At 46.7% G+C, this 124,539-nt stretch overlaps 1 protein-coding gene across 7 annotated transcripts; it reads right to left on the bottom strand.

Moving 5' to 3' along the window:
* Positions 1–3,252: 3,252 nt before the first annotated feature.
* ABI1 (abl interactor 1) lies at positions 3,253–83,035 on the bottom strand. 7 transcript variants are annotated; one of them, XM_040434378.1, is made up of 12 exons: positions 82,815–83,035; positions 59,269–59,436; positions 42,321–42,497; positions 32,428–32,442; positions 29,854–29,954; positions 26,759–26,899; positions 25,427–25,527; positions 22,670–22,738; positions 18,124–18,300; positions 12,649–12,735; positions 6,008–6,193; positions 3,253–4,043 (listed from the first exon to the last, which is right to left on the bottom strand). In XM_040434378.1, exons 1-12 carry the CDS (start codon positions 82,929–82,931, stop codon positions 3,868–3,870), a joined length of 1,515 nt encoding a protein of 504 aa, XP_040290312.1. In that variant the 5' UTR covers positions 82,932–83,035; the 3' UTR covers positions 3,253–3,867. The 7 variants fall into 7 exon arrangements, with proteins under 7 accessions (XP_040290312.1, XP_040290316.1, XP_040290314.1 ...); XM_040434382.1 differs by lacking the exon at positions 12,649–12,735; XM_040434380.1 differs by lacking the exon at positions 22,670–22,738 and having other exon boundaries at positions 82,815–83,034.
* Positions 83,036–124,539: the final 41,504 nt, after the last annotated feature.

The following is a 124,539-nucleotide window of genomic DNA, read 5'->3' as shown; positions in this document are numbered from 1 at the left end:
ACTCAGGTTTCTTACCTATTATAGCCACATTAAACCTCTGGGCCCCAGTTGTTGTAGGTTCAGATGCACCCACTATCTTAAATTTAAGGTATCTGATAGGGCCATCTCTCAATGAGCACCTTTCATAGGGACGGACGAGCAAAAAAAAAAAAAAAAAGTACTGCAGGTAAGGGTTACAAAATGCCTTACAACCACTGCATTTTCTGTAGTGGCATTTTAATACAGTCTTCTGGTGTGTGTTTTTTTTTTTTTATTCCTTCAGACAATTTCCCATAGACTTCTATATAGGAAAGTAAAACCCCAATAAACGCTAGTAAAATAGGCCTGGAATTTCATGGCATTTAAGGCTAGGTTCACATGTGACTGAATAGCTGCTGATTTTTGGGCGGCAAATCCGTAGCGTTGTACAGTACCAGGAAAGTGGATGAGAATTTCAGAATTCTTATCCTCACCCTGCACATATTAAAAAAAAAAAAAAAAAAAGGTGAAGCATTGCAAACTTGAAATCCATAGCGTGCCAATCTATACAGCAGAATTCTGCCTTTGCAATGGAAAGGGTGAAACCTGATCGCTTTTCCACAGCAAAAAAATTTTTTTTTTTTCATGCTGGATTTTGAGTCACTTGTGAACCCAACCTAAAAAGTAAAAAAAAAAAAATTTAATCTTGAGAGGTGACTATGACTAGTATTGGAGAAATTTTGAGGGTGTATTTTTTCCCCCCCCCCCAATCACTTTAATTGCTCCTTAAAATAAAACATAAATCAATGGAAAAAAACCTGCAGTTCTGTTAACCACGATTCTGCAATTATACAAAAAGCGCTTCCCAAAGCCCTAAGTAGAATCATGTAATACTTTAGTAGGGGGGTAAAGAGGGTAGTAGATATTATTACAGTGTAACACTTCAGTGCGGTCCCACCACGGAGCAGGTGCAGAAAGGGAGATAGACTAGGGATGAGACGTCCAGAGTCGATTTGCATAAAACTTAGTTCTAATACTGTACGGAGCAGGAGCTTAGAATGTATTGGCTCCTATGAGCCGACATTATTACTTCACGAAGTCTCGTGAGACTTTGCATAATTTCATAAATCAATTTCTACCGTAAAAACCCATTTGACGATCTCTGGTTAGGTTCCAAGGTACCGCTCGCGAGACTTTGCAAAGTAATACCTTCAGCTCATAGGAGCCAATACATTCTAATACTGTACGGAGCTCCTGCGTATTAGAACGAAGTTTTACACGAGTCGACTTCGGGTGTTTCGTCCCTAGTTATAGACTGCTGCTGTGTGCAGGGCACTCATCTAGAAACAAACAGGCATTACCACATCTAGGAAGCCGGCCATGTGTAATTCTTCCCCCCCATCAGCTCTGGTCACTACAGGACAAAACGGACCACCCGAGGAGGAGGTGGACTGGGCAGCATCAATAATATTAACCCGTACACCCACACAATGTATGGGGTTTTATCATTCGGGCGATGTGCCTTTTGCGTTTGGTCTATTTTTCTGCAGATCGGAGACAGAAAACTACGGAAGCCCTACATAGTGAATGGGCCACCATCCGCGATGAGGTGCACAGACGGCCAGAGCCCAAATATTGCAGGGCCGCAAGAGCCCTAATTCAGTAGACGCAAGGTCAGGCAGATGCACACAGCATTATAAATCACTATAATGCTGTGCAGTGTTGTGAAAGGGGCAATGTCTATAATGGGAAAATCACACCCCCACACTGGGCACGCTACTCCGAAATTAGCTTAATGCTACCGTCACACGTTGTGATTACATGCGGTTATTTTGTGCGTAATACAGTACCTGCAAAGAGTGCGAGATTTGATGCAGACATTGAAATCTGCAGCATGTCAATTGCTAATGTGATTGTGTTTTCGGTGCAGATTTCACCCTTTGCAATGCAAAACCGCAACAGAAACCACAAGTAACACGTGCGGTTTTTGGAGCGGAAACGCACAGAACTCTAGTTTTGAGATCTGCAGGTGACACGGCCATCACTGATGGAACGCGGACACACCACCAACTGTAGTAACACCCAGTTGTCAATTTAGTTATTGCCGGAGGAATAATAGAGGTACTGCAGGAAACAAAGTTTCAAAAGAAAAGCTGTATTCTTTTACAAAATAATTCTGAGGCAAGTATTTACTAAGAGGAGGAGCGACTGGTCCTCTTTTCTATGCAGCCTAAAGGCGTCTCCAGTAAATCTGCACACGTCATACAAAAATGTAACAGAATTTCCCTTTGTCTTCATCCCCTTCACCTGATTCATAAGGACAGGATGCAAGGCGTGGGCACCGTGTCGGTGCAGGGAGAGGAATTTCAGGTTGGGCCAGCTGAGCCGGATCGGGGGCCCTTACACTATATAATTAATAGGATGCCAGAGGCACGGGACGCTCCCTGCTCATACAGAACTGCATATAGGGGGGGGGGGGGGTTAGAGAATAGAAAATAAAAATGTCTAAATGCAGATATATGTACATTTTATAACATTGCATTGAACATCACATAGTCTCATACATGCTGCACATTTACAATCCACCCACATGAAAACTGCAGAAATGGACTTTTCTTACCCGACCTGTGTGACGGGTAGTGCTGCGCCCACAGGTAAAGCATTAAGTCAGTAACATCAATGACCACAGTGCAGAGCGAATCAGATTAAAAAATTAAAAAAAATTTGATTAAAGATTATACATTTGTAGGCCTGGCTGCAGAGGCTGGAATCATTAGGACATAGGTTGTGCTGACGTCAGTGGTCTCATAGGCACATAGGACACCCGATCCCATGAGCGCAATCAATTCCAACCACGAAATACAAAATGAGCTCATAGTAAAAAGGTCCGAACGCTCGCACAATGGTGTTTAAGACATGCTGTGATGGCAGCTGCACCGCTGAGCTGTAGACATACAGTTTATTAAGAGACAGGATAAAATCAGGTATCATTTCCAATAAAAAAAAATAATAATAATCCAGAAGCATACAGGATTTTCCTGTGCTACCATCCGGAGGAGTTGTGCCTTTAGGTTAACCCTTCATTGTCCATGATGCGGCTCCGTCTTATAGAAAATATATCAATAAATCAATCATGGCTGCAAGCATTTAAAAAAAACGGGGAAATACGACTCTGTGAAGGGTGGCGTCTTCGAAACAGCCGGCGCGTGGTTGAAGCAGTACAACAGACGAAATACAGATTACAACCAGCATCGTTACACAGACAGACAATTATTATTAGATTTTTTTTTTTTCAAACTGGTGAGTATTTAAAAGAAGTATTTTGGAAGCATTGCGGATTTTTTAAAAAATATTTCAGTACATAAAGGATTTTTTATCTTTTTTTTTGTACGCATGCGGTAAAAACAAATTTTTGTTTCATACTAAAAGAATGAGCAGTTATTAAGAAAGGAAATACAACCAGCAGTAGCATCGATTCGGAAGTCCAAATGGTAGCCTAACGTAGTGTTAGATTTCATGCTGCATGAAAAACATATGTAAGGAGGAAAACACATGTCAGTGGCACAAGATGACTGATCGAGTTATTACACGTGAAACCCTACTTCCCAATGAAGTACTGAGCCGAAAAAAATAGGAATAAAGAGGCTTAAACTGGGGCCGGGTCTGTTAGGTCCATCAACCAATTGGTCTTGAGGCATTTGGGTAATTTATTCTCTAGATGAATTTAGTCTAGACCCTTTTGGTGCAGGAGCAGGTCTCCGACACTAAAGGGGTTAAAAATAGGTTTATTTGTACAGAGACATTATTTCTTAAATTGAACTTTAAAATCTGATTACACGTAGTACTGAATTTAGAGGGGGAGACAAAAAAAATAAAAAAATTAAAGTTATATGAAAAAAGGCAAAAACATTAATCCGCATAGTGCATGATTGATTCAACATAATTTCCGGGGAAGAGGCCCGTGACTCCATTGGAGACCCCTTCATACCAGCCGTCGTCGTTCTTCTTGATGACGTAGATTATCGATCCCTCCATAAAGGACAGCTCGTCCTCTTTGTCTTTTGAGTAGTCGTAAATGGCAACAACTAGAGAAAAGGCACAGCAGGGTGAGGAGGATACAAGGGGTTATTCGTCAGTGAGATGGGTGGGGATGCTGCCGGGGGCATTCGATTTTGGCCGGCAAATCCAATCAAAAAGGTGGCGGATTACACAGACCAAAATGTAACAGCAAATGGGGGGCGCCCAATAGGTTTAAATTAACTAGTAAAAACAAGACCGTACTAAAGATAAGCGGTGCCAAAGGCGCCTGGCAGCAACTTATCCCCCATCTCAAGTCACATCACATGACGCATGTTACATTGAAATAAGGTACATTTTATTGTATACAGACTGTTCAGATTGTTTTGTAATGACCCCTGACAAAATTTCAAAGGAAAATCCAAGTTATATGCTTGGCCTAAAGGGGAAATCGGACACTCACGGCACAAGGGTGCTCCCATCTGGACACTCACGGCACAAGGGTGCTCCCATCTGGACACTCACGGCACAAGGGTGCTCCCATCTGGACACTCACGGCATGTCCATAGGATATTTCATAAATGTTCCATAGGTAACAGAGAACCCAAAAGGTATGCCCCACACCTATCTCAAGAACGGGACTCTCTCTCACACTGCTGTGAGGGGAGAGGTGGCAGAGCATGCATGGCCCTCTCCATTAACTTCTATGGGATGTCTGGACACAGCCAAATGTACTTACTCAGCTATTTTTGGAAGTCCCGTAGAAGTGAATGGACAGAGCCATGCATGCTCGGCCACCTCTACCTTTACAGCAGATTTGGCCAACATTAATCTTTATGGAGGGCCTTTACACTCTAGACTGTAGACCAGTCACAAGCTCGGGTAGAACCAAGTGCATTTTCCATATCAACTATGAAGCTAAGGCTGCAGTCCAAAGGAACTGTACTCAATCTTGTGGAGCAGCTGTCACTAAAGAGTTAAAAATCAGCGGTGCAAAAAAAAGTCTCAGTATAGTCCAAACTTAACTACTGATTGAAGATACTTTAGGCCAGGGACCAGCAACCTCCAGCACTCCAGCTGTTCTGAAACTACAGCTCCTAGAATCGTCCTTTCACTTCTAAGGCAGTTACAAGAACTGCTGAGTAAGTGTGCATGCTGGGAGTTGTAGTTTCACAGCAGCTGGAGTGCCGAAGGTTGCCGATCCCTGCTTTAGGCTATGGCTTACACTGGTTGCGGCCAGGATCGCAGGGGCATCGCGACCAGTCTCGTCATGCAGCCCTACCCTTAAAGGGAGTCCATCGCCTCCAAAATCAGTTTCTAAGTAAGCATACCACCATGTACGGCATGTGCCCCAAAACACAACCCTGCTATTCTTTTGAAACTCTGCTCCTCTAATCCTGAAAAATGCTTCTTTTTATTTTTATGCAAATAAGGTTTTCATACACTTTGGGCAGGGATGCACCACCACCCCACCAGAAACGCTACCCAGCAACTCCTGCTCTTGTATGATTGACAGCTGCTGAGATTTCAGCACTGATGTGGGTAAGCCAGGTGCACCAAAAAGTGTGGCCCTGTCCACGGAGCACCAAAAACCTAGTTTCCATAAAAATAAAAAGAAGCTTTTCCCAGGACTAGAGGACAGATTTCCTTATAATAGGTATGGCCATGATTGGGGGAAACCTACCATACATGGCAGAATGCTTACTTTGAAAGTGACAGACTCCCTTTAAATCTAATGTCCAGGAGGCTAAGGCTTGACATATACATTGGTAGGAACAGCCATCTCTCGTGACTAGTACATACAACATGTATGCTCTGCTGAGCGTGCATGTGTACTGAAGAGGCGGAAGTTAAAAAGACGCTTTATTTCCCCCAAAAACAAAAAGATCAGGCAGCTAAGATCTAATGTCTCCGATCCTAGTCTCCCCAGACATTTATCTAATGTGTAAGACCTGCTTTACTCTACCACTGATTGTGGTACTTGGACACCAAAAAGATCAACCGTATGGTGGACAACCACAGGACCACTCACCTTTCTCAACATACGTCTTAGGAGCCCATATCGGATCTCCATCTGCATACGGGTCATTGTATTGGACCACAGCAGCTTCTTCTTCCTCGTAGTCTACAGGGGGTGGTGGTGGTGGCGGGGGAGAGTCATCGAACATTGGTATCTCATCAGGTGGGGGCGGAGGTGGTGGTGTAGGACTATCGGCAACTTGAGAAATGAGATATAAGAGTACATTAAATGTGTGCAAACTAGGATTTAACCCTTTTACTTTGATTTTTTGGGAGATAACCCTCAAAAGTGAAAGGCCTAAAATACTTCACTGTAGAACGGTATTACTGTATATAGGCGGGCAAGCGTTAGATCATGCATCAGCCGCAGCGAATAAACATCTCTAATTCTCATTGAAGCACCTTGGAGGGGACATGGACCATGTGGAGGACCTTCAACACGATTCTCAGGATGTCAAAATTGTAGGTGTCTCACAGATCGATAAGTTTAGACTTCCACTGTAATGCCACCCAAAGATATAATATCATACACAAAAACACCAAGACGCCACAGTAAACGTTAGCACTGAGCAGTTTAGCAGTATAAGTGTGTGGGCGTTTGGATTTTTATTAGAGTGCGATGTACAGTTGAAACCAGAAGTTTACATACACTATATAAAAAGACACATAAGCATGTTTTTCTCAATATCTGACATGAAATCAGAATAAACCTTTCCTGTTTTTGGTCAATTAGGATTACCATAATTATTATTTGCGAGAGAGAATGTTTTAAGGCATTTTCATTACTTTCTGCAAAGTCAAAAGGTTACATACATTTCATTAATATTTGGTACCATTCCCTTTAGGCCTCATGCACATGGCCGTTGTTTTGGTCCGCATCCGAGCCGCAGTTTTGGCGGCTCGGATGCGGACCCATTCACTTTAATGGGGCCGCAAAAGATGCGGACAAAAATAGACAGTTATATTAAAGGCTGTCCGTGGCGTACCGCAAAAAAACGGAACGGTCATGTGCATTAGGCTTTAAACCATGGGTGTCAAACATGCGGCCCGCGGGCCGCATGCGGCCCGCAATGAATATCTTTGCGGCCCGGCAGTCTAGTATCTCTGAACATGAGCGCTGCTATCGGCGCGCTCATGTTCTCTCAGCAGCACGGGGAGAAGGAAGCTGTCCTCCCTCCCCCCTGTGCTGCTGCCGCTGCCACCAATGAGAAGAGAGGGGGGGGGGGGAGGGGCGGGCGCACTGCGCCACCAATGAGGAGAGAGGGGCGGAGGAGGGGCGGGCGCACTGAGCCACCAATGATAGGACGGACTATTCCCATTTCCCACACAGAGCAGCGCCCAGCGATGTCTCAGCACTCAACATTAGTCCTGGGCGCCGCTCCGTTCGCCCGCAGTGCCCCATTACTGTCTCCTCTCCTGCTCCACATGATGCTGATTACTATCGGAGCGATGGGAGGAGACATTAGCTTCACTAGTGGGCGTTCCTTCTCCCTGCGCTGCGATTGGACAGCGCTACAGCCAGGAAGAAGGAACGCCCACTAGTGAAGCTGATGTCTCCTCCCATCGCTCCGATAGTAATCAGCAGCATGTGGAGCAGGAGAGGAGACAGTAATGGAGCACTGCGGGCGAACGGAGCAGCGCCCAGGACTAATGGTGAGTGCTGAGACATCGCTGGGCGCCGCTCTGTGTGGCCTGATAGTGAAAGTCAGTCTTTAACACAATACAGGAGGCGGGTGCCGGCAGCAGAATCGCATTGCCGGCACCCTGCCGCTGACAGGGAGCTGCGATCAGAGGCAGTTAACCCCTTAGGTGCCGCACCTGAGGGGTTAACTGCTGATCTGCCAGTACCAGCCTCCTGTATAAAGGGGAAATTTATCATTGGTGGTGCAGTGTGCCCCCCTCAACCCCCCCATCCCATTAAAATCATTGGTGGCACAGTGCGCCAGCCCCTCTCAACCCCCCCAGTATTAAAATCATTGGTGGCAGTGGCCACAGGGACCTCTCCCCTCCCCCTCATTGGTGGTGCAGTGGCAGCTTCTGATCGGAGCCCCAGCTGTGTAAGCCTGGGGCTCCGATCAGTTACCATGGCAGCCAGGACGCTACAGAAGCCCTGGTTGCCATGGTAACATCCCTGAAGTCCTATTCACCCTAATAGAGCTGAATAGGACAAGGGATGAAAGATCCCAGGTTCTCGCCCCTAAGGCTACTTTCACACTTGCGTTCAGAGCAGATCCGTCCGAGACGGATCCGCTCATATAATGCAGACGGTGGATCCGTTCAGAACGGATCCGTCTGCATTATATTGTAAAAAAATTTTTTTTTTTTGATGCGGCCCACATAAACTTAAATTTTTTTTTTTTTGGCCCATGTTAGCCTTTGAGTTTGACATGCTTGCTTTAAACTGTATGACTTGGGTCAAACGTTTTGGATATCCTTCCACAAGCACAATAGTTGGTCGGAATTTGGACCCATTCCTGACAAAACTGGTGTTACTGAGCCATGTTTGTCGGTCTCCTTGCTCGCATCTGCCTTTTCAGCTTTGCCTATAAATTTGCAATAGGGTTGAGATCAGGGCTTTGTGATGGCCACTCCACAACATTGACTTTGTTATCCTTAAGCCACTTCGTTACCAGTTTGGCAGTATGCTTCGGGTCACTGTCCATTTGGAAGACCCATTTCCGCCCAAGCTTTAACTTCCTGGCTGATGTCTTGAGATGTTGCTTCAGTATTTCCACATAATCTTCTTTCCTCATGATAACATCTATTTTGTGACGTGCACCAGTCCCAACCCCACAACATGATGCTGCCACCCCCATGTTTTACAGTTGGGATGGTGTTCTTAGGCTTCCAAGCTTCTCCCTTTTTCCTCTAAACGTAACGATGGTCATTATGGCCAAAAAATTCGATTTTAATTTTGTCAGACCACAGGACCGGTCTCCAAAAATGTAGGTCTTTGTTCCTGTAAACATTAATCTGTCTTTTTTATGTTTCTTTTGGAGTAATGGCTTCTTCCTGGCAGAGTGGCCTTTCAGCCTATGTTGATACAGTACTGTGGATATGGACACAATCTTACCAGCTTCCGCCATCATCTTCACAAGGTCTGTCGCTTTTGTTCTTGTCGGACCAAAGCACGTTCATCTCTGGGACACAGAACCCGTCTCCTTCCTGAGCGGTATGATGGCTGGACTAGATGGGCCAAATGGTTCTTATCTGACGACACATTCTATGTTTCTATTCCCATCTTGTTTGTACTTGCGTATAATTGTTTGTACAGATGAACGAGGCACCTTCAGGTATCTTGAAATTGCACCCGAGGTTGAGGCAGACTTGTGCAAGTCCACAATTCTCTTCCTGATATCTTGGCTGATTTCTTTAGACTTTCCCATGATGCTACACAATGTGTGTTTCAGGTGTGCATTTAAATACATCCGCAGGTGTGTCTCTAATCACCAACCGAACAGAAGCTTCCAAACACATGACATCACCACATGGGCCGTCCAGAATTGTGTAAAGGCATAGTAATCTTAGTGTATGTAAACTTTTGACATTGCAGAAAGTCATAAAAATACATTAAAAAACATTCTCTCTCTCATTATACTGGCATTTAGCAAATAATAATAATAATTATCCTAATTGACCAAAAACAGGAAAGGTTTATTCTGATTTCATGTCAGAAATTGAGAAAAACATGCATGTGTGTCTTTTAATATTGTGTATGTAAACTTCTGGTTTCAACTGTAATTGGCCAATTTCCAAATAAAATCTGATAACCTTTCTATTTTATCAGATGTTTCCTGCTGGGTTCTGTGCCCAGATAAGTGAAGCAGCTCTCCCTTCCTACCTCGGAGCAGGAAATCCCAGAAAGGTCTGAAGCACCAAATAACATGGTCTTTATAAGGCTTCATTCACATCTCCATTTGGTAACACCGGTAGTCCGTTCTGGCAGAGGAACATACTACCCGAGATACCCTGCCTATGAGGATTGGACGTTTTACCGCTAAATAAAGTGTCTCCTGTTGTTCAAGAGCCGGATTTTCTCTTTTTGTTGATTTGCTGTCACGGCCGTGTCCAGGCCGGTACCGTGCTCACTACAGGTGCAGCAGGCGAGAGCTGCTCAATCTTCTCATTTACTCCTACCCGAGATACCGCATCTAACAAAACCTGGACCCAGTCAGATTCCCATTCACTATAAATACCTGCATGCTGCAGTAGCTCTCCAACAGAAAGCCGGCATTTATGCCAGAAACCCGGCAAATCCCATTATAGTGAAAGGGGATCCGTCAGTACCCGGCGATGCTGGATACAGTAACTCCAGTAGGTTGCTCCTCAGCCGGGACGAACCATCCGTTTTACCAAACGGAAATGTCAACGAAGCCTTAGAAGATGATTAAATTTCTTGCTGTAGTTAGTTTGGGGGATTTTAACTTTCCACACCCCTTTTAAATATCATATGAGTGCGGAGATATGGGTAAACTAAATGCAGGTTTGTAATAATGAAACTCTTAAAAGGGGTTATCCAGAAAATTATATTGATGACCTATCCTCAGGATATGTCATCAATATCAGACCAGTGGGGGTCTGATACCTGGGACCCCCGCCAATCAGCTGTTAGAACAGGTCGGGCGCATCGCGGCCTCTTCCCAGGCCATGTGACGTCACATGGCCTAGTTGCCATACGAAGCACAGTGCTGTACTATGTACTATGTACAGCACTGTGCTTCGAAAACTGTGGGAGTCTGCAGCACTCACCAGAGCGCTGGTGAGCGTGACGGCTCCCTTGAACAGATGATTGTCAGGGGTGCCAGGTTATTTCCAGAATAACCCCTTTAAGGTGGCATTTGTTTTAACATTGGGGGTTAGTAAAGAATGATAATGGCACTAGTTTACATATAACAACGCCATCTTATTAAAGGCAACTATATAAAAGGCCCATTGGTGCTACTATAGCGTGCGGTCTACTACCAGGACAATAAACCTACAGCGTGCGGTCTACTACCAGGACAATAAACCTACAGCGTGCGGTCTACCACCAGGACAATAAACCTACAGCGTGCGGTCTACCACCAGGACAATAAACCTACAGCGTGCGGTCTACTACCAGGACAATAAACCTACAGCGTGCGGTCTACTACCAGGACAATAAACCTACAGCGTGCGGTCTACTACCAGGACAATAAACTTACAGCGTGCGGTCTACTACCAGGACAATAAACCTACAGCGTGCGGTCTACTACCAGGACAATAAACCTACAGCGTGCGGTCTACTACCAGGACAATAAACCTACAGCGTGCGGTCTACTACCAGGACAATAAACCTACAGCGTGCGGTCTACTACCAGGACAATAAACCTACAGCGTGCGGTCTACCACCAGGACAATAAACCTACAGCGTGCGGTCTACCACCAGGACAATAAACCTACAGCGTGCGGTCTACCACCAGGACAATAAACCTACAGCGTGCGGTCTACTACCAGGACAATAAACCTACAGCGTGCGGTCTACTACCAGGACAATAAACCTACAGCGTGCGGTCTACTACCAGGACAATAAACCTACAGCGTGCGGTCTACTACCAGGACAATAAACCTACAGCGTGCGGTCTACTACCAGGACAATAAACCTACAGCGTGCGGTCTACTACCAGGACAATAAACCTACAGCGTGTGGTCTACTACCAGGACAATAAACCTACAGAGAGTGTGGTCAACATTGCCCTCAGTCAACATGGAGTAGTCTACACTGCTACTAATTGAAGCCAGCCACACTTCTTTAAACAGCAACAGGACCCCTCCAACAGAAACCCTTATTTGCAATACTCCATCTTGACTACAGCGTGGCATCATCGTATAGATCAGAGTGCACCAATGGTACTGCTGACCTTGACCATTCCCATTACCTATCTAAGTTGTCTTTTTTTTAATCTTCAGGCCAACCTTTACTTGCCTAGCCAACCTAGAATATGGGGTGTTTCGGGAGGTATATAATGACAAGGCCAGTGAAAGAGTGAGGAGGAATGCAAGCCACATGAAGCGCAGAACCAAGAGCATCAACAACGACTTTGCAGAGCTGCAGGAGAATCCCCAAATTCCTCATCAATCTGTAGGGACATTTGATTTCAGTTGTCACCTAGATACTGGGAGAGCTACGCAGAGAAGTAACTACTTGCATTCCCCATGTGATCACAATTCTGGAGCATCTATTCTATGTTGCGCCATTCCTTTATTCTTCCTGCTAGAAGTTATGAACGAATTACTAGCAGTCTGCAGTGAAGGTCCAGATGGGTTTTACCAGTTGGGGGGTGTGCCCCTGACATCACTGATTGGATAGTGTCAGACTGTTCAGGGACACACCCACAACTGGTAACCCCCGCTGGACCTTAACTGCAATGGAATGGCACAACACAGAGTGATGAGAGCAGATGCTCCAGAATTATCATCACATGGGGATGTAAGTAGTTGCTAAATCAGACATGTCAGCAGAGGGGACAGGTCTTATATACGATCGCTTACGCAGGGCCAGATTCCATGCAGATTTATGGCCCTTGTAGGATGAAAGCGCCCAGCAGACCTCTAACCAGCGCTACCGGCAGCCATGTTGCTAGCCATGCAGAGAGTGAGGCTCGGTGCTCCTTAGCAGGGAGTGGAAAGACTTACTGTTTTCTTGCACCCTGGCCACGAAGCCTGTGAGAGGTATCTGTGGAGTCAATTGAGGCATTGGGGGAGGGGGAGAAGCGATAGAAACTGGAAGCAGCGACATCACAGTGGAGGAGACGGAAAACAGGTGAGGAAAGAAAAGACAAACGTGGCAGTCAGTAACAAGGACCAAAGGCAGCAACAAATCTACTAATTACAAAAAAAAAAGGAACACAAAACAATGGTGCACATTGTAAGGAAGCGCCGAAACGTAGGTGCCGGTCGTGAAGATTATGACAGAGTGAATTAGGTGAACATTTCAATAAAAACTGAAGTACGAAGAGTTCATGATTGATGGAGAAGGAGGTCTTCTCCCCCCCGGCCACGTTCCACTATGGTCAAGAAAAGATGACTTGACAGTCTTAAGACAACTGAAAGAACAGGGCTCTGCTTCCTTGTAAAATCCGACTTCAGTCTTTATTGAAACAGAGTGCTGCACTTCCGTTACTGGATGTAATATCGCTGTAAATATTCCAAGAAAACAGCTTTGTGCGCAGTACCTCCTTATGACCAGCAGATGTCACCGTTAACGCCGTCTATAAGAAGGCACAGCACAAGACATCATTCTGGAAGATCTCGCAGCAATGGAAGCTGCACAAGGATTAGCAGCAAAAGAAGCCGATTAAATAGAACTGTAAAATACATATTATTTCTTGTTACACAATTGTGAAGGGGAACACTCAGCCCAGAGAGGGTTAAATTCACAAACCTGATAGGATTGATTAGTAAACCCAACATGGCTCCTTGGTACAATGAGGCTTCATTACTGATGGTCGGTCACTTAAAGTGGACCTGTCGCCTCTCCGCCTGTGTCTGTTTTAGGCCTCATGCACACGACCGTATTAGTTTGCAAATCCGCAGAATTCAGACGCGGCCCGTGTGCTGTCCAAACTTTTTTTTTTTTTTTTTTTTTGCAGACCCATTGACTTCAATGGGTTTGTGACCTGCATTTTGCAGAATGGACATACGGATGGAGAAAGAACACTGATGATCCGTGCAATTTCCGCATCCATATGTCTGTTCCACAAAAAAAAAAAAAGACAGAACGTCTTCTATACTTGGCTGCAGAATGGAGACCAAGGGCCCATTGATGTCAATGGGTCCGCAAACAATGTGGATGTAACGAGGACGGTATCGTATTTTTGCGGACCGCAAAATACAATAGTGTGCACGAGGCCTTCGTAAACGTGTATTCTTCGTGAACTCATTCTGGAACATGTTAAAAAATATACTGGGCACACTCACTTATGTAGAATCATATATTTTATTCAAGGACATGTAAGGTAAAGTAAAATCAATTATTTTAAAAAACACATATAAAATACAGTCAAGCAATATAAGAACACATGGATACAATAAAATATATAGATATAGAATAAATACTAGGACCAGTGGTGGATAGGCTAGGGATGGTAAAAAATCAGTCCATACGAAAATCAGAACAAATAGAAGTATAGCCCAGCTGGTGGCTTAAGCTAATATAGTGGCTAGCTTCACAAAGTACTATAAGGTTCACAGTCCTGATTCACTGCAAGAGGATAATGTAACTGTGGTACAACAGAATTCACTTAAGTGAGTATACTTGCGGCGTCCCGCTAATACTCACTGTTCCTTATGCGGTTCCTTATGCAGGTAAACTTGGGGGAAAAAAAATTGTCGTTATCAGCTGCTGCTGTAGCAACTGAAGGATACTGTGTCTTTTCTCTGTGGCCTTGCGATCCTCTGGCTGCCGCTCCGTAGTAACAGGAAGCCGGTCAGCGCTGGGACTCAAGATGCTTTGCCCCTCGTCGGTATGTTATGCGACACACTCCTCGTGTGTTTGCGCTTGTAGGTCCCGGCGTATCAGGGGTTTAGTCAGGCACGGAGTTCTCAAAGACTTTGAATTGCCGCACGGCTCTGGATAGTTCAAGCACGTACTCCTTGGGGTTGTTCCGGGGGGCTCCTCACCAAACGCGTTTCGGGGTACTTGCCCCTCCTTCAGTTGCTACAGCAGCAGCTGATAACGACAATTTTTTTTTTTCCAAGTTTACCTGCATAAGGAACCGCATAAGGAACAGTGAGTATTAGCGGGACGCCGCAAGTATACTCACTTAAGTGAATTCTGTTGTACCACAGTTACATTATCCTCTTGCAGTGAATCAGGACTGTGAACCTTATAGTACTTTGTGAAGCTAGCCACTATATTAGCTTAAGCCACCAGCTGGGCTATACTTCTATTTGTTCTGATTTTCGTATGGACTGATTTTTTACCATCCCTAGCCTATCCACCACTGGTCCTAGTATTTATTCTATATCTATATATTTTATTGTATCCATGTGTTCTTATATTGCTTGACTGCATTTTATATGTGTTTTTTAAAATAATTGATTTTACTTTACCTTACATGTCCTTGAATAAAATATGATTCTACATAAGTGAGTGTGCCCAGTATATTTTTTAACATTATTTATTCACTTTAGAGGAAGGGCGGATCCTCTTTTACTGGCAGCACCTCGTCCTAATTTTTCCTCAGTCCTGTGCGTCTCATTAAACCTGTGTCATTCTGGAACATCTTTTATTATAACCCTTGCTATGCAATTCCTCTGTTAATCCTCCTAGAAGTTTAAGAGGAAAAAAATGGCATCAGGGTGGGCCTCCAATTGGGGGGTGGGGGGTGTTACCATGCAATCGGACGTTGTTCAAATGGCTGCCGACAGTAGTAGACTGTGCAGGGATTAACCCTTTACAGAGGGGAATGCTGCGGCAGAGTTGTCAATTTATTGAAAGATAGGAGGAATAGCAGAGGAATGGCACAATGCTGCAGAATTGTTTCATGAAGAATTTACAGTGTTTACTTAGACACGTCAGGAGAGGTGACGAGTCCTCTAATTTATATTACGAAAAAATGTGGTCACCAAAGAGGTTCACTGACCAATCAGAAGGACCCACAATCTACAACCAACGCAGGAAGTATAATAAGGGAAACCATTTACTCCGCCAGACTACTCAGTGTATGATTAGCTCTGCAGGCCAACGCAGGTGTGAACAGAGCCTTTTGACCAGTTACGATGGGCACCTCAGCGCCAACAGTCTGAAAACGGAAGCAGCAATGCAAAAAGACATGCCAATAAAGTAGTTTTTGGGAATATATATTAGATGATAGATATCTATATTCACTCACACGTACTTCGGATAGGTCATCAATGCCAAATCGGTGGAGGTCAGAGACCTGGCACAGTGTTCGCAGCGGGCGCCAGAACTGGAAGCACAGACCCCGGTGTAGTGGCCGTGCCGGGACACTGCAACCCAGACCTAGGCATGAGCGAACTTCTGTTTTAGAAGTTTGGGTTGGCGTTACTACAGACTTGCGTTATGGATCCATAACACAATTCTGCAGTAACCAGAACGCGAACTTCTAAAAACACAAGTTCGCTCATCCCTATCCAGAACCCATTAAAGTCACAATGAACAGGAGCGGAGCTGCAGCACGGCCACTACACGGGGGTCAGGGCCATGCTTCCCGCTTTGCTCTTTGTGTTAGTTTCAGGTCCTGCTGCAAACAGGTCACTGGTGGACAAGCCGGGTGCCCGACCTCCGCCAATCTGATATTGATTAGCTATCCTAAGTATAGGTAACCAATATCTATAACCCAGTAAATCACTTTAAAGAGGTATTCTCATCTCAGACATCGATGACGTATCACTAGGATATGTCATCAATGTCAGACAGGCAAGGACCTCAGGGGTGGGACCTGTTCCCATCTCCAGAACAGCCCCCTCAAAGAAAAGGAGAACACACCATGCAAATGAAGCAGCCCGCTTTCCACCGCTACGGTTATATACTGAATTCCATTGCCTATTTTCAGGTTCATCTGGGAAGGGTGAGTGGGCAGGTGGACATTTGACCACCAGGCAGTATTTCTTACATTACACCTCTAATCGCTTGAGGTGGAGATGTTTTTGGTTGGATGATGAACAGACACAGCCCCTCTCCTCGCAGATGACGGCGCACATAACACACGTACACTGACATACACTGCACACAGCATTTACTACAAGAGAACATAGCAAGAGTAGCATCCGACCAAAGTTACTGGTGAGGGTCCATGAGCTCAGACCACTGCTATTTTCTAACCATAAAGGATGATTAACACTGTACAAGAAAATCACTATCCCCAAAGGATTTCCCTAGAGAAGTTGAGCTTTGGAGGACATCTACCCTCTTCAACTCCGACCGAAAACCACCTCTGATATGCGGCCACTAACCATCCAAAGTATAGAAGGCAGGTGGAAAGTCTATAGCCTACATCAGGAATCAGCAACCTTCCGCACTCCAGCTGCTGGGAGTTGTAGTTTCAAAACAGCCAAGGTTGCTGATCTCTGGCCTATAAAGTTATTTCAAGGAACTCCCGAGGCACATTAGCAGTTCCTTGCTTCTTTATTTATACATATAGCAAGTACCGCAGGACGCGTTTTGGCCTGTCTAAAGCCTGATTTCAACTGCAAAGAGCTACAAATATGAGAAGGCTGGGAATGCTTTAAAGAGGTTTTCCAGGAGTGTTATCCTAAGGCTCCATTCACACATCCGCAATTTCGTTCTGCATTTGCGGACCCATTCATTCCTATGGGGCAGTACAATGTGCTGCCCGGACACGGAATTGCGGACCCGCACTTCTGGGTCCGCAATTCCGTTCCCGAAAAAAAATAGAACATGTCCTATTCTTGTCCGCAATTGCGGACAAGAATAGGCATATTCTATAGTGCCCGCAAAATGCGGAACGCACATTGCCGCTGTCCGTGTTTTGCGGATCCGCAAAACACGTTGCGGACGTGTGAATGGACCCTAAGGATAAGTCATCAATGAGATTGGCTATTGCTAAACTCTCAGAACCCCCATCGATCAGCTGTCCGAAGAGGCCAATGGCGCTCTACGAGTGGTCACATGGCCTACGTATAGGTCAGTCCCCGCTCAAGGGAACGGGACTGAGCTGCAATACCTAGCACAGCCACTATCCAATGGACAGCACTGTGCTTGGTGAGCTTTGAAGAGGCCGCGCATCGGAGCTCTGGTGAACGCCGCGGCTTCCTCAAACAGCTGAGTGGCAGGAGTGCCTCCCGCCGATCTAATATTGACGACCTATCCTGAAGATAGGCCATCAATATAAAGATCCCAGAAAACCCCTTTAATACTCTGGTCCACAGGCTGTGTAAGGTATCGCAGTCATCACCATTTCACCGAGAGCTGCAAACCCAAAAACATCCCATGGCGGGGGAGTACAAAAAATTATGGTAAATCTCATTCAAAGTATTACAAATTACAATACACACTAAACAATTCTGAAGAACATAAATCTAATAGAAAATAATTCCCTGACTGCAGCCGATAAGAATAAAATCGCCAAACGGATAAATAACCAATAAAACTATTAATCATACACAGGGGGAGCGCAGGCTTACTTGAGTTTTGAGAGTACAGAGGCCCACCATTGATATGAGGTTGACCTGAGAACTGGGAGGTCACAGAAGGCGTCCGCCTGTATCCCCCAGAAGAAGCAGTAGACGTGGTCGAGTTGTGCCGAGAGATCTGTCTTGCCATAGAGCCAAACTGGGAGCTGGGAGCCGGGCCACCGCCAACTGCAAAGAAATCAGCCGAGAAGAAACCCGCAGAGAGCAGAGTTATTATCCACTGTACAGAGCAGAAGAACCCCGCCGAGCCTCAGAACAGCGGCACAGATATTGGTGGAGAGGTAGGCAGAGGTTATATTGCCCGGCAGGTCTGCTCAGTATGATGCCATCTTCCCGACATCATAAGTAAGCGACCTGCTGTCCTGCACGGATGGTCACAGACAGTCAGAGCAATGTCGTCACAACGGTCACAGGGCACCGACTTTGTAGCATGCACCACCATGTACTACAACAGAAAGTTGGACTTTGCATTTGGGCGCCATGTTTTGAGGATGTTTAGGCATGCAGCGGTTCATATTAAAAGTATGTGAACATTACTACTCATTGAGAATGATCACCAACGGTGGAACCAGAGTCTAAAGGGGTGAGGATTTATCAAAAAAGTTTTAGGCCACAAGTTATATTTGCACCATAAATCTAGAGGTTCTCCCCACTTTTCAAAAAAGTGACAAGAAAAGGGGTGAAATTTAGAGGAAAGCCGTCGTTCCTGCTGGACAGAAGATCAAAGATGCACCTAATCATCTCACTCCAGCACAGGGAGATCAAGACTAGCACATGGGAACGCCAGTCTTGATAAATCTCCCCCTTAGGGATATTAGAAAAAATATATATATTTTTTTTTAAAAAGATTAATTTTATAACCTTTTGCTATAATGTCGATCTAGTGATCAGCTGAGTTCTTCAGGTTTGGCACAGTGCCGTCAGTCATACCTTGTAAGACTACATGGCGGGTCATTTAAATGAATTGAATTACCAGGTCTGAAACCAAGAGGCTCGTCGCTCTAGCTCATACAGGGGAGGTTTTGTACTAATAGAAGGGTTACTTTAATGAGACAGGTCCTTCATGCTGCTACCCTGCATAGCAAAGAAGGGTCAAGCAACAGGACAAGTGCCTAAAGTCCTAAAACCCAAGGCTACGTCCATACTGCACTGGCGGGGTAAGTTTGCAGTACATGTCAGGAAAGCTCCCGCCACATACTTTCGTGTATGCATGGAACCATTTTGGACAATGGGAGCCTGTGGGAGATGGATGCCACCATATGGCCAAACAGAGACATCCCTAGGAGGTATACATTGGGACAGCCTCCCAACGTACACCTCTGGGAGGGAGGGGGTGCTCCCTTATTCCAGTCCCCTGACCAGCAATTTGGAGGTCATTTAGAGGATGCAATCATATAAAGAGACAAAAGATTCCAGAGATACGTTAAAGGGGTGCTCCAATACAAGGGGAAAAAATAATAAAAGCTGTCCCGGGGCTGCACATACTGTGAAAAAAATAAAAAATAAAAATAAAAAAATAGCATAACATACTTAATGAATCGCTCCTCCACCACCGTAACGGTACCAGGGTCCTCGCTGTGATCCACTTCCTGTTTTGACAGGAAGTGGCAGTGAATGTCGCTCAGCCAATCACTGGCTACAGTGATGACCCGCCTCAACCAGAGATTGGCTGAAGGACATTCACAGACATTTCCTGTCGTGTCGAGACAGAAGCAGGAGCGGGGACCCCCGCCAACATCAGAATGGCAGTGGCGGGAGATCAGTGAGGTGAATATCAGTTCAGTTACATTGTGCAGCTTTTTTTGCGCTGGGGAAAAAAAAAAAAAAAAAAAAAAACACCACCACAAATAGCTTCTGGTTCGCACTCTTCGGTAATCATTCTCATCACAGAGCATTTTATAATCGCAGCTAAATATACAAATGGATCACGGCATCTAATCCATCACCAGGAAATTAAAGACATCTGGAATTAGCAGTTTTAGAATCATGCAGAATAAATTATTTCTCCGCTGGATGAATGAAAACATCTTGAACGCTTTCCTCCTCGCCAGTTATTTCATGGACTATCACCGCAAGATAAGAGTCTCGCCCCGACCGTAATGGTGGACGTCGGGTCAGATGAGCTGACTTAATGGAAGAACGGGATTTCTCAGAGATAACACAGTGATGTACTGCGCTTGTACTGCAGGGTTATTAACAGCTGGCGGCAAGGAAAGTCCTCAAGATGTTTTACAAAGCCTCTAAAGTGAAATGCGACTTAAGGGAGCCCCTGTAGGAGAACCTCGGGGGCGATAAAGCAAGGCAACACCGAAGATGTGAAAAGCTATATATCCTATCCCTGGAGACACACAGCAGAAATTAATACCTATACATGGATCATCCCGGATATGCGCTGCATTTTATGCAGGAGGTTGTCATCCAATACAGATAGTATTAGGGTACTTTCACACTAGCGTTTTCCGGTATGGAGTTCCGTCACAGGAGATCAATACCGGAAAAAAACAGATCAGCTTTATCCTAATGCATTCTTAGTGGAGAGCGATCCGTTTAGGATGTATCAGTTCAGTCCCTCTTACGTTTTTTTGGACGGAGAAGATACCGCAGCATGCTACAGTTTTCTCTCCGGCCAAAAATACTGATCACTTACCGGATCTGGCATTCATTTACATTGAAGTGTATTAGTGCCGGATCCAGCATCAAGTGTTCTGGCAAAACGGAACCGGCTTTCCAGTCTGCGCATGCGCAGACCTTTAAAAATACAAAAAAAATGAATACCGGATCCGTTTTTTTCCGGATGACACCAGAGAGACGGATCCGGTATTGCAATGCATTTGTCAGACTGATCCGCATCGGGATCCATCTCACAAATGCATCCGCTTGAGTCCAGATTGCCGGATCTTCACAACGCAAGTGTGAAAGTACCCTTAAAGGGGTTGGCAGCAAACGGCATTTGTCATGCAGACCAAGCGAATACAAGGCACATACTAATGTGTTGTGACTGTACATATTACCTCCTTTACTGGCTTGATTCATTTTTTTCAACGCATTATACGCTGCTCATATCTAGGGGGTTACGACCACCCTGCAGTCCAGGAACCATGGACGTGCTTGTACACTATAGGAAAAAAGTGCCGGCCAGGACCGTGGGAGTCCGCTTAGGCACGCACGCACAGCAGCCCCCGGTATCTGATATCTTGCACTGCAGCAGTGTATGATGTGAAGGAAAAAGGAGGCAATATGGACAAAAATCACAAAACAATAGTAAGCAATCACTTTGTCTACATGGTAAATGCCATTTGCTGAAGTGAGACGACCCCTTGGACTCCAGTTTCAAAAAGTAAAGCTTCTTCACCATACAATGAAAAGTTCTTAGACGTTTCCATATACTTTGTGCATCAACTGCTCATAGTCTTCAAGAACTCTGCTGGCAGTCACTGAAAGAGGAGGACGGAAATCTGTCCAGGTCATGTGACAATGGGACAGAACTCTGGTGACTGTACTGTAACAAGTCGAGCATCACCACATGACCAGGACAGATCGTCAGAAATGAGCCGCCATTCAACTACTACAAGCAGAGATCTTGAAAATCTTGAGGTCTTCGTAAAAACCTACTGTGCTCCTACTGTAAAACGCTACCGATTTTCCAACCGCAAAATCCATTTGGAAAACCCCCAGCCTACCCATCCCAGGTGAACACACACTTAAAGGGGTTTTCCGAGACCTCACTACTGATTACCCATCCTCTGGATAGGTCATCAGTATCTGATTGGTGGGAGTCCGACACCCGGGACCCCCCCGCCGATCAGCTGTTTTAAGAAGGCGCCTGCGCTGGAAGTTGCGCCGCGGCTTTCCCTAGGCCGGTGACATAACGTTCACATGACCTAGGCGCAGCTCAGCCCCACAGAAGTGAATGGGGATGAGCTCGATACCAAGCACAGCCGCTATACAATGTACGGCGCTGTGCTTGGTGAGCTGGGAGAGGATTGAGGTGCTCACAGGAAGCGCCAGTGTCTTCTCAGACAGCTGATCGGCGGAGGTCCCCGGGTGGCGGATCCCCACCGATCAGTAGTAAAGTCTTGGATTCGGACATTATTGAACATCTCTGACTTGCTCTGCAGAGTAATAACATATGTAGCTCTATTTCTCCCCCACCTTCAGCGGATATAACCCTCTTGTATTCCTATATACTCTGTAGATAAAAGGTAGCATGAAAAAACGAAAACACGAGGCAGCCCTTATACAGAGACATGCAATATAACGCATCCTCAGAACGAATGATGTCACAAGTAGGAGGCGCCTGTTTTACGCACATAGACGGGAACACGGATGGTTGCGCTATTCAGCCAAACACTAAGTTTACTTCACTTCAGAGGCTTTTACACCAAACGACATAACATGGATTAGAGACGTGATAAGTCGTGTGAGTCACCTATGGATCATTAACACCAGGAAATGAATCTACAATCATTGGTGCACCTGGAAACCACCATGGATTCATGTAGAGAGGCACCCATACTCCATGTTGTAGAAGTCTCACCTGGTGGAGGGGGTGGAGGTGGTGGCGGTGGAGGAGGTGGTGGTGAAGGTGTGGGACCACCAGAGACACCTGGGGGAGTGTGGGTAGTGAAATAACGTGCATTGTCAGAACAGACAAAGGTTGTACAGTTGACGCTTTGTAGTCTCAACACATGATATGCAGTTAATCTGATCAATGCGACAATACATAGCACTTCGTGAACACCTTCAGAACGCTGTAAGGTCGGACATGGACCATACAATCTCAAGCAACACTAGAGGAGGATAAGCGCCGTTTCAACGGTCACTATAATCTGAAGAATTTACATTAAAGGCTTGAGGGAGGCATGGATCATAAAGAGAATGTATGGAGATTATTTCAATCAGGTGTTATATTGGTCTTTGTGTTGTGGTTTCAATAGGCTGACCTGCCCTTTTTTTTGTAACTCACTTATCAGCTTTGCTGTGTAGACTGGGGCACAGTCAGCAGAGTCATCTCATCATTACGGGGTGGGAAATGTAATAACGCCTCTATTTAAGGCCTAGAGAGGGCAGAATACACCAGGCTTTGCGTACATCTCCCCTGCCACTCAGAGAGGGACTGTACTTATCACTTTCTGAAGATTGTAACAGTCTAAAGTGCGAGTCTATCAAAATCCCCTTCTAAACTCATAAAAAATATGCAAAGTCTACGGTCAAATTGAAAGAAGCATCTTCTATTTCTGGGCATTGCGAAATGTACAAATCAGATGCAAGATATTACATGGACCTTTTTGGGGGAATTACAATCGGAGATGACGACTATTTTGCGAATGAGGGTTCATTTGTCTTACAAAAGCTGCAGGAGCAGTAGACCACATCCTCTGCATTTCTAGGACGACCCTTTGTGGCCATTGCAAGTTTTGCATTAAGTCATGGCATCAAATTTTCAGAATCCCTTGTAGTCTCCTTCTACACAGGACAACGGTAGCCCGATCAGTAGACTGGACCACGAGTGGTCTCTCTTATAAAATGATTCCACCTTCGTTATGTTAGCAGTCATTGATCTGTAAACCAACAGTGCCCACATCCTAGTGGCAAAAAGGCTTCTACAAGATTCCCATATGACCATGTAACTAGTGCTATGTAAGCAACTTGTATTACAACCCATGAATACCGTACACACGTCTCTAGCATGTTAAAGGGTACCTAGCATTTTAACAAACTTCTAACATGCCATAGGTTTGGATACAGGTTAGTCTGGGTAATGAGGCTCTCACCAATCACTAAAACGAAGGGGTAGAAGCATTTAGCCGAGTGCTGTGCCCCTTAGACCAGATTCAGAGTAGTGTCCATTGCGGGAAGCACACTCCGTGAGTCAGAGGTAATTCCCGTGGTGAACCATGCTACTGTAACATGACCTCATGTCATTATAATGACGAGTGTCTCTGCCTGAACTCCGCTGTAATGAACTGTACTGACGACACTGTCAGTACAATTCATTACAGCCGATCTCGAGCAGGTACGCACAGAATTATAAATTATTAAAGGGTTTCTGTCACCCCACAAAACTCATTTTTTTTGGATAGTTATATTCCTTATAGCGCGATATAGGAGAATATAATAGTCTTACTTACTTTCATGCGGCCGATTCTTTAGAAAACGAAGTTTTATAATATGTAAATCAGGGCTCTACCAGCAAGTAGGGCGTCTACTTGCTGGTAGCCGCAGCAGAAATCCGCCCCCTCGCCGTGTTGATTGACAGGGCCAGCCGTAATCTCCTCCTCCGGCCGGCCCTGTCAGTATTTCAAAAATCGCACGCCTCTGGTCATTCAGCGCAGGCGCTCTGAGATGAGGAGGCTCGTCTCCTCAGCACTCCCTCAGTGTGCCTGCGCCGATGACGTCTTCTCTTTCGGTGATGTCATCGGCGCAGGCGCACTGAGGGAGTGCTGAGGAGACAAGCCTCCTCATCTCAGAGCGCCTGCGCCGAATGACCAGAGGCGCGCGATTTTTGAAATACTGACAGGGCCGGCCGGAGGAGGAGATCACGGCTGGCCCTGTCAATCAACACGGCGAGGGGGCGGTTTTCTGCTGCGGCTACCAGCAAGTAGACGCCCTACTTGCTGGTAGAGCCCTGATTTACATATTATAAAACTTCGTTTTCTAAAGAATCGGCCGCATGAAAGTAAGTAAGACTATTATATTCTCCTATATCGCGCTATAAGGAATATAACTATCCAAAAAAAAAGAGTTTTGTGGGGTGACAGAAACCCTTTAAGAGCATCGTTCACTCCAGAGGAAATACCTCCGATTCATGGAGCGCGTCTCCCGCAGTGAGCATCCTCGTCCGAGACTGACCTTAGTTTCATCTGTCCTCGGAGAATGGAGCAAGTGGTGTACGGGCTTACAGAAAATCTATGGACTAACTCCGTACACTGCTCACGGTCATATACGAAGGGGAGCACTGCCTAACTAAGCAGTTCTGCACCCTCAATTTAGTCATCTGTGGGAGGTCTCAGGAACCAAATCCAAACTTTTGAAAAGTTCACACATGTCAGAAGACTGTTAAAATGATAGGTACCCTCTAAGTCTAGTAGGTGCGCAATCACAAAGCGTTGGATCACAGATCTAAGACAGTTCATTTGTGAGCTGCTGATTAAGATCTATCTGCTGATGTGTGGAAGATGGGAAGATTTTCCTTGAAGCCTCCACAGTAACAATTCTAACTTCTGAACATCATAGAGATGAAGCAATGTGAATATTCCGATAAGGTCAACAGAGGTAGAAAAACAAGTCTTACCTTGCCCGATAGTTGGAGGTGAAGGTGTTGGCACAGCTATAGGAATGCCAATGCTGCTGCTGCCGCTGTTTTCTCGACTACCGCTTCCTCCACTGCTTCCACTGTTGAGGAGAGATAGATATAGGGGTATTCACTAATGTCTCTCCATTTACAAGAACAGACCTTGGAGCCAGGGGAAGGGCAGCTCATAAGTAAGGTGACCCAGCATACCAAACCTCCCATGTACATTCATACCCTTAGGCCTTCAACTCAGAAGTCCAGACACAGTGGACAAAACTACAGCAAAATCTGCACGTCGGAGATTTTCCACAGATTTTGCCCTATGTATTGCAGAGGGTGAAATCCACAGTGAAAGTCCGCTACTTTTTCTCTGCATAAGAATGAGTGTAAGCCCCCTTGAACACGACCAAATAGTCGGTCCGCATCCTATCTGCATTTTTTGCGGATCAGTTGCAGACCCATTCTTCATTTTAATGGGGCCGCAAAAGATGTGGGCAGGACGCATCCACGAGTCCATTCCGCGCCCCCGCAAAAAAAAAAAAAAAAAATATAGAACCTGTCCTATTCTTGTCCATTTGCAGACAAGGAAAGGCCTTCAGCCTCATTCACATGTCCGTGCTCCAATCCGTGAGAAGGTTGTCAGTGATGCATCCGTGAGGCTGTCCATGAAGGATCCGTGTGTCCGTTTTTTGCTGTCCGTGTTTCACCGACACTGAACAGCTGATTTATTTTTATTTTTTTTCAAAGAATCTCTTCACAATGATCCGTAAAACACGGATGCAACACGGATAGCATCTGTGGTTTTCACAGACGCATAAACTATAAATGGGCATGATGGAACCGTGAACACAGACAAAATAGACCATGGATCCGTGCGGAAAACACGAATCCACGGACTGTGGACACATTAAAATGAATGGGGACGTGTGCTGTCCGTGGAGAACACACTGACGTGTGAATGAGGCTTTATGCGGATTAGAAACTCTAAAGTACGATCCGATTTTCATACCGATGATTTCCACACTAAAAATGCACCAAACTGGACAACGCAACGTTAAAGGGGTTGTCCAGCCTAATTAAGAAACTTATTTCCGGGCAGCAGTGTGTTCCCAAAAAATAAAATAAAAACACTCAACTTTCCAAATGCACTCTGTTCCAGTGACGTGGCTCCTGGTGGTTCCCGCCAAACCAGAAGTAATGGAAGCCCATTCTTGGTCATGAGACCGTTGCTGCCGAATAATGGCCTCGGTGGTGACATGTGCAAGCACGGGACGTCACAGCTCAGCTCACAAACCACTCCTGAAAGTGCCCATAGCCGACTTCTACACGTACCTATGTGTTCTTGGTCTCTGATTCAGAGATGCGGTCCTGCCTGGACTGTGCTGACTTCCGAGCCGAGCCGGACTGGTCATGTAATCATTAGGAACCGTAGGAGGTTTGACGGGTTCCAGGGTTTTGTATGGGGTATTCCGCCTGCATAAAGAAAATAAATGTAAAGATACCTCCATAATCTGTGGCGGTCAACAGCCATTGCAACGTATAGGCCAGAAATAAGAATATAAGAAGTACATTGCGGTAGACCACGGTGGCCTATAACAGAAGAGGAAATTTGCAGCAAAGGCTCATATTACCTCCTTTGCTGGCTTGGTTCATTGTTCCATCACAATTCACTGCTTATTTCCAGGGGTTGCAATCCAGCAGCGGTGGTCGTGCTTGCACACTCACCGTGGGAGTGAACATAGGTCGGAGCTTTTTCCGATGGTGTGCAAGCGCAACCCAGTTTACGGTAAAAATAATTTTTTCAATTGTTTTTTATTAAAAATTTGGAACCAATTTCTCTGTACAGCCTTGGGATTCTCTAGTAGCTGATCTGTGTTTTCGCAGTTTCCTGTCAGGCAGCTCAGCAGACGGCTCCTCATCTCTGACATTATAAACACTCATTATAGCTCAATTCTTACCTTACCGATAAGAATGTGGCTTAAATAAGTGTTTAGGACCTTGTAGTAATTTAGAGATGAGGGTTATTAGAAGGTGGCTTAGGGTCCCTTCACGTGGGACGATGTACCAGTAGATTGTCGGAAAGGAACGCTTCCCTCCTGACAATGTTCTGCTCACTGGTGGAGGAGAACAGCTATTACATGCATCGATCTTCTCCAGAGTATGGGGGAGGGGGGGGGGGGGGGGGGGGGGAGCGATCTCCAATGCCATCGCTCTTGCCATAAAAACTCGTTGTTTGCTGGCAGGAGATTGTGTTTACACAGCAAGATCGGCTGCCAATAAACTATCGTTTGTGCGCGCAAACGATCGGATTACCCAAAGAATTAGCGTTTCGCTCGTTCATCGGGTAATCGGCGGTACTTTTACACCGCCCGATCATCGCTAACGAGCGCTACTATGAATGTTTGTTAGCCATAATCTGTGCGATTCTCAGCCCGTGTAAAAGGCCCTTTAAAATCAGTGTTCACAACCTTTTAGTTATTTAGTTTAGTTATTAGATGACCAGCACAAACTGAAAGTACAATTTACACAGCTAGACAGTTAACCCTTTGTGATAGAACGGCTGAATATTTTGAATAAAGACCAAAATAAAAAAAATTTAGCCCAAAATGAGTAAAATACGTGATACAAATCGAGCCATAGAAAACCCATTTTCAAATACCCCATTAGGCAATTCTGTGAAAGAGTGGACATAAAAAGCATCTCTCTGGAGCACGCAACACATCCAGGCATTAAACTGACGGCCTATTATTTTCAATTACAAGCAAGTAACACTTTATTTTCCCTCTGGGTGGTGCTGATGGTAATTAAAAAGTTGCTACCAGGTTCCCTCACGTCTGATCGCTGGGGACGGCCAAAGCAGGACACCCTGTGATGAGCTGATCACTGGGGACGGCCGATGCAAGACACCCTGTGATGAGCTGATCGCTGGGGACGGCCAAAGCAGGACACCCTGTGATGAGCTGATCGCTGGGGACGGCCAAAGCAGGACACCCTGTGATGAGCTGATCGCTGGGGACGGCCAAAGCAGGACACCCTGTGATGCGCTGATCGCTAGGGACGGCCAAAGTAGGACACCCTGTGATGAGCTGATCACTGGGGACGGCCGATGCAAGACACCCTGTGATGAGCTGATCGCTGGGGACGGCCAAAGCAGGACACCCTGTGATGAGCTGATCGCTGGGGAACGGCCGATGCAGGACACCCTGTGATGAGCTGATCGCTGGGGACGGCCAAAAGCAGGACACCCTGTGATGAGCTGATCGCTGGGGACGGCCGATGCAAGACACCCTGTGATGAGCTGATCGCTGGGGACGGCCGATGCAAGACACCCTGTGATGAGCTGATCGCTGGGGACGGCCAAAGCAGGACACCCTGTGATGAGCTGATCGCTGGGGAACGGCCGATGCAGGACACCCTGTGATGAGCTGATCGCTGGGGACGGCCAAAAGCAGGACACCCTGTGATGAGCTGATCGCTGGGGACGGCCAAAAGCAGGACACCCTGTGATGAGCTGATCGCTGGGGACGGCCAAAAGCAGGACACCCTGTGATGAGCTGATCACTGGGGACGGCCAAAGCAGGACACCCTGTGATGAGCTGATCGCTGGAGACGGCCGATGCAAGACACCCTGTGATGAGCTGATCGCTGGGGAACGGCCGATGCAGGACACCCTGTGATGAGCTGATCGCTGGGGACGGCCAAAAGCAGGACACCCTGTGATGAGCTGATCGCTGGGGGCGGCCAAAGCAGGACACCCTGTGATGAGCTGATCGCTGGAGACGGCCGAGGCAGGACACCCTGTGATGAGCTGATCGCTGGAGACGGCCAAAGCAGGACACCCTGTGATGAGCTGATCCCTGGGGACGGCCAAAGCAGGACACCCTGTGATGAGCTGATCGCTAGGGACGGCCAAAGCAGGACACCCTGTGATGAGCTGATCGCTGGGGACGGCCAAAGCAGGACACCCTGTGATGAGCTGATCGCTGGGGACGGCCAAAGCAGGACACCCTGTGATGAGCTGATCGCTGGGGACGGCCAAAGCAGGACACCCTGTGATGAGCTGATCCCTGGGGACGGCCAAAGCAGGACACCCTGTGATGCGCTGATCGCTAGGGACGGCCAAAGTAGGACACCCTGTGATGAGCTGATCGCTGGGGACGGCCGATGCAGGACACCCTGTGATGAGCTGATCGCTGGGGACGGCCGATGCAGGACACCCTGTGATGAGCTGATCGCTGGGGAACGGCCGATGCAGGACACCCTGTAATGAGCTGATCGCTGGGGACGGCCAAAGCAGGACACCCTGTGATGAGCTGATCGCTGGGAACGGCCAAAGCAGGACACCCTGTAATCAGCTGATGGATGCTTCAAACAAAAATCATCCAAAGTGTACAACCCACTGAGCAAGTTTTATTATGCACTCTTACCCCAAGGTACCCCGGCCCTGCATGGGTGGACTGGGTGGCTTCTGTGTAGGAGGATTTGTCCGGGTCAGGGTTCCAGTTCTTGCTGCCTGGTTACTTCCATGCTGGTTAAAAAAAAAAACAATGGTAAATATCAGAAACATGATTCTAGCAGATTCATTAGAAGGGTTATTTTTATAGATATTATATTAGGAGGTCAGGGTTCCCAGACATAGGTTAAGGACAACCTAGACAGGTAATTAAATGATACGCTAATATTTTGGCATTCATTCTCCACCAGCCCAACACCATACTGTATTAACAGAATTGTAGACGAATATATACATTTTAGGATGTTTTATGTTGGCCAAGAGGGATATATTCATCAAAATGCCTGTTTGATCAAAATTGCAGGTCACTGGAAATCACACACCAAAAAGCAGCGATTGCTTTACTGTGACCCCTTTGGTTTTTGGGAACTGGCGGAGATGTCAATCCTGGGACCCCAACAAAAGTTTTCAGCCCATTTCATTTCTGAATTCATTTATAGGTAGAATCACCGTGCAATTTTATTTTTTGGATTATGAGAGAACATCTGAAACTGGTTTGTACTAAAGACTTTTCTCCATTTGTCTTCTGCAGTCTCCATGTATTCTCCTACATTGCAGGCTGCTCAGTCTCATTCAGTGTGAAATCAATGAGCTCCTCTGACGGCTCAGTCTGGATAGGTCATCAATATCTGACCGGTGGGGGTCCGACACCCGGCACTCCCACCAATCAGCTGTTTGAAGAGGAGGCAGAGCTCCTTCCTCTTCACTACACTATGCATCGTCTCATGTGTGGCGGCAGAGTAGAGTAATTACAAGTACCGGTACTCAGATGGAGCGAGTACTCATCATTACACTGCACTTCTGAGACAACATGCAGTGTAATTAACAGGACACTGCGCTCACATGGAACGCCGCCGCCTCCTCTTCAAACAGCTGATCGTGGGGGTGCTGGGTGTCATATCCCCACCGATCTGATATTGATGACCTATCCTGAGGACAGGTCATCAATATATGCTGCCTGCACAACCCCTTTAAGTTTTTTCGGTTGTAAAGAGTTTAGCTTAGATTTCGGAGCAGCATGCAATGTACGAGAATACATACAGGCCGCAATAGTTAAACGGAGGAAGATTTATAATTAAAATCCACTGTAAAAATTGTTATTATCCCATAATACAGCCAATGATTTTTTTTTTTAAAAAGTCCCAAACCTGTCCACGGTCTTTAAAGGGAATCTGCCACCAGAAAATTCACTATTAAACCAGATACGAATTTGATCTGTTTGCTTTATTCTGGAAAAAAAAAGTACCGGCACATTTAATCCAAATTAGCAATTAAGTGCACAGATGGTGGGCCCAAGACACTCCATGCACCCTTGCTCCTCCAGATTCCTCTATCAGCAACTCCCTCTCCATCTTCATGTCAGGTCAGGCGTGAAGACTATGCAAGAACCTGGCCCTATCAATCAAGGCGGCGAGGGAGGGACTGGCAGAGGAAGCAGGAGTAGGCAAGGGTGCACAGAGTCTCTTGGGCCCGCACTCTGTGCACTTAATTGCTCATTTGCATTTAAATGTACCGGTACTTTTTTCCAGAATGAAGCAACGGATCAGATTGTATCTGGGCCTGCACTTAATTGCTCATTTCCCCAGAATTAAGCAATGGATTGGTAAGTGAAAGGTATCACTGCATTCAGGTGACAAACTCCCGTCAAAGGCCATGTACAGCTTTGGGGGCAATTGTTTTTAATTATTGCATTGTATTCATTTTGAGCTAAAAAAAATCATTGTTTTCAATTGGTCTTTATTAAAAATATGGAGCCTTTTTTTCTGTACATAGCTGAGATGCTCTAGCAGCAGCCTTTGGTTTCCAGTCTTTTCCATCATTTGGGGAGCTGAGGGGCTCCTTATCTCTGCTCTCTGACATTATAAACACTCACTATAGCTCAGTTCTTATCTTACTGATCAGAATGTGGCTGAAATAAGTGTTTATGACCTCTGTAGTTTAGAGACAAGGTTTATTAGATGACCAAAGTGAAAGTACCAGTCACAAAGCTGGAAAAACTGTTAACTCTTTGTGACAGTATGGCTCAAAATTTTTAATAAAGACCAGTTTAAAAAAATATATATATATTTTTGCCAAAAATGAGTAAAATGCCATCAAACAAAAATTGCCTCCGAAGGTTTACATAGCCTTTAAATACAGCTGTCATGCCTTTATAGATTTTCAGAACCTAGAGAAGAACCACCATCAGTATGGAAAACCATTCATATAAATACATTAGAACCAAATTGATTTGTCTGGGAAGCCTTACATAAATTGCAAGTGAGAAAGCAAAGGATCTACAAAATGAGGAAGCACTACGATAAGGTTAGACTAATGAATGGGTAGACTACAAGGTCAATGCACTCAATGTCAGATCAAGCAGCACTGAATGTCCAAAGAAATGGGGATGAGAAGAAAGATGGAAGCTGTAATGGACGGATAGCTCGGCAGCCACGGTTACTGGCACTATTGGATCAGATTGGATGAAATGACGAAGAGCATTGCTTACCTTGGCTTTTAGCCACTTAATGATGGCAAAAGGGAGAAACAGAAAGGTAAAGATTAATGAATGGTCACAATGAGAGGTCATATATTAGACAAACATGGAAAGAATTCCAAAAAGGGGCTTCAGCCTTCAATACAGTATCACAGCCAGTCTTGAGACCCAACATTGATGCCCATCCTTAGTATAATCCTACAATCAATATTTAACCTGTGGGGGTCTGGGAGAGATTAGCATTAAGGCCCCGTCAATTTGTGGATGGGCAGAAGTTCCGGAAGGCAGTCTTCAACATTTAAAAAAGGTAGAGAAATCCATAAGATCCACCATAAATATCTGAAAATTGCTTGTTTGCACCTATGTTGAGAATGGAGATCCCAGCCCCCCAACTTGTCTATAAATTTCTAGGTTCCTGGCTCCTTGGATCTGTTCTTCCCCGACCTACACACAGTGGAGTTCATTTCATGTACTAGACCAATATTTGAGGGACGTATCAAATGCCTCCGTATTTCTTCTGGAGCAAGTCTACTGAGGAAGCACATCATGATCCGCCAGGGGCTCGGTCATCATGACCAACATGGACACAAAAATCCATATTACCATTTATGCGTGTCTCTAGGTATCTCCTCTTGCAGATGACCATGCATGACCCTAACCTTCTGGACGGATTCAGCAATAGTTGGCCCAGATACATTAAATGATTATACTGGATTTTATTTTACAAATCCACAAGATAGAAGAACATCTATATGCACGTCCGGCCTAGTTAACATGCACAGAGCTGGCTGCAGCCTCATGAAGCCATCTACGTACCATGCACAGCTGTGGAAGTGAACACAAAGCCTGCTATCTACCCTTCCAGCTGCACCCTCTGGCGTGTTACACACCACAACTTCCTCAAAGAGAAGAGATGTCAGCACATGCACAGCCAAGAGGAAGAGCAAGGGAGGATCAGCCAAGGTACAGCGGGTAAGACAACGCAGCATGTCTACTAAAACCTCCCCATATTAGTGGCTGGTGGCAAACGGCACTCATACTAGGGCAAAAGCTATGGATCCATATTGATATCGGGTTACCTGATCCTTACTAAACATCAAAAAATCCTCCCCACCCCACGACTTGAGCTGGGGGGGGGGGGGGGGGGGGAGAGAGGACCAGCAGGAAAACCAAAATCCTTCCCACAAGATGATTTCTAGAAATGCTTTTCTCTGAAACCTGTTACGGACCACACATATAATAAATGTGCACAGGCGAGGGTTTTAAACCGGCAGTGTAAATGTATGGCGTGGGTTTAAAGCCATCAGTCTAGCACGAGTAGGTCTGGTGCCCGTCGAGCACAGAAAGCTGGGAGTTTTGGGGAGAAGACCGATTTGTTTTCCACTCCTGTCTTCACTATAGCAATAAATTAGAATTGTGCGGTGATGGAGCCCCCAGCAGGTTAGAGCTGCTAGGCCCTAGCAGACCCAGAAAAGCTCCTCCAGTGACTGATGTCACAGAGGATCCCATTAGCTATAGTGAATATATGCATGAGAGAGAAAAAAAAAAAACCAGTATGACAGTACACAAGAGAATACAAATAAAAAAAATTGTAGAAAATAAAAAAAACCAAGTGACCTAAACAAAATAGAGAACTCATTCTAATAATTTTAGTTTGAATTTACAAAATGTAAAGAAAAACTAATTTACAAATACTTGTACTTTTTGTACAATCCACCCCTTATAAAAAGATAAAAGTAGTACTAGAAAGAGGATGAAACATTCCCAAGTCACACAACAAAAAAAACGTCAGGGCCATTACACCGAGCGTAAAACCGCTAAAATGTGTCTGGCCATTTAGGATCAAAACTGCTCATTAAGGGCCTAATTTTAGAGGCCATCACCAAGTGTCATCAGCCATGGCCTGAAGCAGACAACACATCTTGTAAATGTGGAACAAGTTGGGTCGGAGTCACAAGTCTTATTATACGACCATAAAACTCGGACGGGTCACGGCCTGACTGTGCATTTAACGGACCTGAGCTCTCCGTATGATCGGGATCTAGGCATAGAGATGACGCTGCGAGTTTGGGGGGGGACTTAAAAAGGTTGCGCAGTGGCTTGATCCGATCCCGAGGACAGGTCATCAATATCAGATTGGTGAGGGTGTCGGGAGTTGAACCCTGGCTGATCTTATATTGCCAAGTATACGTCACCAAGACCGGGCCACTGCAAAAACTCTTTAGACTCGTGGTCGGGCCATGGCACAACCAAGAAATATAGACATAATACACCTGGACATGTGAATCTGGCCAAAGGCTGGCTTTACATGTTCAAGGCTTTTGATGTCATTTCTGAAGCCCAAGCCAGGCATTGATTCAATAACCAGAAGACGGCTCAGTCTCTCCTTTACATATGGCCTCCTTTTCACATTCATCCCTGTCTTTGTCTTTAAAAACTGCATAAAAAAAACTTGAACATGTAAACCCAGGCTTAAAGGGGTATTTTGGTTTTCGTGATAATGATGACACACGCTCCGGCTAGGTCACCATTCAGATTGGCGGAGGTCCAATTGTCGGCACACCTGTTGATTAGCTGTATAAAAGGGGCTGAGGCGCTAGTGCGAGGGCCGTGTTCTCTTCGGTGTTTACCTGCACGCCCTCCACATTGTAGCGGTAATTACACCTTCCTCTCATATTCACTTACACCTCATTCACACATCAGTGTTTGGTCAGTGATTTTGAGCCATAAACAGGTGCGGCTCTAAAACACAGAACAGGAGCAGAGTTTTCCCTTAAGACGAATGCACACGGCCGTGAGCGATCCGTGGTAACCCGGCCTGGATTCCTGCTGAGAGCAGGAGCGCACGGCGTCATTGGTTGCTATGACACAGTGCGCTTCATGCCGCCGCTGCACTACAGTAATACATTCGTATGATCTATATGAGTGCACTACTGTAGTGCAGCGGCGGCATGAAGCGCATGGCGTCATAGCAGCAACCAATGACACCGTGCGCTCCTGCTCTCAGCAGGAATCCAGGCCGGGTTACCACGGACCTCTCACGGCCGTGTGCATTCGGCTTTATACCTTATGTCTATGTAGGCTCCAGTTCTGTTTTTGGCTCAGAAAAAGAGAGAAACAGTTGCAATTACCCCGCGCCGTCAACACAACGTGCAGGTAAACACTGAAGAGGACGCAGTTCTCACATTGGCACCGCAGTCCCTTCAAACTGCAGATCGACGACAATGCCAAGAGTCGGACCTCCACCAATCTGAAATTGCTGACCTAACCGGAGTATGGGTCATCAATTTCATGGCACTGGAATACCCCTTTAAGCAGAACCCCGAGTGCCAGGACATTGTGCCAGACCTACGGTGGTACTGTATTCTGCCCGGGCTAGGTCATCATGATCTCCTCTGTTTGCAGTCAGGCTCCAGGGGATTCCAGGGGAAATTTAGCTTCCTCGTTACTGCATTGCCCTGTTAGGGGATTTCTCCGACCTAAGAAGGACGCAATCACAATGATGTAGATGCAAATCCAAAGGTTAAGCAACTTCTTGATAACAGCGATGTGCGGCATGAATCTGAAGGAGGTTCCTCAAATCCAGACACAGAGGATCCGGTAGGGTTCCAGCTGGGAGTTCACACCCTTTAGGTCATCCATATATCACATAAGACAAAAAGCAAACATAAATCTGCCCAATGTCTGACAAGGAGACCCTCCCGGAGGCGTTTTAGGAGAAGGGATGGAAATTACTACATGGACTGGCAGAAGAGGCTAATTGTGCTGCTGCTCGCCCTTGGAGGAGACTATCTGCCTGGTGAGACAACGGCCGGTTCTCAGACGCTTCCAGACACCAGGATCGCCTTCCTTTTACAGCAGATGACATAAGAAAACTGAGACCCTAGTAATAAAACCCCATACAAGAGGTGACTCTGCTCTAGCATGCACATTATTACTAATGCATCACCGTGGTGGGGGTTCACTGTCAATCCCCCTCTTAGGAATACAGTACGTACAGCAACGGCAGAGAATATCCATCTATGACGGTCGACGCGGTTTGTGGCCGCGTGAGAACAAGTAATCAGGAATGATTGCTATGGGGTATTCCTTTTTCCGTCCCAGCAGCTGTATGGAGTAGGAAACGTGGTAAGAACGCGTCCGTGTCATCATGTCTAGCGCGTCAATGGCCTCTTTCACACAAACTAATACGGATTGGCTACAGATGCGTTCAGTGAAACTCGCACCATTTTGCAAGCAAGTTCAGTCAGTTTTGTCTGCGCGGTTGCAATGCGTTTTGATGCGTTTTTCCACACGTAAAAAAAAAAAAAAAAAAAACTGAAGGTTTACAAACAGCATCTCTTAGGGCTCTTTCACACTTGCGTTCTTTTCTTCCGGCATAGAGTTCCGTCGTCGGGGCTCTATGCCGGAAGAATCCTGATCAGTTTTATCCTAATGCATTCTGAATGGAGAGTAATCCGTTCAGGATGCATCAGGATGTCTTCAGTTCTGGAACGGAACGTTTTTTTGGCCGGAGAAAATACCGCAGCATGCTGCGCTTTTTGTTCCGGCCAAAAATCCTGAAGACTTGCCGCAAGGCCGGATCCGGGATTAATGCCCATTGAAAGGCATTAATCCCGGATCCGGCCTTAAGCTAAACGTCGTTTCGGCGCATTGCCGGATCCGACGTTTAGCTTTTTCAGAGTGGTTACCATGGCTGCAAGGACGCTAAAGTCCTGGCAGCCATGGTAAAGTGTAGCGGGGAGCGGGGGAGCAGTATACTTGCCGTCCGTGCGGCTCCCCGGGCGCTCCAGAGTGACGTCAGGGCGCCCCATGCGCATGGATGACGTGATCACATGGACACGTCATCCATGCGCATGGGGCGCTCTGACGTCATTCTGGAGCGCCCCGGGAGCCGCACGGACTGTAAGTATACCGCTCCCCCGCTCCCCACTACTACTATGGCAACCAGGACTTTAACAGCGTCCTGGGTGCCATAGTAACACTGAACGCATTTAGAAGACGGATCCGTCTTCAAATGCTTTCAGTTCACTTGCGTTTTTCCGGATCCGGCGTGTAATTCCAGCAAATGGAGTACACGCCGGATCCGGACAACGCAAGTGTGAAAGAGCCCTTAGCAACCATCAGTTAAAAACATACTGTATCCGCACTTGCTTCCGGATGCGATGCGTTTTTCACTGAAGCCCCATTCACTTCTATGGGGCCAGGGCTGCGTGAAAAAACGCAGAATATAGAACAGGATGGGATTCTCACGCAACGCAGAACTGATGCGTGAAAAAAAAAAAAAAAACATTGAAATGAATGGGTCAGGATTCAGTGCGAGTGCTACGAGTTCACGTCACGCATTGCACCCGCGCGGGAAAACTCGCTCGCGTGAAAGGGGCCTTACAAGGAGTAATTTACTAAAACGCATTCAAGTCATCATCCCACAATCCAGTATTAAACTTCTGTTAGATCGGGCCAAAAAAATAACATCTATAAGAATTTAAAAAAATAAAAATAAAAAAATCTCTCCCTAAAGACTACTGTAACATACTTGCTGCAGCGCCCCCTGCTGTTATCTTCATTCCCTCTAATATGTCCATTACTGGTGAGAAGACGCCATTACTTGTACTGTGCTAATCATTATTGTCTGGCCGCAGGAATCACTGCGCCATCCGTGTAAAAGAGGATCCGAGGGATAGGACCGAATCATATATAGCTTTTCTAGCTATTATGTCACAGACTTTATGCAAGCGTGCGACGGAAATGTAGCTCCTTGTGCCAGAACAGAATTTCTAGCATGGCCCTGGAACGGTCATCCTGTACGAGATCTTAGGCTACTTTCACTGGATCCGGCAGGGTTCAACAAAAACGCTTCCGCGACTGATAATAAAACTGTCTGCATCCGTTATGAACGGATCCGGTTGTATTATCTTTACCATTGCCAAGACGGATCCGTCATGAACAGTCAATGGGGGACGGATCAGTTTTCTATTGTGGCAGAGAAAACTGATCCGTCCCCATTGTTTGCATTGGGGGTCATGCCGGTTCAGTCTTGCTCCGCATCCCAGGAAGGAAAGCAAACTACAACATGTTGCGGTTTTTCTCTCCGGTATGGGAACGCAACTAAACGGAACGCATTGTTCTGTTCAGTTCAGTTTTGTCCCCATTGACAATGAATAGGGACAAACCCCCATGACGGATCTCGATACCGGAAAACGAAAACGAAAACGCTAGTGAGAAAGTAGCCTAATGCAGAAAGGTAGCAGGATGATCGGGGACAGAGGCCTCGCTTTAGACAAAACAATGATGCATTTTAGCTCCTGATGCGATTGAGGTCACAATATTGTAAGGTAACGCCCATGGGGCAAGTGGCCAGGAAAATGGCCTAAAGCCCCTCGGCTTGGAGACAAGTCGGAGCTCCTCTCTCCACCTCCGAGTGGCCACCCTCAACGCACATAACCTTATTCCTGTTTATAATCTCTTATACTCAAACTCTCCACTTAAAGGGGTAGTCTCACTTCGACAAATGGCATTTTTTATGTAGAGAAAGTTAATACAAGGCACTTACTAATGTATTGTGATGGTCCATATTGCCTCCATTGCTGGCTGGATTCATTTTTTCATCATATTATACCCTGCTCGTTTCCATGGTTACAACCACCCTGCAATCCATCAGCAGTGGTCGTGCTTGCACACTATAGGAAAAAGCACCGGTCTGTGTGCACGTCCACAACCCCGACCACCAGAGAGGCTGATGCCCTTTACTATAGTGTGCAACCACGACCACCACTGCTGGATTACAGGGTGGTCGTAGCCCCTGGATACGAGCAGTGTATGATGTGATGGAAAAATGAATCCAGCCAGCAAAGGAGGCAATATGGATAATCACAATACATTAGTAAGTGCCTTGTAGTAACTTTCTCTAAATGATAAATGCTACTTAACTCCCTTCTGCCTGTGAGATGAGAGACTTGAGCTACTGAGCATGTGCAACCACCAGCACTTCCCACACAAGGTGGCGGTTCTGAGAAGGGATGCAGTCCAATATGTAGGCAGCATGTTCTAGAGCAGGAGGAGCAGAGCAGATTCATACATAGTCTTGGGGAAGAGAATCATTATAACTTGTAATATAATCATTTAAATCCCAGCTCTTTCCGAGCTTAGGAGTCCAGTGGGCGGTCCTGTAGCTGCCCACACTAATTCTACCCGCCCACTGGACTCTAAGCCCAGAACGAGCAGGGATTTTAGTGAATATATTACAAACTTATACTGTATCTTTACCACCAAATGATATATCAATCTGCTCAGCATCTCCAGCTTTACCATTCAGCCTCCATGTTCAACTGCCTATAACTTTCTACCAATCCTGAACGGCACACACGGCTGTATAGATACACAGACTTACAGTACGTTCCAGAACCATCTATATTAAAAATACAATTCAGGTTCTATGGAAAGCTGAGTGACTGCTCTAAGGGGTTGTCACCCAGCACCTAACAGAAGAAAAGAGTAGGCGGATTAAAATAGTAAGAGCTCTGAAATCCTCATAATATCCCATTAATCACCTCAAAAAGAAGAAATCCCGTGTGCGCTGCGTACAATGAGAGTCAAGTCCCAGCTGTCACCTTGGTGCCATTCAATAAGAGGTCGCCAGAGTGTGGGAGAGGAGGAAGACGTCAATCTCCCCCCCCCCCCTTCTTGTTCTCTCCATACAATCTATTCGCGGTGCTACCACTCCGCAAACAGAGACAACGCTGAGCCTTGACACCGAGGAAATTGCGGGGCGCTCCGTGTTGCTAGGAGATACAGCCGCGGTTAATGGCTTTACATTTAGTGTAGGCGGATCTCAACAGCAAAGCCTGAAAAGCCGCTAGCGTTATTAAAACCAGCGCGTAGATTCTAGCCGCATGGGAAGCACAAAGCTCGGTGCTAGCTGGTACGCTGTGCCCGAGTAGGCATGCCATGCTCAGCAGTAAAGCTTGCTTTTTTTTTATTTTAATTTATTTTTTATGTACATGCTCAGCCATTTCCTTCTATTACAGCGACGCAGCCGTTTAGGGAATTAATAGAGGGACGCTTTTATCTCCCCCCAGGGGTAAGGAGTGCATGGGAACAAATCTCGCCTTGTGCTTTGGATGAAAAAAACAAAACAAAAAAATGTTCTATTGGAACGACACAGAATTCACATCACTTTTCACAGAAAACGCACAAAACGTAAAGGCTTGGAAGACACAAAGCAGCGTAAAGCGCAGTAACCATGTGCACAATACAGTAACGGATAGAGTCAAAAGAGAGATTAAGGAAAGTCTGGGAAAGATTAGCGGCCAATGGCCTAATTAAAGATGGCAAATCTCATTAGATGGAGAGGCGCCTGCACCGTGTCTGGCACAACCCAGCTTCTGTCAGCCTCTGCGTTAGGGCTCAGACGGCCGTAGTGTTTTGCGGACCGCGCATGGCCGGCACTATAATAGAAATGCCATACAACAGCTATGGGTCAGTGTGAAGGCTCTATATCCGATGCCGACTGACTTGTTAGATGGTCAATCAGTAGCCGCTATGGCCCCGCATTGGGCCGTCTTAAAGGGCCCTTAGAAACACTAGACCTTATAGTACCCAGTTTCAAACTTTAATTTTATGATAACAATGAGCTGTAAGAGTAGGGGGTGCAGGAAGTGTTGTCATGTGGACCCTGGCAGAGAAGCTCTCCATGTGAGGTCTGAAGCATCCACCACTGATTAAAGGGCATCTGTCAGTAGATTTGTCCCTATGACACTGGCTGACCTGTTACATGTGCGCTTGGCAGCTGAAGACATCAGTGTTGGTCCCATGTTCATATGTGTCCGCATTGCTGAGAAAAATGAAGTTTTATTATATGCAAATGAGCCTCTAGGAGCAACGGGGGCGTTACCATTACACCTAGAGGCTCTGCTCTCTCTGCAACTGCCGTGACCTCTGCACTTTGATTGACAGGACTAGGCAGTGTAAATATCACCACATCTGCCTGGTCCTGTCAAAGTGCAGAGGTTGCAGCAGTTGCAGAGAGAGCAGAGCCTCTAGGTGTAATGACAACACCCCTGTTGCTCCTAGAGCAGAGATGGCCAACCCATGGCTCTCCAGCTGTTGTAAAACTACAACTCCCACCATGCCCTGCTGTAGGCAGTCTGGGCATGCTGGGAGTTGTAGTTTTGCAACAGCTGGAGAGCCGCAGGTTGGCCATCCCTGTCCTAGAGGCTCATTTGCAAATAATAAAACATTTTCTCAGCAATGCGGACACATATGAAGATGGGACCATCACAGATGTCTTCAGCTGCCAAGCGCACATGTAACAGGTCAGCTAGTGTCATAGGTACAAAACTGCTGACAGCTGCCCTTTAGGCAATCGTATCTACATCCAGGATGTCAAACTGAATCGTATTTGCTACCACAGGAGGTAACGTCACTATGGACATGTCACCGCGGCCATTACAGTAGCCGTTATAATAACATGACATGAATCCACTATGGTGGAATTTCAATGGCAACGTACCTTAGAAAGTTCTCCAATATGATGGGGGGGTGTAATAAAGTAGATAACCCTGTCTATACATGTATTTCACGGGGAAACCCCTTTAAAGGCAAAACCCAGAATTGCACCGATTTTCACGTATAAAGCTGAAAATAGAGGGTGGAGGCCCACTTTAGGAATGGTGTTGAGAGGGATCGCCCCCACACAGATCAATGATTGGCCTATCTGTAAATGTGAACGGAAGATAAATTGGGGAAACCATTAGCATGTTCAGAGCAGCTCGCCCTCCTCTCAGATCACAGGAAATAAAAGGCAATTCCTGACTAACTCATCCTATGAGAAAGAGAGGAAACAGAAGGAAAGAACAAGTGAACGTTTTCCGTGCATAGGACGATCGTAAAGACTGGTCTCTTACCTTCACTCCGTGGCCTACATCGTCAAGCACCGTGTAGTCTATGGGCTTTCGAATGTACCTGACGGGACGCTCGATGTTGGTCGGAGCTATGATCTTATGGCTCCTGGCAGTGTTCTTGTTGGTGGTTAAGATGCCAATCTCTCTGCGGGCCACCTTCTCCTTGTGGATGTCCACAGTCTGCACGAAGAACAAGAGGAGAATCTATGTTATATATACTATTGGGGGAGATATAGCAAGGAAAAATCCCAAAATCCTGCAGTGTTGGCAGTGGCCTCTAAGGCCTCTTTCACACTTGCGTTGTTGGGATCCGGCATGCACTTCCGTTGCCGGAGGTGCCTGCCGGATCCGGAAAAACGCAAGTGTACTGAAAGCATTTGAAGACTGAACCGTCTTCCAAATGCTTTCAGTGTTACTATGGCACCCAGGACGCTACTGCCATAGTAGGAGCGGGGGAGCGGTATACTTACAGTCCGTGCGGCTCCCGGGGCGCTCCAGAATGACGTCAGAGCGCCCCATGCGCATGGATGACGTGATCCATGCGATCACGTGATCCATGCGCTTGGGGCACCCTGACGTCACTCTGGAGCGCCCGGGGAGCCGCACGGACGGTAAGTACACTGCTCCCCCGCTCCCCGCTACACTTACCATGGCTGTCAGGACTTTAGCGTCCCGGCAGCCATGGTAACCACTCTGAAAAAGCTAAATGTCGGCTCCGGCAATGCGCCGAAACGACGTTTAGCTTAAGGCCGGATCCGGATCAATGCCTTCCAATGGGCATTAATTCCGGATCCGGCCTTGCGGCAAGTTTTCCGGATTTTTGGCCGGAGCAAAAAGCGCAGCATGCTGCGGTATTTTCTCCGGCCAACAAACGTTCCGTACCAGAACTGAAGACATCCTGATGCATCCTGAACGGATTTCTCTCCATTCAGAATGCATTAGGATAATCCTGATCAGGATTCTTCCGGCATAGAGCCCCGACGACGGAACTCTATGCCGGAAGACAAGAACGCAAGTGTGAAAGAGCCCTAAGCCTAATAGTAGGCGCCACTTTGTACAGTTCAGTTTTCAGCAGTCATCTTATCACTACAGACAGGATCACATTGACAGATACCACCATTCACAATAGGTGATATCACAGCTTAGCTACTCCCTCCTGACCTCTGCAGTGGTAACACCGCATGCCTAGAAAACTCTGCCATAGAAGTCAATGAGGATCCCCCTGTCCTTTTCTACAGCCCATGGTGGCAGCTGTAACCCTGGGTTCACACCTGAGCGTTCTGAAAGGAGCGCTCTGTATGCGCGATTGTACGGGCGTTTACAATCGCGCATACAGAGACAAGCGAACGCCCATTGTCGCGCGTTCCCGAAAGTCTATGTACGGGAACGCGCGACAAAACGCCCCAAAGAAGCTCAAGAACTTGTTTGTTTGAGCGTCGGGCGTTTTACAGCGCGATCGTACGCGCTGTAAAACGCCCAGGTGAGAACCATTCCCATAGGGAAGCATTGGTTTCTCCTTGTTGAGCGTTTTACAGCCCGTAGGAACGCGCTGTAAAACGCTCAGGTGTGAACTTAGGGTAAAGCATCTCTCTAAATCAAGCATGTCAAACTGAAAGGCTAACATGGGCCAAACAAAATTTAAGTTTATGTGGGCCGCATCAAAAAAAAATTTTTTTTTAAAAATCGTACATTTTCATAGAACAACATTGTTGTTTCATGACTGCTGACCCCCAACATCCCGTTGCCCAATAACACAAGTGAGACCTATATTATAATATATATATATATATATATATATATATATATATATATATATATATATATATATATATACACACACACACACACAAATATTAAACTTCACTATAAGACGCACCTAGGTTTTTGAGGAGGAAAATAAGAAAAAAATATTTTTAACCAAAAGTTGTGCTTTTGGTGGGCTTTGAATTAATGGTGGTCTGTGCATGACACTATTATGGGGGATCTGTGGATGACGCACTGTCATGTGGGGGATCTGTGGATGACGCACTGTCATGTGGGGGATCTGTGGATGACGCACTGTCATGTGGGGGATCTGTGGATGACGCACTGTCATGTGGGGGATCTGTGGATGACGCACTGTCATGTGGGGGATCTGTGGATGACGCACTGTCATGTGGGGGATCTGTGGATGACGCACTGTCATGTGGGGGATCTGTGGATGGCACTGTTATGTGGGGGATCTGTGGATGGCACTGTTATGTGGGGGATCTGTGGATGGCACTGTTATGGGGGATCTGTGGATGGCACTGTTATGGGGGATCTGTGGATGGCACTGTTATGGGGGATCTGTGGATGGCACTGTTATGGGGGATCTGTGGATGGCACTGTTATGGGGGATCTGTGGATGGCACTGTTATGGGGGATCTGTGGATGGCACTGTTATGGGGGATCTGTGGATGGCACTGTTATGGGGGATCTGTGGATGGCACTGTTATGGGGGGATCTGTGGATGGTACTGCTATGGGGTGGGATATCTGTGGATGGCATTGTTAAGGGGTGGGGGGGGGGATCTGTGAATGGCATTGTTATGAGGTGGGGGATCTGTGGATGGAACCGTTATGGGGTGGGATATCTGTGGATGGCATTGTTATGAGGTGGGGGGGGATCTGTGGATGGAACTGTTATGGGGGGGATCTGTGGATGACACTGCTATATGTCATCCACAGATCCCCCTCATAACAGTGTCCCCCAATACACCGGCCCTCTGCTCACCGAAGTATTTATAAACGTGAATCCTTATCCTGTTATTAAGTTGAACTAATGCTGCGCTCTCCCATGTTCCCCTGTATCCCCATAGCACTTACGAACACGCTTCCATAGCAGGCAGAGCGGACGGCACCAGTAACGTCACTCACTGACGTCGCGCGTCTGCTCCGCCTGCTTCATTCATAAAGTGGGCGGAGCAGGCGCTCGACGTCAGTGAGTGACGTTACTGCTGCCGTCCGCTCTGCCTGCTATTGAAGTGCTATGGGGATACAGGGGAACATGGGAACATGGGAGAGGGCAGCGTTAGTTCAACTTAATAACAGAATAAGGATTCACGTTTATAAATACTTTGGTGAGCGGCGGGGCCCGGTGTAAGAGTACAGTGACTGCACCGGGCCCCGCCCCTAGTTACGGACTCCAGCCCCTCCTCTCTCCCGGCTCATACATAGCAGTCTGCGATGCTGCATCTTTGCCGGGCCGCAAAGATATTCATTGCGGGCCGCATGTTTGACACCCATGCTCTAAATGCTGTTAACAGCTCGGGTAAGATGGCCGCCCCTATAATCACAAATGTGTTACGATCTGGTTTTAACCGGAACAAACAAAAGTGACACATTGCCTTTAAAGAGGAGCCATCATCACCCCTGACAAGTCTGTTATAGTACATGAAGAAACCGTTCAGGGACATCTTTTCTTTGATCTCTGAATAGTGCCATTCCTCCATTATCCCTCTGTGGGGATTCGCTCTGGTAGTTAGGACTAGCGGATGCAGTATAGCGGCAACGTACACAGTTCTTAAAGCAAACAGCGGTGTTTATTCACACATTGGGGTATCACAAAACGCAGGTGGCTTGGTGTTTGTTCACACACAAGAAAAGTCCATAAAACAATAAAAGTCACCTTTTCTCCTGGGTGTTTATTCACACCCCGTTAGCAGTTCAGCCTCATCGAATCCATATGTGACCTGTTCGCCTTTAGAGGGGCCCCGAGTCCTCCAGCCCGGCTCAAACCTCAAATCCCAGCACCCAGACTCCTGAGCTCCACTGTCGGAGGGAGGTAAATCCACCACACATGGCAGTGCTGGCTGGTTATTATGCCTGGCAAAACCCGGCCTGGAACATGGGGAGTAGTCACCCACCCAGCACTTCGACTACTCCCAGAAAGAGCCGCCCCGGATCAGCTATGACAGCCATGCTAAATCTCACGGTGTCAATTAGCAATAGCTGCTGCTGACACATAAAATACTGGCTCTCACTTCATTGAGGCCAGGAATCTCAGTGACACATACCTTCCATCCACGATGATTCCAGGTACCTTCTTACACCTCCTAGAAATTCATCAAGAAATTTGACAACTGGGTGCTACCAGGTGACACTATCCAATCAGTGCTGAGACAGTCAGACTTCGCTATTTTAAATTGTAGGAACACAAAGGAAATGGTAACATCCACCAGTCAATTTATTCTGACATTTATAGGAGGAATAACAGGGGAACTGCATAAATCAGAGTTATAATAAAAGACGCTCCAAAATTTTTAATTTTGTGGACAATACCAGCATTTACCAAATCAGACCTGATAGAGGTGACCGAATATCTTTGGTGAAGCACACAAGGTGCAAATTATCAAATGTCCTGGGCTATTAGGCAGTGAACGTGTATAAAGCTAGACTGTAACGTCAGAGATCCTCCATAATAAGGTTGGCGGTATACATAGTCAGGGCTCCAGATGGCGACCAAAATGGTCGCCAATGCGACTTAGAATTTACAAATGGCGACAAGACTTTTTAGTCTTGTTGCCATTTGCGACTAGACCCGCCGCCGCAGCTCTGCTCAATACAGCGGCGGGCACAGGAGATGATGTTCTCAGCAGCGCAGGAGGAGTCTCTCCCTCCCCCCTGTGCTGCTGCTGCCGCCGCCTCTGCCAATAAGAAGAGGCAGGAGGAGGAGGGGAGGGGCTGTGGCCACTGCGCCACCAATGAAGAAAACTGACCTGTTAATACAAATACAGGAGGCGGGTGCTGGAATCAAATAGCCGGCACCCGACCTCTGTGACAGGGAGCTGCGATCCGCTGCAGTTGAGTTAACCCTTCAGGTGCGGTAACTGAGGGGTTAATTGTAGCTGATCGCAGCCCCCTGTCACAAAGGTCGGGTGCCGGCTATTTGATTCCGGCACCCGCCTCCTGTATTTGTATAAGAAACGTTGGTGGCACAGTGCGCCCCCCCCCCCCAAACACCCCAGTATAAGAAACATTGGTGGCTCAGTGGGAGGTGCCAATGAGGGTTAAAAATAATAAAAGAAAATTAACTCACCTCCTCCAGTTGATCGCATAGCTGCCGGTCTCCTGTACTTACTTCTTTCTTCAGGACCTGTGGTGACGTCACTGAGCTCATCACCATGGTAATGGATCATGTGATGAGCACAGTGACGTCACCACAGGTCCTGAAGAAAGAAGTAAGTACAGGAGACCGGCAGCTATGCGATCAACTGGAGGAGGTGAGTTAATTTTCTTTTATTATTTTTAACCCTCATTGGCACTGCCCACTGAGCCACCAATGTTTATTATATTGACCTTCTACTACGCATTCTGTATTCAGAGTGCTATTATTTTCCCTTATAACCATGTTTTAAAGGGAAAATAATACAGTGAATAGACTTTCATCCTAGGAACCATGCGTGAAAATCGCGCCGCATCCGCACTTGCTTGCGATTTTCACACAGCCCCATTAACTTCTATGGGGCCTGCGTTGCGTGAAAAACGCACAACAGAGCATGCTGCAATTTTCACGCAACGCACAAGTGATGTGTGAAAATCACCGCTCATGTGCACAGCCCCATAGAAGTGAATGGGTCCGGATTTAGTGCGGGTGCATTCCGGTATTTTGAATGCCGGATCTGGCGCTAATACATTCCTATGGGGAAAAATGCTGGATCCGGCATTCAGGCAAATCTTCATATTTTTTTTTCGCCGGAGATAAAACCGTAGCATGCTGCGGTTTTATCTTTTGCCTGATCAGTCAAAATGACTGAACTGAAGACATCCTGATGCATCCTGAACGGATTACTCTCTATTCAGAATGCATGGGGATAACACTGATCAGTTCTTTTCCGGTATAGAGCCCCTGTGACGGAACTCTATGCCGGAAAAGAATAACGCTAGTGTGAAAGTACCCTAAAATATTAAGTTTAAATCCCCCCTTTCCCAATTTTACATATAAAATATATAAACAATAAATAAATAAACATATTACATAGCGCTGTCCAAACTATTAAATTATTCAAAAATATCTCCTATGCGGTGAGCATTCGCCATTTTTTAGTCAACTTGTCACCCCAAAAAATAGGATAGGACTGTTCTATTATGGGCCGAATGTTTCATAAAATGCGAAATGCACGCGGCTTTTTTTTTTGTTTGTTTTTTTTGCGCGGTATTGAGTATCGCAATACTTTTTTATGGTGACGAAAGCGAATCAAAATTTTGGTTTCAAAACAACCCTACGCCGATCTGATCGGCATAGCGTTGTCACGATACCAAAATTTTGATTCAGTTTCGATTTGGCGACTAAAAATTTGATTTGGCTCCTAAATTTTTCAGTTCAGGAGCCAATGGCTACTAGGTATTTTTTTTAGGCTGGAGCACTGATAGTACAGCTACCATCCTCTTATATATAATGTCCTATGTCTACCTCTGGTAGAAACATCTCCCCAAGAACAGAAAGATTAGGCAACTGAAGTTCAAACTGCCCGATCCTTATCCCCTCCCGACATCAGGGGAGAATTGGACGCCCCATACACATTAGATGGCCGGTTGGCCCTGCAGAAACCCTTGGGTTCGGCCACCATACATCTACGGCCATCTTAATACACTACACTATTGTTACTCTGCTTTTTGAACACAGGAGTCTCTCACATTTGGCTTCTGATTTAGGTCTTGTAAGATTTGACATAGTCTTGCAGATCAGTACCAGAGAGTGTGAGGAAGTTAGGAAACATATTGCTTGGTCATTAGTTAAAGGGAAACTCCGGTGACATTTTACATGATGTAGAAAGCCAATGCAGCTTCTTCTGGATTCCTGCATAGGAAGACCATGCATGCTCCAACCACAAACCTCCCTCACGTCTGATCAGCCCTCGTCATGAAGAGCTCCTCTAGGCCATTTCTGTAGAGAACATACGGATATTGCAGGACAGTCACCTAAGTCCCTGAAGCACCAACATCTGTCCCAGGCTTCCTGCTGCCAGAGAACACTAGCTTCAGCCACACATACAAGATGGCGGTCAGCCAAAAGCCATCACTCCCGATCCCATTGTACACCGGTATGCTCAGCCAAGCAACCAGGTGTTCCCAGTAGGAAGAGGAGGGCATGCTTGCATCCATGAGAACAAAAGAATTGGGCAGCTGAAATTCAACTTTCCTGATCTCTATCTCCCACAACTTCGGGGGGAGAGTTAGGAGGCCTCCCATACACTACAGTTGGTCGTCCAGGCCTGCCGACATATATCAGTGTGAATGGGCATCTTAAAAGGGGTTCTCCGGGAATTAAGAAAATGAAAATACTTGAATATTACTTTATGATAAATATATTCCCAAATACCTTTCATTAGTTATAATGGCTCATTTTGTCTAGGGACTTTATTTACAGATGCTTAAACAGGCGTTAAACCTATCTTGCCCCAGGAATAAAATGAATACTTCACTTTTATTAGTGTTTGAATTAAAAACTGTATGTGAACATGATACACTTATTTAATTGTGATTACCAAACCAAAATAACAAAAATGGTTAAAAATCCAGTCGTAACCACTCCACTGATAGACAAGTGATGTTCAGTGATTTTAGAGGGGGGAGCATGTGCACTTGCTCTCACCCATCTCACTAAATAGGCAGTTTACTGCCCTCACTATGTCTGCAGTACTGCTACCAGCTAGGCAGGGTTGTGAACCAACCATGTGGACGCCGTGATATAGGAGCCCACTATGCAGTCACCTCTGACTCATCCAGTGTGTCTAAAAAGTGCAGCCATTACACCTATTTGCTGTACTAATAGTGGTTAGATAAAATTGTGGATCCAACCATTTACTGTGGGAGCCGTGGTGCATGAACCCACTTATAAGAGCCACATTTAGAGTCAAGAGATAGGCTCAGGAGCTTTGCAAAAGTTCTAGTGGCAGCAGTTACTGCAAACTAGTGTGCAGCATGGTTTTGATGCCGTGCCTATAAGCTAGATGAAACTAACAATGAAAAGTAGGCCAGCCGGACTACCAAGGACTATTTGCAGTGGAATGACATACGGAGTTTAAAAACTAAAACTGTCCCCCGACATGTTTCGCCAGATCACTGGCTTCTTCAGGGGTCAATGGACAGCATTGAGTGACCCTATGCAGTACGTGGACTCAATACGTGATGTTTGGATTGACCGGCTCTACGACCTGTCAGAAGTTAAAACAGCAAACAACCGACCAATTACGTCTAAAGACACTTCCCCCCCCAAGAAAGTATGATACGCAAATCAGAGTCTTCTACTAGGCTGGTTGGATCCACAATTTTATCTAACCACTATTAGTACAGCAAATAGGTGTAATGGCTGCACTTTAGACACACTGGATGAGTCAGAGGTGACTGCATAGTGGGCTCCTATATCACGGCGTCCACATGGTTGGTTCACAACCCTGCCTAGCTGGTAGCAGTACTGCAGACATAGTGAGGGCAGTAAACTGCCTATTTAGTGAGATGGGTGAGAGCAAGTGCACATACTCCCCCCCCCCTCTAAAATCACTGAACATCACTTGTCTATCAGTGGAGTGGTGACTGGATTTTTAACCATTTTTGTTATTTTGGTTTGGTAATCACAATTAAATAAGTGTATCATGTTCACATACAGTTTTTTTTAATTCAAACACTAATAAAAGTGAAGTATTCATTTTATTCCTGGGGCAAGATAGGTTTAACGCCTGTTTAGGCATCTGTAAATAAAGCATTTAATTAACCTTACCCAGGATCTGTCCCAAATATACTTTTGTCTAGGGAGCAATGTAGGAGAAACAAAATGGCCGCTGTCCTATTAGTACACACAAAACCTGTCCTAATCACACAGCAGGACAAGTTACTTCACAACACTGGGCTAAAGAGCCGCCTCATCCTCCTCTCTGCTCAGCTCGTCAGGGATTATGATCCTGAATACAGATAAAATCTTCAGCTGAATCTCTGTAGGAATGAAGCTCATGAGGAGACATGAACAGGACAGACTGTGGTCATGTGGGGCTCTGGTAATGGAGACTGCTGCTCATCAGCCACATCCCCACCTCCTCTCTGTCTTCACCTGTCCATGGGTTGCAGCTCCACTGTATTGAAGTGAATGAGCCTAAGCTGCAATACCACAACACAACCTGTGGACAGGTGTGGCGCTGTTTTTGGAAAAAATTTGCCATATTTTTCTAATTCTAGATAGGGCTTTGTTCCCATAACAGTTTTGTTTTCCGTTCTTCTGATCCGTCGGAGGAGGAGGAGGAGGGGGATCATTTACTTGGAGCATTTGTTGCGCTCACTTGGCATCAGTTTGTGTCAGCTCTGTCAGAGATCACTAGTGAGTAAATTTCCAAGGCTTGAAAAACCTCACGCTGTCCCTTTTCACAAGAGAAAAGAACTGTAACGAACTGTATGTTACCGGCTGGTCATACAGACGTGGGCATTTCCCCAGATAAATCTATCTACTCTGCCCGCTGGACTTCCTCTGTAAACAGAGAATTTGATATCTGGCGCTCCCACGCCTCTGTTAGTTCTGCCTCGCCGGCCTCTGACATTGTAATCACATTTGAAGGCATGTAATGGATCTCATCCATGGCCAGCCACCAGCCAGGGTTCCCCGCTCAAGTCATATTTTTAGGACTTCTTACGGTTAGGTCAGGGCTGATTATTTTAGTCAATTTAAGGTTACCTTAACACTCGCGTTTTGGGCGGGTCCGTCATGGATCTGCACAAACGCATCCATTCAGATAATACAACCGTCTGCATCCGTTCAGCATGTATACGTTTGTATTATCTTTAACATAGCCAGAGGGATCCGTCTTGAACACCATTGAAAGTAAACGGGGGACTGATCCGTTTTCTATTGTGCCAGATTGTGTCAGAGAAAACGGATCCGTCCCCATTGACTTACATTCGTCAGACGGACACCAAAACTCCGCTTCCAGAGCGGAATGGAGGTGGAACGGAGCCAAACTGATGCATTCCGAACAGATCCTTATCCATTCAGAATGCATTGGGGCAAAACTGATCCGTTCTGGACCGCTTGTGAGAGCCCTGAAATGTATCTCGCAAGCGGACACCAAAACGGATCCGTTTGGCTCAGTTTCGTCAGACGGACAACAAAACGCTGCGAGCAGCTTTTGGTGTCCGACTCCAAAGCGGAATGGAGACTGAACTGATGCATTCTGAGCGGATCCTTCTCCATTCAGAATGCATTAAGGGCAAAACGGATCTGTTTAGGACCGCTTCTGAGAGCCCTGAACGGATCTCACAAACTGAAAACAAAACGCCAGTGTGAAAGTAGCCTTATTTGTAACATAGGCTAGACGGATCTGTCTTGAACACCATTGAAAGTCAATGGAGGACGGATCCGTTTTCTATTGTGCCAGATTGTCAGTGAAAACAGATCCGTTCCCATTGACTTGCATTGTGTGCCGGGACGGATCCGTTTGGCTCAGTTTCATTAAGCGGACAGCAAAACGCTGCAGGCAGCGCTTTGGTGTCCGCCTCCAGAGCGGAATGGAGGCTGAACGGAGGCAAACTGATGCATTCTGAACGGATCCTTATCCATTCAGAATACATTAGGGCAAAACTGATCCGTTTAGAACAGTTTGTGAGAGCCCACGACGGAGGGCAGAAATTGAAAGCCAAAAACGCGAGTGTGAAAGTAGCCCAACACAAAATAAACGGGACTCATAAGATCTCAGACTTTAAGAGTCAAGCGTTGAGGATCCAACAAAGAGAAACACCAATGCAACTTCAGACCTTTGATGGACCTGAAAGACCAGGCTCTGTCCCATCTCACTCTAAATCAGCAAAGTCCAGCTAAACATAACAGGGGGTGCAGAGCTAGATGTCCAAAATGCTCCAATACCTGAGCTCAGCTTCAACCGCCAAAAAAGGTTTTCCTTGTCAATGATATTGGCCTAAACCGGTTCACCATATTACTGGGTACACTGGGTCACCAGGAGTGAATAAAGCTTACCATATCATTTAATATCAGATCAGTGGGGGGGCCAACTCCAGGCCCCCTCTAAAATCAGCTGATTGAGAAGACTGTGGCCCTCCAGCGAGAGATTCCTTCCCTTCACTGTGAACCAGGCCTGAAGTTCACTGCTTCTCAGTCCAAGTACCATCATTCGGATGATTCTTGGTAGTGCCAGGAGTAAGGGCTCTTTCACACCTGCGTTGTTCTGTTCCGGCATAGAGTTCTGTCGTCGGGGCTCTATGCCGGAAGAATCCTGATCAGGATTATCCTAATGCATTCTGAATGGAGAGAAATCCGTTCAGGATGCATCAGGATGTCTTCAGTTCCGGAACGGAACGTTTTTTGGCCGGAGAAAATACCGCAGCATGCTGCGCTTTTTGCTCCGGCCAAAAATCCGGAACACTTGCCGCAAGGCCGGATCCGGAATTAATGCCCATTGAAAGGCATTGATCCGGATCCGGCCTTAAGCTAAACGTCGTTTCGGCGCATTGCCGGACCCGACATTTAGCTTTTTCTGAATGGTTACCATGGCTGCCGGGACGCTAAAGTCCTGGCAGCCATGGTAAAGTGTAGCGGGGAGCGGGGGAGCAGCATACTTACCGTCCGTGCGGCTCCCCGGGCGCTCCAGAGTGACGTCAGGGCGCCCCAAGCGCATGGATCATGTGATCGCATGGATCACGTCATCCATGCGCATGGGGCGCCCTGACGTCATTCTGGAGCGCCCGGGGAGCCGCACGGACTGTAAGTATACCGCTCCCCCGCTCCTACTATGGCAACCAGGACTTTAATAGCGTCCTGGGTGCCATAGTAACACTGAACGCATTTGGAAGACGGTTCCGTCTTCAAATGCTTTCAGTACACTTGCGTTTTTCCGGATCCGGCGTGTAATTCCGGCAAGTGGAGTACACGCCGGATCCGGACAACGCAAGTGTGAAAGAGGCCTTAGAGCATCACCAACCCCTAAGGGCTCTTTCAGACGAGCGGATCCCATACGGGTAATCCGCTGCGTGAAAGAGCCAAGCCCCGTTCCGGACAGCAGAGACACGGAGCAGCAACATGATTGATAACGCTCCGTCCCTCTCTGTGATCTTTTTACTACAAAATCACAGTGACAACTTTATCTCTCTGTGATTTTGTAGTAAAAAGATTACAGAGAGGCAAAGAGCGTCATCAGTCATGTTAATGCTCCGTGTCTCTGCTGTCCGGAACGTGACACTGTATGGGGGCGGCGGCCACACGGAGACGTGACACTGTATGGGGGCGGCGGCCACACGGAGACGTGACACTGTATGGGGGCGGCGGCCACACGGAGACGTGACACTGTATGGGGGCGGCGGCCACACGGAGACGTGACACTGTATGGGGGCGGCGGCCACACGGAGACGTGACACTGTATGGGGGCGGCGGCCACACGGAGACGTGACACTGTATGGGGGCGGCGGCCACACGGAGACGTGACACTGTATGGGGGCGGCGGCCACACGGAGACGTGACACTGTATGGGGGGGGGGGGCCACACGGAGACGTGACACTGTATGGGGGGGGCCACACGGAGACGTGACACTGTATGGGGGCAGCCACACGGAGACGTGACACTGTATGGGGGCAGCCAAGATTACAGAGAGGCAAAGAGCGTCATCAGTCATGTTAATGCTCCGTGTCTCTGCTGTCCGGAACGGGGCTTGGCTCTCTTTCACGCAGCAGATTACCCGCACAGCAGCCGCTCATGCGAAAGAGCCCTAAGGGTGGGCAATTAATATGAAAGCTCCCAAAAACTCCTCTAAATGTGTAGTCTCATTAAGTCAACCCTGCCTATAAGCCCTAGGGTTGGACGATATCAAAAATATTGCCACGATAACGATATAAAGAAACTTACAGCGATAGTGATAAATGCCCATTTAGAAGAAAAAAAAACACTTGGGGCCACACGGGGACGTGACACTGTATGGGGGGGGGGGCGGCCACACGGAGACGTGACACTGTATGGGGGCGGGCGGCCACACGGAGACGTGACACTGTATGGGGGCGGGCGGCCACACGGAGACGTGACACTGTATGGGGGCGGGCGGCCACACGGGGACGTGACACTGTATGGGGGCGGGCGGCCACACGGGGACGTGACACTGTATGGGGGCGGGCGGCCACACGGGGACGTGACACTGTATGGGGGCGGGCGGCCACACGGGGACGTGACACTGTATGGGGGCGGGCGGCCACGCGGGGACGTGACACTGTATGGGGGCGGGCGGCCACGCGGGGACGTGACACTGTATGGGGGGGCGGCCACACGGAGACGTGACACTGTATGGGGGGGCGGCCACACGGAGACGTGACACTGTATGGGGGGGCGGCCACAAGGAGACGTGACACTCTATGGGGGGCAGCCACGCGGAGACGTGACACTGTATGGGGGCAGCCACACGGAGACGTGACACTGTATGGGGGCAGCCACACGGAGACGTGACACTGTATGGGGGCAGCCACACGGAGACGTGACACTGTATGGGGGCAGCCACACGGAGACGTGACACTGTATGGGGGCAGCCACACGGAGACGTGACACTGTATAGGGGCAGCCACACGGAGAAGTTAATTGTTATACTTTTATATGTCACTTTTCACCATTTCGGGTATCTGTAACTAGTCGATTGACTTCTAGTAACAAAAACATTACAGGGTTAATTCTGTCCCAGAACGAGTGGTTTATAGTAATCTTGTGTATCATCATCTCCTACTAGAAGGTGTATTGTAGGCTGTAAGCAGAAGTGTTGGTGGCGCTCCTGTCCTGTGCTGCGCAGCCTCGCCTGTCATCTGATTCCGACGTCAGACGTCAGTGGGCGGAGACTACATTATGGGAGCCTGCATGGAGGAGCCGGGGTAGCCGCTGCGGGCAGCAATTGGTACGGAATCATGCTGGGGCGGGCGGCCGTGGATTTTGAAGCGGTCAGCGCACATGACCGCTTCTATGACTTCACAAAATACTGCGGTAATTAGGAAACAGCAATATCGCCATATCGCTGTTTCCTAACACCGGTATATCGCCCAACCCTAGCCGCATTTAGCAATTATGGCAAGTGAGGGGTTCCCCTACTCGGACTCGCGCTCTAGCGCACTCAAGTTATCCAAGTACGGCTGTCCGTCGCTTCCTCAGACAAACCAGCCATTCCTCTATGAAAGAAGTTGAGTCTGACAAAAGAACCTCTTACATGTTTACCTGAAGGGAGGCATTTGGTTGTTTATCGTAGGCCGCCCATCAATGGGAGGGGTTCTTGTACAATTAAAGGGGTTCTGCAGTTTGTTTTACCTGATTATCTATCCTCTGGATAGATAAATCAGCATCTGATTGGCGGGGGTCCGACACCCAGGACCCCTGCCGATCAGCTGTTTGAGAAGGCAGTGGCGTCCTTCTCACTGTTTACCTCAGGCCCGGTGACGTCACGACTAGTTTCAATGGCCTGGGCGGGGCTAAGCCCCATTCACGTGAACCGAGCTTAGCCGCGCCCAAGCCAGTGATACTAGTCATGACATCACTGGGCCTGCAGTAAACAGTGAGAAGGCTGCGGCACTGCTGGAACGCCGCTGCCTTCTCAAACAGCTGATTGGCGGGGGTCCCGGGTGTCGGACCCCCGCCGATCTATCCAGAGGATAGATCAGTTAAAACAAACTGTAGAACCCCGTTAATGTACACCTTTTAAAATGCCTTGTGTACTAGGAGTGTTGTACAAGATTTATTGTTTTTTTATTTGTTTAGTAAAAATCCTGATAAGAAAGGGGGTTGATTGCCTAGAAGGGAATATACAGGAAATGCAGGGAGGGTCATGGATGGATCGGATTCCCAGAAGCCGGTCATTTCACCTACTGGAGTGGTAAGTTCTGCAGAAGTGGAGCTTCTGACCCGAGGATGTGGCGGGACCCAGATATTTGCTATTATCGCTCCAAAATCTGTAAAACCTCTTTGTAGAGAAGATGCAATCAGAAGCAGAATTTGAAACTCATTTTATGACAAAATCCATCCATGAACCATTGTCTGCAGGACGATCCACTTTGATTGACAGGAACAGGCAGTGAAGACAGCCTTACACCGAGCTCTGTTAAAGTGCAGAGAGCCGACGCCCCCGTTGCTCCTAGAGGCTCATTTGCATATATTCAAACTTTCTCGGCAATGTGGGCACATATGGGCATGAGGCCAACACAGATGCCTTCAGCTGCCAAATGCACATGCAACAGGTGAGCCGGTGTCATAGGGACAAATCTGCTGACAGAGGTCCATCAGTCGTCTTACTTTCTGACAGAAGGGCCACTTACACAGGCCGATGATTGGGTGAACAATCACACCTTTGAACGCTTGATCCCAATCACGGCCCTGCGTAACCACGTTTGCCAATGAACCCAATTGACAGAGGAGCATCCTCCCAACAGAAGTGGGAGCCCAGAAGCAGAGACCCTCACTGATACCCCTCTACAAAGCGCTCCCAGTCACAGTGGGCTTCTTGCGGTCACATTTCTGTAGCTTGGAACAGCTGTGGAGGGGGTCATTCAGATTTTTACATGACTGCTCTAGTACCAGGTCCGTGAAACAACAGTTATGCAGCCCAAGAAACTTCACAGGGGTTGTTCTACTGAGGGAGTGCAGCTCCTTCATGTTAGCGATCGGCAATTGATTGCCCACCGATCGATGTCATATCCAAGCAATAGGTCAGAACTTGTAGTATGAATATCACTTTAAGAAACGTAAAATTGTTTAAAATGTTGATCTAGGACCCCCCACACACATCAAGATGTCTAATGTGTATGTGGAGCTCCCAACATCATCTGTCGGGGGAACAGAAGGATCAGGTGAAAGTAATTTTTGCCCGGTCCTTTTGTTCTGCTGTGACATAAGCTTTTGCTTAGAGGTTTGGCCGAGCTGAACGTGTATATGTATGGGGGAGCCGAGAGAAATGGGTGACGGGGCTCTGATTGTGTATGGGGCCTATACTCAATGATAATCATCAAGGGCAGGGATAGGCAATGTCTTCTACACTTTGTAGCCTTTTACTGGTTCCTAATTATTTAGTACCTGGACAATTAAAAAAAATAAGAAAATTAAATAAAAAAACTCTAATATTTAGTTGCCATGGGCATCAGCTTTCTAGGAGTTGCATTGCTCCAGCTCTCTATAAAAATTAAAAGCTGAAATATTTCAGGGGGAATAAAAGCTTTAGTGTAAATGTCACTGCAGCTGCAGACAACAAAGAAAATGGAAAAATGTTAGATTGCAGCTGAAGATTATGCAAATTCTGCTCACGTTCCAAAAGTGAAGTTATGCAAAATGTCAGCAGGTGCGGCGAGCTCTAGCTATTCCCATAACCTGTGGGAGGACGGTCCTTCCACCGGCTGCGGGGTAACAGGCCAGTCTACGGCGCTGAAGTCAGTGTGAGCTGTGCCCGCTTCATTACACCCCGGCCGTACCGCACAACCTGCGGAGCAGAAGGACTGATCCTACAGAGGCATCACGGGGGCTGGTGCAGGGATGGACGCTTTCGTCTAAGGCCTCATACACACCACATGTTTTCCATGCTGGGAAAGGCAATAGATACTTAAAACCACTATATTGTAGGAGCTCGAGTCAGTAGAAGTGTGTCTGACGACAAGCTTGTTGACGGTTTCCAGCGACAGCCAGCAGATTTGGGAATGAAGCTCTGGACTACCATACAACCATACAAAACCCAGTTACACATTAAAGGGGTTTCCTAGAAAGAAATGGCGGCACTCCAGTCCAATGTACTTTCCTGCACAGCCAATGGATGGGGGCGCAATCGTACTGTCACCAAACACGACGCCTCCTGTATTCTCAAGATAGATGGTGGCCCATAGCTCGGACTACTACCACCAATCACAAACTGATGGCATCTCCTAAAGACATGCCGTGACTTTAAATGGTCAGGTACGGTATTATAGGTAGTGTATGGCGGTAGGATTGTGACCTTACCTGGGAGATATGATTGATGGAGGACTCCATCCTCCGCAGCTGGGAAGCCTGGATGTCCAGCAACTGCAGAACATTGTTGGCCAATGCATTGATCTGATAGGCAACACTTGCCAAGGACTGGGTGGTGTAGGCCTTGGTCTCTTCTAAGGCTTTCCTCTTGTCTGGTGCCTGAAAAAAAAAATAAATAAATAAATAAATAAATAAATACATTTTTTTTCCAGGAGACACTTTATAGCCCACAACTTAACACGCCCTCCATATGATGATATCAGCGCAAAGCAGAGTTCTGCAACTGAAAATTAAAATTAATGGGACTGTCACTAAAAATCTGCATCAAACCTGTCCTGTGTGAATAAACCCCAACACTGATTAGTAATCCCTAGCCAGATCTAGCCCCAAAACTAAGAAATACTGTGTATGAAGCCAGGATTACATAAGAGAAAGAAGGGGTACAGGATCATTTCCGGGGGTGTCCACAGAAACAAAAGATGATCGCGTCAATACACTTTAGACAGTTGGAGTCAAATGAACTACTCCTCTTGACCCCCGACACCCATACACATGCACTCTAGGGGGGACGGGGGGAGGTCTCAAAAAGTTAAATATTGAGGACCTATCCTCAGGATAGGCCATCTTCATCAGATCTGTGGGGGTCCGACTCCTTGCAGCCGATCAGCTGTTTGAAGGGGCCACAGCGCTCAGATGAGCGATCGCTCGTCTTCATACTGCGAATGGTGCGGTCTCCTTCACTGGAGGAGCATTCGACTGTCAGGAGAGAACGCTTCCTTCCCGACAATCGGCTGTAACATCGTGCTGTGTAAACCCGCTAAAGTCCCAGAAAAGCCCTTTAAAGGGCATCCGTCAGCAGTTTTGTCCCTATGACACTGGCGGACCTGTTACATGTGCGCTTTGCAGCTGAAGACATCCGTGTTGGTCCCATGTTGCATATAATAAAGTTTTAATATATATGCAAATGAGCCTCTAGGAGCAACGGGGGTGTTGCTGTTACACTTAGAGGCTCTGCTCTCTCTGCAACTACCACGCCGAATGTATTTTGATTGACAGACCAGGCGTGATCACATTTACACTGCCTGGCCCTGTCAAAGTGCAGAGGGCGCAGCAATTGCAGAGAGAGCAGGGCCTCTAGGTGTAACGGTAACGCCCCCGTTGCTCCTAGAGGCTCATTTGCATATAATAAAACATCACTTTTCTCAGCAATGTGAACACATATGAACATGGGACCAACACGGATGTCTTCAGCCGCCAAGTGCACATGTAACAGGTCAGCCAGTGTCATAGGGACAAATCTGCTGACAGATGGACTTTAACCCCTTAGTGACCACCAATACACTTTTTTACTGACGTAAACAAAGGGGGGTTTAAGCTGGATAGCTGGTGTTAATCAAGGGCTATATGTACCTAAAATGGTGCATTAAAAACTACAACTTGTCCTGGAAAAAAAAATAATAATCCCTCATTACAGGTACGTTGATGAAAAAATAAAACAAACAAAAAAAAAAAAGTTAGCTTCTGTAATGCGATTGTGAAAAAAAAATGTGCCTGGTCATTGTGGGATTGAACAGGTCTTAAAACTTTTAGATCTTCACAGGATAAGTTTTTCGTTACCCGGTATCTCCCGCGGCGTTTCAGCCCAATCTCTCCCGCCCCCATGTGCAGACATGTCCACAGTCTCTCAATGTAGGAATGTACAAGTAAATAATGTCATAACCTTGGAGGACGTGCATGCTTCACATAGTTGTGACATCCAACTTCACAGCGCCAGGGGAACATTCCCTGTTAACCCTTCACCTCCTGAGAATGGAAGTCTGAAGACCTACAAGTGTCCTAAATCTCACCGGCCAAGTACTCAACATGCAAGGGGAGCGAAACGAGTACCTGAGCCGCCTCCATCTCCTAGGCCTAGGGGCTTGTATAGGAAATGGTTGAGCGTTCTCGCTCTCCATAGACTTCAACTGAGAATTGCCCCCTTCTCCCCCCCCCATTTAACCCAGTTGTAGGGGCTGGAACAGCTGGGAATCCACCAAATTGGACACTTATGATATATCCAACTTGAAAAACTCGAATGAACCGATTCCTAGCTAACAGATAACCAACATGGCCGACGTTACCCAGCTTTCCTGGAGAGTACAGCAGCAGGACACCCGGTGGCAGACATGTTCAGGAGGCTTGCAACCCAAGAGAGGAATAACTCAAGCCGTTTCTCAGAAGGTTGGGTCAAAACCAATATGGCACCCTCAAAATGTCCAGAGGTCTGGTCATTCCTGATGAGGAGCCTGACAGCCATTCCTGTAGCGCTAGCTTCAAAGGAGAGGACTCCCTCCACACCAAGGAAGATGAGCCGTTCAGGAGTCTAGGAAAGCGATGCCACCCAGTTTTCCTAGTAACAGATCTAGTGAAGAAATTAATTCAGTGACTCGAACCTCATTCAAAGACACTGCCTTAGGCTACTTTCACACTGGCGTTTTGGCTTTCCGTTTGTGAGATCCGTTCAGGGCTCTCACAAGTGGTCAAAAACGGATCAGTTTTGCCCTAATGCATTCTGAATGGATCCGCTCAGAATGCATCAGTTTGCCTCCGTTCCGCTCTGGAGGCGGACACCAAAAACGCTGCTTGCAGCTTTTTGGTGTCCGTCTGATGAAACTGAGCCAAACGGATCAGTCCTGACACACAATGTAAGACAATGAGGACGGATCCGTTTTCACTGACACAATCTGGCACAATTGAAAACGGATCCGTCCTCCATTGACTTTCAATGGTGTTCAAGACGGATCAATTTTGGCTATGTTACAGATAATACAAACGGATCCGTTCTGAACAGATGCAGACGGTTGTATTATCTGAACGGATGCGTTTGTGCAGGATTATGACGGATCCGCACCAAACGCGAGTGTGAAAGTAGCCCAAGTACATAAAGAAAACAAACCCAATATCCTTAAGATATGTACAGGGCACATGATGAATTTCAAGAACGGCCCTTCATTAATTTGCAAGATTTGACAGAAGTGCCCCATTTCTTCCCCTCCAGAGCTGCACTCTGCCTACTGTCTCATTATGTAACTGTGCCTTTCAGGCTCATAGAAGTGAGTGGGGGCTGTGTACAATGTTCTGCTCCTACACAACTCACAAGATGCTGAAAGGTTTATAAAGGAAAAGTCTTCAGTACACAATGTGACGGCAGACGTGGGCGTCCAGCTCCTTACACAGGTGAAATCCCAGGAACCCACTCAGTAGATTCATCTATTGTATGAAGGAGCTCCTGCGCTCAGCCGGCGTTCTATTACCGAGGTGCGGATTTGTTCCACCGAGCAGAAGGAATTACACAGACCATCTCAGATAAAAAAAAATAAAGATTTAAATATAAATAAAATTTATATAATATATTAATACACACACACATATATATATTAAGACTCACGCCCACAGTGGGTTTTTTTACGAGCAGAAATGGACTTTGGGCGTGGAATTTGAAACATGCAGCGCGTCAACTGTTTGTGCGGATTTTCATCCGTTGCAATGCACGTGGCGAGACGTGGGGCAAATCTGCACGGGACATGTGGATTTTGGTGCGGAAATGCCTAAACTCCCCTGAAGTGTGCATGCAGCCTTACAGCCGTCCTTCAGGCAGTCACGAGCGCCCACCGTATGACAGTGCCCCTTCCTGCCATATCCAGTCTCCTGGCGGTGCGGTATAATACGTCGGTTAATGCTTGACGTGCGCCCTGGCTGATGGTTGGGGAGCCCGGTGGGCACGGCTTCATTTACAGTGCACTGAAAAGAAGGATTACCCGACCCATTCAAGACAAGGGGATAGATAGCCAGTGGACGCGGCTGGTGAGGAGAGGGTTAAGGTTTCATCATCCGGCCGTCTCTTTACAAGAGGGGCATTTGTATGCAGCCTGCGAAATATGTCACTTGCTGTTCTATTCAGGAAGCGCGGCGTACAATGGCGGCCAGACTATAGCTTATTTATCACGGCGAGAAAAATCTGCAGCAATACGGCAACACCGGGGCAGCCCTGCACCCCCCGGAATTAAAGGGGTACTCCAGTGTCAGCAAATAACAGTTATTTTTCCTGTAATTAAATGTAATAGAGTCTTACTACCGCGCCATTCACTGCCGAGCGCCGTACTCAGCAGCCCCAACGGAAGGGAAGTGAATGGAGCCGTGGACACATGTGTGCTCTGTGTCTCTATTCACACACGTCCTCATGATTTGGGGAGGGAGGGAGGGGGGGGGGGGGGGGTCACAGCTATAAGACTCCCACAATCATATTCATAACATCCCCCCCCCCCCCCCCCCCCAAACCACCAATAAAAGATTATCAGGTCCCGGCCCCTCCAGGTAGAAGTAGTCGGACCTCTACAGATCGGAGGTGGGTGCTGTATACACAATGCAAGATACATGATCACTAGGTGACGTGGCCAACCTGGTCTAAGGTCCCATGCACAATACCGTTTTCATTTAGCAGTTTGCGGCTCCGGAAAAAACGCGATACCGGCAGTGTGCATTCTGCATTTTCTCTTCCGCATGTCCCGCCCCATGTTAAAAATGACTTGCAAAACGGACGAGAGTAGGACACACTTTATATTTTTTGTGGGATGGCAGAACGGAAATGCGGACCGCACACAGCATGATGTCCGCCTTTTTTGTGGCCCCCACTGAAATGAATAGGTCCTCATCTAATCCACAAAAACATGCGGACCAAAAATACGGTTGTGTGCATGAGGCCTGAGGTTTCACGTACACGGCCGTTGATCAGCCGTGCCAGCGTGCACAACGTACCAATATCAGCACGGTGGGGGTCCGACTCCTGGCACCTCCAGCGATAGGCTTTTTGAAGGGGTTGTGGTGCTCACAGGAGTGCTGCGCCCACTTCAGCGTATACCTGCATGTCGTCCCCCCCTTGTAGCAGCGGTGCGGGGTAATTACACCTTCTGCTCCCATTTACTTAAATAGGACAGAACTGTTGTAATTACCACTAGTACAAACCCCTTCAATCAGCGGGGGTACCGGGGGGGCGACTACTCCGATCCGATATTGATGCCCTGTCCTGAAGATATGTCATCAACATTAAGCCACTACACAATCCCTATAATAAAAAAAATAAATCCCAATAGCTACCCCATAGATACTTGTGTTTTATTGCACATTATTGTTAAAATAATTTTTTATTTCTTTTTTTTTCATGTCAAGAGCGAAAAATGATGCTGCCAATGCCGTATCTTCAGCTAAATAGAAGCAATGTTCTAGTTCCCTAAATAAACTATAATAAGAAAGATAATGAAATGAAAACTAGAAAAATAATGAAAAAAAAACTGGGGGCGAGCTTCGGGAACTTCCCGGGATGTTATGCAATGGCGGTAGTTACCCTTAAAGGGGTTGCGTCACAAAGCATATTCTATATTTTTCAAACCAGCACCTGGATGTGAATACTTTTGTAACTGCATGTAATGAAAAAATCTAGTATAGCTACTGAGTTATTCAATAGAATGTATCCGTCTAGCGCCACCTGCTGTTTCTTCTTTTCCTGATATTTTGTCCGTCTCAATGAACTGGGTCGAGCGTGCTCAGTTTAAATCTTCAACTGCCACCAGCCCTATGTCCTGTTAGAAGCTGTGGAAGTTACAGGGAAAGAGCTGCAGCAGAAAGGACACGTCCCAGAGCTGCCAGACTGAAGATAAAGCAGAGCAACTGGGGCAATGAATGGGCAGATCTCTGGATCCATGTGAGGTACAGGGCTGGTTCTAGCTTTGTTAGAAAGAGATTGTCTTGTATTATACGGTGTCCAGTGTATACGGGACCAGTAAGAAAGGCAGATACAGAAATTGTCTAAAAATGGTGCCTGCGATCCTCTCCGATCAATCCATCGACCTTCACACAGTGAACCTCGAGCCAGGAAACACAAGACCCGCTCGTGGATCCGAACTGCCCGAGAGAAAGAGGTCCTTATGGCCCATACTGCTCAGTTATTGAGCCAGGAGTGGATTCATAAGAAACAGGGAATGTAGAGGAAGGACCTCACTACATGCCGGAGATCCGCTTCCAGGGAAAATGGCTCCAAGTAGATAGTTAAAGGGGTTCTCTGGGTTCAGACGCAAGAGAAACCATCTACGATAAGAAAGTGATCATCAGCCTTCGTTCACATCTCCATTAAGGAGATCCGGCACAAATGCCAGCTGTTGGCTGGATGAAAAACTGTTGCATGCAGCAGTTTGGTCCGGCTAAAACCCAGCATTTATGCCGGAAAGCTGACAGATCACCGCCGGACTTCATTACAGTTAATGGGGATCCAGGGATGCGAGATCCTGTGACAGAACAGCCTGCCGGATCTTCTTGATGGAGATGTACACTCAGCCTTACTTTACCAGTAGATCCTATGCTGCGGCTACAGTTATCCCCGCTAGGATGTGTTTACCCGGCTGCATCGGTAACAACCCGTGACTACTTCAGCCAATCGCTGTCCTCCTGGGTGCACCGCAGAGGCCAGGCGTTGGCTGCAGTGCTCACACGTTGCCGATGTGACGCCAGTCAGTTAAGCAGACCCTGGCTGGGAGAACCAGGGCAGCAGCACAGGAGCTGTCGGGTAAGTAATGATCACTACTTTATTGTTAGGCGGATCCTCCTGTAACTAGACAATCCCTTTAAAAAGGGAAAATGCTTGGGAAGGCCTTCTAAGCATATGTTCACACTGGCGTGGCAGGGCGTCAGGACGTGCAGGAGGATGGTGAAGCACTTAGGACCTTTTTTGTCTTCTACACCGCTCTTTCACTCTCTTCAGGTTTAGTTTAGTAGCTTGTGGGCTACGTACACAGAATAAAAAATTTTCAGGCCAAAAAATGGATATAAATAAAAACTATAATTCTGCCCGTGGTCCATCATTACTCCTATAGCTACAGTGTTCGACTTGCGTAGCATCCTTCACACAAGTAAAACTCTGGGCAGGAAGGAAGTCCCGACCTTCCACGACCAGCGAGAGTCAATGTAAACTCATAGAGGGTACGCCCTTCCTCCGCCGGCATGTACTCTCACTGACTCTGCTGGGAGCCACTGATAAAGTGCTGAACTCCACCACTATAAATAGGCTCCGGCCATGGTATATACACAGTGAGGACAATGACGGCGTTTCGTCCTTCCGCCAGACATTATGCCTCCTGTTCAGGTGACGTCAACAGCACGTTCTGGAGACTTTCCCAATTCCTCCGCATCAACAAACCTGTTCTGCTTGTTTGGAGTGAAACAAACATCTACTACGGGGAGGACGGTGCGAAAACCCGATTGGTGGTAGGAAGACTGTAAATGACTTGTGCGATCTAACATATACTGCAACGGAAAGCTGAAACTTAATGCGGGGGCCCCGTTCACAGTTGCATTCGGAATCCTGTAGCCTGATCCGGCCGAGGATAGCCCATTGATAGGACTGTGTGCCGCCGCATCCCCACCCACTATAATGGAATCCAGCAGAGATTTATACTGAATGAAAAATTTGTCTAATTGCATTCACTTTGCTGCTATGTATACAATTCTGCAGAACGGGTGCGGACCCATTCATTTCAATGTGGCTGCAAAAGATGCGGACAGCGCAACGTGTTCTGTCCGCGTCCACACTTCCGTTTCATGGCCCCACAAAAAAGATAGAACAGGTCATATTCTTACCCATAATTGTGGACAAGAATAGGCATTTCTATCAAGACAAGGACGTTGCGATCCGCAAAATGCAGAACGCACATAGTCGGAGAGTCGTGTGAATAAGCCCTTACCGTTAGTAGGTGTACACCACACTGACAGGAAGACTGGCAACAACCAGCTGTCAATTTATTCCAACATTTTGAAGAGGTAGAACAGAGGAATTACACCGTACAAAAGACAATATGCCCTATACTTATTAGTTAATGAAAAAAGGGACTATTAAGGACTTGAAAACTGACGGCCTATCCCAGTGATTTGCAACAGCTGGAGAGCCGCAGTTTGCCTAACTACAACTCCCACCATGCCCTGCTGTAGGCAGTCTTTGCATGCTGGGAGTTGTAGTTCTGCAACAGCCGGAGAGCCGCAGTTTGCCTATCACGGGTATCCTTAGGATTCTCCATCAACATCAGATCAGTAGATGTCCGATTCTGATATTGATGGCCTATCCTACCTACAGACTATCAATATCAAAGTGCTGGAAGAGTCAGTTAAATCTTAGACTAGGAAACGGCATGTGTGGCCAGGTTTATTTTAGTGGCACTTTCCCTTTAATTCCTTGTAATGTAGTTGGTGAGTGGTACCAGGTACCACGCCGTGTTTCTAAGGTCTAAAGCAACTGTGCATGCCTTCTACACACTGAAGACCTTTAGGACGGGATAGGAAGCCAGAAAAAACATCTAGGCCGAGATCAGAAGCCTTCGGCACTCCAGCTGCTGTGAAACTACAACTCCCAGCATGCAAACATGCCCGGCTGTTCTTCTAACTCCCACAGAAGTGAATGGGGCATTCTGGGAGTTGTAGTTTCAGCAGACATTGAGTGCCGGAGGTTAGCCTCGCTGATGACATCGATTGGGTAAGATGGCTTGTGGCTACCACTTCTCTTTGTATCATAAGGGTGTCCGCCGGATGCCATGTTGGGAACTGGTCGATGGGGAGCTTGCTCAATTGCTCACGGCATAGGTGACCATTTCTTACTTTACTCTGTAAGTTATCTTTTCTATATACTGTATCATAGTTTAGTAAACTTTTTACACACCTAAGCCTAGTCAAGCCTATTTTATTCCCGGTTCTCAGAATTCATGGTAAAAACAATGGATGACAGGCAATTCCCAGTATATTGCCATTAGGCTACATTCACACGTCAGTAAAATGTTTCCGTATGTCATCCGTTTTTTGCGGATCCATTGACTTTGTATTGTACCAGGATCCGATTTTTGAGGAAAAGAATAGGACAAGTTTTATATTTTTTTCGGACAGGCGGAACGGAACAACGGAAACGGACAGCACACATTGTGCTGTCCGATTTTTTCCAGGACCCATTGAAAATGAATGGGTACAGAACTGGTCCAGATCTGTTCCGCATAAAACGGAACAGATCAGGAAAGAAAAAACGGACGTGTGAATGGACCCTTATGGCATTACGCCATTCACAGATTCCAGTAAAGATACAGGGACCAGAGAGCCGGGCTATAAAAAAAAGCAAATTACATAAATGAATGATTCACAACGAAGCAGAGAAGCTTTGGGAATTGGGAGCAGCACATCCCATAACATTACCATAGGGTCGAAGATCTATTAGCACAACAGACCGGAAGAGAAGGATTTAATCCATTATGCGCTCAGAATCGATGTGAAATGCACAGTGAACATTTACGTATCGTCGCCATCTCCAGAAACACATTCCATTCACCACAGCAAGCAGCTAGGCGGCACATCCGAGAACTGCTGATACACATCGGCCTAATGTAACTGGAGGGGCAGGGGGAGAATGGAAATCTCTCTCCATTCAGACTGTGACATTCACATCTGGGTGCTGTCCGAGTGTAGAAGAGACAGCACCCCGGCCCAACACCCAAAGAAAACCTCAGTCTGCGTCCTCCTGCATCCAATTTTTGTGCAAGAAATACTTGTAACGGACACAGCGTGGATGCCAACCACGGACTAGTTTAACATCTAAAAGGGGCTTTAGGCTCTGTGCACACCCCGTTAGAGGATATTCCGACATACCTCCGACGGAACGCACACTATATACAGTGGGATACGTAAATAAGGGGGAATTTTTCTAAACACCTTTGTACGGAATAGCGTAGCTCTACAACACTACTCCATACTGCACAAAGAGGGACGCTCACTTACAGAACACTCTTTTGGCCTCTGTCAGGCGAACGGAGCCCTATGACGAACGCACCAAGAGATTTTGGCGGGTTCTGCACCAAGCGTGGGCTCTAAACTTGATTATGAACAGAGCCGTGCTTTGCACAGCTTTAGCAGAGGGTTCTGTTAGAAGCCCTGGCGTACCACGTAACTGGCACCGACGCCAAAAGAGCTATGCAGCTAGGGTAGGTACACTGCGGGAGTAGCCGCACAATGTCAATAAAACCAATCTTAGGCTACTTTCACACTAGCGTTGTTTTAATCCGGCGTTCAATTCCGACACCGGAACTGCCCGCCGGATCCTGAAAAACGTGTGAAAACGGATTACATTTGAATCCTGATCAGGATTTTGAGCACAATGAAAAAATGCATTGGAAAAAACGGATCCGCCATTTATGGACTTTAACTTTTTTTTCACATTTTTCGGGTTTAACATGCAAAAGCCGGATCCGTTTTGACTGAACACACAGCGCCAGATCCGGCGTTAATGCAAGTCAATGGGAAAAAGGCCTGATCCGGCGTTCAGTCAAAGTGTTCAGGCTTTTTGGCCGGAGGTAAAAATACAACATGCTACGTTTTTCTGAAAAGCCTGATCAGTCAAAAAGACTGAACTGAAGACATCCTGATGCATCCTGAAGGACTGACTCTCCATTCAGAATGCATGGGGATAAAACTGATCAGTTCTTTTCCGGATTTGAGCCCCTAGGACCGAACTCAGCGCCGGAAAAGAAAAACGCTAGTGTGAAAGTACCCTTATGTTGACCATGGACAGAAGCCAAATCTTTAAGGCATCATGAAATGATCCATGTTGCAACGCACCAGTGTAATCAAGTTCTGAACGGTGTGAGGTTTCGCTCTGGTAGACAGGATTCGCGGACGCAGTATAGAGGCAACAAGTTCTTTGGATCAAACAGTTCAGTGTTTTATTCACACTTTAGGCAAGTGACAAAGCAAGCAGTCATATTCAAACAAAAAGTCACCTTGCGGTGTTGGTGGTAAGTCACACCATGCGGCAATTCTGCCTCAAATAGTCCTTGACCATAGCAGCACCAACCTGTTTTCACGCCAAACAGGTAGCAAGCCTTCATCCAGACACAAGGCTCCCAGATCCCAACACAGAAACTGCTTTTGAGCCCAGCTGCCTATTCAAGGACAGCCAGGTACTGCCAAAACCCGGACCAGCATTTGACCTCATCTGGCTGTAAACCAGCCCAGCAGCACATGCTGAGAGGAAAATACCTGTTTTCCCAGACCAAACCTCTCACTGTGTCACAACGGGTATGGACATTGTCGTGATAAAAGGTTTGGGTATCTCCCATGTAGAACGTGTTAAAGGGGTCCTCTGAGAGTTCTATACTGATGTAATCAATGGGGGCTCAGACATCCAGCACCCTCACCAAACAACTGTTTGAAGAGGCCGCGGTGCTCCGGTGAGCACCACAGCCTCCTCGAACCTTACTAAGCACATTCTGAGGATATGTCATCAGTATAAAATGCTTAGACAACCCCTTTAAAGGGGTTGTCTTATCTCAGACAATGGGGCCATAATGCAAGGATATGCCCCCATTGTCTTATAGAGCAGGGACCGCACCTATAACGGGAACAGAGCCCCGCAAAGTGGTGGCTGGAGGACTCTCGTCTGACCACCACCAAGTGGTCTCCCCATAGAAGTGAATGGGAGCGCACCTCGCATGACCGGCCACCGCTCCCATTCACCTCTATGGGCCTGAACAATAGGGCGGCTGCGCATGTAAAGTGCGCCCTCCACCACTTTCGAGACTCAGTTCTCGATATAGGTGCGGGTTCCGCACCTATAAGACAATGGGGGCATATCCTAGCGAAATGCCCCTATTGTCTGAGATGAGAAAACCCCTTTAGGTATTCTACATAGAGCCTCTTCTGACCACCCTTGGGCTTTCCTCATCTAATATATTGTTGGTACATCATATGCTATCAGTGTCTGACCAGCGAGACTCCCTAAGGTCTTCAGAACCAAGATCTGTGGCACCCTCAAAGGGGTATTCCAGGATTTTAATACTGATGGCCCATCTTCAGGTTAGGTTTTTTGACTGCAGCACTACTCCCACAGATGAGAATGGGGGCACCATTGCAGTAACCCTCTCAGTCCTCCACACAACGGACAGAGCGGTTTAGTTCCAGAGGAGACTTCCAGTGCCAGAGCGACACTATAACAGCTGTCTTACACCCCCTGCCGATAAGATACCAAATGCCTATTCTGAGGATGGACCATCAACGTTAAAATCCTGGAATACGCCTTTAACAACTGCAACACAAACCCATACAGTTGGATGGTGCCATACTGTAATTCTATGCAATAGGCACTGCTTGCTGAAGATCTCCACCAAGCAGAACTTGATCCTCAACGTAAAGGGTCTTGAGGCTGAAGGTCTATAAAGGGGTCATCAAACCCCAAAGAAAATGTTGCCCTGACATAAAATTAGGAAATGAGTAATATTCACCTTACCAATCCCTGGCCGAGCCTTCACCCACTGGTTACTGTTCACCTGGCTCCAGACATGACGCATGGACCTCAGTGGTGCCCTGGCAGGAGTCAAGAGACTGGTGGACCCTCAGTTCAGGAGAAGGTGAGCAGCAATGTAAGTGCTTTGTAAAAATATATCAAGGGTCTGGACACCCCCTTTAAAAGAAGCCTGGACGGACAAACTGTCAATGAATGCCTATGGGTTGAAATAATGCAGCAGGTACCTATAGGTGCCCAAATTTGGCGTAATATGGTAAATTATCTGTAACATGTTTTTTTCACCAGTTCCGACACTGTCTTTACTGAACTGCATCTCATGATGTTCTCTCCATTACAAGGGGCAGCAATGTCAAGGCAATGCCCACGTTACACGGGAGGTTAATCCGCCCGGAGCCTTGTTTACCCACTGCACACACTGGCGAGGGATGAATACACGCCAGTCAGCCTGGCACCACAATACCATGAAGATGGCATTCATATGCCGGTCACATGTGCCCATTACACAACACCACCTTACTGACGGCTGGAAAGGGGTATAAAAAGGCTCCTTTATACCAGTACCATCGCCGTGGCACTGCCAGTGTGTCCCGGAGACTAGAAGTGGCACCAGGGCAGTGACAATACATATGCTGCTTGTATGCATTGTATTATGTGGAATATCGCACGTGAAGTGAAACAAAACAGGGGTCAGTGGTGAAACTACAACTCCCAGCATGCTCTATTCACTTCTATGGGAGGACAGAAATGCAAGTGTATATGCTGAGCGTTGTAGTGCCAAAGGTTGCTGATCCCTGGTATAAAACAACTTTAAGGGTGCGTCCATGTGCGCTGGAAATTGTAACAAAAGTCCATAAAAATAAAAAGGAACACTCAAAAAAGTATTACAGGCGGTTTTCTCTGCAGAAAAGCGAGCGGACATCGCCTTCTCCATTGCAAAAGGGTTAAATCTGCTGGGGAGAACCGCGCCATAAATTGACATGCCGCAGATTTCAAAAGGCGCACCACAGGTCTTTTTACTCTGCGTTTTTCGCACGCGGCATATTTTCCGTTGCGGATTTTCATGAGATTTTTAAAAAATTTTATCACTTTTGCGGGTACCGTACACAGTTACGGATTTTATTGCACGAAGATCCATGACCGCCAATTCTATCCTACATCTATTTGGTCAAGGGCTTATTCAGAAGGCCGTATGCTGTCCGCAATAATGCGGATCTGTTTTTTTTTTGCGGATTAGATACAGACCTATTCCCTCCTATGGGTCCCTTTTCTTCCGTTTCTACGACTCCGCAAAAGAAATTAAAAAAAAGTCCTATACTTGTCAGTGAAAACCAGGATGTGGCCCCAATGGAGTCTATGGGTCCACAAAAACGCAGAATGCAATCCATCTTTTTGCGGACAGTTCAGGATACGCGTTTTTGCAGACAGCATACGGCCGTCTGAATGAGCCCTAAAGGTGAACTCGGCCTAAGGCCTTGTGACGGATGTGTTCTCCAAGGACAGCACCGGTACCTATGACATTTAATGGGTCTGTTCACACATCACTGGTTTTACGTAGGCCAACCACTGATGCAGCCCTTTGGTCCACGGTGCGGCCCAAACACGCCTATTGAAGTCTATGGGCCCGTGAAAAACCACCGACACCGCAGATGGCGTCGGTGGTTTTTCACATGCTCTAGAAATTAAAATTTTCAGCTAAGCAGTGTACATGGAATATGGAAGGCAAAAAAAAACGGACACGAGGACCAAACACGGATCCTTCACAGATGGATTTTCCGCAGACATCAGACACGTAAATGTGAACGAGGACTCAATACTGAGGCAGAAAAAGTTACATTTTTTCTCGTTCTTGCACTAATCACCCATGGCAGATTTTAGGGATCGCCCCTGCAGGGGAGGCCGCCCTGGATCACAATGTGCAGAAGGGATCTCTACACTTGTAGGTTCGCCATCCGGTCGGATCAGCGCCAATCACTGCAGCTGGGACGTATGTAATAAGTATTGGGTGTGCTGCTGGAGCGCCGCGTATCCTCCCAGACGCTGCTGTCACATTACAACAGATGGAGTCACTAAAAAAACGACACGGGTGGTGCCAAAGGAAGAGGAAGCCAGTGTGTGCAGCTGTCAGCTCAGAGCCGAGCCTCGATGGCCATTTCCTGTTATTGCAAACACTTTGCGGCTGTGCAGTTTACCCCGCGTGATCCCGCACTTACCCAGACCCAGGAGAATCCCCCGAAACGTCGCCCGAGGTATGCCCGGATCACCACCCCCACTCTGAAGACCAGTGACGATCTACCTTGATTAGAGGGTCCACAGGAGGACGTCACATCATGGGGTTTTAGAGAAGATAAGGGCAACGTATGGGCAGCCAGGCCGAGACGGACAGCTGCAACCCAATTTTAAACTAGATCCTGGAAAGTGTTTAAGCAAAAAAAAAAAAAAAAAAATCCACTGACCTTTGCTCTGTTTCAGCACAGAGGCTCCGGTCCCCGAGGCGTGACCTCCAGACCGTCACCTCTGCACACATGTTTTAGTTATTTTTTTCCTGAAATTCAGGTTTTTGTTTACGACCATTTTTTAGGTGCCCTTTAGGGTCCATTCACACATCAGTGTGTGTTTTGCGGATCCGCTATTGCGGACAAGAATAGGACATGTTCTATTTTTTTCAGGATCGGAACTGCGGACCCGGAAGTGCGGGTCCGCAATTCCAGATCGGGGCCGCACGTCGTGCGGCCCCATAGAAATGTATGGGTCCGCAATTCCGTTCCGCAAAATGCGGAATGGAACTGCGGATGTGTGAATGGAGCCTTAGGCTAAATGCTCACCATTAGGACTGCGTGCAGAAAATCCGTACCGTAGGTCACGCACATTGCATTCTATGAGAATTTTAAATTCTCATCTACACGATGCCGATTTTTTACATACGGATTTTAAAATCCGCAGCATGTCAATTTTATTTTATTTTTCCTGACCGGATTTCCTCTATGAAATTCAACAGGGAGAGTAAACTCTGCATGTGGAAAATCCGCACCAAGACCGCGTGTAAATCTGCACCGAAAGATGCCGATTGACCGCGCGGATTTGCCTGCGAACACCTGCGGATTCTCCGCGCGTAAATTCTGAACGTGTACCGGTCTGTAGGAAAGTACCTGGCAGCGTGTGGAAATAAAAAATAAAATAAAATTAGAGCAAAAAATAAAATTACAATTTTAATGCCACTTCATCTAAAATACTACACCCAGCGATGACCGAAACAATCCATAGGAGTCGAATCGTCTCAATTAAAGTTCTTCACCTTTAGTAAAATCTGGCCTGGATAATGGGGTGATCTTGTCAAAGTGGGAGTCCTCTGAAGCGCTTCACACGTAATTTTTTGGCGGTGTACCCCTTAATGAAAAGCACAGATGCCTCCAATAGTGATCCCGGCACCCATGCCCACCAGCTCATAGCACGCACATAACCGCCCCCACCGCTACGGCAGGGTTACCACTGGGGAACATTTCGGATCATATTATATTTGCCATTTGTCTGTGGCACAGAGAGGAGAGACGCCTCCCGCACCGCCCCGATAACGTCTGGCTAATCAAGCCGGAATGAATGGAAATGCCAGCGGCAGAGCAGGAAGAGGCCGGAATATAATTATAGCAGTCTGATCGGGAATAAAGTGCAGGGCGCACGATGGGCGGGGGGCCTCCTTACATCGGGCCTTTCATCTCGTACTAGACTGTGGCAGGGAGGCTACAGATGTTCAGCAGATGTTACCTACAACGCAGCCCACAGAAAGCAATGTGGCGGGCTACTGGGCCCTTAAAGGGGTAATACACAGAAAATGGATACTCCAGAACACCTCCGACAGCATTGTGAACCGACAAAAGGCCCTTCACTGATAAGTGGAATCTCCGAGTGCTACTCCATAGGTTGGGGGGCTTTAAAGCCGGCCATACACATTAATTAGGGCCTCAGGGACCGGCCCGCCATCTCATGTGTATGGGGGGCCTCCTGACTCTCTGGCCAGGTATTGGCAGAAAGAAGGATTGAGCATGTTGAATTTCATGCCATCCTGAGCCAAGCATGCATGTGTATGGGAAGGGGCGGTCAGAAGTAATAGCTGTCAGACGAACAAGACCGTCACCGGCCAACGGCTATGTAACGTGTATGACCAGCCTCAGGCCCAATTCACAATTAAAGGGGTATTCCGGTCAGATTAAGGCTACTTTCACACCTGCGTTAGGTGCGGATCAGTTTCAAACGGATCTGTTTTGACTTGCACTGAAAGTCAAATGGAGGCGGATCAGTTTTCAATTGCACCATATTGTGTCCCATTGACTTGCATTGTGTGCCAGGACGGATCCGTTTGGCTCAGTTTCATTAAGCGGACAGCAAAACGCCACAGGCAGCGCTTTGGTGTCGGCCTCCAGAGCGGAATGGAGGCTGAACGGAGGCAAACTGAGGCATTCTGAGCGGATCCTTATCCAGTCAGAATGCATTTGGGGCTAAACGGATCCGTTTTGGACCGCTTGTGAGAGCCCTGAAAAACGGATCTCATAAGCGGACCTAGAAACGCCAGTCTGAAAGTAGCCTAAGTTATCTCCTATCAGATCAGTGGGGGTCCTACCGCTGGGACCCCCTATCACGAGAACGGAGTGGTTGGTCAGGCATGCGTGCGGCCGCTCTATTCATTTCTATGGGAATTCCGGAGACAGGAGAGCGCTGTACTTAGCGCTGTACTCGTCTCTCTCTCTCTGGACATCCCATAGAAATAAATGGAGCAGCTCCAGGTCCTGTGCAGGTTTAGAATGGAAAGCACCCGGACTGAGCGGTGAATACCACCGACCCGCCATCCGGACAGTCGGACACCGTGCCAAGAAAACACACGTCCTCTCTAGAAGCGGCCGAGGCTGAGATAAAGTCAGAGGTAAATCCAGCAGGAAAGGGAAGCCCTTCCTTTAGGTTTCCCATTACCTTTGGTTAAAAAAATAATAATTTAAAAGCGTGTTCTTAAAGAAAAAAAAAAGAGAGTGGTCTTTGAAAGCACGCGCTTTTACACGTGTAGATGAATTACCCATAACAAGCGCCGATCTACAAAGTCAGATCAGCGCTCATTTACTTTGATTTCCCAGGGCAATTATCAGGACTGTTCATTCACTGCTTGCGGATAGAACGCCCCCTATTTACACGGAGGAATATGCGCAGCCTGAAACCAACCATTTCTATGCCCACATAACAGATGCGATCAGTGACAAAGGAGGGCGATTGCTGGGACAGCGTTCACATGGGACTCATCGGTCGGTATAAAAAGGCCTCAAGACGTAAAAGCTCCCCTTAAATATTATCACAAAAAAAAAAATAATAAGATTCTGATCTGAATTTTGCCAGCTGCGTTTATCAGATAGATGCGGGTCCCAGAGGTGGGGGCATATCCTAGCGATGTATTCCCCCCATTGTCCGAGATGGAAATACCCCTTTAAGGCTGCGCTCACATCTGCAGCAGGTAAATCTGGTAGTCTGTGCCGGCCGAGGAGCTACCCCATACACAGCATAGCCCGGTCCACTCTGCATCTCCGTTGACTATAATGGGATCTGACGGGTTTCCGGCGTAAATACTGGCTCTACTGGACAAATACCGCTAGCTGCAGCGTTATTTGTCTGGCAAAAATCTGGCCTTTGTGCAGGAAATACGCTGGGTCCCCGTTGGATCCATTATAGTTAATAAGGATCCAGCGGTGTCCAGCTATGGTCAATACGGTAGTCCGTTCCTCTTCCAGACTACGGGAACTACCTGCCGGAGACGTGAACGCGGCCTCGCCATGGAGGAATAGAACAGCAGCCGTCATTGGGCCGGAGCAGATAACACAAAACACATTTGCTGTTCAACCATTATTCACGGCAGAAGCAAAACAGGCCGAGCATTAACGAGGATGTAAGAGCGCGACATGCAATATTCATGAGTTACTCCGCTTACGCTTTTATTCCTGCAGCATCAGGGCCGAACTGAAAACTTGTGCAGGGATTTCGTGTGAAATGTGAGGAATCCAGACAGACGCTCACTGACGGCAGACTACGGGTGGAGTTGGAAGAACTGGATTCCCTGCACTGTCTCAGGGGTACGACGAGCGCAGAACGAGACCCGCAGAAGAGGACAAAACAGTATGTCCGAAGCCAGAGTCCTGCCCTGCAAGGAAACCGATCTAGCCGAAAAAGTTGGGTTATACTCAACAGGACCTGAATGGTCGTCATTCACAAAAAAAATGTACGCCAGTATTTGGCGTAAAAAAATAGTTGCAAGACCCCTTTTTAATGCCTGTGTGACAGTATCTGATGAACTGGGGATCCAATTGCTGGACCCCCATCGATCACAAGAACAGGGGATCCTGGAGTCCCCAACTAAATGGAGTAACAGTAAGGGTCCATTCACACGTCCGTGTGTGTTTTGCGGATCCACAAAACACAGACACCGCATTTTGCGGACCGCACATCGCCGGCACTTAAAAGAAAATGCCTAATCTTGTCGGCAATTGCGGACACGAATAGGGCATGTTCTATTTTTATTTTTTATTTTTTTTCGGGAACGGAATTGTGGACCCGGAAGTGCGGATCCGCAATTCCGGATGCGGGCAGCACATAGTGCGGGCCCATAGAAATAAATGGGTCCGCAATTCTGTTCCACAAAATGCGGGAACAGAGTTGCGGACGTGTGAATGGAGCCTTAGGGCTCATGCACACGGCCGTCGCCTGTTTTGCAGTCCACAAAACACAGATACTGGCCGTGTGCGTTCTGTGGAACGGAACCTCCGGCCCGTAATAGAACTGTCCTATCCTTGTCTGTAATGCGGACAAGTCCTATATTTTTGCAGGGCCGCAGAACGGACGCGCGGTGTGCTGTCGGCATCTTTTACAGCCCCACAGAAGTGAATGGATCCGCAACTGATCCACAAAAAATACATTTGTGTACATGAGCCCTTCCAGACATGAGTGCTGCCGCTCTGGTCACCAGAGATGGCTGTCCGCTGTACTTTACACTGCTACAGCACACGTTGGCGCCCTATAAGCAAAGTAAAACAATAAAGATGCCAATTACTGAAGTTGCGCTTCTCTAGCGGACGGACCGCGGCTGTTCTTCTGTGAAATCATAACCTAAACCACGTAGAAGGCAGAGGAGACGTCCGGTGGTAACGCCAAAAACTTCCACGGTGTTTGTCGGCAACTACAAGGAGGAGGTAAAGTTTGAGGAAGTAACACGGAGGCGATGGCACATGTCAGATTTGGAAATGTTCTGAATAATAAGGCACTAAGTGACCGCGGTGACACCATAGAGAAGAGCGCGGCTCCTGGCCTCCGTGCACGCCGCATTCAGTGTGAATGAGAGGACGAGCACCCGGCTGACACAGACGCACCCATAGGCCTTCACTCCCCCTCCTTTCAGCCGGCGCCGGCTGGTGAATATAAGCATACTTTTTATTTATTTACGGTATTTTAGGGCTCATGTACACAACCGTTGTTTTGCTGTCCGTTTTTTTTTCCGCTGATTTAAGTCCTCATCTGTTCCGTTATTGCACAAAACATATCCGTATGGTTTCTGCATTTGATCCATTTTTTGCAGATCGGAAACGTAAACAGTAACTTATTAAAATCACCAAACACATGAGCAATATGGGCTGGGCATAGCATTTCTACAGTATGGATCCGCAAAATACGCATGTGTTCAGTGTGCGTTCCGTATTTTTTGCGGACCCATTGACTTGTATGGGGCCCTCGGAGCGCGATTTGCGGACAATAATAGGACATGCACTACTTTTTTGCGGAACGGCCATGCAGACAAACTGACACGGAGTAACTTCCGCATTTTCTACAGCCCCATTGAAGTGAATGGTTCCGCATACGGGCCGCACAAAAAAAAAAAACGGAACGGAAGCGGAAAGAAAATAAGTTTGTGTGCATGAGCCCTAACTGTGTAGGAAATTGCAGCAGACTGCACTTTCCTGTACAGGGGGGCACCCAAAAATAAAATACAATTATAAAAAAACACACCGACTGGTATAATTTTTACAATTTGACGCCACTGCATGCCAAGAGGTACAAAGGCAAAGGCACGCGACAAAGTCTTCCTGATGTAGACCTCTGACAGCGGGCTCAGACCGATAACCTTCTGCCCCATGGTTGGTAGGGAAGCGACCACACGGTGCGGTTGCGACACTGCCTCAATGCGGAGGAGTACTGCGCGGCCATACAGGCTACAGCTGCTCCTGTTCAAAGGCATCTGTCAGCAGTTTTGTACCTATGACACTGAATGACCTGTTCCATGTGCACTTGGCAGCTGAAGACATCTGTGTTGGTCCCATGTTCATATGTGTCCGTATTGCTGAAAAAAGTGATGATTAAATATATGCAAATGAGCCTCTAGGAGCAACGGGGGCGTTACCGTTACACCTAGAGGCTCTGCTCTCTCTGCAACTGCTGCACCCTCTGCATTTTGACTGACAGGGCCAGGCAGTGCAAAAGTCAAAGTGCAGAGGGAGCGGCAGGTGCAGAGCCTCTAGGTGTAACGGTAACGCCCCCGTTGCACCTAGAGGCTCATTTGCATATATTAAATCATCACTTTTCTCAGCAATGCAGACACATATGGACATGGGACCAACACAGATGCTTTCAGCTGCCAAGTGCACATGTAAGAGGTCAGCCGGTGTCATAGGGACAAATCTGCTGACAGATGGACTTAGTACGACGACGGATCTGTCATTCCATTATACTGCTCCTACGATGGAGGAAAAAAAAAGAGATTGAGAACGTAGGTGTGAACAGCGCTCAATCCAGGGAAATCTCAATTTTTCAGAAGTGTCAGATGATCAAAATTGTTGGATTAGGTCTCGTGCACAACAGTCCACAAAGCTGCAAAACACGGATGGGGTCCATGTGCCGTCCGCGCGCACTCGCTGACGTCAATGGGTTCATGGCGCACATTCTGCGGATCGGATTTATGGATACCAGGGTTTCACGTGTATGTGCTTCACTTGGCCTTGTAAAACCACCGCGGTCTTGCCGCGCTGTACTGGGCCTCGCAGTACACTATCGTCCGTCCGGCCGCCGCAAACCATCAAGACAACAGTTCGCTGAACCCCCCCCGGACAAAATCCATTTAAAAGGCCTGTGACGGAGTCTAAATCCTTCCCCTTGTACATTTCCAATTAACCATTGACGGCGTGTACGACACGGCGGGGAAAATAACCGTCCAGAAAAACCCGCCATCTCTTTCCAAGTGTCTATGGTGAAGTGATATTTGATGCAGCTGTTAGTCACCGCGCGGACACGTTCCTCGCCGCCTCCACATTCTGGACGCACGGCACAGATTACTCCATCTTCTCTACAGGACATACGAGGTGAAGCAGCAGCGCATGGGACGGGTGCCGCACCCAGGGGAGTAGGGCCTGTATAAGGTGGACCCCCCCCATGGACACCAGCACTGGCGCTCTGCTACTAGGGCTGAGCGCTGCACGGCATGACACTTACTTATAGCAGCCCTTTGTATTAAAGGGGTTGTCCACCCTTTAAGTGATGGCCTATATCCAGGAGAGGTCATCACTAGCTGACTGGTGGGGGTCCGACAGCCGCACCCCCCAGTCGCTGGAAGTCGCCCTCTGAGCTACAGAGCACCATCAACACTGCAGCGCGTGCGCTCCCACTGAAGCCAATGGGAACCGCACTGCAGTGTTGTCGCTACACAGAACAGCCGATCGGCGGGGTGTCAGACACCCACCTATCCTGAGGCTAGGCCATCACTTTAAAAATGCTGGATAACCCCTTAAAGGGGTGACTTATCCTCACCGATGACCTACCCTGAGGATAGGCCACCCTTTAACGGGGACACCCCAGTCACTTGATCCCGTCTCACTGCAGTAGACGATGGGGAGATACAGACAGATATGACGCCCTTCCCGGCAGTGTGCCCACCCAAATGAGGTTGTGGGGGGGGTCTAAGTTCTAATAAGAGTCTAGCGGTAGATCATTTCATCCTAACTTGTATCTTCGCAGAAGACCCCTATAAGGCGTTGCTCGGGTTTACGAGGACCTCTCCACACTTCTATTTCCCATAAAACACAATTCAGAAGCCGTCCCTCCATTATTCCTCCCGGAAATGTATAATTAGCATGCCTCCTATAGGGTGTGTGTCTGTACATAGGCCGCACATTCAGTGACAGCAAGCGGCGATTCTCTTAGCAATCAGTAACACGTGCGACTATCACCTTAGAAAGTTGCGTAACTTCTGCAGCCAAAATATAACTGACGTAAAACGGGAAACGCCCTTCAGCGAGAAAGAAAAGTGCAAATACCGCCTTAAGGCGCTCACTAAACAAATAAATAAGATACAAACCGCGCAGACACTGGCATGGAGGTGGACGACCCGGCGTAACCCCAGCCTTAGGCTCGCCATGGCTGATTTTTGCCCTCGATCGGGTGGTGGGGTGGTACGGGCTACGAGTTTTGCCCCCTCACTTTTCGGACTGCGCCTCCTGCGTGGTCCAGAGGGGTATGTTCCTGGGCAAAGCACCTCCCCCATCCTATAGAGCAGTCTGGAGGGAGTTCCCCTGGAATTCCTATAGAACAGGAAGCAGTCGCCCATCACACCTATGGCGGTCCTGCCAGCTGTCACTTCTGCGTCATCAGGGGCCACGACCCCCCCACAAACACAGACGCCCGCAGAATCACCATAGACAACCATGGGAGTTGTGATCCCAGGGGTGTTAGGAAAACCACAGTAGGGCACACGACCCACGGCAGATAAAGTGAGGCTAGAAGCAGCGGGCACAGCTGGCACCAACGACCCCTTAAAGGGACAGACGACAATGAATACAAAACTCATTCTGGAAACACAGGCTGGCACTGGGCACTAGACAAAGCCTGACATTGGGGGCCCTGTAGTAACATGCTGCCCACTGCACCCTGGGGAGATGACAGTGATCTGAGTCATGTCATAAAACAATAGGCACACCCTGTGGGCAGAGCAGGGCCTCCCGCCCGCGCCGCCGGCCTCCACCAGAGGTGACGAGAACCAGAAGAATGAAAGCTGCGCGCGGCGCGGAGAGAAGACCCCCCCTCCCCATGGGCCGCCACCATCATCATCCCCACTTCCTGCACTGTGGGCGCCCCCCCCCCCAGCAGATAGCAGTGACATCGGTCACGGAGCTGTCACCTGGACGTAGTTGCTCTCGCAGTAATCCGCCACTCGGGTGAGGTTCTGGTAGCTCTCGATCAGCGCCCGCTTACCGGCGGGGATCTCCTCCTCTAACAGCATCTGCAGCTCTGCCATCTTCCAGCCCTGTGCATCTCTCTCTCGTACAGCCGAGGACAGACAGCTGAGCCCAGACCCGCCCGCCAGCTATTCTGGGATTCCGAGCCTCGCTTTCGTCTAGCCCCGCCTCCCTGTCCATACCACAAGCCCTGACGGCTTCCGTACAGTGCGCAAAGGACGACGGGATCTGTAGTTATTTTTTTATTAATATTGTTCTTGTGTAGATTTACGAAAATGTAGATATTTATTCTGTGATTATTAAGAATGGGACATTTACCCTGCCCCATGCTGCCCTGAGACTTCACTTGTCATTTATGTAAATCATTTAGCATCATTTTTTTTTTTGTGATACTTGATTCTTCTGAAATTTTTCTTACAATAATTTTTTTTATTTTTAGAACCAGTTAATTGTTTTAAAAAAGGGGAAAAAGTCTGTTTTTAACTATATATATATATATATTTATTTATTTTTTATTTTTTTTTATTTATATTTTTTTCTGTTTTGTTTTATCTCTTACAATATAAATTGCTTCCAGGACGACACATGTTGAGACCATTGTAACTTGAGTAATCGATTCAAAAGCCCTAAAATCAAGATTTAAATGGAACCTGTCACCTCCCAAAACCATCTGAAGCCGCCAGCGGTACCTGAGAGTAGCGAGCAGCGTGTTTCCGACGATAATTTTCTTCCTGAAGGACGTAGTGGCAAAAGCTCTGAAAACGTTCCTTTATCCCCTGCCGGCCGCTTCTCTAGTCAGGCTTGAAGTCAAGGGGGCAGCGGCCTCTTTGCTTCAAGTCACGGTGACCGCGCCCCCTTCCCTGCGCCTTCGCTGTGACTGACCGCGCTTATGCAGAGAGTTCGGCAAAGCCAGCCACACAGCCGGCGGTCAGTCACAGCGAAGGGGCAGGGAAGGGGGCGCGGTCACCGTGACTTGAAGCAAAGAGGCCCCTGCCCCCTTGACTTCAAGCCTGACTAGAGAAGCGGCCGGCAGGGGATAAAGGAGCGTTTTCAGAGCTTTTGCCACATCGTCCTTCAGGAAGAAAAATATCGTCGGAAACACGCTGCTTGCTACTCTCAGGTACCGCTGGCGACTTCAGATGGTTTTTGGAGGTGACAGGTTCCCTTTAAGAAAAATAAGCGGATAACTAAGACTACTTTCACACTAGCGTTTCTATTTTCCGGTATTGAGATCCGTCATAGGATCTCAATAGCGGAGAAAAGCACTTCCGTTTTGTCCTCATTCATTGTCAATGGGGACGAAATGTATCTGAACAGAACGCTCCAAAAGGCAATCCGTTCCGTTCACATAACGGAGAGCAAACCGCAGCGTGCTGGGATGCGGAGCAAAACGTATCCGTCATGACCCACAATGCAAGTCAATGGGGACGGATCTGTTTTCTCTGACACGATCCGCCACAATAGAAAACGGATCCGTCCCTTTCGATGGAGTTAATCACGGATCCTTCTTGGCTAAGTTAAACCAGATCCATTCATAACGGATGCAGACGGTTGTATTATCCGTAACGTAAGCGTTTTTGCTGAACCCTGCCGCATCCGGCAAAAACGCAAGTGTGAAAGTGGCCTTATTCAGATATCACAGTCAGTAATAGCTGCTAACTATAACTAATGCAGCTATTTTACCAGAGAAGTGGCCTTGACTGGTTGGATCGGAGTCTGAGACATTGTAGGATAAGTCTGGTTTTAACTTACGATGGGTTAGAAAGGTCTATTGTATCCTGAGGGATCTCTGTATCTTACAATGGGTGAGGCTAGACATTGTACATTGTGTTCCCCTTATAAGGTCTTGCAGGACCTTTGCTGGGACCTTTGCAGTACCCCAGACCCGGGGGTACCTGCAATGACTGTATATAGGTTTGTTCTGTTGTGTCATCTTTAACTACCAGTTAAGATTAAAGGGGTTTTACAAGCGGGGGCCCTGCTCAGATCTGATTGGTGGGGGTCCTCTTGCCAATCAGCTGTTTGCTGATAATCCCGGAAAACCACTTTAAATTAGGCTGAACTTTGTGTGTATCCATATTTTTATTGATCAGAATGAAAGTTTTCTATAGAAAGCTCAAACACTCTTTGGCACTGCCTAGAGATTTCTGACGCAGCATTGTATGCCCACCGCCATTCGCATGCTTTCCGGAAATCTTTAGAACAGACGGCAGGACATCCACGCAATGTCACGTTATATTTCCCAACTGTCGTTCCTTAATTACAACCTGCTGCTCCGTCCTTCCATGCTGGGCTTGGTTCCTCGCTCAGTATTAGAAAAATTGCTTTATCACCAAATGTAACTTTGTGTAGGTTTAGGAAAGCATTACGTTAGGTTATATCAGCGGGGAAAGAACGTGAGATCAGATGGCGGCCAGTATGAAGCGCGTTATCCCAGTAGACGTAAAACAGAAAATGAGTGGAAGAAAAAGCTAAGCAGTTGGCCACAAACCCAGAGCTGACATCATGTTCCCGAGCTCTTCGTGTTCTCTCACTAGCGTCTCGTCACTGAAGGGCACGAGGAAGAGGTGAAATATCCCGATTTCTAGATGTTGAGTCTTGATTTCTTGGTACAAGTAGAAATAGATGTAGTGAGAGATCTCTTACACCTGGATTTTCTGGCATGTGCTCATTAAAAGTCATTTACTTTAAAGAGTAACTAAACTTTTGAATAAAATTTTAATAAGATGCCATGGTAACACTTTTTCTAATATACTTTAATAATGATTTTTGTATTATTTTTTTTAATTAATTCTTTATTTTCAGAATTTTTGAATATAGACACAAACAGACAGTATCCTGAAGGCCTTAATTTGAGCTTTTTGTATTTTTAATACACTTTTCCCCCCCTAAGCGTCCTGCAATTTTCTACCTCGCACAGGTTGTTTTTCTTCGATTTGATTTCACCAAACGTTTAAGTGATCGCCGATCACAATCATTCAGGATTTTTTTCCGCCACATTTCTTCCTCGAATACGATGGGTCGCCACTATCCTTCCAGATTTTAATAATGCGTTGGACAGTTCTTAACCCAATTTTAGTAGTTTCTGCAATCTCCTTAGATGTTTTCTCTGCTTGATGCATGCCAATGATTTGACCCTTCTCAAACAGACTAACATCTTCTCCACGACCACGAGATGTGTCTTTCGACATGGTTGTTTAAGAAATGAGAAGCAACTCATTGCACCAGTCGGGGTTAAATAACTTATTGTCAGCTGAAAGATAATCACCCATTCAGTAATTACCCAATAGGAGGCTCATAACTTTTTACTTAGGTAAATACTTTTTTTTGGGACAGGCAGTGTATATATGATAATAAACGGGGTAGTTTTTTAAATAATATACCCATATTTTATATAAACTCACCTGTATGCCTGTGGGCCAGTCCGAGCCTGACCGCATCACAGCCAGGGAGAAAAAACAGCTCACCTTCTCCCTGGCTGTGACGCGGTGCGCTGGAATTGGATGGCGTCACAGCCAGGGAGAAGGAGACGCCTATTGAGAAAACCAAAAGTCTCCTCCTCCCTGTACCGATGGTCTAAATTAACATATCAGGCGCCAAAAACAGCGGAGGACACCGCGGCGGAACGGAGGGGTATTTTAGAAAAAAAAGTGCTTGTATCTGGTAAGCATACCAGTTTGTAACACATAATCCCATAAAAGGTCCTACAGCATTTACAAAGCACAAAAAAAAATTGCTTTACGGCAGCCCCATGGTCCATAAACACGACGGTCAGGAGGGGACCTCACTGAGTTCTATGGGAGAGGTTTCTAGGCCGCTCTGCGACCTGTGCAGAGGTCATTGTACAAGGAACAGATAAGCTTTGACCATCACCTATTGTGAATGGTGGATCCCGTCTTATATACACAGAGGTGATATCATTACATGCAGGATTAGAATGACAGATAAGCAGATAACTGCAGTAAAGTGCTCTATACAAACCAAGAAGTGGCTCCAATTATTAGACATAGTGGCCAGTGCGAAAACTGCAGGATTTTATGGTTTTAGTTTAACCTCTTCAGGACACAGGGCGTACCGGTACGTCCTGAGAATTTTCAATCACCGCAGCGCCGCCTGCGGTGATCGGAACCAAATGCCTACCGAAATCATTCGGCAGGCACTCTGTACCAATGCCCAGGGGGGTCTTGTGACTCCCCGATGTCGGCGATCGCAGAAAACCGCAGGATCTTTATTTTTATTTTTATAGCTATAGGGTAAGTGCGTGAACACTCGTGCCCCACACACACGCACACCTAATAAAGATTTACACACACGCACATACACACGTAGACACACACTCCCCTATGGCCCGCCGGACGTTCTCGGCCGAGGAGGCATACGCCCTCCTTGCCTCCGAGTCCGAGAGCCCCAGTGAGGATGAGGATGACCCCACGTTCCTGTTGTCATCCGCATCCTCCTTATCATCAAGCGATTATGAGCCCCCAAGGCGGCAGAGAGGCCGCCAGGCGGATCGAGGGGACCCCTATGCTAGGGACCCTGTGGCCTAGCCTAGTACGAGCAGCTCTGGGGCTCGTACTAGTTTTCCGGCCCACCAGGTCAGTCCACCTGAGCCCCCTGCAGGGACAGTAGTGTACGACCACATATGGGGTGTTTCTGTAAACGGCAGAGACAGGGCAATAAAGATACAGTCTTGTTTGACTGTTAACCCTTGATTTGTTAGTGGAAAAAATGGGTTAAAATTGAAAAATTGGCAAAAAAATTTAATTCTCAAATTTCATCCCCATTTGCCAATAACTCTTGTGGAGCACCTAAAGGGTTAACAAAGTTTGTGAGATCAGTTTTGAATACCTTGAGGGGTGTAGTTTCTTAGATGGGGTCACTTTTAGGGAGTTTCTACTGTAGGGGTGCATCAGGGGGTCTTGAAATAGGACACGGTGTAAATAAACCGGTCCATAAAAATCAGCCCCCCAAAACCCACACGGCGCTCCTATACACAGAGGTGATATCATTACAGGCAGGATTAGAATGACAGATAAGTAGGTAACTGCAGTAAAGTAATCGGTACAGATGAAGAAATAGCTCCTATTAGACATAGTGGCCAGTGTGAAAACTGCTGGATTTTTTTAAGTTTAAATATAAAAAGTGACATGGAAAATAAAAAATAACATCATCAAAATGTATTTAAAAATAATATAAACATAAAAAAAGTGATTTACACAGCAGGTAATTTTCTGATGACACATTCCCTTTAAGGAATGGGCCCCTCAGACCTTTTGGATTCATCACATTCATGGACTGGATATCTACTAGAGGTCAATAAAACTTTCACACTTCCTATCTATAATCATTATCTATAATTACTAAAAAGAAAAGTTACTGCTACAAATGTTTGTTTTCTCTTCCTATATCCGGCAGTTCCAGATCCGGTGAACTACGACAGGCTGTTAGGCCTCTTTCATACAGTCAGGCCTATTGCACACGACCGTAGGTGTCCCGCTGCCGTATTGCGGACCGCATATGCGGATCCGCAATACACGGGCACCGTTCCATGTGCATTCCGCATCACGGATGCAGACCCATTGACTTGAATGGGTCCGCAAATCCGGAGATGCGGAACGGAAGCACGGAACGGAACCCTACGGAAGCACTACGGAGTGCTTCTGTGGGGTTGCGTCCCGTACTTCCGTTCCGCAAAAAGATAGAACATGTCCTATCTTTTTGCGGAACAGGCGGATCACGGACCCATTAAAATGAATGGGTCCGCGATCTGCTGCGGCTGCCCCACGGTCAGTGTTTGTGCATTGCGGCCCGCAATTTGCGGGCCGCAGCACGGCCACGGGGCGCACACGTTCGTGTGCAGGAGGCCTTAGGCCATGTGCCAGTATTAATAACAGCCCCCCATGTGCCAGTATTAATAACAACCCCCCCATGTGCCAGTATTAATAACAGCCCCCCCATGTGCCAGTAATAACAGCCCCCCATGTGCCAGTATTAACAGCCTCCCATGTGCCAGTAATACCAGACCCCATGTGCCAGTATTAACAGCCTCCCATGTGCCAGTAATAACAGCCCCCCCATGTGCCAGTAATAACAGCCCCCCCATGTGCCAGTAATATCAGCCCCCCATGTGCCAGTATTAACAGCCTCCCATGTGCCAGTAATAACAGCCCATCATGTGCCAGTAATAACAGCCCCCCATGTGCCAGTAATAACAGCCCCCCATGTGCCAGTAATAACAGCCCCCCATGTGCCAGTAATAACAGCCCCCCATGTGCCAGCAATAACAGCCCCCCCCCCTGTGCCAGCAATAACAGCCCCCCCCTGTGCCAGTAATAACAGCCCCCCCTGTGCCAATAATAACAGCCCTCCCCCTGTGCCAGTAATAACAGCCCCCCCCCCGTGCCAGTAATAACAGCCCTCCTTGTGCCAGTAATAACAGCCCCCATGTGCCAGCAATAAACAGCCCCCCCGTGCCAGTAATAACAGCCCCCCATGTGCCAGCAATAACAGCCCCCCATGTGCCAGTAATAACAGCCCCCCATGTGCCAGTAATAACAGCTCCCCATGTGCCAGCAATAACAGCCCCCATGTGCCAGCAATAACAGCCCCCTAATGTGCCAGCAATAACAGCCCCCCCCCCCCATGTGCCAGTAAAAGTATTGTATATATTTTTTTTTTTAAAACAAAAAAAACCACATACTTACCTCCATGTCAGCGATGCGATGCAGGCCTCTTCCGGCCTATGTCCCGCGCTGTACGGCTCAGGCGGCGCGATGACGTCATTGCGCCGCCTGCGCCGGCCTCTGATAGGCTGCCGGCCTAGTGCCTGCAGCCTATCAGAGGAAGGGAAAGGGACATGCCTCTGTAGTGTCCCACTAGGTGAATGTGGGCACTACACAAGGGTCAATTGGGCCACGTTGTTCACCTCCTGTGGAACAGTGGCATTGTATTTTACCTCACATTTTAATGTGTATTGCTATGTTTTTATGTGCATTTTCCCTGTTTATCTGTGTATCAGGCCTGTTAGGGTGTAGTACTTCCTCCTAGACAGTAGAGGGAGCTAGGGAACCCCTAATATAAATAGTCAGGTCCTGTTCAGGGAAGGAGGTCTGTGTGTAGGGTCAGAAGCAAGAAGACACCTTTAGCCAGAGAGGAGCTTAGGTGCAGGCTTTGACATGCAGCTAGACAGCCCAGGCTTCTAGTTGTCCCCAGGGGAAGAGTTACCTCCTGGAGAAACCTGCAGTTCCTACAAAGTACAGTGCAGAGCAGAGCAGAAGTGTTTCCAGCCAGACAAGAGAGCTGAAGGGCAGAAGAGTCTATTCAGTGCAAGGAGATATATACCTGAGGAAGTGTCTTTACCAAGGATAAAGCCACCAATAGGGCATACGGCCTTGGGATAAAGACAGACAGGAGTTCTGAGGAATAGTGCACAGGATTTCTGAGGAAAAGTGCAGCCTGATCTGTAAGTGTGTTAACCCTCTGAGTATCTTGCAAGAACATTGTGCCTGCCATGATTGTATAAGCCTGCTTGAGACTGCTTCTGTCATATGGAACTGAACCTAAAGAACTGTAAATAGTTAACTGCTTCAGTAAACAAAAGTTTTGGTTCACTGCAAACTGTGTTCCTCACTTATTCCTATCATAAATCGGTGTGCCACCGTTACCGGCACTGGCGTCACGAACTTAAAGGGATCTTGCCACCGTCACTTTAAACCTGCAACACCCAGGGCACCTCATCTACCATCGGCCTGGTCCCCATATACAGAGAGTGCCCCAGAGGATCCAAGTGCCAGCCTCTCCCTCACTGCTGTACGCCTGCCCAGGGTCTTTCTACAAACTGAGAGTAACCAAGAGCAACCCTCGTTTGCCTAGTAACCGTGACATCACCATCGCAATACCCTGCAGTGCTGCGTACTGCACCTCTCCCTCCCCTGCCTCAGCACAGTCACCTGTATCGCTGTCCTGAGGACGGCGATACAGATGACTATGGAGATGAGCGCTTCCACAATGGAAGCGATCATCTCCCTGTGCCCTGCCGCCGCCAGCTCGGGAGGGGGGGCAATTGCCCCGTTGCCCCCCCCCTGGATCCGCCACTGCGTGGACACGGAGCGCACGGCGTCATTGGTTGCTATGACGCCGTGCGCTTTGTGCCGCCGCTGCAGTACAGTAATACAAGCTTAGTGCAGGAGCGCAGGCCGTCATTGGTTGCTATGACGCCGTGCGCTTTGTGCCGGGGCCGCAGTACAGTAATACACTCGTATAGATCATACGAGTGTATTACTGTACTGCGACGGTGGCACAAAACGCACGGCGTCAAAGAAACCAATGACGCCGTGCGCTCCTACACTAAGCAGGATGCCAGTCCGGTATCTCACGGACCGTGTTCCACGGACGTGTGAATGAAGCCTAATAACTGCGAGGTATTGAAGGTGCCGCGCGGCCATTAACAATGCAGACAGACTATACAGCGCAGGCTTCATTAGTTACATAAGAGGCAGCTGTGGCCTAATTGGCCGCGCAGTACTCCAACCGCAGCACTGCCGAGCCTCGAACACCCCACAACCACGCTGTGTGGTCATACTCTATGAGAACAGGGTTTAGAGGCATCCTCGTTCTTATAACTTTGTACACAGAGCTTAGCCAAAATCATCAGTGATTGTAAAGGGCAGGTACGATTTACAAGAGCATAGTCGGCACTCCGCTTAACTGCTGCGCGGTGCACGTGTCCAGGGTCGGCGTCCCACTTACAAATGCAAGAAAGAGACCGGCACTCGCAAGATGGACGCTTTTCTGTTTATTGCCACATCAGAAGAAAATGCTGCGTTTGGACTCTACAATCGAGTCTTTCTCAAACAGGTAAGTGTGTGAAGCAGCGGAAATTAAATAGCCCGCCGGTTCTGACGTCACAAGCCGTGGCGTCAGGTTGTCATGGGAGCAATGTAAACAAAAAAAAACATATACTGCTCAAGAAAAATAATATTTCATGCGACTTTTGGAGATTGTTTTTTCGCAAGAAAATGATTTTCTATTTCAGGACAGGTTTTTTTCAGCAACGGCGTGGGACCGCGATGGGTTCGAATGCCGCACCACCCCACGGAAATTGCTATATGGCTTGGTTTGAAAAGGAGTTAATTTATAACAACCTACTCTACACAAAACATTGTATTTTATCGATGACAATTTTTGCGTATGGCGGGGCGGCATTCAATCCCTACAGGATTTTACTAATTACCTAAATTCCATATGGAAGGAACTCCAATTTACCATACATTGGGATGACAAAAGAATACATTTTCATGATACATGGGTCATTAAGGGCGACAATGGTCAGACACAAACTGACATAAATATCACGAGTACAGACAGAAACAGTCTCGTGCATTTCACACGCAATCACCCACCAGCTGTAAAGAAATCATTACCATACTGGCAATATCAATGGGTAGACAGAATGTCCAGAAATAGAAGAATTTCAAAATTGACCCATGGTTTGTTATAAAAGATCTAAAAATATCAGGGACACCATAATTAAAGGGATTGTCCGGGTTCAGAGCTGAACACGGACATACCCTTATTTTCACCCAGGCAGCCCCCCTGAGGCTAGCATCGGAGCATCTCATGCTCCGATGCGCTCCCTTGCCTTGTGCTAAATCGCGCAGGGCACGGGCTCTTTTGTTTTCAATAACACACTGCCGGGCGGAAACTTTCCACCTGGCAGTGTGTTCGGTGACGTCACCGGCTCTGATGGGCGGGCTTTAGCGCTGCCCTAGCCGTTTTACTGGCTAGGGCAGCGCTAAATCCCACCCATCAGTGCCGGTGACGTCACTGGGCTTCCTGGCATCCCCATGGAGAGCCCCGGTACGTCACCGGATCTCCAAAAAGTGCCTTTGCGCTGCGCGATTTAGCGCAGGGCAAAGGGGAGCATCAGAGCATGAACTGCTCCGATGCTCAAGTCAGGGGGGCTGCCGGGGTGAAAAAGGAGGGATGTCCGGGTTCAGCTCTAAACCCGGGTAACCCCTTTAAAGCAGACATTGGCAGCAATAAAACCATGGCACGACAGATGACACTGTCTACACCCAAAAGAGCTACGTCTCCTTGCTTGCAATGTATTCACTGTTCCAGCATAATTTAGGGGGATACTTTACACACCCATATACAGGGGGAACATTTCCCAGTGATGGCTTTTTCACGTGGTGTATCTCTTTGAAATGTCCCTGTGGACTCTTATATGTCGGGGAAACATCAACTCGGATGAAAGACAGATTCTGCAAACACAAGTCCACGATACGGAAAAAGAATCTGCTACTTCCGATACCGTTCCATGTTGACCATTGCCGCCAGAATGTTTCCCAACTACGTTTTCAAATCATCGAGCAGATATTACCTCCACGGAGGGATGGCGACAGAATCAAGATATTAAAAAAGCGGGAAGCCTTTTGGATCCACAGGCTACAGAGTCTGGAACCAAAGGGCTCGAACCGCGATTATGAAATGAGCTGCTTTTTATGATACAACACCGACAAGATATCTTGTATATTAACCCCTTCTTGTTCCTTCTTTTCACAGAAAACATGATGGACACTGTGACTATTGCTCTTGCACATCCTTCCATAGTGTTTTGACATGTATCTATTCTTATGATTTTCGAATTGTCATTACGTAACTATTTATCTTTTTGTACTTTCTACATTTATTCTTTTGATTTTATACCCTTATTATGTGCATTACCTCAGCCATTTATGTCTCTAAGTAGTCTCAACATCATTGTCCTTATGTCAGCATTATAGCCATGCTTGTTCTTCATGTAATCCGGTGTCATCCGGCAAAACGGACCCGGCATTTATTTTTTTCACCTTTTTTTCGGTCTGCGCATTTGGCATTCCGGTATTTTGAATGCCGGATCCGGCAGTAATACATTCCTACGGCATTCAGTTTTTTTCGCCGGAGATAAAACCGTAGCATGCTGCGGTTTTATCTTTTGCCTGATCGGTCAAAATGACTGAACTGAAGACATCCTGATGCATCCTGAACGGATTACTCTCCATTCAGAATGCATGGGGATATGCCTGATCAGTTCTTTTTCGGCATTGAGCCCTTTTGATGGAACTCGGTGCCGGAAAATAAAAACGCTAGTGTGAAAGTACCCTTAATTTCCGCTGCTTCACCTGCTTGAGAGAGACTCGATTGTAGAGTCGAAACGCGTAATTTTCTTCTGATGTGGCAATAAACAGAAAAGCATCCATCTTGCGAGTGCTGTTCCCTTTCTTGTATTTGATTGTAAAGGGCGGCGGAATATAAAAGGCAAATAAAAATAAAATCTGCACACTATTCTGTAGTATTCCACTATTTCACCGTATCCCTTTAATAACATCTGTTTGTTACAATGTAGTCTGAATATAAATGCTGTGCCATTCGCATTAATTGGCTGATATTATAATTCTAGACTGAAATAGTTTCTTCATTATTCACAGCTCCGTGCAGATAAAGGTCATTATATTATATATATAAAAAAAATATAAAAAAAAGGTGGGAAAAAAAAAGTTGAATACTGAATGCTAATAGTGACAGCACTTCCAGAACGTGAGCACAGAGGCCAACTCATCAGCGTCATTATGTGCAGGCGACAGCTACAATGCCCAATGATTACCCGGTAATTACAGATTATTGTGGGAACAGCTTCAGAGGAATACAAAAGGAAACTGTGGCAACTATTGTTAGATATCATAGGAGAAGTACACATCCGTTATATCACGCATCTATGTTATACACAGATATGACGGGAACGTTGAAATCACCATTTATGGTTTTTGAGTTATATCATGATTTAAAAGGCGTCTGTCAGCAGATTTGTCCCTATGACACTGGCTGACCTGTTACATGTGCACTTGGCAGCTGAAGGCATCTGTGTTGGCCCCATGTTCATATGTGCCCGGATTACTGAGAAAAAAGGTTTTATTATATGCAAATGAGCCTCTAGGAGCAATGGGGGAGTTGTCATTACACCTAGAGGCTCTGCTCTCTCTGCAACTGCTGCACCCTCTGCACTTTAATTGACAGGACCAGGCAGTGTAAATGTGATCACACCTGCCTGCAGTGGCGACTCTAGGAACAATATATAGGGGGGGGGGGCACAAAGATACCACAGTCAAAAATGGGGGGGCAAAAACAAAATAAGTAAATATAAATAAGATTACAAAATACGAGTGAATTGCGGTATGCAGGGATACATTTATAATAAAACAATTTACTTACAAAAGAAGCCGTTCAGTCGTCTGCTGTGCCGTCCTCTGCTTGCTTCCGCGGATTCTTTCCCCTTCTTTCTGTCTCTCGTCAGTGCGCAGGCGCACTGTTATGGTGGATCTGTGGAAGACACACTGTTATGGGGGCATCTGTGGATGACACTTATTATGCCTCTCATTAGCCCTCATTATGCCTCTTATCACCCCCATATCAGCCCTTATGCCTCATTAGCCCCCATATCAGCCCTTACGCCTCATTAGCCCCCATTATGCCTCTTATTAGCCCCCATTATGCCTCTTATTAGCCCCCATGTGCCTCATTAGCCCCATATGCCTAATTAGCTCCCATATGCCTCATTAGCCCTCATTATGCCTCATTAGCCCACATTATGTCTCTAATTAGCCCCCATTATGCCTCTTATTAGCGCCCATATGCCTCATTAGCCCCCATATGCCTCTAATAGTCTAATTAGCCCCCATTGTGTCTCTAATTAGCCCCCATGATGCCTCTCATTAGCCCCCATTATGCATCATTAGCCCCCATATGCCTCATTAGCCCCCATATGCCTCATTAGCCCCCATATGCCTTATTAGCCCCCATATGCCTCATTAGCCCCCATATGCCTCTAATTAGCCCTCATATGCCTCCAATTAGCCCCCATTATGCCTCTCATGATTAGCCCCTATTTTTATAAAATATAAAACCACTTACCTCTCCTGCCCCTGGACGCCGCCTGCAATTTTCTCTCTCCTCAGTCGACTGTGCTCTGAACTGGCGCGCACAGCGTGAGGTCACAGAGCGCCCTCACGCTGTCCGCAGCCCTGCACAGCCGACAGCCGAGGACCAGGAAGTGGTAAGTACATAGCGTTCACCACTTCCTGGTCCTTCGGTACTAATGAGTGCTTCCATAATGGAAGCGCTCATTAGTATTCACCGGCCTGCTTTGGGGGGAATCAGCGGGGGAGGCACCTGGGGGGCAAAGAATAACATAGGGGGGCAATTGCCCCCCCTCGCCCCCCTGTAGCGACGCCACTACCTGCCTGGCCCTGTCAATCATATATATATATTCGAAAAAGTCCCCAGTTCTGCCCGAGTATGAAGTGTTGGTCTGTTTGTGTGTTTATTGGATTTGTTCCAAAGCTGCCCAATCCATGCCCTCTTTTTGTTTATGGAGAAATCGCTAGTAGCCTAATATACCCTACATTTCTTTTGGTTGGACCGCGCTGCCTCAGAAGTCACAGGAAATCCACAATCGAAGCCAGCAAAATAATCACGGACATGGGGAAGCAAACAAGCCTCTCCTCCTCTCCCTCCCAAGCTTCTATGGAACACCAAAAATTGCATCCAATAGTGAAGTACCGTCATGCAAATTGGAGTAAAAATGGTTTTATTATACTCACAATATACAAGTATATACGAGCAATATACAATGGATCAATCACCCTACAGCTTCTTAATTTAACAGTCCCCTATAACAGTGACCTCTAAAGCACCGCACTCCTTTAACTGTGACCTCCATGGTGCCCTGCCCTACTTAACACTACCCTCCACAGCAGCCCTCCCCTTTAACAGTTAACTCCACGGTGCCCCACCCCCTTAACAATGACTTCCATAGCACCACACCCCCTTAACAGCAACCTCCACTGCAACCCATCCCTTTATCAGTTAACGCCACAGTAGCCCACCCCCTTAACAGTGACCTCGACAGCACAGCTCCGCTCCACAGCACTCTTCCCCTTATTGATGACCTCCACAGCGCCCCACCTCCTCAACAGTTACCTCTACAGGGCCTGCCTCCTTAACAATGACCTCTACAGTGCTCTACCCCCTTTTCCGTGACCTCCACAGCACCCCACTCCCTTAACAATGACCTCCACCGCACCACGCGCCTTAAGAGTGAACAAAAATGGCTGAGTTGTTATGGCAACCTGGTGCAAAACTGTATGTATGGCAAGACTGAAGGACTTGTGAGCTTCTATTGGTTAATAAGGGTCATGTGACCATGTGTATGGCAGTCAGGATATTTTTTGGGAATATCTCAGGAACAGTGCGTCCTAGAGCAGTGTTCCTCAACTCCAGTCCTCAGGGCCCATCTATCGGTCATGTTTTTAGGATTTCCTTAGTATTGAGAAGGTGATATAATTAGTTTTAATGCATCAGGACTTACAACAGGTATTCATTCTATGGGATATTCTCAAATCATGACCGGCGGGTGGGTCCTGAGGACTGGAGTTGAGAAACACTGCCATAGAGAACTGAGACCTTCACGAAAACTGTCTGGATGGCTATAGAGGACAGATATATATATATATATATATATATATATATATATATATATATAATGACAGCACTCTCGCAAGAAAACTAAAGTAAAATGTTACTTTATTCACCATTGTGGTTGCAACGTTTTAGCTTTTTAATAGAGCCTTTTTTCAAGCAAGTGTAAGGATCACAGAGTACAAATATACTGTATATATGCATGATAACAGAATTACGCACAATAATACACTGCTCAAAAAAATAAAGGGAACACTTAAACAACACAATGTAACTTCAAGTCAATCACACTTCTGTGAAATCAAACTGTCCACTTAGGAAGCAACACTGAGTGACAATCAATTTCACATGCTGTTGTGCGAATGGGATAGACAACAGGTGGAAATTATAGGCAATTAGCAAGACACCCCCCATAAAGGAGTGGTTCTGCAGGTGGTGACCACAGACCACTTCGCAGTTCCTATGCTTCCTGGCTGATGTTTTGGTCACTTTTGAATGCTGCCGGTGCTTTCACTATAGTGGTAGCATGAGATAGAGTCTACAACCCACACAAGTGGCTCAGGTAGTGCAGCTTATCCAGGATGGCACATCAATGCGAGCTGTGGCAAGAAGGTTTGCTGTGTCTGTCAGCGTAGTGTCCAGAGCATGGAGGCGCTACCAGGAGACAGGCCAGTACATCAGGAGACGTGGAGGAGGCCGTAGGAGGGCAACAACCCAGCAGCAGGACCGCTACCTCCGCCTTTGTGCAAGGAGGAACAGGAGGAGCACTGCCAGAGCCCTGCAAAATGACCTCCACCAGGCCACAAATGTGCATGTGTCTGCTCAAACGGTCAGAAACAGACTCCATGAGGGTGATATGAGGGCCCGACGTCCACAGGTGGGGGTTGAGCTTACAGCCCAACACCGTGCAGGACGTTTGGCATTTGCCAGAGAACACCAAGATGTGTGTTCTTCACAGATGAAAGCAGGTTCACACTGAGCACATGTGACAGACGTGACAGAGTCTTGAGACGCCGTGGAGAACGTTCTGCTGCCTGCAACATCCTCCAGCATTACCGGTTTGGCATTGGGTCAGTAATGGTGTGGGGTGGCATTTCTTTGGAGGGTCGCACAGCCCTCCATGTGCTCGCCAGAGGTAGCCTGACTGCCATTAGGTACCGAGATGAGATCCTCAGACCCCTTGTGAGACCATATGCTGGTGCGGTTGGCCCTGGGTTTCTCCTAATGCAAGACAATGCTAGACCTCATGTGGCTGGAGTGTGTCAGCAGTTCCTGCAAGACGAAGGCATTGATGCTATGGACTGGCCCGCCCGTTCCCCAGACCTGAATCCAATTGAGCACATCTGGGACATCATGTCTCGCTCTATCCACCAACGTCACGTTGCACCACAGACTGTCCAGGAGTTGGCAGATGCTTTAGTCCAGGTCTGGGAGGAGATCCCTCAAGAGACCGTCCGCCACCTCATCAGGAGCATGCACAGGCGTTGTAGGGAGGTCATACAGGCACGTGGAGGCCACACACACTACTGAGCCTCATTTTGACTTGTTTTAAGGACATTACATCAAAGTTGGATCAGCCTGTAGTGTGTTTTTCCACTTTAATTTTGAGTGTGACTCCAAATCCAGACCTCCATGGGTTGAAAAATTTGATTTCCACTTTTTTATTTTTGTGTGATTCTGTTGTCAGCACATTCAACTATGTAAAGAACAAAGTATTTCAGAAGAATATTTAATTAATTCAGATCTAGGATGTGTTATTTTTGTGTTCCCTTTATTTTTTTGAGCAGTGTACAATTAGTGCAGGGTTACATGCATCAATAAAGAAATTACCGTAGTGCAAAAACATAATTTCAAAAGCTACTTTATTTATCAAAAGACATATCCTCCAATAATTCATTGGATTCAATTTGTATTTTTTGCAAAATACATAAATAATCAGATATAAAAAATAAAAATAAACCTCTTGTGATCGCCTATATACAGGGGTGGGATTCAAATTTTTACAACAGGTTCCCTACTTAATGGTGGACACACGACGTCACAACACATGTTTACATATACATACACCATATATATGCAACACACATATACCACCCAACTGAGGAGCTAAACTATCAGCGGCGCGCGAAGCATTGGAAGCGAACATCTCCAGCTTCCCTGAGCACCGGATCGGGACTCAGCCGGTAACACGGTTCACCGATCCAGTTGTAATTTTAACAACCGGATCTAGAGAACTGGAGGGAACTGGCTCCAGATCAGATATTTTTGTCAAATTTTCTTCCTCCTTGGCTTCATTGTGGGGAAGAAGACACAACAGAAATACATATGCAAAAACCATAATAAAGAATTTTTTTATTGAAAAAAAAAATGCAGCTAAAAATTAAACAAAATTACGTTTGTGTAGTTCTTTTTTAAAATTTCCAAATGTATACATCTAAGTGTGTATAGGTATTAGACAAATGTATGCCAAAAGACTCAAAGTGTTATACTGGGGCCGGCGGGCGCGCTCCTTCGCGGGCAGCGCCACCAGCATCCAGTTACTGGGGTAACAAGGCCGGCCTCTGCAAGCAGCATAGCTGGCCAATCAGTAATCACACCGGCACATCCAGCATAGTGATGTCACGGGTTGATGTGACGTCTGTTGCGTCACGTGACTGATAGCGTGGCTTATTTAAAACAGGAAACTGCTGGCCACAGTTGCCTGTGATTGGTTTGTCTTAGGATTGCCACAGTAGCCTTACTTATCTGCTCTGGACTATTCGATTTTGGACATCTGCTTTGTGTTCTGACGCTGACCCTTTCCTGGACCCCGACGTGACTCCTGGTATCGACCCCTGGCTTGGTATTGTTTCTGGTTATTGTTAACTGCTTTCGTCCTGTCTGTTTCTCCTGGTATTGACTTTGGCGTGATTTGGTTACTGGTTTGTGTCTCCTGATTCGGTGAGGGTTTTTTTTGTCTCTCCTGGTCTGTTTCTACTTTGGTACTATTCGGTTTAGGACGATCTGTCACTAATTTACTATTTTGTCTCCATTGTCCCTTTTCCGTATAGGCCCCTGCACTTAGTCAAGGAGGGACTATTGACCAGTTGTGGGCCGTCACCTAGGATCGATCATGCAAGTAGATAGAGACAGTGGATGGGGTAGCTCAGGACCTCACTAGTCCCCACCGTTGCTCAAAGAGTGACCTATATTGAATAGTATAGCCTTTATATACCACCGCTGAGAAGAAAAAGGAAAAACATGCAGTTGCATAAAAGATTAAGGGGGTCATTTATTAAGAGCGGCGTTTTAGACGTGGTCTTAATCAGGGTGGATTTGATTTAAATCACTAGTCAGTAAGGCTTGATTTAAACCATAGTTTTCTACATAAAGACTAATTCTTTCTGGTATAACTTATAATATGCAAGTAGATGAAGATTTTTAGAATAACAACTTTTCATATTAGTTTGATTAGGTTGATTCTGCATTCATAGGTTTGTAGAAGTTAGGATTAAGGTCTTTTTCTCAACTCTGTTCATGTTATAACATTTTTGCTGTGAAGAAGAGGCATGTGATCTCTGCTGAGTCAAATTCAGTTTTGAGAACTGCAAAAGTAAACCAAGCATCTGTGATAATATCTTGTAGGCAGAGAAACTGCCCGATAATCTTACAAAAACCTCTGGAAGAGCATGACATTGTGAATGGATTAATGGAATTTATTTACCAAAAAAATTAAACATATATATTCTTAGATTTAGAAAAAATGTTACGCCTAAAACAGGCGTAGAAAATGATAAATACAACGAGCCTGGCGGTCCACCCCCTTCCCCACCCACCCCTCCTTTTTTAGACATGGCGTGTGTGGGGTAAAGTCACAGATTGCGGCACAAATAACCTTTGTGCCGCAATCTGCGACAGAAAACTGGCATATATCAGTTCGAAAATGACCCCCTAAGGCCCGGGGGCCACATCCGGCCCTCAATACCATTCTGTGTGGCCCCCAACCATCTGGTAACAGACATGTATGTCTATGTCTTGTGGCTGCTCACATACTGTATATCTTTCATGTATTCCCCCATAGATGGGAGTACTAGAGGTGTAACTAGGTATTTATGGTATGGGCAGCACGGTGGCTCAGTGGGTAGCACTGGTGACTTGCAGCGCTGGCGTCCTGGGTTCAAATCCAACCAAGGACAACATCTGCATGGAGTTTGTATGTTCTCCCCGTGTTTGCGTGCGTTTCCTCCGGGTTCTCCGGTTTCCTCCCACACTCCAAAGACATACTGATTGAAAACTTAGATTGTGAGCCCCATTGGGGACAGCTTAATGCTAATGTCTGTAAAGTGCTGTGGAATATATAAGTGCATAAAATAAATAAATATACTGTATGTTCAATATGCCATGCATCTAGTATTTGAGTTGGTAATATCCCTTTAAGGTGCATTTTCAGCCCTTGGATTTGGTTCAGGCTGACAATGTTGCCCCCAACCAGAAAAGGTTGTGCACTCCTGCCCTAAGGCTTTATTCACAGTCAGTTGGTCAATGATTTCCATCAGTTAGGCTAGGGCAGTGGCCAAACTTATTAGTAAAATGAGCCAAATATCGACAAAACAGCGATTTTTTGTTTTTGTTTTTGAGAGCCAAATTTTTTAAACTTCAAATATATAGGAAGGTACATTGTTATTTACTTCAAAAGGGTATTCCTAACCATCTGAACATACCTTTCTCAATCCTCGACACTACATCTTCTTTCACTCCACAACGTTTCACCCTATAAGACGCATGTAGGTTTTAGAGGAGGACAATATGGGAAAAAAATATTTTTCATTACACCTCAGGTCAGACCACTAATCAGAACCCCAATGTTAATAAGACCTCCCTGAGATCAGACATCAGCTCAGACCCCAAAGTAAATGACCCCCTCAATCAGACCTCAGATAAGAGCCCCATGCCTCTCATCATCCCCATTATCATCCATGATGCCTCTCATCACCCATGATGCCTCTCATATCCCCCATTATGATTCTCATCACCCCATTGCCTCAGATCAGCCCCAAGTTTCATAAAATAAAAAAGCACTTACCTCTCCGGCTCCTGGATGCCGCTGCTCCTCACCACCCGCGCTCTGTGTTCCTCCTGCTGTCGGCTGTGCTGTGAACTGGCGTGCACATCGTGACGTCACAGAGCGCCTCACACTGTGCGCAGCCCTGCACAGCCTACAACCGAGGACCAGGAAGCGGTGAGTACAGAGCCTTCACTGCTTCCTGGTCTTCACCCTCCTGCCTATTTTTGCTACGGGCAACGAAAATGCTATCGCACTGTACATGTGAGCCCGCACCTGGAAGAGCCAATATCAGGGGGCTAAAGAGCCGCATGTGGCTCTAGAGCCGCAGTTTGCTGACCATTGGGCTAGGGCTACACAACGACAATTTTTAAAATGATAGTCTATGGTGTCGCACTGTGACATGCTGCGACTGCGACACAACAGTTGCAAAAAACCCATCCAAAATGGATTTTTCTGTGACTGCAGTGCGACATCATTATAAAAATTGTCGCGCAACATTGGTGCGACATCAATGTCGCGCCACACATGTTGCAGTGTAGTTGTGCCCTATGTGTTGCGCGACACATGTCGTCGTGTAGCCCTAGCCTTAGTAGGAACCAAAAACAGGAGTGGAACCTCCACCAAGATAAGGTGTAATGGAAGTATTTGCACCTGTTCTGTGTATAGACCCGCACCTGGTTTTGGCTCACAATGGCCTCATGGACACGGCCGTTGTTTGGGTCCGCATCCGAGCTGCCGTTTTTGCGGCTTGGATGCGGACTCATTCACTTCAATGGGGCTGCAAAAGATGCGGACAGCACTCCATTGCTTCGTTCCGTGGCCCCGCAAAAAAAAAAACAACATGTCCTATTCTTGTCCGTTTGGCGGACAAGAATAGGCATTTCTACAATGGGCCGGTCCGTTCCGTTCCGCAAAATGCTGAAGGCACACGGGCGGCTTCCATTTTCTGCAGATCCGCGGTTTGCGGACCGCAAAAAACTGAACAGTCGTGTGCATTAGGCCAATTACTGATGAAAATCACTGACCAAACACTGACTATTTGAATACGGTCTAATGGAATATATTTGACCATCAAATGCTCCTGCACGAACGTGGTATGAACATTAGCCTAAGGCTGGTTTCACACGGGCGTTGCGGGAAAAGATGCTGGTGCGTTGCGGGAACATGCGCGATTTTTCAGCGCAAGTGCAAAACATTGTAATGCCTATGCACGCGCATGAGAAAAATCGGCATGTTTGGTACGCAAACCCGAACTTCTTCACAGAAGTTCAGGTTTGGGTTAGGTGCTGTGTAGATTGCATTATTTTCCCTTATAACATGGTTATAAGGGAAAATAATAGCATTCTGAATACAGAATGCATAGTACAATGGGGCTGAAGGGGTTAAATAATAAAAACATTTTTTTAAACTCACCTTAATCCACTTTTTCGCGCAACCCGGCTTCTCTTCTGTCTTCTTCTTCGAGGAATTGGACCTGTGATGACGTCACTGCGCTCATCACATGGTCCATCACATGATATTTTACCATGGTGATTCATCATGTGACGGACCATGTGATGAGCGTAGTAACGTCACCACAGGTCCTTTTTCTGTGCACAGCAAAGATGAAGACAGAAGAAAAGCCGGGCTGCGCGAACAAGTGGATTAAGGCGAGTTAAAATTTTTTTTTTTTTTAACCCCTCCAGCCCTATTGTACTATGCATTCTGTATTAAGAATGCTATTATTTTCCCTTATAACCATGTTATAAGGGAAAATAATAATGATTGGGTCCCCATCCCGATTGTCTCCTAGCAACCGTGCGTGAAAATCGCACCGCATCCGCATTAGCTTGCGGATGCTTGCGAATTTCACGCAACCCCATTCACTTCTATGGGGCCTGCGTTGCGTAAAAAAAACGCAAAATATAGAACATGATGCGATTTTCACGCAACGCACAAGTGATGCGTGAAAATCACCGCTCATGTGCACAGCCCCATAGAAATGAATGGGTCCGGATTCAGTGCGGGTGCAATGCGTTCACCTCACGCATTGCACCCGCGCGGAAAACTCGCCCGTGTGAAAGGGGCCTAATACTACATACACACGACCGTATGTGTTTTGCGGTCCAAAAATTGCGGATCCGCAAAAAAATTACGGATGACATCCGTATGCCATTCGTTTTTTTTTTTTGCGGATCCATTGTAACAATGCCTAAAACGGACAAGAATAGGACATGTTCTATTTTTTTTGCGGGGCTACAGAACGGAAATACTGATGCGGAGAGCACACTGTGTGCTGTCCGCATTTTTTGCGGACCTATTGAAATGAATGGGTCCACATCCTATTCGCAAAAAAAAACGGAACGAAACGGACATGGAAACAAAATACGTTCATGTGCATGAGGCCTAAATGTGTAAATGTGCACACAGGGATGCAGCAGTTTAGCACAGATGCAACTTTGGACATATTGTTCAGATTGTTTTTAAGATTTAATGTAAAAAAGACTCTTTCTAGCAAACTTGGATCCAGAGATCTCCCCATTCACTGCTCCAATTGTTCTGCTAGATTTACTTCAAGGCAGAGGGGGTGTGCACTGTCTCAGGGGACGTGCCCTGTCTACTGTAGCCGGTGGCAGTTGAAGCAGAGTACTGAGCATGTGCTTCCGTCTCAGTGAGCAGGACAGAGAAATTAGAAGAAAATCAAACAGCAGGTGGCGCTCTACAGATAGATTACAGTGAATAACTTTGGCTATACTAGTGGCTATACTTGACCGCCGAGGCATGCACACCACGATTTGCTGCTCAGAAACAATGCTTGAGGTGTCCGCATGAAAAGGTTATTTCACCCCATGAAAGGGCTTGTTAAAGAGGACCTTTCACCGATCCTGACATTGTGAACTAAGTATCATGGCATATACAGCGGCCCCCAGGGATCTCCCTGCACTTACTATTACCCCTGGGCGCCGCTCCGTTCTCCCGTTATGTCCTCCGGTATGTTCGGGGACTTGGTTATAGTAGGCGGAGACTTAGGGGACTTGGTTATAGTAGGCGGAGACTTAGGGGACTTGGTTATAGTAGGCGGAGACTTAGGGGACTTGGTTATAGTAGGCGGAGTCTGCCCTTGTTCTGCTGGGCGTCTCCTTCTCCTAGGCTGTAGCGCTGGCCAATCAGAGTTTTTTTTTCTCCCAGGCTGTGAGCTCTGCGATGCGATTGGCCAGCGCTACAGCTTCCGTTCCGCAAAAAGATAGAGTATGTTCTATCTTTTTTGCGGTGCGGAGGCACGGAACGGAACCCCAGAAAGCACTCCGTAGTGCTTCCGTTCCACATCTCCGGATTTGCAGACCCATTGAAATGAATGGGTCCGCATCCGTGATGCAGAATGACAACTGAAAACGGTGCCCGCGTATTGCGGATCCGCAAATGCGTTCCTCAATACGGGAACGGGACACCAACGGTCGTGTGAACGAGCCCTTAGAGAGAGTTCACATCTGTGTTTTATTTTCTGTTCTTCTCATTCGTCAGAAGAACAGAAAAAAAACAAGATCCTTTAAAAAAATAAAAAAGTGATCTTATTGCATCCATTTGAGTGATTTACGTCTAAGATCCGTTTTTCTTAGACTGAAAAAAAAGCACTGCATGCAGGACTTTTTTTTCCCCCGTCTAAAAAAACTGATCTCAGACAGAAATGGTGATACCTAGGATCCTGTGTCCCCCCCCCCCCCCCCCCCCCCGTTCTTTTGACGGATCAGAAGAACGGAAAAATAACGATGATGTGAACTCACACAGCATTCTCCTATAAATGTCAGTAAGCAGTTTTCTTCTGTCCATGTACCTTATGTAAATCTCTGCAGTTGGCCCCATAATCATGAAAAAAATACAATAAAATAAACAATCAGAAAATAAAGGCAGATTAGAAAAAAATATTGTTTCTGTATCTGTCTAATCAGGGCTTATTAGTCCCTTAGGCTACAGTCATTAAAAACGGACAACAGGTTTTCGTGGCCATTTTGCATCAGAATGCGCATCCATGTTCTGTCCGTTTATTGTTTTTTGATGGTTGTTTTGCTTCCATTTAAAATGGCCATTAAAAACGGATGAATTTTGATAGATTTTTTTTTTGTAACATGCCGACCCCATGAAGTGTACCCAGTAAACATAATGCCTCCCATAGTGTCCCCTGGACAACAAATGGTCCCCATAGTGTCCTCGGTATAAAGAATTGCACCCCATAGTGCCTTCCAGTATATATAATGCACCCAATAGTGTCCTCCAGTATATATAATGCCCCCTCATCCCTGGTACTGCTGGCAGATCCTGAAAGATACCCCATCCACTTGCACACAGGTGAACACTTGCTCCTCACTGGAGGCATTAGGACCTGACTCATTACACCGAGAGCGTCAGGTCCTAGTGCCGCCAGCGCGGATCAAGTGTTCCCTCACATGCAAGTGAATGAGGAATTTATTTTAACCTCTGAAAGGCCCTTTTTTAATACAGTGTGCCCGTTTTTAAAAGTCATTAGACGGGTGCACTCCTCTCTAGACAGAAATTAAAAATAGGCCCATTGATTCTAAGGCTACTTTCACACTTGCGGCAGAGTGATCCGGCAAGCAGTTCCGTCGCCGGATCCGTCAAAACGTACGCCAACTGATGGCATTTGTAAGACTGTTCAGGATCCTGATCCGTTTTACAAATGCATTGAAATGCCGGATCCGTCTTTCCGGTGTCATCCGGAAAAAACGGATCCGGCATTTATTTTTTTCGTCTTTTTTTTCGGTCTGCGCATAGGACGGATCCGGCATTCCGGTATTTTGAATGCCGGATTCGGCACTAATACGTTCCTATGGAAAAAAATGCCGGATCCGGCATTCAAGGCAAGTGTTCAGTTTTTTTGGCCGGAGATAAAACCGTAGCGTGCTGCGGTATTATCTCCGTCCTGATCAGTCACAAAGAATGAACTGAAGACGTCCTGATGCATCCTGAACGGATTGCTCTCCATTCAGAATGCATGGGGATAGGCCTGATCAGTTCTTTTCCGGTATTGAGCCCCTAGGACGGAACTCAGTGCCGGAAAAGAAAAACGCTAGTGAGAAAGTACCCTAATGCGGTACGTCTGGCTGTGAAAACGGCCACACACAGGACATGTCCTATTTTTTGGGCACCGCTGTTCAGACGACGGATCTTTTCGGAGCCCTTAGCCGAACAGAACAGGTCCTCAGTACTTATTGATAGCGAGGACCTCTACTGGTCGGCTTCTGCAATGATTCTGGAGCAATCTTAATTATATAATCAGCATATTTATTTAACCCCTTAATGACCAGCAACATGTTTCCATTCCCTTTATCTTCTCTGCATTTTAATAGACATGGCAGTCTGAGGCCCTGTTTGATTGGGGAGAAGTTTTTTTTATTTTTGGGGGTGCTGTTCGGGGGGCACATATCAATTACAGTGTAATTAAGGGCGTGTTCACATCACCGTTATGGATTCCTTTTTTGTTTTCTTTTTTTTTGTTTTGATTATAACGGAAAATCGAACAGAATCCATAAGACGGAGAAGTCAAAACGGAAGCCTTTAGGAGACATTCCATTTTGCTTTCCGTCATGATAGAAGTCTATGGGCAGCATAACGGGTCCGTCTGGTTAACGTTATGCAAGACGGAAAACAAAGTCCTGTTGACAGGGCTATTTTTTTTCTGTTCTGCATAACAGAAACCAGACGGATCCGTTATGTTTCACATAGACTTCTATCATGACGGAAAGCAAAACGGAATGCCTTTTAAAGGCTTCCGTTTTGCATTCCGTCATAATACAAGTCTATGGGCAGCATAACGGGTCCGTCCTGGTTTTCGCTATGCAGGACTGGACTCCTGCATAATGGATCCGTTATACTGCCCATAGACTTGTATTATGACGGAATGCAAAACGGAAGCCTTTAAAAGGCATTCCGTTTTGCTTTCCGTCGTGATAGAAGTCTATGTGAAACATAACGTATTATGAAGGATCAAAACAGAATGCCTCTTAAAGGCTTCCGTTTTGACTTCCGTCTTATGGATTCCATTATTTTCCATTATAACCATGGAAACAAAAACGGAATCCATAATGGTGATGTGAACCCGCCCTAATTTATATAATATTTTTATGTGAAAATATAGAAAAGAGACATTTTTGGCAATGTCTCTTGTTTATGAATGTGCACGTTTCACACTAAACAACCTGATAAATGAATTCTTCAAGTTGTTAGGCCTCTGTCACACGGGCGTCATGTTTTTGGGCCGGATAAGATGCGGGTTAGTCACGGGAAAATGCACGGTTTTTCCACGCGAGTGCAAAACATTTTAATGCGTTTTGCACGCGCGTGAGAAAATTCAGCATGTTTGGTACCCAAACCCGAACTTCTTCACAGAAGTTCGGGTTTGGGTTAGGTGTTCTGTAGATTGTATTATTTCCCCTTATAAAATGGTTATAAGGGAAAATAATAGCATTCTTAATACAGAATGCTTAGTACAATAGGGCTGCAGGGGTTAAAAAATAAATAAAAATAATTTAACTCTTTTTTTTTGCGTAACCAAAAATTTAACTCACCACATCCACTTGTTCGCGCAGTCCGGCTTCTCTTCTTTTTTCTTCTTTGATGACCTAGGAGGAAAAGGACCTTCGGTGACGTCAATGCGCACATCACATGGTCCATCACCATGGTGATGGACCATGTGATGAGCGCAGTGACGTCACCAAAGGTCCTTTTCTTCCTAGGTCCTCAAAGAAGAAGAAAGAAGAGAAGCCGGACTGCGCGAACAAGTGGATGAGGTGAGTTTAATTTTTATTTTTAACCCCTCCATCCCTAATTTACTTAGCATTCTGTATTAAGAATGCTATTATTTTCCCTTATAACCATGTTATAAGGGAAAATAATACAATCTACACAACACCGATCCCAAACCCGAACTTCTGTGAAGAAGTCCGGGTTCGGGTCTGGGTACCAAACATGCTGATTTTTCTCACGCGCGTGCAAAACGCATTAAAACGCTTCGCGGGGAATAATCAAACATTTTCCCGCAACGCACCCGCATCTTTTCCCGCACATCATCCGCAAAGCCCGTGTGAAAGAGGCCTTAGAGGCATTCCGTTTCTATCTGTCATAATAGAGATCTATGGGCAAGCATAACGGATCCGTCTGGTTTACGTTATCCAGGACGGAAAAGAAAGCCCTGTCGACAGATTTTAAGGCTACTTTCACATCTGCGCTGTTAGTTCCGGTTTTGAGATCCAGCAGAGGAACTCAAAACCGGAATTAAATGGATCCGTGCCATTTAATACATCCAGATGCATCCGTTTCAGCTGGATCCGTTTGTATTAAATCAAAACTGAACAAACCGGATCCAGTATGAAAAGCATATTAAGTCAGTGGGTGCCAGATCCAGTTTTTTTGTTAAAGAACTGGATGCGGCACCATTGACTTACATTGATTTTTATGCCGTCTCCGGTTTATTCAGTTTTGAAAACTGGACACAAAACCGCAGCTCGTTTTTTTTTTTTCCGTTTGCTGGCCGTTTTTTGCGTTCTGTATACGGTCCGTATACGGAACCATTCATTTCAATGGTTACGCAAAAAAACGGAATGTACTCTGTATGCATTCCGTTTCCGTATTTCCGTTTTTCCATTCCGTTGAAAGATAGAACATGTCCTATTATTGCCTGCAATGTCCTATTATTGCCCATTCAAGTCAATGGGTCCGCAAAAAAAACGGAACACATACGGAAATGCATCCGTATGTCTTCCGTATCCGTTCCGTTTTTGCGGAACCATCTATTAAAAATTTGATGCTCAGCCCAATTTTTTCTATGTAATTACGGTATACTGTATATGCCATACGGAAAAACGGAACGGAAACGGAAACAAAAAACTGAAAAACGGATCCGGGAAAAACGGACCGCAAACACTGAAAAAGCCATACGGTCGTGTGCAGGAGGCCTAAAGGGTGTATTAGACACCCCGATGCTGCAAACGATTGTCGGGAGGGAAGCGTTTCCTCCCGGCAGTCGCCAGATAGCTAGCAGAGGAGTCCGGTGCTATTACATGCAGCGATGTCCTCTGTAGCATGGGGAGGAGCGATCGCTATGCCATCGCTCCTCCCCATGCAGGACAGCATGAACTGCCGCCGGCAAATCCATATCTTTCAGCATGCCGAAAGATCTGAATTGCCTGATGAACGAGCGTTTGTTTCTCCATTGGGCAATAAGAGGCAGTATTAGACTCGAGCGTTCATATCAGGGGTGCACCTAGAGGCGAAAACTGAAACACCCGGCTCAGGCAGCGCGATAATGATGACACCAGCTACAGGAACTAGGACTAAAGCCTATTAGAGGACACGGTGGGCCAGGGAGACATCATTGCCGTAATAATTTCCGCAATGAAAGCGCTCATTGCCAGTGACCCTTCCGCTGCCCCCCTCTTGCCCCTACCGGGTGCTGCCTGGGGCGATCACCTCACCTGGCCTCATTGGTGGTGCAACCCTGGTTCATAGGAACACTCATGAGCGATTATCGGGCAGAAAATCTGCCAGTCTAATATACCCTCAAGAGTCCAGCTGCCTAGGGCATGTTCCTATTCATTTTTATGGAACATTTAGATCCCATCATCCATACTATCTGTAGGTTGTGAACTAATCTAAGAAAAACGCATGTACCTCAAAAGCTGCTGAACTGTATGGGTCCTTTGTAGCTTGGAGCAAATGTCAATGAGCGTGGAAAGGTACAACCAGGGCGTGAAGGAGTTAAATCTACTCAGTAAGCAAACGATGCTCTAGATTTCAGCGAATGCATTTGCAGGAGACTGTTGGGCTGCTTCACCATAAAGACCTTTTAAGAAGCATTTCTCTGGGCTCCTGGCCCTTCTCCCAATCCATTTATCCTATTATATGATACATTTATGACTATTATGTGAATTTGTAACAGGCAGGTTATTTTCTCGGAGTAAATCAGGTGAGGAAAATGTCACATCCACTTGTTCCGTATGTATATAGCGTCTGGCCGCCAGCGATCGCAGGTTCTTCTCTTGTCTGACAGTTTTCATTTCGGGGATGTGTTTGAATTTCTTGCAAGCTTTCTAGGCATTCATTCAACGTTTTAGGCTTTTGTGAACATGTTTCCGAGCCGTTGCATCATTTTTTGGGCCTTGTGCACACCCCATAGTTGTGTAAAGCTATAATAAGGCACCCAAAGGAGTCTATGGAATCTGTAAGTTCCATACAGAAAAAAAATATTATTATCGAGATGTTCTTGGGAAGGACTCTGCTTAACTATGAAGGCTGTGTACATCAACCAGCTATTATAAAGCCATTGGTGGTGGTGGGATGGGGGGAAAAGTCCAGGCTGGTCGCATCTTCTTTGGTTCTAGATGGTAAAATCCTGTGCATGGTTTCCTTCTACAGGTTATTGGGCAGGTTGCTGAATCTCCTTAAAGAGACCAGGCCTTTATGGAGATTTACTGGAAGTACTCTATGGTATGGAGACTTATTGGCGATGCTCCTTGGGAAACGAACATGCAAAGAGGTTCCCTTGTCAAATCCCAAGAATTGTTGGAAATTCGGATTTTGACTCATAGAGAGCCACTTCCAAGAGGTGGTGCTGGAGAGATGGTTCTCTTCCTTGGGAGATACCTCTTTACACGCTTCTATGAAATATAAGGTTAATTAGCTTGGAAAAAAAGACAACTTAGGGGGAGATCTAATTACAATGTAGAAATATATGAATAGACGGAACAGCAGTCTTTCTAATGATTATCTTATACCTCGACCTGTGCGCATGACAAGAAGGCATCTTCTACATCTAGAAGAAAGAAGGTATCACCATAATCGTAGACAGGGTTTCTTTACTGTAAGAGCAGTGAGACTATGGAGTGGTCTTCCAGAGATTTGTAAAAAAATCATTGAGTGTGGAACCACTGTGTCAAACAACCGGTTTGACTTTGGGCTAAACCTAAGGGGGTTATCCTGGCAGTTCTCTGGTTTTCACCTTTTAACCCCTATACAGGGATCTGAACTTCGCTGCAAGGGAGCCACCAAGCCAATACCTCCTTGAAGTCCCAGAGTCACTGACAGCTAATCCACAGTAGTGAGAGACACTGAAGTCAGGGCAGGCAGAGTTTGTGCGAATTTGAGAATCAAGTCAGAAGGTCTGGGCAGCACAGGGTCAGTACGGTGATCAGGTACGGGTCAGTTCAGGAAGCAGAGGGTCAGAATCTGGGAATCAAGCAGAAGTCGATACATGGGCAGACAAGCAGATTATAGCACCTTTGCAGGATCTCGCAAGCTAGTAAACCTATTGCTCAGGCAGTGAGTGAGACAAACAGCACAGTATATATAGCAGAACTGATTAGCACATTTAAATCATCTGCGCACAGAACCAAAAGAGGGTTCAACCCTTGCAATGCTGCAGAATATGGTGACATTCAATGAAGAATACCTCCAATAGACACACATGACACAGGTGTCTGCTGCTGGAGTGCTGAAACTGCGACACAGAGTGAAGTATCACCTGTACCCACCCAAAGCAGCAGGGCAGCGGCGGGCACGAGCTGCCAAAGTACCAAGGTTGTGATGGTCCATTCATTGAAAGTATGAAATACCAGAAATATTTTAGATTATGAGTACTAGTTTTTTTGAGATGCGATGTTGATCCAAGGATTTATTCTTATGTTCCCTAATATAGGGTTTTTTGACGTCGTCTGGATCAAAACTGTAGGGTTCATGGACCTATATCTTGATATGCATATAGGGGGACATTTATTAAGACAGGTGAATTATACGCCGGTCTTGATCCCTCTGCGCTGCAGATGGATGTGCCAAGGTTATGTAGAGGGACAGGCTTCTACATAACTTTGGCTCTTGGTGCTGCCGACTGCGCGACATGCTAAGGCCATTTTCCACTCCATAAACTGCCGTGGAAAATGATAAATGAGACAGGCTGGCCGGCCCGCCCTCTTCCCCACCCACGCGACGCCCCCTTTTCCCGCCACTGCGCAAAAGTGGCGTGAGCAGGGAAAAGCCACAAGTTTTGGCACAAAACACCTTTGATCACCATTTTACATATACAGCATATCAGGGGCATGACTGAGGGTGCTTTCACACTTGCGGCAGGGGAATCCGGCAGGCAGTTTCGTCGCCGGAACTGCCTGCCGGATCCGTCAAAACGTATGCAAACTAATGGTATTTGTCAGATGGATCAGGATCCTGATCTGTATGACAAATGCATTGAAATGCCGGATCTGTCTCTACGGTGTCATACGGAAAAACGGATCCGGCATTTATTTTTGTTCACATTTTTTGCGGTCTGAGCATGCGCAGACCCAATGCCGGATCCGTTTTGACGGAACACTCAGGGCCGGATCCGGCATTAATGCATTTCAATGGGGAAAATGCCAGATCCGGCATTCCCGGCATGGTGTGGTATTATCTCCGTCCTGAAAAGTCAAAAAGACTGAACTGAAGACATCCTGATGCATCCTGAACGGATTGCTCTCCATTCAGAATGCATGGGGATAAAACTGATCAGTTCTTTTCCGGTATTGAGCCCCTAGGACGGAACTCAATGCCGGAAAAGAATAACGCTAGTGTGAAAGTAACCTAAGTTGGGAACCAGTTGCTGGACAAGGGGAGCACCAACATGTCCTGCCCCTAATCCCCCCATGAAAGTTTACAAAACTTCCCCTAACACCCACATTGGGGCACTTATGCATGAGCCGCATTCTATTTTAAGTCTGTTTGGCGGAACAATGACATGAAGAACAGGATGGTTGGGAGATAAGACTTCGTATACAAAGGAAAGTTATGCTATAGAACAGTGCAGGTACATCGGGGGCATTTACTAATCAAGTTGCGCCAGAATTATGGTGTAAAATGTGCCAAAAGTGATGGCGTCTGAATTAGTGCCAAATACATCAACTGTTTCCTCCTTATTTTTCGCCAGAAAGAATGAAACAATCCAGAAAATAATTTTGAATGTCAAAGTAGGCGGGGCTACAAATTGGCGTATATTACTCCTCACTTATCAACTTATGTTTGGCTTAAAAGTCGCTAAATATAGCGGTAGATTAAAGGGGTCGTCTCATCACAGACAATGAGGGCATATCGCTAGGATATGCCCCGATTGTCTGATAGGTGTGGGTCCCGCACCTATATCGAGAACGGAGCCCCACAAGGTGGTGGCTGGAGGTCTCAAGCCACCACCAAGCGGTCTCCCCATAGAAGTGAATGGGAGCGCACCGCGTATGACCGGCCACCGCTCCCATTCACTTCTATGGGCTTGACGGATATAGCCGAGCCAGCGCTCTGCTATTTTCGGCGGCCCCATAGAAAATAAAAACGAGGCTGGCTGCGCATGTGCAGTGCACCCTCTAACACTTTCGGGGCTCTGTTCTCGATGTACAGTACAGACCAAAAGTTTGGACACACCTTCTCATTCAAAGAGTTTTCTTTATTTTCATGACTATGAAGGCATCAAAACTATGAATTAACACATGTGGAATTATATACATAACAAACAAGTGTGAAACAACTGAAAATATGTCATATTCTAGGTTCTTCAAAGTAGCCACCTTTTGCTTTGATTACTGCTTTGCACACTCTTGGCATTCTCTTGATAAGCTTCAAGAGGTAGTCCCCTGAAATGGTTTTCCAACAGTCTTGAAGGAGTTCCCAGAGATGCTTAGCACTTGTTGGCCCTTTTGCCTTCACTCTGCGGTCCAGCTCACCCCAAACCATCTCGATTGGGTTCAGGTCCGGTGACTGTGGAGGCCAGGTCATCTGGTGCAGCACCCCATCACTCTCCTTCATGGTCAAATAGCCCTTACTTTCAAAGTTTTCCCAATTTTTCGGCTGACTGACTGACCTTCATTTTTTAAAGTAATGATGGCCACTCGTTTTTCTTTACTTAGCTGCTTTTTTCTTGCCATAATACAAATTCTAACAGTCTATTCAGTAGGACTATCAGCTGTGTATCCACCTGACTTCTCCTCAACGCAACTGATGGTCCCAACCCCATTTATAAAGCCTATTGCACACGACCCTATGGCTTTTTCAGTGTTTTGAGGTCCGTTTTTCACGGATCCGTTGTTCCGTTTTTTGTTTCCGTTGTGTTTCCGTTTCTGTTCCGTTTTTCCGTTCCGTTTTTCCGTAAGGTATATACAGTATACAGTAATTACATAGATAAAATTGGGCTGGGCATAACATTTTCAATAGATGGTTCAGAAAAAAACGGAAATGGAAGACATACGGATGCATTTCCGTATGTGTTCCATTTTTTTTTGCGGACCCATTGACTTGAATGGAGCCACTGAACGTGATTTGCGGGCAATAATAGGACATGTTCTATGTTAAAACGGAACGGAAAAACGGAAATACGGAAACGGAATGCATACGGAGTACATTCCGTTTTTTTTTTGCGGAACCATTGAAATGAATGGTTCCGTATACGGACCGTATACGGAACGCAAAAAACGGACAGTAAACGGGAAAAAAAAAACGGCCGTGTGCAGGAGGCCTTAGGCCTCATTCACACTTGCGTTGTCCGGATCCGTCGTGCACTCACATTTGCCGGAGGTGCCCGCCGGATCCGTAACACCGCAAGTGAACTGAAAGCATTTGAAGACGGATCCGTCTTCAAAATGCGTTCAGTGTTACTATGGCAGCCAGGACGCTATTAAAGTCCTGGTTGCCATAGTAGTATTGGGGAGCGGGGAGCAGTATACTTACAGTCCGTGTGGCTCCCGGGGCGCTCCAGAATGACGTCAGAGCGCCCCATGCGCATGGATGACGTGATTCATGCGATCACGTCATCCATGCGCGTGGGGCGCCCTGACGTCACTCTGAAGCGCCCTGGGAGCCGCACGGACGGTAAGAATACTGCTCCCCCGCTCCCCACTACACTTTACCATGGCAAACAGGACTTTAGTGTCCTGGGAGCCATGGTAACCATTTAGAAAAAGCTAAACGTCGGATCCGGTAATGCGCCGAAACAACGTTTAGCTTAAGGCCGGATCCGGATTAATGCCTTTCAATGGGCATTAATTCCGGATCCGGCCTTGCGGCAAGTGTTCAGGATTTTTGGCCGGAGCAAAAAGCGCAGCATGCTGCGGTATTTTCTCCGGCCAAAAAATGTTCCGTTCCGGAACTGAAGACATCCTGATGCATCCTGAACGGATTTCTCTCCATTCAGAATGCATGGGGATAATCCTGATCAGGATTCCTCCGGCATAGAGCCCCGACGACGGAACTCTATGCCGGAACAGAACAACGCAAGTGTGAAAGAGCCTAAGGCAAGAAATCCCACTTATTAAACCTGACAGGGCACACCTGTGAAGTGAAAACCATTTCAGGGGACTACCTCTTGAAGCTCATCAAGAGAATGCCAAGAGTGTGCAAAGCAGTAATCAAAGCAAAAGGTGGCTACTTTGAAGAACCTAGAATATGACATATTTTCAGTTGTTTCACACTTGTTTGTTATGTATATAATTCCACATGTGTTAATTCATAGTTTTGATGCCTTCAGTGTGAATCTACAATTTTCATAGTCATGAAAATAAAGACAACTCTTTGAATGAGAAGGTGTGTCCAAACTTTTGGTCTGTACTGTAGGTGCGGGTCTCAGCGGTGGGACCTTCACCTATCCTAGCGATATGCCCCCATTGTCTCTGATGAGACAACCCCTTTAAGCTTGCTTCTGTGGCGCACGGCAGATCAGATAGACGCGACTTTTATTCAAAAAGTCCTAATTTTAGCAATTAAATGTCGCATATCGGCCTTATAGGAGTCGCACGTTCAAAATCAGTTGAGCAGAGATGCAATGTCACAAATACAATTAAATGTCTCATTTTAACTCTTTGGTGAAAAAATTTCGCATTTGTTTATAAGATGGCGGATTATTTGCCTACAGTTACAAAAGACACACTTTAAAAATTGCATGCACCCTCTGATAAATGAGGTGAAACAAATCCCCACTTCTGATTCGTGATGTAAGTCTTTTTCTGGCGCAAAATATGCCATTATTGATAAATGTCCCCCATTGTGTGTGTACGGGAGGGGGTTGTCACACAAGTTGATGAGAGACATTCATCCCTTTGAAGGTAGAACAAGTTTTTTGTGGCTTTTGTTTTAAACTAGAGATCTTCCCCACTAAGTGGTGGCCTACTCCTTGTGCTACCTCTGACATCCTCCTAGGGCAGGGATACCCAACCTGCGGCCCTCCAGCTGTTACAAAACTACAACAGCTAGAGGGCCGCAGGTTGGGCATCCCTGTCTTAGGGCATTGGTGCACTGTACTGAAAAGATAAAAACACAGGAAAAAACAAACAAAAAACTCCTTCCTTTCAGGACAAATTGGTAATAACAAAGATAAAAGTTACACCCTTTTCTTGCAGCATATTTACCAAAGTTTTAGCAAAGAACTTTGTGGCTTAAGATGAGCGAATTTCCGGTTATGAAATTAGTTTGCGATTCGTTTACTGGTAAAAGGTGAATTGCGTTATGGATTCCATTACCACGGACCATAACGCAATTCTATGACGCAATGCCTTTAGAGGCATTCCGTTATTCATTCCGTCATAATAGAAGTCTATGGGCTGCGAAACGGATCCGTCCCGTTTCCGTTATGCAGGGGAGTCCTCTCCTGCATAACGGAAACGGGACGGATTCGTTATGCAGCCCATAGACTTCTATTATGACGGAATGAATAACGGAATGCCTCTAAAGGCATTGCGTCATAGAATTGCGTTATGGTCCGTGGTAATGGAATCCATAACGCAATTCACCTTTTACCAGTAAACGAAGTGTGAACGAATTTCAAAATATGAAATTCGCTCATCTCTAGTTGTGGCCATGGGCAGAAGTTTGCTAAAAGCTAACAGGAAATTATTAGCGCCACCTGCTGTTTCTATGGAGCAGTTTTTCTGTGTCCACCTCTGTAATTACAGAACTGCTGTCTCACTCATATCAATTTCTCAGCATTTCTCCTGACAAGCCAAGAAGATGTTGCAGCTTCAGAACCACACAAGAAATCCCTTCCCACTCCCGAAGGAAGTAAACTTAGCACATCCCTCCCAACTTTTAAAAATCGCAAAGAGGGACAATATGTGCGGCGTGCACCGCCGCACTATTTTTCATACTAGGCCACGCCTCTAACTCCGCCCAAAGCATAATTACAGACTCTGTCAGAACCGCAGCAGTTGGGGATCGGTTAGGTGAGTATAAGTTCCTTTATTTTTTACAGTATGTGGGACCCCTAGGACAATTTTTTTTCTCGCACTTCAATATTCATTTAAAGATTAGAGAAATCATAGATATATTAAGGTCCAAATTGCACCAAATAATGAAGTTATGGTCTAATATACAGGTAGAAACCATACAGATAGTTTAGTAAGGATCAATTTAGTAAATTTATTAATGCACATTTATGTATTAATTCCCCAGGTCAAAAAGAGGGACATTTAACCACCTCCGGACCGCCTAACGCAGGATTGCGTTCCGGAGGTGGCAGCGCTGCGCAGAGTCACGCATATACGCGTCATCTCGCGAGACGCGAGATTTCGCTCAAAGCCGGCCCGCGCATGCGCATCGCGGGCCGGCAAAATTAAAAGAAGTATTTCGTCACCAGCCTGCCAGCAACGATCATTGGCTGGCAGGCTGGCGATTTTCAAAAAATCCAATCCAAAGTCATATAACATCATATTAGTAAATATGATCTGTTATATGGCTTGTCTGCTCCTGTGCTGGTCCTTTTCGTCGGTTGGATCCAGCACAGGAGCAGACTGAACTGTGAGTACACCAAACACTACACCTTAGCCCCAGATCACCCACCTGCACCCCAATTAACCCTTTGATCACCCCTTTGATCGCCCCTGTCAATCACTAGTGAAAGGAAAAAAAGTGATCAGTGTAAACTGTCACTTTTTTTTTTCACTGGTATTGGCTGTTAGGTTTTAGGGATAGTTTAGGCCCCTTGGTTAGGTAGTTTAGGGATCAGTTAGCGCCCACCCCACCGCACCGCAGTCACTTTTATTCGCTGTTTAGCGTATCGCTAATCAGCATTTGTACTTTTATAGTATCTGTAAGTGATCAAAACTGATCACGGTCAGATCTATAATAGTATTAGTGTCACCTTAGCTCGCCCTCCACCCAAAACGCAGTGTTTGCCCGATCAGGCCTGATCGGTCGCCCACACGTGCGTTCACCCACGCCCGCCCCACCGCAGTGACAAAAAATATATATTTTTTGATCACTGCACATTCATTTTACACGCACTGCGGCGATAAAAAAATCAGTTTTGATATTTTTTATCAACCGCAGCGGCCTCCGGTACTTCGCTAGCCTCCCCTTTGTACGACAGGTTTGCTTTTTTTCTTGGGTAGTCTCAGGGAATACCCCTAAATTTAGTAGTCCAAAATGTCAAACAGGGGGTATTCTTCTGAAGAGGCCTACAGGATTCTGACCCAGTCGGATGAGGAGTGGGAACCCTCATCTGACGAATCTAGCGGGTCAGAATATGAACCTGTGGAAAGCAGTGGCTCTCTGACCCAAAGTTCGGACGAGGAAGTGGAGGTCCCTGGCAGCAGCAGGCGTACCCGGCCCCATGTCGCTAGACCACAGGTTACGCAGGATCCGCTTCAAGAGCAGCAGAGTGGGGCTGTCGCTGCCGGATCACGTGGTGAGGCATACACCAGCAGCGCAGCCCTTCCTGGACCTAGTACCAGCACTGCCGTACAACCTGGTGAAGTAGCGAGCACCAGAAGGGCAGTTGAAGCTGGTACGGTGGCACGTGCAATAGTTACCCCGTCGCAGCCACCGCAAAGACAGGCCCGTAGAGTCCCTGAGGTGCTGGCAAACCCTGATTGAAAGTCACCAACTTCAGCCGCACCATTAGTTCCCCCTTTCACCGCCCAGTCTGGAGTTCGGGTTGAGACGGCTCAAATCGGTTCGGCCCTGGTATTTTTTGAGCTGTTCTTGACTGCGGAGCTCTTGGACTTAGTCGTGGCAGAGACCAACCAGTATGCCACACAATTTATAACCGCTAACCCGGGAAGCTATTATGCCCAGCCTTTCCGGTGGAAACCAGTCCAAGTTTCCGAACTTAAAATTTTTTTGGGCCTTCTCCTCAACATGGGCCTGACAAAAAAGCATGAATTGCGGTCATATTGGTCAACGCACCCAATTCATCACATGCCCATGTTCTCTGCTGCTATGTCCAGGACACGATTTGAGACCATCCTACGTTTTCTGCATTTTAGCGACAATACCACCTCCCGTCCCAGAGGCCACCCTGCTTTTGACCGGCTCCACAAAATTCGGCCCCTCATAGACCATTTCAACCTGAAATTTGCAGATTTGTATACCCCTGAGCAAAACATCTGCGTAGACGAGTCCCTAATACATTTTACCGGGCGCCTTGGCTTCAAACAATACATCCCAAGCAAGCGTGCCCGGTATGGGGTCAAATTGTATAAGCTCTGTGAAAGGGCCACAGGCTATACCCACAAATTTCGGATCTATGAGGGAAAAGATCAGACCCTGGAGCCGGTCGGTTGCCCTGACTACCTGGGGAGCAGTGGGAAGACAGTCTGGGACTTGGTGTCACCCTTATTCGGCAAGGGGTACCATCTTTATGTGGACAATTTCTACACAAGTGTGGCCCTCTTTAGGCATTTGTTTCTAGAACGGATTTGCGCCTGTGGCACCGCGCGAACTAGTCGCGTGGGCTTCCCCCAACGGCTTGTAACCACCCGTCTTGCAAGGGGGCAGAGGGCTGCCTTGTGTAACGAAGAACTGCTCGCGGTGAAATGGAGAGACAAGCGTGACGTTTACATGCTCTCCTCCATTCACGCAGACACGACAATCCAAATTGAGCGAGCAACCCGTGTCATTGAAAAGCCCCTCTCAGTCCACGACTATAATGCGCTCATGGGAGGGGTGGACTTCAATGACCAGATGTTGTCTCCGTATTTAGTTTCCCGCAGAACCAGACGCTGGTATAAGAAGGTGTCTGTATATTTAATTCAATTGGCGCTCTACAATAGTTTTGTTCTCTACAGTAAGGCTGGGAGAACAGGATCCTTCCTCAAATTCCAGGAAGAGATCATCGAGAACCTCCTTTACCCAGGAGGTTCCGTGGCCCCATCCACCAGTGTAGTTAGCCGTCTACACGAGCGACATTTCCCCAGTGTCGTTCCTGGTACCTCAACCCAACCGTCACCCGGAAAAAGATGTCGTGTCTGTAGCAGGAGTGGAATAAGGCGTGACACCCGCTATTTCTGTCCTGACTGTGCTGACCACCCTGCCCTATGCTATGGAGAGTGTTTCCGGAAGTACCACACACAGGTACACCTAGCATAGGGATCACATCTCACCAGGACAGGCACACAGGGCTATTAGGGCCCATTCACTCACAGCTGCTGCAAACCTCTCCTTTCACCTGGGATAAAGTGCATAATGTACTTCGCCACATCTTTGGGCGATTTGCGCTTTGCACATTGTCCCATGGGGAAGGAGAGGTTTGTTCTATAAAAGGTAAAAAAAACTAAACAAAAAAAAAATACCGGTAAGTAAAAAAGTTAAATGTTCAGTAAAAAAAGTTTAAAAAAAGTTTCTATGTTCTGTTCAACAGTTAATAAAGTTATTGCTTTGCGGCCTGGTTTTTTCTTTTTTGTTTTGTTTTTTTTACCTTTCAGGTGGACCAACCGATCGACTAGCTGCAGCACTGATGTGCATTCGGACAGAAGCATTGCGCTGCTGTCAGATTACACGCAAGTCGGTGTATGCGGCGCTGCAAGACGAGATTTCTCCTCTGCAGTAAAAGATACGTTTGCCGAGGCATATGAGCTGAGGAGGTGGCGGTGTTCATATACTTTGGCAAACACTTTGTATATATAAAAAAAAAAATCCCGGCAATGATTTATTCATCCACATCGATTGATGTGAATGGAGAAATCTGGTTTGCCAGGGCATACGAGCTGAAGTGGGTATGGATGTTGGGCGGAGCTCCTATGTCCTGGCAGACGCCTTTCCCCTCCTTTTTCTTTTTTTGGCAGAGATTTTTTCATCCACATTGATCGATGCGAATGAAGAAATCTGTGCCGTTCATTTTTTTCTTTCAGCCCAGAGGCTGAACGGAAAAAAAAAATCTCATTACCCGTATGCTCAATATAAGGAGAATAGCAGAAACTCCTAATGCTGGGCATACATGTAATGATTGCGGAGACCCTCAAATGCCAGGGCAGTACAAACACCCCACAAATAACACCATTTTGGAAAGAAGACACCCCAAGGTATTCGCTGAGGGGCATATTGAGTCCATGAAAGATTGAAATTTTTGTCCCAAGTTAGCGGAAAGGGAGACTTTGTGAGAACAAAATCAAAAAAATCTATTTCCGCTAACTTGTGCCAAAATTTTTTTTTTTCAATGAACTCGCCATGCCCCTCATTGAATACCTTGGGGTGTCTTCTTTCCAAAATGGGGTCACATGTGGGGTATTTATACTGCCCTGGCATTTTAGGGGCCCCAAAGCGTGAGAAGAAGTCTGGTATCCAAATGTCTAAAAATGCCCTCCTAAAAGGAATTTGGGCACCTTTGCCCACCTAGGCTGCAAAAAAGTGTCACACATGTGGTATCTCCGTATTCAGCAGAAGTTGGGGAATATGTTTTGGGGTGTCATTTTACATATACCCATGCTGGGTGAGATAAATATCTTGGTCAAATGCCAACTTTGTATAAAAAAAATGGGAAAAGTTGTCTTTTGCCAAGATATTTCTCTCACCCAGCATGGGTATATGTAAAATGACACCCCAAAACACATTCCCCACCTTCTCCTGAGTACGGAGATACCAGATGTGTGACACTTTTTTGCAGCCTAGGTGGGCAAAGGGGCCCACATTCCAAAGAGCACCTTTCGGATTTCACAGGTCATTTACCTACTTACCAGACATTAGGGCCCCTGGAAAATGCCAGGGCAGTATAACTACCCCACAAGTGACCCCATTTTGGAAAGAAGACACCCCAAGGTATTCCGTGAGGGGCATGGCAAGTTCCTAGAATTTTTTATTTTTTGTCACAAGTTAGTGGAAAATGATGATTTTTTTTTTTTTTTTTTTTTCATACAAAGTCTCATATTCCACTAACTTGTGACAAAAAATAAAAATTTCCATGAACTCACTATGCCCATCAGCGAATACCTTGGGGTCTCTTCTTTCCAAAATGGGGTCACTTGTGGGGTAGTTATACTGCCCTGGCATTCTAGGGGCCCAAATGTGTGGTAAGGAGTTTGAAATCAAATTCTGTAAAAAATGACCAGTGAAATCCGAAAGGTGCTCTTTGGAATATGGGCCCCTTTGCCCACCTAGGCTGCAAAAAAGTGTCACACATCTGGTATCTCCGTACTCAGGAGAAGGTGGGGAATGTGTTTTGGGGTGTCATTTTACATATACCCATGCTGGGTGAGAGAAATATCTTGGCAAAAGACAACTTTTCCCATTTTTTTATACAAAGTTGGCATTTGACCAAGATATTTATCTCACCCAGCATGGGTATATGTAAAAAGACACCCCAAAACACATTCCTCAACTTCTCCTGAGTACGGGGATACCAGATGTGTGACACTTTTTTGCAGCCTAGGTGGGCAAAGGGGCCCACATTCCAAAGAGCACCTTTTGGATTTCATAGGTCATTTTTTACTGAATTTGATTTCAAACTCCTTACCACACATTTGGGCCCCTAGAATGCCAGGGCAGTATAACTACCCCACAAGTGACCCCATTTTGGAAAGAAGAGACCCCAAGGTATTCGCTGATGGGCATAGTGAGTTCATGGAAGTTTTTATTTTTTGTCACAAGTTAGTGGAATATGAGACTTTGTATGAAAAAAAAAAAAAAAATCATCATTTTCCACTAACTTGTGACAAAAAATAAAAAATTCTAGGAACTTGTCATGCCCCTCACGGAATACCTTGGGGTGTCTTCTTTCCAAAATGGGGTCACTTGTGGGGTAGTTATACTGCCCTGGCATTCTAGGGGCCCAAATGTGTGGTAAGGAGTTTGAAATCAAATTCTGAAAAAAATGACCTGTCAAATCCGAAAGGTGCTCTTTGGAATAT

This window comes from Bufo bufo, chromosome 5 (genome assembly GCF_905171765.1).
Source record: "Bufo bufo chromosome 5, aBufBuf1.1, whole genome shotgun sequence".
Lineage (NCBI taxonomy): Eukaryota > Metazoa > Chordata > Amphibia > Anura > Bufonidae > Bufo > Bufo bufo.
The sequence above is the reverse complement of the archived record's forward strand: the minus strand, read 5'-3'. Positions and strand labels throughout refer to the sequence as shown.

What these genes read in the sequence shown, in the direction of transcription:
- ABI1 (XM_040434378.1), bottom strand. Translation starts at nt 82,931, where the DNA reads ATGGCAGAGCTGCAGATGCTGTTAGAGGAGGAGATCCCCGCCGGTAAG. An exon ending in CAGAGACCAAGAACACATAG is followed by an intron (nt 25,528 to 26,758) that starts GTACGTGTAGAA and finishes TCTCCTCAACAG; the next exon opens with TGGAAGCAGTGGAGGAAGCG. An exon ending in TAAGACGTATGTTGAGAAAG is followed by an intron (nt 4,044 to 6,007) that starts GTGAGTGGTCCT and finishes CCTTTTCTCTAG; the next exon opens with TTGTTGCCATTTACGACTAC.